Source organism: Macrotis lagotis, chromosome 4, assembly GCF_037893015.1.
Source record: "Macrotis lagotis isolate mMagLag1 chromosome 4, bilby.v1.9.chrom.fasta, whole genome shotgun sequence".
NCBI lineage: Eukaryota > Metazoa > Chordata > Mammalia > Peramelemorphia > Peramelidae > Macrotis > Macrotis lagotis.
Genome location: NC_133661.1, coordinates 274,086,499 through 274,230,677, shown reverse-complemented (window position 1 = coordinate 274,230,677; position 144,179 = coordinate 274,086,499). Strand labels below are relative to the sequence as shown.

The following is a 144,179-nucleotide window of genomic DNA, read 5'->3' as shown; positions in this document are numbered from 1 at the left end:
CAGATAAGTTCTCAAGTATTTTAAACTGTTTGTAGTTACTTTAAATAGAATATTTTTTCAATCTCTTCCTGCTAGATTTTATTGGTAATATATAAATGTTGATGATTAGTGTGGGTTTATTTTATATACTGCAACTTTACTGAACTTGTTAATTGTTTTAAGTTTTTAGTTGAATATCTAGACTAAGTAAACTATCTTTTCATCTGCAAAAAGTAATAGCTTTCTTTCCTCATTGCCTATGCTTATTCCTTCAATTTCTTTTTCTTGTCTTAGAAAGTCTAGTACAATATTAAATAGTAATGTGATAATGAATATTATTGCATCACCTCTTATCTTATTAGAAAGGCTTCCAGTTTACCCCCATTACAGATAAAATCAGCTCTTAGTTTTAGATAAATACTACTTATCATTTTAAGGACAGCTCCATTTATTCATATGTTTTCTCTGTATGTGTGTGTGTGTGTGTGTGTATAAACAGAAATGGGTGTTATAGTTTGTCAAAAGCTTTTTTCTGGATCTAATGAAATAATTTTTATATGGTCAATTATGCTTATCATTTTCCTAATATTGAATCCATTCTGTATTCTTTATATATACATATATATATTTAAGTCATAAATATGATCTTTGTCACATATTGCTGTAATCTCCTTTCAAATATTTTATTTAAAATTTTTAATCGATAATCATTAGGAAAGTTGTCTTATAGTTTTCTTTCTCTGTTTTGACTCTTTCTGATTTCTGTAAATCCATCTGGTCTTAGTGTTCTTTTCTTTTTAAAAAAAATTAACTGTTTTTTTAATTACATGTAAAGATAGTTTTCAACATTAATTTTCTGTAAGATTTTGAATTCCACATTTTCCTCCCTCCCTTCCCTCCCCCTTCCCTATGATATAAAGTAATTTGATATTATAGGTTATACATTTATAACTATGTTAAACATATTTCATTAGTCATTTGTAATAGAAGAATCTGAAGAAAAGGGAAAAAACTATGAGAAAGAAAAACATAAATTCAATTTTCAAACATGAAAATGGTATACTTTGGCCTGCATTCAAACTCCATAGTTTTTTCTGAATGTGAATGACATTTTCTATCATGAATCTTTGAGAACTGTCCTTGATCATTATACTTCTGAGAAGAACTCAGTCTTATCATAGTAGATCAATAACGTTGCTGTTAATTGTTCAATGTCTCTTGGTTCTACTCACTTCATTCAGCATCAGTTCATGTAAGTCTTTCTAGGTTTTTCTGAAATACACCTGCTCATGATTTCTTTCTTTTTTAAAAAAAAAATTTTATTTGTTTATCCACCTACATGCAGTTTTGCAGTTTTGAGTTTACAATTTTTCTCCCTCCCTCACTGCCTTACCCTCTCTCCCTGAAAGATAGATTCTACATTTCTAACCATACTAAACATAGATCGATATTGAACATGTTGTGAGAGAAGAATCAGATCCAAATGAAAGAAAGAAACCATTAGTGGGGCAGCTAAGTGGTGTGGTAGATACAGCACCAGCCCTGGAGTCAGGAGGATCTGAGTTCAAATGCAGCCTCAGACAACAATTGCCTGTGGGCAAGTCACTTAATCCCATTGCCTTAAATAAATTTAAAAAAATTTTTAAAATGAAAACATTAGAGAGAGAAAAAATGACATAATACATAAGACAACACTTTAAAATTGACAATAATACTGTTCATGATTTCTTATAGGAAAAATAGTATTTCATCACATTCATAAGCCACAACTTGTTTTGTCATTCCCCAATTGATTGACATCCCCTCAATTTTCAGTTGTCACTCCCAAAAGAGCTGCTACAAATAATTTTGTATATGTGGGTCTTTCCCATTTTTAGTAATGGGTATTACTGGATCAAAGGGTATATACTGTTTTACAGTCCTTTGGGCATCATTCCAAATTACTCTTCAGAGTGGTTGGATCAATTCACAACTCCAACCAACAATGCATTAATATCTTAGGGATACTTGGGAAGTTCATTTATGAGTTGTTCAATTTCTTTTTCTGAGTTAGAGTTAAGTAAGTATTTTATCTGCTGTTCTTTTAATCTGGGCAATTTCTATTTGTAAAAAAATTTCCATCCATTTTGTTTAGATTATTAATTTTAGTGGCATGTAGTTAGGCAAAATAGCTTATCTTTTTCATTTTTAATACTGGTAATTTTTTATTTAAATATTTTTTTTTAAAAAATCAAATTAGCCAATAGTTAAAAATGCTTTATTATTTGCTTTAAAAAAACAGTTCTTAGCTTTATTTTTTTTTTAGGTTTTGATTTTTTTTTTTTTTGCAAGGCAAACAGGGTTAAGTGGCTTGCGGAAGGCCACACAGCTAGGTAATTATTAAGTGTCTGAAGTCGGATTTGAAATCAGGTCCTCCTGACTCCAGGGTGGGTGCTCTATCCACTTTGTCACCTAGCTGCCCCTTTGGTTTTATTTACTAGTTCAATGGCTTGTTCTTTTTTTTCTTTTTTGCTCTCAATTTTGTTTAATATTTCTTTTAATTTAAGCTTTTTTCTGGTGTTTATTTAGGTTTTTTTTTTTTTGTAAGGCAAATGGGGTTAAGTGGCTTGTCCAAGGCCACACAGCTAGGTAATTATTAAGTGTCTGATACAGGATTTGAACCCAGGGTACTTCTGACTCCAGGGCCGGTGCTTTATCCACTGCACCACATAGCTGCCCTCTGGTGTTTATTTAAAGGTTTTAAGTTTGTTGTTTTTCTGTTTTAATTTGTTGTGAATTTTTTTTAGCTGCATGTAAATTCATTGATTTTTTTCTTTATTTCTTTTATTGATGAAAATGTTTAGAGATAGAAAATTTCCCCCAAGCACTCCTTTGGTATATTGTCTCACTGATGTCATTAGCTTTAATAAAAGTGTTATTTCTACAATTTATTCTTTGATTTACCCAGTCTTTAGAATTAGATTATTTAGTCTCCAATTAATTTTTAATGTATGCTTCAGAATCTCTATTGAATGTAATGGCTATAATAGTCCTGGGAGTTTTGATTTTGGGGGTTCTTTTAGGAAGTAACTGCTAAATTCTTTTGATTTCTTCTTTGCCCTTTGGTTCTGAAATAACTGGATGGTTTTTCTTTATAATTTCTTGATATACAATGTCTAGACTCGTTTTTGTTCATGTCTTTCAGGTATTCCAATCTTTTTTTTTTGGCAAAGCAATGGGGCTAAGTGACTTGTCCAAAGTCACAGAGCTAGGTAATTATTAAGGTCACATTTGAACTCGGGTCCTCTTGACTCCAAGGCTAGTACCATTATGCCACCTAGTTGACTCTCTAATAATTTTTAAATGTTCTCTCCTAGATCTATTTTCCAAGTCAGTTGCTTTTTCCTATGAGATAGTTCACATTTTCTTCTATTCTTTTCCATTCTTTTGACTTTGTAGTCTTATTTCTTTTTTTTTTTTTTAGGTTTTTGCAAGGCAAATGGGGTTAAGTGGCTTGCCCAAGGCCACACAGCTAGGTAATTATTAAGTGTCTGAGACCGGATTTGAACCCAGGTACTCCTGACTCCAGGGCCGGTGATTTATCCACCATGCCACCTAGCCGCCCCTGTAGTCTTATTTCTTAATATTTCATGGGGTCATTAGCTTTCATTTGACCAATTCTAATTTTTAATTCTCTTTTATAACTTTCTTGCCTAGCTTTCATTTCTCTTTTTTAAAATCTATATCTTTTATTGGCACTTAAAATCTCTTTTTGTTCCTTTTTCTTATATCTTTTTCAAAAACTCTTCTAAGAATTCTTGTTGGACTTGTGTGACCTGAACTTTTGTTTTATTGTATACTTCTGCTGTTTTCACACCTCAATCTGAGGGCCTCCAAGTTTTGGATGCTTCTGAAGTGGCATAATACAGAGAGAAATCTGTTCACTGCCTTCCTCCTGGCCACAGCAAGTTCCTGACCCAGATCTGGGTTTGCTGGATTGTCTGTGGTTGAGATATAGTAGACTGTTGCTAGGCTCAGTCACTGATCCATTGGAAAGTTGTGCAGGTTCAAAATGACTTAACTGCTTGCTTATCTTTGATCTTGATCTGCTTCTTAGTTCTTTTAATTCAGCTTATATGAAAGGCTAAAGGTTAGAACTGAGTCCCCTAACCCCACCTCCCTCTACTCTTAGCCTCAGAGTCACACGGCTAAGTTCTAGAAACTCATTCCTTGTTCCACACACAGCTAAGAACCTCTCTTATTGGCAACTACTAATCTCCACCCTGAAACTGTGACCTGCAACTAAATAATGGGTGAGCTGTGGGATACCACCATTTCTGCTCCAACCTGGGTTCAGGGGTCCCATGGGATCTCTTTATGCTCTGATATTTTTTGCCCTGGAGTTTAGTCTCAGCTCTTTATTGTCAATGCTCCTCATTGCTTCCTCTTCTGCTGTTGCTGCAGCTGTTTCTATGCTAAGCTCCTTGGCCAGACCCCAACCCCAAGGTCTGCAGCCCTCTCTATGTATATTCCAAAAAATGACTCATTATGACTTTTTTTTGGCTTTCCTGATCAGAATTCAGTCTGTTATTTTCTAAGTTGGGTTCCTTTTTAAAAATGTAATGCAAATATTTTTCATGAATACCTAGGACATGGAAAGCCCCATGCACAGAGTTTTATAAATATTATCTCCTTTGATCCTTTGTGAAATAGGGGCTACTGTGATCCTCATTTTATAATTGAGGAAACTGAAGCACATAGAGGTAACTGATTCACTCAGGGTCACATAGTTAGTAAGTGTCTGAGGCTGAATTTGAACTTAGGTTTTTCTGATTCTAGGCCCAGGCCACTGTGTCATCTAATATGTTTTAAAAGGTCCTTTTTTCCCATTAAAAGTCAAATCACATGAGTTATGATGAAGACAAAAAAATTTTCCAGCAGATTGAGCATGTCATTTTAAACCTTTTCCTTTCCTGGCACTCCCTCTCTGCAGCCTTCCTAATGTCAGAATCAGTTTATTAATTATTTATTCAGCACCTACTATGAGCCAGATACTGTTTAAGTACTGGGAATACAAAGAAAGATTAGTTGCTGCTCTCAAGGATCTCACAATGGAGGATATAGGGGGAAAGTACCCCTTTTGGGGCATGATGAAATCCTGTAGCCTTATGTTTAATTATCTGAGGAGGTCCCAGAACTGATTTCCTCTTGCAGAATGTTGAGTTTCTGGAGAACATGAAATCCAGGAGATCTTTTGGGTAGGAAAGGATGAAGTAAATTCCTTGAATTCCATCCTCAGAGGCTTGTACTTCCATCAGAACTAGTGAAATAAAACTAGTGAAAAGATCTAGAAATATTTCTGATTCAAAATAATGTGTGTGGGTTTGTTTTATTAACTGGACTTTATTTCCTACAATGAGGTTTGTTTCAGTGGTGACTTTGACTTATGGGTCACTTGACTTCATATAATCTCCTTTCTTCAGCTGACACATTTCTGTTGACAGGATCAGGCTATGTAGCATGCTTTCAGTGGGAGAGTATGTACTTCTCAGAAGATGAACCTTCACTTGAAAATTTCAAAATGGGGAGAATTCATTACACCTTGAGTCAAATTATTTCCATTTTTGAACAGTTTAATTTGCTACAAAGTTTATTTTTTGTCTTTTATATTTCCACATAGGTGGAACCAAGAAGAAAACACTGCATTTAAAGTCAGAAAGACCTGATTTCAAACCCTGCTTTATATACTTTTTGACTATGTAACCCTGAAATCACTTAACAACTGTTTGCTTCAGTTCCTCCTCTATAAAAATGGGAATGATAACAGCACCCATCAGGGTGGTTGTGAGTATCAAATGATGCTCACAGTAAAAAAAATCAAATATTTTTAAAAGTACTTAACATGCTATAGAAATATTATTATTACTACTACTGTTGTTATTATTTTCATTATTTTCATTTTAAAATTCTTACCTCCCAGCTTTCATCCATTTCTCTAATTCTGACTTCTGATGCCAAGTATAAAAATTTAATCCCTGAATTGGGTAATAGCCTTCAAATACTTGAAGAGAGCTAGAGTATCTCCCCTGAATTTTCTTCTCCAGGCTAACCATGTCCACTTCCTCCAATCAATTCTCATATGACAAGATCCCAGACCTTTACCATTCTGACTGTCACCAATGGGAACCCATTCACCCATTCAACCAGTCATTCAACAAGCATTTACTAAGGGCCTTTTATGTGACAGGCACACTGGGGATACAAAAACCCCTACAAAAAATATAAAATAGACTCTGCCCTTAGGGAGTTTTCATTCTAGGGAAGGCCTTGAATAATGAATTTATACTTTGTTAGCCACAAAAACACATTAGAAAGACATTAGTGGCACAAGTTGCTAAACTTGAGTAGAGAAGTAACATATCAGAATAGTACTTTTGGAAGATTACAAAAGGGTACAGTAATGTACTTCTAACCATCGTGGAAAGTAATTTTGAATTGTACCTCCCCAAATCATTAAACTATTTAAATCTTTTAATCCAGAAATTCTGCTACGAGGCTTAAAGTCCAGAAAAGATCAAAAATAGTGGGAAAGGATCCATATATCAAAAAAATATGTATAGGACACTTTTTGTTATGCTAAAGAACTGGAAATAAAGTAGATACCTGTAAAATGAGGAGAAGATGAATTATTATGTTATATGAAAACAATGAAATATTGTTGTGCCATAAGAAATGACAAAGGGGACAGATTTGGAGAAAGCTGGGAAGATTTATATAAACTGATACAGAATGACATAGACAGACCTAGAAGAAAAATTTAGTAATGATTATAATAATACAAAGAAAAACAACTTGGAAAGGTTTAAGCACTCTGATGAATGCAAAGACCAATCACAAATCCAGAAGACTAATGATGAAACTTACTTCTCATTACCTCTTGGCAAAGAGATGAAGTACACACATTTTCTGACACAATTAGCACAAAAATGAATGCTTGCTTGACTGTATGTTTCATTGAAATTGGTATAGACTTAAAGCTATATGTGGTACATTCACTCTTTTTCTGTCCTGTACATAAAGAACTATTCATGTTTGTTAATGACTGCTAAGTTCATAATAAATATATTTTAAAATCTTAAATAATATTTTGAAATTAGATGGGAAGAAATGAGAAGCAAAAGCATTATGTGTAGTAGACTTATCACAGAATTTGTAAGATTTAAAGAGCTATATGGACATAATTCATTGTTATTAACATTCACATTATTGTTACTGTTGTCACTTGGAATCAGAGGAGATAGGTTTGAATTCTAGTTCTGTTACTTACTCTAGCTATATAATTTTGAAAAAGATATTTCTCTCTGGTCCTCAGTTTCTTATCTGTAAAATGGCAGTCAGACTGCATTAGAGATAAGCTAGAGCTACATTGCCTAGGTTCTTTGGTCATTTAAAATGAGTATTTACATCTTAGAAATCAACAAACACTACAAATCAGAGTGTGAGTTATTGTTTCCTATGCTAAACTTAAGGAAGCAATAGAGAAAATGAATAATGCACATTAAATTTATGTGTCCTATGTACATTTCACATGTGCATAGATATACTTCACATAATCAAAAATTCTTCAGGGTTTCAATAATTTTTAAAGTGTAAAGGGGACCTAAAGTGAAAAAGTTTGGGAACTGCTAATCTTAAAAAATATTTTTATTTTTCATATGAGGAAACTAAGATATTGAATCCTAAATCCCCCCCAAAAAAACCTTTATCTTATATCTGTTAACACATAAAACATCACAACTCTTAAAAATAAAGCTCAAAATGATTAGACAACATTCCCAGATAAGAAAGCCAAGCACAGACAAGGAACTTAGTGAGTTAAGGACAGAGCTGAAAGAAAGAATCCTGAGCTCCTCATCCCAGACTTCCACTGGCCACTTGGTTGAGTTGTGAAATCATAGTACAAGTTATGTTGGCCACTAGATGGTGCCAAGAGACAATCTCTGCCCATTCAGAGGCTGCTTCAGTGCCTGACTATAACAGGATAGCCAGGTAGAATCAAACTATCTGCTTCTGAGTCTTGTCCACAATGGAGGAAAAAACAACATACATATAGACATACATACAGACGCAGACACTTCTCAAAACCCCCGAAACCTAAGCACAACTGTAGAGGAGTTATCTCCTTTCATAAGTCTGTTTCTATCTGTCTGTGTCTCTCTTCCTCTGGCTCTGTCTGCCTTTCTGACCCTGTCTCTAACTCTTTCTGTTCTGTCTGTCTGACTGTCTTCTCTCTCTCTCTCTCTCTCTCTCTCTCTCTCTCTCTCTCTCTCTCTCTCTCTCTCTCTCTCTGTCTCTCTCTCTCTCTCTCTCTCTCTCTCTCTGTCTCTCTCTCTCTGTCTCTCTGTCTCTCTCTCTCTGTCTCTCTCTGTCTCTGTCTCTCTGTCTCTCTGTCTGTCTCTCTGTCTCTCTGTCTCTCTCTGTCTCTCTGTCTCTCTGTCTCTCTCTGTCTCTCTCTCTCTCTCTCTGTCTCTCTGTCTCTCTCTCTCTCTCTCTCCCTCTTTCTGGTTCTGTCTCTGTCTCTCTCTGTGTCTCCCTGAACCTCTCTCTCTCCTGTCTTTAGCATTCCTACAAATAAGTCAAGGTAGGTCAGACTGATGAATGCAGATACTTGACACTCACAATAAACCAGTGGAATCACAGCATGTTTGAGTTGGACAGGAGTCTAGAAAGTTTGGCTAGTCATAGGATTATGGGATCATAGAAGTAGTCCTAGAAAGGACCTCAGATGCTATTTGGTTCAACTCTCTTTTTTATAGCTGAGAACACTAAGGCTCAGAGAAATGAAGTGATTTGACCAAAGTCATATATATGTATATATATATATATATACATATATATATATACATATATATAATATAAAATATATATAATATATAATACATACTATATATTATACATTATGTATTATATATTATATAATATATATAATATATAAAACTTTCTCTTTTTTAAGTGAAATTATTTCTCAGAAAGTCTATAATCCAAAACACAAACAGCTATAAAATCTAAGGATAGCTAGAAGCATCTTATCCATTCCCTTACTTCTAGGAGAAAAAAAATGACTTTATGCCTAGCCACTAGTGTCTCTTCTACAAACTAAGCTTATATTTATTTTGTATGCACTGATTTATATACATAGGGGTGTGATGGCCAGAATGCCAGGCCTGGAATCAGGAAGACTCCTTTTCCTTAGTTCAAATCTGGCCTCAGACACTTACCAGTTATATGACCCTGTTCAAGTCACTTAACTCCATTTGTCTCAGTTTCCTTATCTATAAAAATGATTGTAGAAATGGACATTTCTGCAATAGCTGGGGAAAGAAATTCCACAACTTCCCTTTCATATTGTTCAAGCCTGTTCTAGTCAAGAATTTCTTCCAACAGAAATCTAATATGGGTTTGTGTTTTCAGAGATTACTGGTTTCTACTTCTTCCCTAAACTTCTTTCCCATTTCTTATCCATCTGCCTAGGCACAAAAATGATATTCCTATCTCCCATTCTCAGTGAACTCCAATGACTCCTCATTACCTCTGTGATTACAAGTAAAACCTTCTATTGGTCACTTAAAATCCTTCACAGTCTGGCTCCAACTTACCTCTCCTGGCTTATTACATATTATTTCCCTTTATGCATTCTACAATCCATTCAAATTGACTGTCCTTTACATATTAGATCTTCCATCATCATGTCTTTGCACAGTCTGGTACTCATACCTGGGATACATTTCCTCTTTTTAACCTTTGACTCTTGAAATTCTAATTTACTTCAAGGATCAGTTCAAAGTACCACCTTCTTCATGAGACCTTTCTTGATTTCTACTCCCACCCCTGATTCCAGCTACTGGTGCTCCTTCTACAAAATAGCCTTATATTTATTTTGTATGTATTTATATAAATACAGGTGGTGTAGTGGATAGAATACTTCCTGAATTCAAATCTGACCTCAGATTAGCTGTATGACTCTGGGCAAGTCACATAACCATATCTGCCCCAGTTTCCTCAGCTGTAAAACAATCTAGAGAAAGAAATAGCAAACCACTCTAGTATCTTTGCCAAGAAACCCCAAAGTGGGTTATGACAAGTTACAGTATGTATACATGTTGTAGCCCATGACAGAATATAGATTCCCTTGGGGCGGCTAGGTGGTGCAGTGAATAGATTACCGGCCTTGGAGTCAGGAATACCTGGGTTCAAATCTGCCCTCAGACACTTAATAATTACCTAGCTGTGTGGCCTAGGGCAAGCCACTTAACCCCATTGCCTTGAAAAATCTAAAAAAAATATAGATTCCCAAAGAGAAAGGTATATTTCATCTGTTTCTTTTTTATCCCTGGTACCTCCCACTAGTACACAGTAGGCACCTAATAAATGCTTGTTGGCTTTGATTTTTCATGTTTCCTGCCCTCAGTTCTCTCCCTTTCTCTTTCTTCCTTTCTCTCTCCCCCCTCTCCCTTTCTCCCTTTCTCTTTCTTATCTCTGTCTCTCTACTTCTTCATCTTTTATAATGTAAACTTTTCTTTCCCTATATATGAAGAGATCATTTTTATTCTTCATTATTGACTAGGGTCAGAATCATACTGTCCTGGATTGCACTAGATTGATTGTCTGGTTTTTGTACGTATATGTTAATAAAAGCTCAATGGTTCTAACACCAGCAATGCTATGATGTGGGTAACCTGTATAAATATGAAGCATCTTCATCCCAGTTCCCAATCAAACTGACCAATTGCCAGAACTAGACTGGCTACTACTTTCTTTCAGGGCCCTAGAGATACTCCTCTGGGGTCAGGGTTGACTTCTTTTAATACCATTGGCTCAAGTCCTCGTCAGTGATGACCCCAAGATTATCAATTGAGAAAGTCAGCCTTTAAAAAGTATTTAGAAGAGGTACAATAATACAAAACATCCCATCTCTTAAAATCTGTGTGTAGTTGGGCATACTAAGTCCAAGGAAGAGTGTATCTAAAATGAGAAAGCACATATAGTTGAGGGGCTGATAGTCTTTAGTTACTAGAAGTTCTTTTCTCACATTTTTAGAATACTCATGTACCCTAAACTCATGAAGTTTCCTTTGGGCATGATGTAATCTCTTTGCTGGGCTCCATGAATTCTTTGGTTTCCAATGATCTGGACATTTCTGCCAGCTAGATGCTCTTAAGACATAAATGAAAGATTTTGTTTCCTGGGGACACAGTCTTAGTATACCAATAAGAAGAAGGGGGAGGGGAGGTCTGACATTCTCCAGACCCTTCAAAGTTATCAAGGTCTTTCTGTGGTCAAAAAGAGTAGGGAAGGGACTTCCAGCCAAGATGGCGGAGAGAAGACAGGCACAGTTCTAAGTCTCCTGATCTTTCCCCATCTATCATATGAAACAAACCTCTTAACAGAAATCCAACACACAAAACCCAGAAAGAAAAGCCAGGAGAAAAACATCTACCTCAGGATTTATCTCCCTCAGCAGCATTGGATGAATTTGGGCGGGTGAGTCTGGTTGCAGAGGGCTGATTAGCCCTGAATCAGCCAGATTAGTGGCTGAATTGAAGCCAGGGAATCTGAGGGCCTGAGAACTGGACCTGCTGGATCAGTGGTGGGGCTAAATGGCAGGGGCTTGAGTCAACATAGGGAGCAGAGGCACGCTGACCCTCTGGAGTTTGCCAGCAGGGCTGGTGGGAGAGTTCCAGTGCAGGAGAGCTGCAGACACCATCCCTGGGCTCCTCTGGTCTGAGGAACTCTGAGCCCATGCCTCCATTTTGGCTGAGGCCTCTTCCTAGAACAAACAATAGCAGACTACTTCTGCCTCAAGCACAGGTGCATGAGCAGAAGAACCAGCCCAGCTGACAATAGGGAGAGTAATGACCTCACCCCAGGGTAAAGGCCATCATTGATTGAAGGCAAAAGGATTCATTAGCTCCAACCCCTCCCTTCAAGCTAAGGGAGAAGGCCTCAATCAGTCACAGACATTCCAGAGAAAGCAACCAGCACCTCCTACTGGCCAGCCAGAGAAATTGCACTCAGTGAGGAAAGCCTCTAGTGATCCCAAGCCTCTGTGAACCAGCCCCACCCTGACTCAAGGTCTTAGCAAAGTGAAGAAGGGTCAGCAGAAAGGTGGATCCATAGAAAAATTCTTGGAAGGGAAAGACCCTAACTCAGAGAGACCTAGAACCTCTGAGAATATGATCTGGTCTTCAGCACAGAAAGACTTCTTTGAAGAAATAAGGAAGGAGTTTAAAAATCAACTAGAAAATTTGGGAGAGACAATTAATACCTTGCAACAAGAAAACAAATCCTTAGAAAATACAATTGGGCAAATGCAAAATGAGACTAAATCTCTCAGATCATCAATTGGACCAATACAAATGAGAATAATTCTCTCAGATCCTCAATTGGGCAAATGCAAAAAGAAAATAATTCTCTCAAAACCTCAATTGGTCAAATGGAAAGCTCTTTCAAAAGTAGAATTGACTACTTGGGAAAGGAGTTGCAAAAGGTTAATGAAGAAAACTCGTCTCTAAAAAAAAAGAATGGAGTCTGCAGAACCTAATGACTCCATGAGACAGTAAGAGCCAGTTAAACAAAATCAAAAAAGAGAAAAAAATAGAAGAAAATGTAAAATACCTCATCAGCAAAACCACTGACCTTGAGAATAGGTCAAGGAGGGGCAACTTGAAAATTATTGAAATTCATGAAAACATTGAAGAGTAAAAAAGCCTGGACTTAATATTACAGGATCTAGTGATGGAATGCCCTGATATCATGGAACCAGAGGGCAAAGTAGTTATTGAAAGAATACGTCGATCCCCTCCAGAAAAAGATCCTAAAATGAAAACATCAAGGAATGCTGTGGCCAAATTCCAGAACTATCAGATAAAAGAGAAAATCCTGCAAGTAGCCAGAAAGAAACAATTTAAATATCAAGGAGCCACAGTAAGGATTATGCAGGACCTGGCTGCACCAACATTAAGGGATTGAAGGGCCTGGAACAAGATATTTTGAAGAGCAAGGGAGCTTGGAGTGCAGCCAAGAATCTACTTTCCTGTAAAGCTGAGCCTTCTCTTCCAGGGAAAAAGATGGACATTTAACGAAATGGAAGAATTCCAAAAATTCCTGATGAAAATACCAGAGCTAAATAGAAAATTTGGACATCAAACAGGAGAGACACATGAAAGGGTTAAAAAAAGGTAAAAAACTATTTAAAAGGGGGGGGGCAGTAAAAGAAAAAAAACTGCTACCCAATAAGTTGAAACTGGCTATATTCCAGCATGGGGGAAAAGATTCTCATAAATCTTGAGAATTGTAACTCTAACAGAGAGAATATACCTAGCCAGAAGTGATGGACATTCATGACCTATCCATGAGACTGTTATCCAATGAGATGTAACTGGCTTTAGCCCCACTTGGGGAAAAGACTCTAATAACTCTCAAGAATTTTAACTCTATTAGATAGAACATACTTAGCTAGAAGTGACAGATACTCAGAATTTTGTATGACTCAGAATGATCTAAAAAACACTACCTCCTTAAAAAGGGGGACAGGAAGGAGACAGGAGGAGGGAGGGGATTGAATGGGGTAAATCTCATTACACTAAGAGGTACAAAATACCTATGATAATAGCGGGGAAGAAGGGAGGAGATGATAAACACCTGAATCTTCTTCTCATCAGACTTGGTTTAAAGTCAACTTACACATACTTAGTTAACTTAAAAAAATCTAACCTTTCAAGTATTAAAAGGGGAAAAGGGGGGAGGAGATGGAGAAAGGGGGGTGAGTGAGGAAAAATGGGAAACTAACAAAAGGAAGGGAAGGGGAAAGGGGAAAAGAGAAAGGAGAAAGAAAGGGGAGGGATGATATAGGAGGGTAAACACAATGAAGGAGTGGTATTCAGAAACAAAATATTGGGGAATATGGATAAGGGGGGAAAGGGGGAAATACAAATAGAGGGAAGAAAGCATGGAGGGCAATAAAGAATTAGTAATCATAACTCTGAATGTAAATGGGATGAACTCTCCCTTAAAACGTAAGTAAATAGCAGAGCAGATTAAAAACCAGAATCCTATAATATGCTGCTTACAAGAAACTTATTTGAAGCAGAGAGATACATATAAAGGAAAGGTAAAAGGAGCAAAATATATTTTGCTTCAGCTGAAGTAAAAAAAGAAGGGGTAGCAATCCTTATCTCAGACAAAGCAGCAGCAAAAATAGATAGCATTAAAAGAGATAAGGAAGGAAATTTTATCCTCCTAAAAGGTACCATAGAAAATAAAGTTATTTCAATTCTGAATATATATGCACCCAATGGGACAGCATCCAAATTCTCAGAGGAGAAGCTGAAAGAACTACAGGAAGACATAGACAGCAAAACTCTACTAGTGTGAGACCTCAACCTCCTGCTCTCAGATCTAGATAAATTGAATCATAAAATAAACAAGAAAGAAGTTAAGGAGGTAAATAGATTATTAGAAAATCTATATATGGCAGACTTATGGAGGAAATTGAATGGGGATAGAAAGGAATATACCTTTTTCTCTGCAGTACATGGAACTTATACAAAAATTGACCATGTACTAGGACATAAAAACCTAATGATCAACTGCAGAGAGGCAGAAATAGTGAATACATCTTTCTCAGATCACAATGCAATAAAAGTCAAATGCAATATTGGTCCAAGGAGATATAGACCCAGAACCAAGAACAAACTGGAAACTGAATAACCTCATTTTAAAGAATGAGTGGACCAAAAAACAAATTATAGAAAGAATTAACCATTTTATCCTAGATAATGATAATAATGAAACATGCCAAAACCTATGGGATTTACTCAAAGCGGCTCTCAGGAGATATATTATAGTTTTAAATGCTTACATGAATAAATTAGAGAAAGAGCAGATCAACGAACTAAACATGCAACTAAAAAAATTAGAGAAAGAACAAATTAAAAATCCCCAATTAAATACCAAATTAGAAATTCTAAAAATTAAAGGAGAAATTAATAAAATCGAAAGCAAAAAAAAAACTATTGAATTGATAAATAAAACCAAAAGTTGGTATTATGAAAAAAACAATAAAATTGATAAACCTCTGGTCAATTTGTTTTAAAAAAGAAAGAAGAGAATCAAATTGCTAATAACATAAATGAAAAAGGTGAACTCACCACCAATGAGGAGGAAATTAAAGTAATAATTTGAAATTAGTTTGCCCAACTCTATGCCAATAAATTTGATAATCTAAGTGAAATGGATGAATATTTACAAAAATATAAGTTGCCCAGGTTAAATGAAGAGGAGATTAAATACCTAAACAACCCTATCTCAGAAAAAAGAAATTCAACAAGTCATCATTGAACTCCCTAAGAAAAAAATCTCCAAGGGCCTGATGGATTCACAAGTGCATTCTACCAAACATTTAAGGAATAAGTGGTTCCAATTCTATATAAATTCTTTGGAAAAATAGGGAAAGATGGAACTCTGCCTAACTCTTTCAATGAAACCAATATGGTGCTGTTACCTAAACCAGGAAGAGTTAAATCATAAAAAAGAAAATTATAGACCTATTTCCCTGATGAATATAGATGAAAAATCTTAAATAAAATCTTAGCAAAATGATTACAACAAGTTATCACTAGGATAATACATTATGATCAAGTAGGATTTAACCCAGGAATGCAGGGTTGGTTCAATATTAGGAAAACTGTTAGTATACTCAATTATATCAACAACAAACCTATCAGAAATCATATGATCATATCAATAGATGCTGAAAAAGCTTTTGACAAAATACAGCATCCATTCCTACTAAAAACACTAGAGAGTATAGGAATAAATGGACTGTTCCTTAGAATAATTAGCAGTATCTATCTGAAACCATCAACAAGCATTATATTCAATGGGGAGAGGGTAGAGGCATTCCCAATAAGATCGGGGTGAAACAAGGGTGCCCATTATCACCACTGCTATTCGATATTGTATTAGAAATGTTACCTTCAGCAATTAGAGAAGAAAAAGAAATTGAAAGAGTTAGAATTGGGAAGGAAGAGACACAACTCTCACTCTTTGCAGATGACATGATGGTCTATCTAGAAAATCCCAAGAAATCACCCAAAAAACTACTGCAAACAACTAGCAATTTTAGCAAAGTTGCAGGATATAAAATAAACCCTCATAAATCCTCAACTTTTCTATATATATGTCTAGCAAGATACAGCAGGAAGAGCTAGGAAGAGAAATCCCATTCAAAGTAACCTCAGACAAGATAAAATACCTGGGAGTCTATTTGCCAAGACAGAGTCAGAATCTTTTTGAAAACAATTATAAAACACTTCTCACACAAATTAAATTAGATTTAAATAACTGAGCAAATATCAACTGCTCATGGATAGGTAGAGCTAATATAATAAAAATGACAATTCTACCAAAACTAAACTACCTGTTTAGTGCCCTACCAATCAAAATTCCAAAAAATTAATGAGTTAGAAAAAATTGTAAGTAAAGTCATATGGAGAAATAAAAAGTCAAGAATTGCCAGGAGCTTAATGAAAAAAAAGTGCAAAAGAAGGTGGCTTAGCCCTACCTGATCTAAAATTATATTATAAAGCATCAGTCATCAAAACTGTTTGGTATTGGCTAAGAAATAGAGTAGTGGACCAGTGGAAGAGACTAGGTGCAAAAGCAGGAGACGATTATAGTAATCTGCTGTTTGATAAACCCAAAGAGTCCAGCCATTGGGATAAAAACTCCCTCTTTGATAAAAACTGCTGGGAAAATTGGAAGTTAGTATGGAAGAAACTTAAATTAGACCAACACCTCACACCCTTTGCCAAGATAAGATCCAAATGGTTACAGGACTTAGACATAAAAAAAAATACTATAAGCAAATTAGAAGATCAAAGACTAATTTACCTGTCAGATCTATGAAAAGGGGAGCACTTTATGACTAAGGAAGAGTTGGAGAACATCACCAAAAACAATCTAGATGATTTTGATTACATTAAATTAAAAAGCTTTTGCACAGATAAAACCACTGTAACCAAGATCAAAAGAAATGTAGTAAATTGGGAAACAATCTTTACAACTAATGATTCTGATACAGGACTCATTTCTAAAATATACAGAGAACTGAGTCATATTTTTATTTGTTTTGTTTTGTTTTTTTTAGTTTTTTGCAAGGCGAATGGGGTTAAGTGGCTTGCCCAAGGCCACACAGCTAGGTAATTATTAAGTGTCTGAGACCGGATTTGAACCCAGGTACTCCTGACTCCAAGGCTGGTGCTTTATCCACTACGCCACCTAGCCGCCCTGAGTCATATTTTTAAAACAAAAAGCCATTCCCCAATTGACAAATGGTCAGAGGATATGCAAAGGCAGTTTACAGATGAGGAGATCAAAGCAATCCATAGCCATATGAAAAATTGCTCTGAATCATTAATTATTAGAGAAATGCAAATTAAAGCTTCTTTGAGTTACCCCTTCACTCCTCTAAGATTGGCCAGTATGACCAGAAAGGATAATGATCATTGTTGGAAGGGGTTGTGTGAAATCTGGGACACTATTACACTGTTGGTGGAGCTGTGAAATCATCCAACCTTTCTGGAGAGAAATTTGGAACTACACACAAAGGGCAACAAAAATGAGCATACCCTTTGACCCAACAATACCACTACTGGGTCTATACTCTGAAGAGATGATGAAAAAGGGTAAAAACTTCACTTGTACAAAAATATTCATAGCAGCCCTGCTTGTGGTGGCAAAGAATTAGAAATCAAGTAAATGTCCTTCAACTGGGGAATGGCAAACTGTGGTATATGTATGTCATGGAACACTATTGTTCTATTAGAAACCAAGAGGGATGGGATTTCAGGGAAGCCTGGAGGGATTTGTATGAACTGATGCTGAGTGAGATGAGCAGAACCAGAAAAACATTGTATACCCTAACAGCAACATGGGGATGATGTTCAACCTTGAAGGACTCACTTGTTCCATCAGTGAATCAGGAATTTGGAATTTGGAATCCGAATTGAGTGTGATGAGAGAGAAATCATATCCTTAAGGAAAAGACAAGAAGTCTAAGAGGTAAAAATATATGGAATGCTTCACAAATTTGCATGTTATCCTTGTGCAAGGGCCATGCTATTCTTCTCTGTATCATTCCAATTTTAGTATATGTGCTGCCGAAGTGAGCACTCAAATAATATCTTTAATAAATAAAAAAGAATAGGGAAGGAGACACAACCAACATCTGTCCTTCTCCTCTCAGGTGGTTCCTTCTCAGAGACTTTCTGGAAAGCCACAAGTTCTAATTTCTGGAAAATTTCCTTTCCAGCTAACAACACTATTATAGAGGATCCAGAGACTGGATAAAAATCCCACAGTCAACACAGTCAAACAGACCACTTGTATGACATCATCTCATTTATTAAATGACTCTCAAAGACTTTTTACATTTAGTCTAATTTCTTTTTGGGGGGGGGAGGTTTTGCAAGGCAATGGGGTTAAGTGGCTTGCCCAAGGCCACACAGCTAGGTAATTATTAAGTGTCTGAGGTCAGATTTGAACTCAGGTACTCCTGACTCCAGGGCCGGTGCTCTATTCACTGTGCCACCTAGCCACCCCTAATTTCTTTTAATTTATTATGTTCTTCTCACCCTAATTTATTGTGCTCTCATCAGGTTAAAATGGGAGTAGTTTTAAATCCCAATCTTTTATAGAATTATATTAACCTGATTTACAAATCTAAAATTCCTTTTTTTCCAATTGCAACTATGAAGATTCTACTTACATTTCAGAGATGTACAAAGTCATAAGATTAAGAGTAAAAGTTTCTTGAGTCACATAAAAACTAAGTGTCATCTTGGACTCATATTCAGTCCTGTAACTCAAGAACCTTACTTAGACCCATCTGACTTCAAGACTTATCTTCCTGAGTTCAAATCTAGTCTCAGATAATTACTAGTTGTGTAACCCTGGGCAAGTCATTTAATCCTATTTGCCTCAGTTTCCTCAACTCTAAAATTAGTTAGAGAAGGAAATGACAAACCACTCTCAATATCTTTGCCCAAAAAACCCATAATTGGGGTCATGAAGAGTTAGACACAACTGAACGACAACAACATAGATGAGTCTTCCTGGCTCCAGGCTTGACATTCTATCCTAGGTCAGTTTGTAGATCATTTTGCTTCATTGTGCTTATTTTTTGGGGGGGGGGTTAAATATTCTGATTTGTGAAAGAAGACATTGATAATGTAAAACAAAAAGAGGAAAGGAAAGTGTAATAGGGGGCTGGGAATTACTTGACATCTTGTATTCTATTTCAGTTCTGAAAGCAAGTTGAGCCTGTAATATTTTTCAACTGGAGGTCGAACTTGAATCATGCCCAGATGTGGTAATGATAGCAGTGGAGAGCTGGGGCAGCTAGCTGTCATCCTAGTGGGTCTGGCATCTGAAGCTGATGTGCAAAAGACTATGGCAATGACCCTAATATTAAGATGATTTGGGTAGTGAAGGCTATGTAACCTGTTAAGTTTTATTACAATTCAGTTTTCTTAGTTTATGCCAAATTCCCAAGACTCACTGAAGTGTAAGAAGACCAGCTTTATTTAGCATTCCAAGCAGACTCTGGAAAGCTTAATTTAGACACTTTGAACCCAAAGGAGTTCAAATCAGAACCAGCTAAAGAATAGTGGAGGCCATTCTCATAATATTCAAGTAGTATAAAAGATTTCAACTATAGTACACTATTAAGGGCAGACTATACAGAAAAGACTATCTTTTCTAGTTTTTTGCCACTAAAATACCTCGAAATTGGTAAGAAAAAGAGCTATTTGCAACAGTGTCCAGTAAATTGCAATTAATAGAAAAAGACAGCAACTCTTCAAGTAAAAATCATAGAAATTACTGTCCTTTAGGTCACCTGGCTTAATAGCCAAGGGGGTTTTTTTTTGTTTTTTTTTGCAAGGGAAATGGGGTTAAGTGGCTTGCCCAAGCCACACAGCTAAGTAATTATTAAGTGTCTGAGACCAGATTTGAACCCAGGTACTCCTGACTTCAGGGTTGGTACTTTATCCACTGCACCACCTAGCCACCCCCCTAATAGCCAAGGGTTTTTACAGAACTTTTGTGCATTAAATAAGCATCACTCAGGGTCTGGTCTGTGTAGTTCCCTTATTGGACCACTGGGGAGTATCACAAAACTCTTCTCAGGGTGATGTTTGTGCTTCATTCTCGAAGAGGACTATAACATCAGGGAGGTGATACATGACAAGCACATGAATTGGATTTGAGTGAGGGGGAGTTGTGCTAAGTCACCAGAATCATCTAGGTCCAGTGACCAGATATGAATCAGGATAACTGGAGATGGGCCTGGGATGCAAGGCCCATAAGAATTAAGTGACTTGTTCAAGGTCACACAGCTAGTAAGTGGCAAGTGTCTGGGACTGGATTCAAACTCCCATCCTCCTAACTCTAAAGCCAGTGTTCTCTCCACTGCTTTATTTTCTCAGGATTATAGCTGACAAAAAGGCAAGAATTCAGAGGAACACTTCATTCTTTATCAAGGAGTAATCAGCAAATTTAAAAATTTGCTCTGAATCTATGATCAGTATGAGTAAAACATACCTTAAATATAATATACAATATAATATTTTTCAAATAAAATATTAATATAGATATAATATGTAATTGATTATATAGAAATGTTTCATATTTTCTTATAGAGAAACTGACATACAAAAAAGAGAGAAAGAAAAAGAGAGAGAAAATCTTATGGGCATCAAGGTAGTGCAATAGAGCACTCAGCCTGGAGTCAAGAAGACCTAAGTCTTCAGATACTTACTCCCTGTGTGACTCTGGATAAGTAACTTAATCTCTGTTTGCCTCAGTTAAGAACACCTACCTTGCAGAGTTGTGAGGATCAAATGAAAAACTAATTACAAAATGCCTGGCATATTCTCTTCCCTTCTACATAAGAGAAACTAAAGGAAAAGAGCGAAGACTTCTAGAGCCAAGCAGCAGTAATGGGCAAATGGTGTATTCAGCTCCAGTCAGAACTTAATTAGCTGAACTAAAAAGAATTAATGGAATTCTTTCTAAGCTATTATAAGATGTGAAAGCATAAATTCAAAAGATTAATTTACAGAACAGAAAGGAAGGATAGAGGTAAGCTATCAGATCTCCATGGGAATATAAGAACAGAAGACTTAGGCTGAAGCTACTGATTGTATCCACCTCTTCAAGACTGAGAGATGGTCTTTTAAAAAAAAAATCTCTTTTTCCAACTTCAGTTCCAACAAATGTCATTTTTTCTTTTACGGTATCTGACAATCTGATAGATAGGAAATAGAATTTCCTTTTAATTTGCTGTTCTCTTATTATTAGCATTTTGAAATGCTGTCTTATATAATTTTCAATAGACTAATTTTCTTCTTTTCAGAAGAGACTCATATCAATTCGCTATACAGCTTGGACATCAGATCATTATCAGTGAAATTTACTGCAAAGATATTTTTCCCCTAGTTGACTGTTTCTATTGTATTATTAATAGCAATGACTTTTTTTCTGTAAAAACTTTTCCATTTTATGTAATCAGAAATGCCCATTTTATCAACTTTGATAATCTTCTTCACTTCTTTAACTAACACATAGTTCTAAAAAGTATTTTTTTACCTATTCTTCTGATTTGTCTATGTGATGCTTTACATCTACATCCTCTGTCCATTGGGAACTTACCTTGATATACAGTGTGAGATGTTGATCTAAAACTAATTTCTGCCAAACTGACTTCCCTATTCCCCAGCATTTTGAATTTTCTTTGGAAGTATAATTGATATTGTACAATATAGAGAAATTAAATTACATGAAATTGTAATTTTTACTATATTGACAGGACTCAATTACAAGCAATCAATATCTAATTATTTGACTCATTTGTCATCTGCAAAAAGTAATAATTCTTTTCCTCTTTACCTATCTATTTCCATACTGTCTTTTTCTTGTCTAATAACTATATCTAGCATTTCTAGAAATATGTCAAAAATAGTGATGACAGTGAGCATTCTTGATTTATACCTGATCTTTTGGGGGAAATACTAGTTGTTCTCCATTACAGATGTTAGGTTTTGGCTTAAAATAGATCTTACCTACTATATAAAAAATAGTTCATTTATTCCTATATGTTTTAATGTTTTTACTATAAAGGGGTGTTGTATTTTATCCAAAAATTATTCTTCACTTATTGATATAATCATGTTTTTGTTGTTTTCATTATTCAGTATGGGTCTATTAAGTTTATAATTTTCTTAATATTAAACCAAAATTGTACTCCTCAGTATTAATTCAATTTGTTCATATCACATAACTTTTAAATATGTGTTGTAGCCTCTTTCACAATATTTTCTTTAATATTTGACTATTGATTGATTTAATGTCTGATTACTTGAGTTTTACTCTGTACCATCTTCCTGACAAAAGCATGAAGTTGCATCTCACCAAAATCCTCTGGTCAAGATTTTCTACTGCATTGATCAGAATTTTGATGTCTTTTAATATTTTCCTTCACATTATTCATTGTGTTCATTGTGCAAGTTGTTTTCTTGGTTCCATTTGCTTTGCATCAATTCCTATAAGATCTATTCAGTTCTTTATTGCCAAATCACATCCATATACCATAATTTGTTCAGCCTTCTGTAAACTGATGGACACCAATTTGTTTCCAGTTTTTGCTACTGACAAAAAGAAAGTAGCTATAAATAATTTGATTTACATGAGACCTTGTCATTGACATTTGACTTAGTAGTAATGAGGCTGGCTCATTGTATACACAGTTCATTGTTTTTCTATTTTTTTGTTTTTTCTATTTGCTTTTTCTGTTGTTCCAAGTTTTTTTTGAGAACAGTTGGAACAATTTATAACTTCACCAACAGTGTATTAGTATATCTCCCCACAGTTCCTTCAACATTTACATTTTGATCCTCAGACTTTAGACACAATGGCCACATGGGCAGTTGCAGAGCCTTTGTAAATGTACCCAAAGCCAGCCAAGCACTAAGAGTAGGATGGAGTCACAGGCAGATATGAGCTACAGCTTCTTGTCAGATCAGGCAGGATATGGAGCCTTTGGTCACTACACAGGAGATAGGAGACAGTAACACATACTTTGGAGCATTGGGAGCTACAGTGGGGGCCAACAGCAGGATGACTGGGCACCAAGTCCAAGAGGGCTGAATCCAGTGTGAGCTCCAGTACCCCACTAGGACCAAGTCCAGATTCATGTCTTTCTAGCCCTGCCTTGGAATTTTCTCCTAAAAGTATTACTCCATGATAATCTACCCATTAATTGTGGTCCTTTATTTCATTTTATTCTCTGATGTAAATCTCCTTATGCCTTGAAATGGACTGGGAATGCCAAGTCAATGACTTATTGGACCAAACCCTAGTCCTTTTTCAACCATTCCCTCCCACCTATCACCCATAAAGGCACTCTTCTCCTTATCATACTAAGCTCCTATTCTGCCTACCTTTTCTTTTCCCTGACTCAGCACCAGCTGTGTTAGACAGATGAGTTTGTTGTGATATATGTTGCAATTACATCAATTCTATCCTGTGTTCTTCTTCAGAGCTGTTGTTATCTGAAAGAACACTGTGGTATGTGAGAAGATGATATATAGCATACCAGCTGAGATTCCCTCCTTTCCCTGGCCCTCCTCCTCCACCTTTCCCATTCTGGTTTTTCCTTCATCCAGAAAAGTTTTATTATTAATCTCCTAGTGGATCCTGTTTGACTCCCTTCTCCTGCTAGCTCTATTTCATACTCAGGTTTCAAGTCTTTCCTCCCTGTACCAATCCCATACAATGAACCTCTCTGTACCGTATCAGAACTTGCATTTCCTTTCACTCTGCCCACTTCAGCTCCATGCTAAGATTCTCTTTGGAAATCTGGTGCTGACCACTTAATGAGTATGTGTGACCTCTCAGAGCTTCATTTCCTTCACCTGAAAATGGGAGTCTAGTTCTCTCACAGGGTCATTAGCAATAATCACAAGAGCAATCATTGTTAATAACAATTACAAAATTATCACAATAGCTATCATAATAGTTATCATTGGTAAGTGCTTTAAGGTCTACAAAGCACTTTACACTTGTAAACTCATTTGATCTTCATATCAACCATATGGGAAAAATACTTTCCACCCCCATTTTACAGTCATGAAAACCTAGGCGCATGAGGTTAAATGATTTTCACAGAGTAGCTTAGCTAGTAAAATGTATCTGAGGCAGGATTCAAATTCAAGTCTTCCTAACTCCAAGTCCCACATTCTATCCACCATTTCACCTAGCTACCATAATAAAAATAATCTGAAAATTTTTTTAATAGTATCAATAGCTGTTAAAATCCTGTGTCCCTCAGTTTCTTCATCTGTAAAATGAGCTGAACAAGAAAATGGCCAACCATTCCAATATTTTTGCCAAAAAATGGGGTCACAGAGAGTCAGATGCAACTGAAAAAAAAATGACTCAATAAATGGAACACTTTAAGATTTATGCAACACTTTCCATATGTTATTTGCTTCTACTTGCTAACCTTTGCTCTCACTTTATAACCCTTAAATAGAAGGTGGAAGTGGTTATTCCTTAGTTTTTTTCCTAACACACTAGGATATCAATCTTCTTGTGTATCCTCCAGCTCTTTAGCCCTTAACATTTATTCAGTAAATATTAGTCATGTGACTAATGAATGCATGTTTGCACAAATGAATAAGCCAAACATGATGAGATTTGGGATCTCAATAGATCCAGTCTCTGCTCAGTCAAATCACAGGGTAGGATATCCACTCGGGTACAGTGCCACAAGCTACCCCTGGAAATAGCAACAACAACAACAACAACAACAACAAATCTCTTTTAGATTTGCAGAATGCTTCCTTTTTGTTATCTCATTTGATCCTCACAACAAGAGGCAACTGAGGGGCAGCTAGGTGGCACAGTTGGGGAGGCTAGGTGGTGCAGTGGATAAAGCACCGGCCCTGGAGTCAGGAGTACCTGGGTTCAAATCCCGTCTCAGATCCTTAATAATTACCTAGCTGTGTGGCCTTGGGCAAAACACTTAACCCCATTTGCCTACCAAAAAAACCTTAAAAAAAAGGCAACTGAGATGAGAAAGACTAGACAAGTGACTTGTCTAGGGTCACACAGCTAGTAAGTGTCTGAAGTAAGATTTGAACTTCATTCTTCCCAACTCCAGGTCCCATTGTTTAAGAAAAAAAAATCTTTTTATAGGTGAGGTCTATGTTTAACAGTAGTCTAAAAAAGATGTTGAATTACTTGAAGTATAAACTTCAAGATCATATGGTATATCATTCACTTTCCTGCACCTTTTCCTCTTTCAACCATCATGAAGCAGTTCATAAGGAATATATTTAATTCAATTAAGTTCAATTCAAGAAGCATCTGCTTTGCAATTTATAGTCTCTGGGGGGACAGAGAAATTATGTCTAGGATTATACAGCTTGTAGATGAACTGAAGGTACTCTAAAGAGAGAAAGAGGTTTAGGAAAATAGTGTGTCATGAAAATATCTCAGCATCAGCAGGGTTAAATCATTGGTGACTAGAGTAATCTGGGAACTGGAAAGAGTAGCTGGGTGGAACAGTGATTAGAGAACCAAGCATAGCATTAGAAAAACCTGAGTTCAAGTTTGATCTCATACTAGCTGTATGACCCTGGGCAAGTCATTTAACTTTATTTGCCTCCGTTTTCTCAGCTATAAAATAAGCTGGAGAAAGAAATGGCAAACCACTCTAGTATCTATGCCTAGAAAACTCCAAATGGGATCAACAAATGTCAGATACAACTCACAACAACAAATAGCTCCTTTGAGCCTAGAAAGAAGATAAGGATTTGGAGACGTGGACATGAAGAAAATGTGCATTCTAGGTATAAAGGATGGCTTGTGTGAATGTAGGGAGGCAGTATTATCATATTATTATTATTATTATTATTATTATTATTATTATTATTATTACTCAGGCTGGTTACATAGCAAAGGTAAGGAATAAGAGATGGATGCTGGATAACAGCACCTCTCCTCAAGAAAGGCTGGTGGACCCAGAAGGAGGATCAGCTAGATAACTTAGAACTCATCTAATAGATCCCCCATGAAGGATTTATAGGTAGATATAGATAGAAATCCCACATGATGAGAAGGCAGAGATAAGCCACAGTTTGCACCAATGGAAGATGCATATTTATTGATGAGATCATAACCCTATTAAAATACAAAATGTATTACTACAGTGTGGTACTATGGAGGCTTATGGAAATAGAGAACCAACCTCAGAGTCAAAAAGACCTGGATTCAGGACTTGCTTCTGTCACTTGCTGGCTATGACCTACTATCTCAGAGTTCCCCCAAAGACTTTAGGTTGCAGAGCTAAGGCTGATCTGCATAGACACTTTCCAGAAATTTTTTTTACTCCAAAAAGCTCACAGGTCCAGAAAAAAAGATTAATCACTAGCTTTTGGAATTGTGAGGAGTACAGTTTCAGTAATGCAAAGCTTTTCTCTAGTTATCTTGAATGAATGAATGACAAATGAAAGATTGAAAAAGAATTTATTAACTGATTCCAATGCTAAGTATTTGTGATGCAAATACAAAAGCAAAATTAGTACCTTTCTTCAAGGCATTTATATGGCACCTAAAGGGAGTAGTGAACAGAGAGGCACTTTGTTTCAGAAAGTTGTAGGGAACTTGAATGGAGTTTTAGGGAATTAGGAGAATACACCACATCTGGTATCAATGGCAGACTTGATTTGATCATTGTTCCAGGACTGGGACAATATGGTTCCTTCCAGAACATGTTTCCAGGGCTTTGGTAGGTGAAGAAAAGGATATAAAGGCAAGGTTTGGCATAACATGGCCCTGGAGGAAATGATGAGAGATTTGGAAGTGAAATGAAACATGTCTGGGGCTTTTTTTGAAGTAGCAATCTTGAGTAGTCTAACCCCGGTTCTAATCCAACATTTAAGTCCTAAAGTTTCTCTTTGTTCTCCCATAATAGTCTCACCACCTCACCCACAGGGAACATGCAGATTGTCAATATGACCCCAGAGCTAAAATCAGTATTGACAGAAGGACAAATTGAGGCAAAAAGCAGGGAATTAGCTTATCCAAGGGGTCATTCTGAGGATCAAGAGTTGGGTCATTTTAAGGGTTCCCTCACAGGTTGGATTTCACTTTCCCTATCACCTTTCATGTTGACCCTAAGTCACAGCTTGTAATGACTCCCCATAATTCCAAAACCTGATAGTTAACATTTTTTTCTCTAGATATGCAGTTTCACGAGAATAAGAAACTTCTTTTTTTTAAAAAATTTTTTTAAGCTTTTGCAAGGCAATGGAGTTAAGTGGCTTGCCCAAGGTCACACAGCTAAGTAATTATTAAGTGTCTGAGGTCGGATTTGAACTCAGGTATTCCTGACTCCAGGGCTGGTGCTCTATTCACTGCGCCACCTAGCTGCCCCCAGTAAACTTCTGATGTGAAATTTCCTTTGCCCACCTAGAGAAGCATCTGCTTTGTAACTTATAGTCTCTGGGGGAACTGAGAAATTATGCCTAGGATTATGCAGCTTGTAGATGAACTGGAGGTACTCTAAAGAGAGAAAGAGGTTTAGGAAAATAGTGTGTCATAAAAATATCCCAGCATCAGCAGGGTTAAATCATTGGGTGACTAGAGCCCAGGAGTATACAGGACTTCTGAGGCTTTATGGAAAGTTCAGTGACTGAGGAATGTCACTGGAGTCATGCTTCATGGGAGCAGAGCAATTCTGTAAGAATGGGGGAGGGAAGGTAAGATCAGAAAGGTAGAAATAGAGAACCAGATAAGGGATAGGGACCTTTGTAAAGCTAACATGGTTGAGTAGCTGGGGTAGGTTGAGTAGCCTAGAAGATTTGCTGGAACATCCCCTAGTAACTACAAAAATGGAATAGTTCTCCTTTTTATATTCCCCTTCATGACCCATTCTGCAAGTTTCCTACAGCTAGGTTATTAATTACCCCAGCCACTAAAAAGAATGATTAACATTAACCTTTGGGTAAATTGTCAGGGTTCCAGGCTCTTAAAGTCACTCTGGGGAGGGGGGAGGGGAAAAACCTATTCTCTTAGTTTCTCTTTTCAAGACTGTCTGTAGAGTGCACTCCTTTAAAAGATGCCCTAGGGAGGGAAGGGCATGTGTGGGAGTATGGGGGCAGAATGGATTTTTTTTTCATAAGGGTGAACAATGCTTCTGGGAGCTGCCCAAGAAATCTGTATTCTGATAAAAAAAAAATATGAGTTTTTACAGTGAGGGATGTGAAGCAACTGGCAAAAGTGGTGCTCATCTACCCCTGCTTTTTTTTTTGCAATATCTTGGGTTCCTTCTTTTCTCAGTTACATCTGGGCTCTCTCTCTCTCTCCATATACATATATATATATATATATTAATATATATATATATATATATATATCTTCAACCTGAAAAAAGCCATATCATCTAAACATCTACTTGAAGACCACTGAAGAAAAGGAACTCATCACCTTTCAAAATATTTCACAAGAAGACAACATATTATAGCGGAAAGAGCATCACTTTCTTGGAGTCAAAAAACCTGGTTCAAATCCTAGATCTGATCTTTCCTACCTATATTTTCCTACCTTCTCCCTGTTCACTGCTGCTCAAATTACTTTATGTGGTTCTTCAAACTGTAAAATGAGATCAATGCTTATATGAGAAGAAGCCTGCTACAGGGTAGGAATACTGTACTTAGAATAAGAACTCCATAGGAATTTGTTCTGCCACCATCACAGCTTCTCTGGACCTCCTTTTCCTCATCTGAAAAAAAAAGAGGATTGAACTAAATCTCTTAAGCCATAATTATTAGGTTTTTCCTTCTACTGAGCTAAAATCTGTCTCCCTATAACTTACCACTATGAATATTTTGATGCATCCTAGAACTTTGTTTCTCTCTTTGGCCTCCTTAGGATATATATACTCAGTAGTGGAATCATTGGGACCTTGTGTTCTTGAAGAATAGGCTAATGGAATATAGGCTTTGGAAGATTCTATCAAAGTATGGGACTGACAACGGATTTGGTTGACTTTGGACTAGCAGCTCAGAGCTTGCTCTTTACCAGGTTGGTCTCAGTGAATAAGGGAAGCTAGGTGGTTCAGTGGATAGAGTACTGAGAGTTCAAATCTGGCCTCAGACACTAACTGTGTGAACCTGGGCAAGTCACTTAACCCTATTTACCTCGGTCTCCTCATCTTTAAAATGAACTGGAGAAGGAAATGGCAAACTACTCTAGTAGCTTTGCCAAGAAAACCCCAAATGAGGTCATTAAGAGTCAGACAGACAGGGTGGCTAGGTGGCGCAGTGGATAGAGCACTGGCCTTGGAGTCAGGAGTACCTGGGTTCAAATCTGACCTCAGATACTTAATAATTACCTAGCCATGTGGCCTTGGGCAAGCCACTTAACCCCATTGCCCTGAAAAAAAATCTAAAAAAAAAGAGTCAGACAGGACTGAAATAACTTGAACAAGAATAAATATTGGATGATAAGTACAGAACTAGAAGAGATCATCAAGATAATTAAGTCCAAATTAATCATTTTATATATAAGAAACTGAGGCTCAGGGAAATGGAATACCTTACCCAGTATCACATGGATTTGAACCCTGGTCTTTCTAACTCCCATGTGTAGAACGTTATCTACTATATTCTGTTGCCTATGAGGATATCAATTTGTTAAAACTGAATTTGGTGAATAAAAGGACCTACAAAATACCTGAATCAATATGTTCTCTAATGTCTCTCAGATTTTAGGCACTTAATAAAGTCAATTAAATCAAACAAGTGTTTATTAAGTACCTATTAGTCAGAAGATATATATAAGGTCTTGCCCTCAAAGAGCTAACATTCTTCTCAGGGATAAAAAGAAGTAAACCTAGAATCTGAGGAGCAGATGAGCCTGACAATTAGAGAGACTGGAAAACCTTCCCCTGTTGTATGAATGAATGACTCTTAGTTCCTGCTTTGTGTTCTCATGTGAGGTTGTACTGAATAATGTTAAAGAATTAAACACTAGATCTTGAGTCAGAGGACCAAGAGGGTGGGCAAGATACTTAAACTTTCTTCATCTGTAAAATGAGGAATGAGTTCTCTTCTAGCCCCAATCTTTCCCATCTAATTACTTCTACAATGCTAATTAGGAAGCCAAAGCACAGTGGAGATACAGAGTCAGATAATGTGTGTGGTTGTGTGATCTTAGGGAAATTATTTCACTTCTCTGAATCCCTTCTCTGAATTTGTATGTTAAAAATAATAATAAAAAAAAGGCAACTTGCTGTTGGCCCCAGGAAAGGGGTGGGGTGGAGAAGGGGGAGAGAGGGTGTTTATACTATCTTCCTCTTTTACTAGTGAGATAGCTAGGTAATATAGTGGATAAAGTTCTGGGTCTGGAGTTAGGAAGACCTAAGTTCAAATCTAATGCCATCTACTTACTAGCTGTGTGACCCTGAACAAGTCACTTAACCTCTGTTTGCTTAAGGTAGTAACCTGTAAAATGGAGATAATAATAATAGCACCTACCTCTTAGAGTTATTGTGAGGATCAGATAAGATAATATTTGTAAAGCACTCCACTATGTAAAACCTGGCATAGTGCTTTATAAATACTAGCTATTATTATTAATGGGCCTTTCTTATCTCTGAATCTATGCATTGATTTTAGAGTTGACCTAGCCTCTAATGAGAGGCTTTTGATTACTTTTCCCACACTCTGGTAATATCCTGGAATCCCATAGAAAATACTTAAAACTGGCTTGATTCATCTATAAAATATAAAATAATATAAATATAACAATACAATAATAATTATAGTAATATAAAATGTTATAATAAAATATAAAGTTGCAAGTGTTATAGAATGAGAATCAGGTATGGGGCAACTATTTGTATCTTCTACACAAAAGAAATTCTAAATAAAAAAATTCACAAGGGTGAATCAGAAAGATTGATAACAGGAAACTTATAACCTACATTACTTTACAGTTACTATCATAAGCTCTTTGAAGGTTGAAAAAACATCAGACTATGCAGCAGTTTGCAGAGGTACTGAATAAGGCATTTTACATTTGCCTCAGCTCTTTCTAAACAATTCCCTCCACTGAGCTCCTCCCCTTTTTGGAAGTCATTCTCTATAGGACAGAAACTTCACCTTGCCACCCATCAGTCCCAACCAAGTGACCCAAGTTTCCGTTAATTCCAGATTCTTGTCTCATCCTTCATAATCTTCAAAATCGGATCCAGCATCTTCAACTTCTCAAACTCATAAGATTGCTTCCAAGACTAAAAATGTTCAACCAAGGATTGACGTTTGGTCACTACACTCAGAAAAGAAATTTTTTAAAAGAGGCAGCTGGAGATCTAAGGTCCAAGTTCCCCTAATCTCATGCTTGTGCTTTATCTATGATATGCTCAAAACTCACAATTTCTCTTATGGGGGAAACCTTCTTCCCTCTTGCCCTCACAATGCTCACTCAATGTCCCAGGGATGGGTTTGAAGTGTCTTAATATGATCTGCACATAAAAAAAAAAAGGTGAGTCACTCCCTTTTAAAGGTCTACTGACTCAGCAGCATTTCCTACTCAATGGTCAATAAGGGAGTTTCTTCAACATGTCAAAGTACATACTCTTCACCTATTTTCTTGGAGTCCCCCGAAGTTTCCGGGGAACTCATGATTTAGCTCCATGTTGAGATCCCTATAGATTTAATTTGCACATATGCTCCTCTAACCACCCTATATGTGATTCTTTTTTTTTTAAAGTGAACCTATGCTTTCTTTGGTATTCACTTGACAACTGTTCAACAAATAAAAAATTGTCTCTGGCACTAAGAAATCGAGTGATTTGTCCACTATAGAAAAGCCAAAATAATACAAGTCTGAACTTGAAACTTCCTGACTCAGTAGCAGGATCTCTTTCCACTGGTTCCTTAAATTATTGTCATAAATAATAAAAATATTATTATTAAAATTATTGATTTTATTAAATGATGAGTTCCATATTAGTGCATGATTATTATAAAAATATAATGAATGGATTAGATTATCTCTAAGATCCCTTCTAGAGTTAAATTCTATATTCCGCAAGAAGCCAGTCTGGAATGCTGGGTTTCCAGGTGCATACTACTCCCTTACCCAAAGTGCAAAAGATGAAAGTGACCACATAGATAAAACATCAGATCAGTGTTAAGTTGCTTCCCAAAGTGACCTAGCCCTGCCTTTCATCCTCTTGCTTCCCAAGGTGGGCTAGCCTTGCCTCTCCTCCTCTTAGGGAGGTGAGTCACTGAGAGCCAAAGCAGTTCCTGGGGCTCCTCAGGATGCTGTGTAGCGTGAGGCAGTGCTTCCCTTCATGACCATGAGCACGGCTTGCATCCAGGGAGTCATCCACCCGCTCTCCCGTTACCCTTTGTCATGCTCCCTACCTAGCCTCGTTCCCCCCACCCTCGCATGCCAAGCAGCACAAAGAGTTAAAAGGCTTGCTGAGATCACTTCCTGTGCTTCTTTCGGAGGGCTGGCCAGGAGCTCTCCCTTTAAGAAATGGGAGGGGAGAGAAGCAAAGAGAAGAGAGGGAGCAAGAGAAGCTGAGGCAGAGGAGACAGAGAATGGGAGAGTGTTGAATGGAGTAAAGACACTTTTGGCCATTGTGAACTTGGTCCTGGAGGAACGCTCTACCTGCCGCATCATTTCCACCTGGAGGGTCATTACCCCACCACTGGCTGGAGAAGAGCAGAAGGTGGGAAGGGTGCCACAAGCACAAGGTCAGCGGCAGCTGGCTCTGCCTCTCAAGCCGGTAAGCTTCCCGAAGGGAGAGAGCCGCTAAGCTCGCCCACCCACCCTCTCCTTAACCTCAGTGGGGCAGGGGAGAGACTCGAGAGTGTGCGTAGTGCCCTACCGAGCGATCAGCGGACGGGATAGATAACCCTTTAGCCACGCAGGTGATAGGATAGCTGAGCAGGTGTCTTCTACCTGGAATCTGGCTCCTCCCCTCTTTGGAAGTATCTGTAAGAGTTTAATTAGGGCTTCCGAAGGTGAACAGATTTTTTTTAATGGATTGGAATAGGGGGAAAATGCATGGAGAAGTCTTTCAAGGAAGAAATGACTTTGAGATTCCCTCTCTCCAACTTCTTGGAGGAAAGAGAGCCCTGGGGATGCAGACTTCTATACCATAACCCTTGTTCCTTTCCTTTCCAGTTCTTGGACCCTTCCCTCCCTCCCCATGCCTTCTTCCTCAGTTATCATCCCTCTACCCCCCACCACGCAAAATCCTAGGTTGTAAACCTGTTACTTTTCTGGGTTTCTCCCAAGAAAACAGGAACCAAACAACCATAAGGAAGATCAGGTTGGATAACAGAGTGATTCGGATACCTGTTAGGTGGGGAGATTCAGCTTGTAGGCTACAATTCTTGTAGGCCCAGGAAAGAATCCTAAGGGACCAATTAGGGGATCAGCACTTCAGCGAAACAGACCCTTTCTTAGCCTCACCTCTCCAGCTACTTCACATTTTAGGTAATCACAAAACTCTCACATACCCTGCAGATGGATTTCATAAAACAATGAAAGGCAACTTCTGACACAGTTTTCCTCTGATCAGACACTCTCTGTACTGCATAATTCAAGAGTAAAACCATATCAGCAGAGATTCGTTTTCAGCCTTGTTTTGGAGACTTTTTGGCAAATACTCTCCAATGAAAATTAGAAGAATGTCTGCTTTGGTGGAGAATTTGACTCTATTTTTTCAGAATTCTGATCCAGTTAATTATTTTCAACTCCCTCCCTAACTCTGCAAAACAAACTTCCCCAGTAATATTGATAAAGCACCTACTATGTGCCAGTCAAACACTGGGGATACAAAAAAGAGAAAAAGACAATCCCTGCCCTCGAAGAGCTTACAGTCTAATGAGAGAGACAACATTCAAACAAATATATACAATATACAATATATACAAATATCTGGAGAGAGAGAGAGAGAGAGAGAGAGAGAGAGAGAGAGAGAGAGAATAGAAAATAACAGGGAAAGCACTACAATTAAGAGAGGCAATTTTCTTCTGGATGAGGAAGACTGGTCCCAAGGGAGCAGGTTGCTGGGTTTGGAATGAAAGGCCTTGTATTCAAATTCAGTCTCTGCCCTTTATTCTCTTTGTGATTTGGAACAAGTCATTTAAGCTTTTTAAACCTCAGTTTCCTCATCTGTAAAGAGACAGAGAGAGAGAGAGAGAGAGAGAGAGAGAGAGAGAAAGAAGGAGAGAGTGTATTTGACTAGATGGATTCTTCCAAGGTCCTTTTCCATTAACAATTAGGTGGTACAATAAATTCAGCAGGGGCCTGGGAAATCAGGAAGGACCCAAGTAACCCTTAGCAAATTCCCTTAACCTTTTTCTACCTCTGTTTCCTCTTCTGCTAAATGAAAATATTAGCACCTACTTCACCTGTTTTTTTTGTGAGACTCAAATGAGTTAAGATCTACAAAGTGCTTTGCAAATCTTAAAGTTCTATGTAATGCTAGTTATTATTATCATTCCAGCTCTAAATCTTTTATCCTATGACTGGTAAAGATTTTCACTTGTCCTTCTTCCCCTCCAAGAATCATCAGTCTCTGAGGAACAACCTTAACTCCTTTGTGGAATCAGGACACTTACCCACACAAAGACTCCATTGTATTTCCCCAGGAATAGATTTCCCTTACCTCTGTGTATTTATCTTCTAGACTCTATTATTGTCTGTTTTCCTGCTAGACTGTCAGCTTCTTGAGATGTGGATGGATTAATAATAATAAATGACTAATATTTATATAACATTCACTATGGGTCAGGCACTCTGCCAAGCTATTTACAATTATTATCTCATTTGAGTCTCACCACTACTCTGGGGAGAGAGTACTGTAATTTTCCCCATTTTACAGATGAGGAAACTGAGGCACAAAGGTGAAGTGACTTGCTCAAGGTCACATAGCTAGAAAATGGCTGAGGTTCAGAATCAAAAAACTGTTCATAAATTTGCTGGTCCTTTTTCTTGGTTGCTGCCCAGCTGAGAGGGCAGTTAGAGATTGCAAAGTAGACCATTATCGGGCCCACTAATCATAGAAACAGATTTAGAGCTGGAAGGAAATTTTTAGGTCTTCTTGGATGAGGAAACAGAGGAGAGAGTTTAAGTCCTTGGACAGGATCACACAGCTGTTAAGTATCTGAGACAGGATGTGAACCTATATCTTTCTGACCCCCAAAGTCCTATGCTTTACCAACTGCCACTGGAGTCAGTTACCTATAGAAAGGACCTGATAAGTCATCTAGTACAATGCCCTCCTTTTTTCACAGATGGAGACACTGAGGCTTTAAATCCAGCATTCTATCCATTGTTGGGACTATGGTTCCCATGTCCCTTTCAACATATTTCAAAACCTACTACCTCCAAAAGTCCTTCCCAATTTATCTGGTTATGACTCTTTTATTTACTCTATATCCCATCAGCATTTAAGTAGGTTGAGAATACTACATTAATTTGCTCTGTTTAAATCATCTATTTCTTTTCCACCTGTGTTTATTCCATATGCCTGGCTTGAAGGCCAAGATGCCTGGGTTCAAAACTTAGCCCAGCCTCTTACTATTCAATTCATACAAGTGAATGATTTAATTGCTAGGATCATAGATAATGGAGCTTGAAGTGACCTCAGAGGTCATCTAATCCAATTCCCTTACGTACATCATAGGGATGATTTATACCAGAAAGAGAGAGGCTAAAAGGTGCCTCGATAGAAAAGCCTCTTTATAAATAGCAGTTATTCAAAATTTGAAAAGAGGAATGTTGAAATCATTTTACATATAATTGGGGGAAATAAAATATTAAATAAAAAAATAGGGAAATCATGCTAGCAAATAGTCTTCAAATATTATAGGATAGCTCCCCACTGTTGGGACAGAAAAATGCTTTAATGGAAAGTAAAAAATATGGGATCATCTAAAGCCTTCACTCAAAGTTCTAGTTCTCCCACTACCTAGCAGTGTGACTTAATTTTTTTTATTAAATATTTTATTTGAGTTTTACAATTTTTCCCCCAATCTTACTTCTCTCCCCCCACCCCACCCCCATGGAAAGCAATCTGTCAGTCTTTACTTTGTTTCCATGTTGTACATTGATCCAAATTGAGTGTGATGAGAGAGAAATCATATCCTTAAGGAAGAAACAAAAAGTATAAGAGATAACAAGATCAGACAATAAGATATCTTTTTTTCCCCTAAATTGAAGGGAATAGTCCTTGAACTTTGTTCAAACTCCACTGCTCTTTATCTGGATAGAGATGGTGTTCTCCATTGCAGACAACCCAAAATAGTCCTTGATTGTTGCACTGATGGAACGAATGAACAAGTCCATCAAGGTTGATCATCACCCACATGTTAGCAGTGTGACTTTAGACAAACTATATAATCTCCTTGTTTTGGTCATCTCATAACAATGCCTGCTTTGCCTACATCATAGAGGTGGCATGTGGATTAAACAAGATGAATGGATTTGGAGAAGGAAAGGACTTTAAGCATTTCTTAGTATAACCTCTACATTTTATTAATGTAAAAATATCAGTAGGGTTCAAAACATCATAGAAATGAAAAACATTATTTATAAACTGGTTCCTGCAAATTAGCCTCTGTTGTAATGTCAGTGGAAAGAGTGCAAGGTGATTCTACTGGTGATGCTTTATTTTACAGTGACTTTCTAGACCCCTGCTTCATATCTGCCATTCATCTATCCCACCTGCTTCTGTTTAAAGAGCCTCAGGGATTCAGTGGCAGGCATCTCGACTCCTAATCTGTTTCAAAAACCTTTAATTCATACCACAGGTCTAGGCAAGTCTTGGCCTCCTTTAGGAATGGTCTCTAGTCTTCCTCTAAGTCTAAACGGAAGGATTAACTGGGCTACCGGATCTGGAGCAGAACAAAGATGTCATGAAGACAGTTGGTAGAGAAAAACACCCTTCGATGATTGGGTGTTTGTCCAAACATCTTGCCTAGACAGAAAGAGAACATGCTTGGGAATCTATTGCAAGAGTTACCAAGAGGGGGGCGGCTAGGTGGCACAGTTGGATAGAGCACCAGCCCTGGAGTCAGGAGGACCTGGGTTCAAATCCGGTCTCAAACATTTAATAATTACCTAGCTGTGTGGCTTTGGGCAAGCCACTTAACCCCATTGCCTTGCAAAAAAAAAACCCTAAAAAATAAAAATATATAAGAGTTACCAAGGATTTTGATGGTTTTGTGTCTACTGTATCTTTCTCTTGAAATTTAGAAAATGAAAAAGAAATTCAGGCTACCTAAGCTCTGTCTCTGTCTTTATCTCTCTCAATGTAGATGACTCAAAAAAAAATGAGCCTTCTTGTTTGGGGGCTACTTTTAGAGATCATTCTTTTTTTTGTACTTAAAGATTTTATTTATTTTGAGTTTTACAATTTTTAGAGGTCATTCTTTAGCGCAGTATGCTTTGGTTGAGAAAACAACACCAGGAGACTCAGGAATTCAAGTTCTAGGTCCTGTTTCTGAAAATCACTAGGTGTGTAACTTCAACTAAGTTACTACAACCCCTGGGGTTCAATAAAATTTTCGGAGTTTTGAAATAAGTGATCTCTAAGATTCTAGCACTTTGTAGGCAAGGAAAATTAAGCAAACAAAAATGGAAGAAAAAAAATCAAGTTTTGTAGCCAAGCTGCATTTCCAGAGAGGTTCTGTTTTGTCTCCCCAGCTCTGATTCCAGTTCAGAGAAAGTAATGTTTTGTTCGTATCTTTTGTCATCCTGCCCATTCCAGTTGGTCCTAGTCAGTCCCAGTCCTTCAAGGTAGAGATTGCTATGAAGTCACAATGTTGAGATTGTTTGGGGGTGATGCAAGTGGTTTTGCCAGGCTGTGATTGTTCCTTTAGCATTCTCTGGGAGTCCACAGCCTAAAGATCAGGCACCAGATGCCAGCAATTAAAATGACAGTTGTGAGAGGCTGCCTGGCATGGCTGTCTGACATGGCTGATGGAGAACTACCCCCTCCTATCTCCATCCCCTGGTTGGAAAGACTGGATTCAAACTTCTTCTGACACATAGGAACCTAAGAGATGCTGAACCTTGGTGCCTCAATCAACTCTTGAGGAAGGAAAATCACAAAGAAGATTTGGGGAGCTACTGAACCAGTAGATTAACCTTTTATCATCCTAAGAAGAAAAGTCACAAAGCAGATACCAATCTGCATTAGTAAAAGGATTGTCAACACCAGGAGTTCTGCAGTTTAATGCAGTGGGAGGATCACTAAATTTTGAGTCATAGGATCTATCTGTCTCCAGGTTGGACTAGGTTACCCTTCTGCTACTAAATCTATGATCCTGTATATAAAGAGTACTAAGAGTTTTACTATAATGCCATTCAAAAGCACCCCATAGAAGATCTCACTTGCCTTTGATCGAAAAATCAGGATTATTCCCAAAATGAGTAAAGCAGAAACCAAAGCAGGAAAAAGGCATTTCTGAAGTCTATTGTAAAATTGGTTATAGACCCATGAATAAAATCATTGACATGGCACAACCTGAGCAACACCAGAGCTAGTTTTCCCAAAGTCAAATGGCTACTGGGGAAAAGAAGAGATCTTTAAATCAGGGTGATGGATAGAATTTCTAGTCCTCATCCAATCTCCCAAACCCCTTGCATCCCTCTTTATTTGATAAAGCTCTTCATTTAACTTAATACTTTTCCCCATTCTCTCACCTTAACCCAGGCTTTTCTGAGTGGATGATGATGATGTTTATTCTTTATTCTTGAAGATGACCATGACATCAGGTAAGTGATGTCATGACAAGCACATGAACTGGATTTGAGTGAGGGGGTGCTGTGCTAAGACACCAGCCTCACTTTCTCCTCCAGTCATCTAGGTCCAGTGGTGAGAAATGATCAGGATGACTGGAAATGACCTATATTGAGGCAATTCAGGTTTAAGTGACTTGCTCAAGATCACACAACTAATAAACGTCAAATGTCCGAAGTTAGATTTGAACTCAGATTCTCTTGATTCCACAGTTTGTGTTCTATCTACTGCGCCATGTCTGAGGTGGATAGATCTCTAGCTTTGGAATCAGGAAGACCTAAATTCAAATCCTGTCTCAGATAAATGTCATCATTACTGCTGTTGTTGTTGTTATACCTTGCCTCTGCATTCCTATGATCAGAGAAATTTAGATAAATTACAGAAAGAAGGAAAAATGCTTTATAAACCTTAAAACATAGAAAATATGCACTCTTAACAGATGTAGAGCTGCTAATGGATTTGTTGGCAATGCTACTCTCTCCAGACTCAGCATCAGAATATCTAGCAACTTTTCATTTCCTTGCCCAGTGGAGAAGAAAAGAATCTGGTGGAAATAGGATGATGACAACTGACAGCCCAAGGGAATAAGTAAGAAATAATTTTTCTTGGAGGAAAGAGACCACATCTTCCTTTCATCTGACTGTTCATCTGAAATCTATCATTGTACTAAAATTCTGTCACATTTAGCTTTTGATTTTTTAAATAATTTTATTGATTTTTTTTTACACTAGATCCCTTCCCAGTGACTTTCTACCCCACTTCTCACAATTGAACCCTTCCTTGTAACAAATACAATTAAAATAAAACAAATCAATTACCATAGCCACATCTGGAAATGTATACCTCACTCAATACCTCTAGCCTACCACCTCTCTGCCAACAAGGCATCCTTCACTCAGTCCTCTGAAGTCACCATTAATCACTATATAGATCGGAGTTCTGGAGTCATTCAAGTCTTTGGCTTTTAATTTTTCTGAAGGAGGCCTTCCCTTATTCCCCATCTCTCCCTCCCCCTTTTAACTCCAGTGCCTTCCCTCTAAGATTACTTTCCCTAAGTACTGCTGTAGGGTTATTTCATGTTGTCTCCCCTATTAGAACATTCCTTCCTTGAAGGTAGGGAACACTTTGTTGTCTTTCTTTGTATCCCCAGCACTTAGCACATAGTAGGTGCTTAATATATGTTTATTGACTGGATTTTGATTTCTTGGGTCAAAGTTAGCTATAATGGGAACTAGGGATGAAAATGATTTTTATAAGCCTAATAGACTTTTCTCCTATCAGGTCTTCTCTTCTCTCCCCACTCCTTCTTTGTCTAGTTCTCTTCTAGGTTTCCCAATGTTTGTCCTTCATTTTCAAAGAAGACCACAACATCAGGGAGATGATGTCATGACAAGCATATGAATTGGCTCCTCCAGAACCATCTGACCAAGTGACCAGATATGTATCAGGATGATTGGAGATGGGCCTGGATACAGGATAATCTGGGCAGCTGGATGATGCAGTGGATAGAGCTCTGGCCTTGGATTCAGGAGGACAGGAGTTCAAATTTGGCCTCAGACACTTGACTCTTATTAGCTGTGTGACTTTGACAAATCACTTAACCCTGATTGCCTTGCATCCAGGGCCATCTTCAGTTGACCTGAATTATATTTGGCCACTGGAGCCAGATGGCTCTGGAGGAGAAAGTGAGGCTGGTGACTTAGTACATTCCCCCACCCCCAAAAAAAATCCAATTTTCATGCTTGTCATGGCATCACCTCCCTGATGTTGTGATCTTCCTTGAAAATGAAAGGCAGGGGGGCGGCTAAGTGGTGCAGTGGATAGAGCACCGGCCCTGGAGTCAGGAGTACTTGAGTTCAGATCTGACCTAGCTGTGTGGCCTTGGGTAAGCCACTTAACCCCATTGCCTTGCAAAAAACCTAAAAAAAAGAAGAAAGAAAATGAAAGACAACCATTAGGTTTCCCAAGCTAGCTATATCCTCATTCTCTTTATATTCTGGTTTCCAGGGTTCTTTGACACTTCTTTCCACTGGAGAAGATAGGAGTGTATCACCATGTCTGAGTCTGAGGTGGAGAATGGGACGTATGTGAACTGGCAGAAACGGTGCCTTGCCCTGGAGACCCAGCTCTTGCAGTTCCGTCTTCAGGCCAGCAAGATTCGGAAGCTACTGGCTGATAAGGTGAGCCATGGAGGGTCACAGGTTGTTTGCTAAGGAGTTTCTGTCCCAATAGGTGAGAGAAAGAAATGAACCAATTCCCAACAAAGGAAGGGGGCAGGCTGGGAGGGGACTAAAGAGGGAGGGCTAAGGAAGAGAGAAATTTAATAAGAGGTATTTTCTTACTATGCAGAACCAAAACAAACAAGATTTATGAATAAAAAGTGCAAAACACCAAAGCAATTTCCTGTTATCCATTCTGCCTACTCATCTGGCATGCATTTATCTGGACATTTCATCCCCAATCCCCCTTCTCTTCCTTGATCTCTCCCTGTTCCAAGCAGTGTGGGCACAGACTTTTCCAAATATCAGAATTTAGAGTCAGAAAGGATCTATGTCAGCAGCTATCTATCCCAACTCATATTTGGAAAGGAATTCCCACTACCACATGAATCTGCTTAAAGGTCCCTGATGAAGGGGAACCCACCACCTCAGTATGGAGAGGGCTGGCTTTCTATCCAGTGTGAATTGGAAACGAGTATGGAGGCAACCCCTAGCATATTTTCTGTCATTCTAGGCCCCTGCCTCCCATCGTCTGCTCTGTACATGATAGAGGCAGCTGGTAGTACAATGAATAGAGAGTACTGGGCCTGGAGTTAGCTGAGTTCAAATTTGCTCTCGGATGCTTACAAGCTATGGGACTCAAGTTGTCACTTAACCACTAATCTCCTCAGTTTCCTCAACTGTCAAATAGAGATAATAATAATAGTGGCTACCTCAAAGAGCTGTTGTAAGGATCAAATGAGGTAATATTTGTTTGGGGAAAAAAATCACTTAACACCATGTCTGGCACAATGGTTGTTATTTCTTCCCTTTCCTTGTGTAAAAGTGATTTTCAAACTTAAAGCACTTTATCAATGCTAACTAAAAAGTGATAATTGATAATTTTCCAGGTCTCTTCATGTATTTCACGACATAAAAGTTGAAACAGTTCCATCCAGAAAGTAGACTTCTCCATCTTCTTTCTCACTACCTCCTTCCAGTCTCAACAAGAAGTTTCTTCACTTCTCTTAAACCACTTCTCTGATCAGTTTTCTCTCCATTTTCATTTGTTATAAAATTATCTTTATATTTATTCATAAAATAAGTTGAAATAATTCTCTTAAGAATGGAAGTATAGCCCCCTCTCTCCCACCTTGATAGGTGTTCCGTTTTGTTAAGATATCGTAATAAAAAACATTTTAATCACTCTGGGAAAAAGAATTTTTTATACTGTCTTCTCTATAGTTTCCCTTCTAAAACTTCTAATAATTCTTTTCTGAGTTTCTTAAAAACTGCCAGGTAACCCAACTGAGAAGTCCTAAACATTCCAACTGGCTATTAAAGCTACAATAATAGTAACTGTAGCTTCTATAAAAAAAAAGTTTTTGAAATTGGGGGTTACAGCCAGAATAGAGTATATGAAAGAAATTAATATTGTTAAGGCAGGAAAGGGAGGTAGGAAAGAAATTGTGGAAAGTCTTGAATGCCAATCAGAAGTTTATAGGCAATAAGGAGCCAATTAGAATACAAGAACATAAGGGGTGGCTAGGTGGCACAGTGGATAAAGCACCGGTCCTGGAGTCAGGAGTACCTGGGTTCAAATCCGGTCTCAGACACTTAATAATTACCTAGCTGTGTGGCCTTGGGCAAGCCACTTAAACCCGTTTGCCTTGCAAAAACCTGAAAAGAATACAAGAACATAAAGAACAGGGGACATATCTGCTGCATGTATCCTCCAGGCTGCTTATTACAATGTTAGGCATACATAAGTACCAAATAAATACCAATTCTTGATTTGATCTCTTGAGGATACAGACTTGCTTCCACTCTCTTCTCTTGACTTTTATTGGTGAAGATGCTGCTACTTAGTAGCCTTCTTTTTAAAAAAAAGTTATTTAAGACAATGGGGTTAAATGACTTGCCCAAGGTCACACAGCTAGGCAATTATTAAGTGTCTGAGGTCTGATTTGAACTCAGGTCCTCTTGACTCCAGGGATGGTGCTCTATCCACTGTGCCACCTAGCTGCCCCTACTTGGTAGTCTTCTAACCAGGCTATGCAGCAAACCATAACCACTGAAGTTCCTTCCAGTTCTAAATATTTGATCCTAAATATAATCCTTTTTGCCATTTGTTGCTGAAGTTCAAAGACTGCATCTAAAATAGAAGGATTCTAATAATAAATAACATTTTAAAAATAATAGAGTAGAAAATCAACTAATAGAAGGGAGAGGCCCCTGAAAAAAATAAAGGCAGATAGAATAAATACCTTCTAATCCAATAGACCCTTTAGTAATCTAGTAGAGTCTATGAATTCCTTCTCCAAGATTTAAAATATATAAAATCAAATATATAGGATTACAAAGGAATACTTTGCTCAAACTTGCCAAATGAGGCATATAAGACTTCAGAATTAAAATTATTTCTCACAAATCACAGTAGTAATATTAAAAGAGCAAAATATCTGTGACAAAGAGGAAAGTAAATTAACCTTTAATTTTTCCTATGAAACTGTAAGTATCTTTATATTTACTTCATTAGACATTAGCTATTATCTCTAAATCAGAGATTATTAACCTGGGGTTGAAAGACCTAGTCTTATAGATAAATTTCAAGTTGTCTGTGAATGCAAATGAAAAAAAAGCAACAACCCCACATCTTTATTTTCATTATAATTGGTTTCATTTGTAATGACCCCAAAATGAGCCCCTGCTCTAAATAATACCAAGAAAGAGAGTTAGAGCTATTTTCAAACTTAAAAATCCTAGCCCAACATTTTATAGGTGAGCTACTCCACAATTTGTTTTGAAAGAAAAAAAAAGGATAAGGGAGGAAGACAGTACATGACAAGGAAATAGTGTCCAAACTTAGGCTAGGACCTAAGTTAGTCACCCAGAGTTCATAGGTTCTTCTGGATCCCTTAGGAAAAACTCGAGAGAGAGTGTAGAACATCTGGTCAGAGTATACTCTCCTGGAATCCAGAAGTGACCTTTATTGAAGAGGACTAAGGGGACAGATTTTGGTGGAATCTCCCCCCATCTCCCTCTAGCCAGCAACAGAGTAGAGTTCAGTCCCAAGTAGGAGACAGCAAGTCAGTGTGGTAGAATAGAGGGAAAAAGTGTTGGATTCAGAGTCACTTAGTATAGGTTTGAATTCAACTTCCTGTGTGACCGTAGGCAAGTCTCCTAACCTTTAGTTTCTTCACCTGTAAGATGAAAGGAATTAGACTAGATGGTCTTTAAGGTCTTTATCACATCTAAATTGACAATCCCATTTGATAGCTGAGGAGCTACCAGGGAGGTCCCTTTCTGGTATTGTGGACATTTTTTCAAGTTAAGCTGAAAGTAAAAGTAAATCTTTTGCAGTTGGGAGTAAGAAGTGATGGAAAATCAAGGGCATCAGGGTGACTGATCTAGGAATTCCTGAGCTTGTATAAGAATTCCCTCCTTAGAAGTCCTGTTTCCTACTGTGCCATTAGACCAGCTCCTCGGTTTTATTATTTCAGACTCATCCCACCCCAAACCATCCTCAAACCTAACAAATGAGAAATTGTTCCAGGAGTTAGTATAAGGTTTCCTAAAGATCTTTGGAAACAGACTCAGACCTCCCTCTGAGCCTTAGGAATTAGTCTCTGCTTTTCCTCATTATCAATATAAATCTCGGTTTTGAAATTTTTACTCTCCCTTTCAACAAATCCTTCTTTTAGACCATATATAGATGAAGCCCCGGCTACCTTCAAACTCTGTGCCACTCCCCCCACTCACTCCCTCTCTTTGTTTCTGTGTGTGTGTCTTTCTCTTTCATGTGTGCATGGACATACATAGACACAGACAGACAGACAGACAGACAGACACACACACACACACACACACACACACACACACACACACACACACAGAGCCAGCTTACTCTAACTGCTAAGGGAGAAGGGGGAAACAAAAGGAAGGATTGTGTTACTATGGTACCAGAAAGCCCTATCATTTGGCCGGTGATTTATCTGGCTGATTAACTTGCTGGAGGTTTAAAAAAAAAAGAAAAGAAAAAATCTTATTAGTTCCCATGAAACCATCTAAAGCTGTGATCTCAAACCTCCCAGGTTCCTCTGAAAACTAAAATTAAAAACAGATAACTTGGGGGGCGGCTAGGTGGTATAGTGGATAAAGCACTGACCTTGGAGTCAGGAGTACCTGGGTTCAAATCCAGTCTCAGACACTTAATAATTACCTAGCTGTGTGGCCTTGGGCAAGCCACTTAACCAACCATTTGCCTTGCAAAAACCTAAAACAAAACAAAACAAAACAAAACAGATAACTTTGTCTTGATCCCTGATTCCCAGAGCTCTCTTTATAGAAACACAAAGGTATAAGTAGAAATGGTAGTGGATTTGGAAGCAGGGTCCTGGGTTCCAAACCTGATTTCACCTCTCTGTCCTGCCAATTACTCAATTGTAAAATATAGTGGTTGGACTACATGACCTTTCAAGTGCTTTCAAAATCTTTATCTATAATCACATGATTTCGGAACTGCAGTAAAGGCAGGTAGATAAAATGATGTTATTATCATTTCTTATAATTATCAAAAAGAATATGGCTACCATAATATATCCTCCTCCAGTTCAACTTGTGTGTTCTAATAATGTCAGGATAGTGAAGGATTAATCTCATTAATGTGAGGGATAGTGAAGGGGATCCTGCAGTGAAAGATCTGTTTTTTTTAATTTGCATTTTTTGCAATTTGGTCTATATGAGCACTATTCAATTTTCCAAGATTTCCCATCTCTGAAGCTGTAGGTACCCCTGCTGCTGCCACCCAGGTCAGATGATCAAAGATTCATAGAGTCAGAAGGGATCTTAGAAACCATTTAGTCCATCACTATCCCACTTTACAGATTAGGAAACTGAGACCTCAGAGTCATAATGAATCTTATTCATGGTCATACAGGTAGCAAAGCCAGATTTAAACCCAAGTCTTCTCACTCCAAGTCCAGCATTCTCTCAATTACATCCTGCTAGTCCTTTCCTTTTGTGTCCCTAGTCCTTTCTTTGTATGAACCAAGTTATAATGATAACTAAGATTGCTCCTCCACCCTGCACTCCAAGGAATATATCCATAGTTGTTGTTCTCTAGAGTCTGACTCTTACTGACCCTATTTTCCTTGGAAAAGATCCTATTTGTCATTTCCTCAGCATATTTTACAGATAAGGAAACTGAGGCAAAATGGTAATCAGTGTCATTATAAGGATTTATGGCTTGTTTAGCAAGAACTACAATTTCTCTGCCTCTTTCTGAAAGGCCTAGTGTAAGTTTTATTACACTAGTATGTATTCTTGGCTGAGGGGCAGGGCCTATTGAAAATCCTGAATTTTGTGTTTATTTCAATTTTCACTCGCTATTAGCAATTTAGGCCATTTAGATACCCTCCCTTTGGGGGTGGCTAGGTGGCACAGTGGATAGAGTACCGGACCTGCAGTCAGGAGTACCTGAGTTCAAATCCGGCCTCAGACACTTAATAATTACCTAGCTGTGTGGCCTTGGGCAAGCCACTTAACCCCATTGGCTTGCAAAAAAAAAAAACTAAAAAAAAATTCTTCAATCACTAGATATCCTCTCTTTGCCTCAAATTTTCTAAATGGAAAGCAGAGCTTATATTATTTATCTTCCACATCCTATAAATGATCATATATATGTATATCCCATATTCATATCCATATCCATATACACATACACATATATGTATATGGGATATCATTTACATATAGTGTAAATAAAGCTTACGATTATTTGGCAGTTTGCTGTTTACAAAGTGCCTTACCTGTATCATCTTGAGTATCGCAGCAACTTATTGAGGGTGGTCATCCAAGTATTATTACTTCCATTTCACAAATGAGATACTTGAAGTTTAACAAATAATACATAACTTTTCCCAAAGTCTCATAGATGGCCAAGAGGCAGAGCTAAATTTTAAACCAAGACTTCCATACTCCAAATGTAGTGATAATCTCCCTTAGTAAGTATTGAGTTCTTCCCTCATTGGAAACTGAATGACTTGTTGATTAACATATTGTAAATGGAATTCTTTTGGGGGAATTGATAGACTGAATAGATACTGAGAATTTCCATCTCTGAAATTCTGTGATTCTATGAAATACTTTGCTATAATTCTGAGGCCTAGTAGCATATTACTAGAAGAGAAAACAGTGGTATATAATAAAGAGAATGTTGAAAATATAGTCAGGACCTGGGTTTGAATTCCAGTTTCTGCCTCTTACATCCATGTGGCCATGTCTTATTTCTTTCAACTCCCTCATTAGGAGGAAATTGTACTAGATAATTACCAAGGCCCTTTCTAGCTCTAAAATTCATCATCCAACTAGAATTTATATAAATAATTGTTTTTAAAACAAATCTAGGGGTAATTAAAAAATCAATTGAATTGAACACACATCTTCCAAATTACAACATTACAAATCTGAGCTATTTTAACTAAGTCCTGCTTTAATGACCATGTAACAACAGCTTTAACAGTATTGATTCTTTGAAATTTATTGAAGACATTTTAGCTTTAAAAAAAAATCAGGATTAATCATTTGTAGTCAATACCAGAAATGGCTCAGTTGGTGAGAATACAGAGACCAAGACTGAAGAATCAACCCAGTTCATTTTGCTTTGTTACATGATGCCAGTTTGTATCCCTATCTAGTCAGTTATCCTGCAAATGTATTCCCTGGACCACAAGGGTGATGAAGCAAAAGAATATGGTCAAATTGGCAAATACCTATCACCACTGCTGAAACAACTAGGGATTTTTGGCCATTACTTGGTAGATTGTTGCTGCCATCTTCGTATAGCTCTGTACCTATAAAATTCCATATGTTGTATCTCATCAATCTTGTGGGAAAGGGAATAGCAAAAATTATGAATCTCACCAAAAAATGGGAAAGTTGAAGTGTGGAAAGAAACTTGGAATTTACTGCCTTGTAAAGCAGGTGGAAGATGAAATGACTGAAGAAACAATGGTTCAAGCTTCTGAGCATAATAGTTTATTAAGCAATTCATGCCTATTGCATAACAAATCAAGACCAGGTCTCTCTCTTCAGCTTGGCACTGAATCCCAGAGGGGGAGAGAGGTTTTTAAGTAAAAACAATTAATCAAATAAGACCAATTAGTTAAAAGAGAACAATTTACCAGGATACAAAATTTCTACTTGGAGGAAAGATTAAAGACTTTCCAAGTTTGGAGGGGAAGAGCAAATAAGTACAATTCCCTAAAACCAGAAAAAGAGTGTCCCACTACCCCCAAATGAGAATATGAAAACCATAACTTATTAGCCCGTTTAGGACCAGTTGTTGATAAGACATTTTGGTTGTTTGAGAGGTATAATTCTGATTAAAAAAAACAAACTCCTTGCAGCAATCTTTGGATCTGTCTAAGTTTCTGCTCAGCATAACCTGGGTCCTTAGTTAAAGGTCTCTAACCAATAGATAGAGGTGATTCAGCTTCCCAGCCATATGGGGTTAACTTCAAACAATGCAACAAAATCATCTCAACAATGAACAATTGAATAAAGTTTTCTCATAGGACAGAAAATGGCCTAGTCCTATAATTAGATAGAAAGGGAACTAAGCTACATTCAGAAGTAAGCCACAAGATGGAATCAGTAGGGTTCACTCAATCCCCACTACCACTTGATGTTCTAGTCTCCTAAATTCCCTCCCTTGGCTCCATCTGCCAGTCTAACCTTGGAAGGGTTTCACTGTCCTCCTAGGACTGGCTATTATTTTCAGTGTCACCTGTTACAGTGCTGAGACTTTCTTTATGGAACTAGGCATCACGAGTTAAGTCAAGACACTGTTGGACTCAAAGTTACTTACTGATTCATAAGAGAGGTTTCCAATCCCTCTTTGTTGCTATTAGATAATAGCACTTTGGCTAGTATCCCTCTAACCATAATGGTCTGGACTAAAGGTACAGTTAAAGACACTTTCCCTAGGAACCATTATGTGGGGTAAGACAGGTTAGGTCAAAGATGGCCAGCACCTATCCATGAAGGGCTCCCTATGTACTCCTTGAAGTAAGAATGAAGAGAATTGTGTTAATCCTTTGAGTAAAAAGTAATAAAATTTCTTTTGAAAGCCTTAAGATGTCAAGGAGAGAAATGATTTGAATTGGAAATCAAAAAATTTGTCCTGGTCTACTACTAAACTTGCTGAGAGATCTTGGTCAAGTCCTTTAGTCTTTCTAGGTCTGTTTTCATATTTGTAAAAATGAGGAGGTAAAACTCATTTTTATTTCTAAGGTCCTGACAAACCTAAAATCCTATAAAGCTAAATATGGGCTAACATTAAATCTCAATTGACCACATTCAATAGACAGAACAAAATGGTCATTCTATCACCAATAACACATTCTACCAGTTGACTCCTTCATGCTGTCTAGTTGTCCACTAGATCTAAATGGAAAGAAAAGACTAAGCTGCGCCCACAGATTTTCTGTCTTCCTCTGTGTCTTGGCTTCTCAACCTGTACAATAGAAAGAATCATTCATCTGACCAGATTAAGCTGATTTGGGACAAAATTACAAAGTTACTCGTAGGTAACTCATGCTATCTATTGTTCTTGGAGTTACAGTAGAGTTTAGGGATTCATAGATTCCCCTCAAGGTGAAAACCCCAAAGCTTCTTCAACTTCAGAGCTTGTAGGAGATTTGCCAGAAGTCTCAAGGCCTCTCCTGATTATTTTATTTCATGTTATTAATTTTTTTGATGCTCATAGTCAAAATATAAGCTTGTAATGTTATCTCCTGATAGCTGCATAGCAACTTCCTGAAGGTCAAGGTTTCTATAGAACAGTATATTTTAGCAAATGCCAAAGAGAAAAAGGAGCAGTAGGTAGGAGGTGGTGGGAGTCAGTACTGTATGTTTATCCTCAGCCAACACAAGCAACTTAATTCTCAAGAAAACTGTTGTCTAAAGCCTCAAAACTGAGCAAATATTTACTGGTTGAACTGTGAAGAGAGATGGTAGAAATACATATTTTATCAAGCCTGTTTATAAAGAGCTTGGCTTAGAAACTCACTCATGTCTGTTGTTGTTCAGTTGTTTTTCGATCAAGTCTAACTCTGTGACTTGGGGTTTTCTTGGCAAAGATACCAGAATGGATTGCTATTTCCTTCTTCACTTAATTTTACAGATGAGGAAACTGAGGTAATAGGGTTAGTGACATGTCCAGGGTCACACAGGCAATGATTGTCTGAAGTTGCATTTGAACTCAGGAAGATGATTCATCCAGACTCTAGGACAGGCACTCTATCTGCACCACCTATCCATTGTACCACCTAGCTGCCTCATCTCTAACTTGTGCTTGTCCACTGCTACAAATGGGATACCATTTGGTTTTAGTAAATGACCATCTTTCTAGTGTTAGTGCAAAATAGCACATAATTGGGAGCTTTTTTAATGTTATCTTTTGTTTTTGCAAGGCAAATGAGGTTAAGTGGCTTGCCCAAGGCCACACAGCTAGGTAATTATTAAGTGTCTGAGGTCAGATTTGAACTCAGGTACTCCTGACTTCTGGGCCGGTGCTCTATCCCTGCAGCACCTAGCTGCCCCAGGGAGCTTTTTAAAAAAGAAACACCATATTAGCATTATTCTCTCCCCTCCCCTCCACTGATACCCATAAGCCTAATAATATAAAAGAACAGTGTCTTTTTCCATAGTATAAATCAGATGGCCAACTCTCATTCTACATATAACTCTTTTTTTTTTTTTAGCAAGGCAAATGGGGTTAAGTGGCTTGCCCAAGGCCACACAGCTAGGTAATTATTAAGTGTCTGTCTGAGACTGGATTTGAACCCAGGTATTCCTGACTCCAAGGCCGGTGCCCCATCTACTACGCCACCTAGCCACCCTCTACATATAACTCTTAAGAGCATTCATGTGAAGAAAGTGAAGCAAACATGAAGAGTATTTTTCTTGTTGCTGTGCTTAAATAATCCTACAGTCTTTAAAACATAGGAAGTCATGTGATATGATGAAAAGAACACTGAATCAGGAATTGGAAATCAGAAAAGATCTTCCTGGATCCCTCCAAAGACCAATCCAAAATCTGGCCCAGTACTTTTAGTGTAGACCTGAACAGGAATGGATTGAAGAATATAATGTAGCTCAGTCTTGGGTCATTCTTGATCCTGATGTTATTTTGTGGCCAAAGCAGTTTTAGGGTCCATTCCATGATAGATTTAGGGATATATTCAGGCTAGAAAGGCACTTTAAGCCTATCCTGATTCTGAATTAGTCCCAGAACAAGTTCGGCCTAAAATAAAGAGAAACATACAAAAGGACATAGTAGAAATAATGACGGATTTGGAATCAAGACTTCAGTTCTGTCCTGGCTGTGGTTGTGTATATTGGACAAATCATTATATCTCTCATTTTCTCAAAATAAGGACTTTGGACTAAATGACCTCAAAAATTCCTTCCAACTCTACAATCCTGTGATTCTTTTGTAACCTCCGTGGAGTGACTATGCTGTGCATTTATTGACAACCATATCAACTCTCATCTCTCCCTAATTGCTATTGGCTTATTTCCTTATTAATTTTCAAACCAGGTTCTAAGACAGTTATAGGATTTTAAAAAATATTTCTTCTTAAATTAATGAAAATGTGTAATCTTTCTTATTAATTATCTCTGAATGCTAATTCATTAACTATTTAAGAAAAACAAGAGAAACTTCTTTTCTGTTAAACTTTTGTTCTTTTGAATTCTGGTTTAGTAGGATTTAACAAACATCATTGTTACTATTAACAATGTAAAAAATGCAGACTTAAATATTTCAGCAACATATCAGCTGTGATTAAAATCACAGCTAATGTCACCCTTTTTTATAATTGTAGGCTACACAAACACTGAAACCATAGTTCTAGTATTTGATTTTCAAAGAACTATATTTTTTTTCAAATGTCTTCTCTGCAGAATGAGTTAAACTAAGTTCTCTCAGAATGTTTCTTCACATCCTTTTTAGGTAACAAGTTAATTCAGTCTCTTAGTTAAGAAAAAAGTTCTCTTAATCCTTTAATTCTCTGTCCAGTCATGGCATTTAATTCTTTCCAGATGATACTTAGATCAACATTCTCCAAGGGTCAAGATTCTAGATCCACTTAAGAATAGAGTAACCTCAATTTGAAGAGCTATTGAAGCCGGGGCAACACTGTGCAAAGAACCAAAGCTAGAAGGAAGGAAGAAAGAGATGGGACTATTTCAAATGACAGGCATAACACCTCCCCTTCCACTCTCATCTTCCCTTTTGGGGAAGTAAGTAAAGGAGAGAACAATACAAATATTTAAGAAATATAGTTGTTCAAAGTGAATATGTAAATACATTGGGTTTTTTTTTTAATTGACTTCTCAATGGGAAGGGGAGTGGCTGGCAGGAGGAAGAGAATTTGGAACTTAATTTTTAAAAAATTTTTACTTTTATTTATTTTGAGTTTTACAATTTTTCCTCTAATCTTCCCTGTCCCTACCACCCACAGAAGGCAATTTGCCAGACTTTACATTGTTTCCATGGTATACATTGATCCAAATTGAATGTGATGAGAGAGAAATCATACCCTTAAGGAAGAAACATAAAGTATAAGAGATAGCAAGGTCAGACAATAAGATATCAGTTTTTCCCCTAAATTAAAGGTAATGGTCCTTGGTCTTTGTTCAAACTCCACAGTTCTTTCTCTGGATACAGATGGTATTCTCCATTGCAGACATCCCTAAATTGTCTCTGATTATTGCACTGAGGAACTTAAATTTTTTAAAAAATAAATGTTAAAAAATTTTACATGTAATTGGGGAAATAGCTAATGAAACAAACATTTTTTTTAAGGTTTTTACAAGGCAATGGAGTTAAGTGGCTTGCCCAAGGCCACACAGCTAGGTAATTATTAAATGTCTGAGACCAGATTTGAACCCAGGTACTCCTGACTGCAGGGCCGGTGCTTTGTCCACTGTGCCACCTAGCCACCCCTAAACATATTTTTTTTAATAGTTGTTTTAGGCAATATTTCCAGGCAGAAGCTCACGGGTATTTCCTTCTCACTGGTTATTTAGGGTTCTTAGTTTATCTCTAACTTTCCTCTCAAAGGGAAGTATTTAGTCTCTCAAAAGGACACAGCAAAAGAGGGACTGTCTCAGGTGAAAAGGGAACTTCATTTTCCCTCCAATTCCAGTCTATAGACACAGACGAGACTCTTTTATCACTGTTCTCCCTGAGAAAATGAGATTTATACTGAGAGGTGTCAGGAGTGGAGGAACCAGGAATTGCAGAATGCCTGAACTGTTCACTAATTCTTAGGAGATTTCAAAGCCAGGGGGCCCAGCCTAGGGGGAAGAAACACATTTGACTGAGTCACAATGGAAAAGGCAAGATCTCAAAAGATGATGGGGCTAAAGTTTAGGAAATGAGACATATGCACTGAACCAGACCAGGACAGCACTATCCAATGACCAAATGCTCCAGTCTTCAAAATTTATTTACAACTCCAGTACTCTCACCTAAGGCTCCAAGAAGCTGTAACACACACAACAAGCAACCACAACCTATAAAATTTGTACTGGCAGATGGCTAAACTGGGTTGAAGCTTTCAATTTCACTGGGGAGTTAGGGGATGTTTACCCCAAGTATGTGAAGACTTATCCTATGAAATAGGTAGATGAGAACAATGTTACAATGGCCACGAAGAAAGCTGACAGTGTGGAGCAAGATGTCAAAGTCATCCTCTGCATCTCGGACATTGCTAGTCAGCTCACCTTTTGTCCTGCCACTGGTCATTGGAGGAAAAAATAAGGCTGACAATTTTGCACAAGTCTGCCTTGCTTAAATCTACTTCATGCAGAAGTCAAGACATCATCTGTGATATTATTGGTCCCCTTTGAAAACAAAGAATAAACAACAGCTCAAAGGATCTTTGCTTTCATCAGAATGGGAACCTCCTCTACTGATGCAGAATCCAATCCTTACTTCCACACCCCAATAGGCTATGTCCTTGTTGTGACCAAAAATATTGGTCATTTGGTGGCCAACCCTTTGGTGATGAGGCTTTCTGTATTTAGCTCAGATAAAGGCTGAATTGTCTATTTCTAAGTTTGCATCTGAAGCCTTTTCAGCTTAGTAGATCTTGTTAGAGTTTGCACTTGGCTTTTAAGAACTCAAGATCATCAAATAGATAGCACAGTGGAGAGAGTGTCAAAACTGAAATCAGGAATAACTGAGTTCAAATATTGCCTCAGACATTTACTAGCTGTGTGATCCTGAGCAAGTTATTTAATCTCTGTTTGCCTTAATCCACTGGAGAAGGAAATGGCAAACTATGGTATCTTTGCCAAGAAAACCCCATGCATAGTGTGGTCCACAAGAACATGAAGAATCAGATATGATAGAATTATTATTATTATTATTAGTAGTAGTAGTAGTATTCATTGGAGGAAGAATTTAGTGGAAGAATAAAAGTAGTTCAGTTACAAAAATATCTGTTGTTGTTAGTCAGATCATCAGTGGACCCCATGGAGCTCACCAGGCTTTTCTCCTTTATCTCCCAAAGTTTGTCCAAGTTCATGTTTATTCTTTTCATAATGCTATTTATCCATATTATCTTCTGCTTTTCTATTTTTCTTTTTGCCTTCAATCTTTTCCAGAATCAGGACTGGGAATAAAATAAAATAAAGATTCAGGGCTTATTAAATACCTTCCTTGAGACAGACCTTCAAAAGGCAGAGAATTTATAAATAATGGAACCAGGTTCAAATTTAGGTTGGTTATTTTAAATTCCAAATTATACCATGCCTCTTCATCCCATCGGCCATTTCCTGCATTTGAGAGGTTCTGTGCCACCCCCCACCCCCCCTCCTTTTTCCTTTTGTCTATACAGATGCAGGAGCTGGAGCAAAGGCTCTTGGAAGCAGAAGACAGAGCAGAAAATGCAGAGACACAGGTATGGCCTGCTGGACATATGAGGGGAGGAAGAAGGTGGGCAGGGTGGCAACAGAGGGCTTTGATCACTGTACTTTGCTAGCACTGCTTGAGGGGTTCACTTAGGGATATGTCAGATACTAAGAAGTCTCCTTAGAGTCACAAGACAACAAAGTAGTCTCCTGAGAGTACACTCATGGCTAAGGGTTACTGACCCTCAAGAAAAGAAGTATATGTCTGGAGCATACCTTCTGTGGGCAGAGTTTGGGAGAGTCAGTATAAGAGAGAGGGAGAGCAAAGATGCCTCCCCACAATCCCACCATGGCCACAGGCACATTATTCCTCATACTACCCCCCTCAATCACATGGTTAATTAAAATAATTAATGTCAATTCTTCCACCATAACCCCTTTCAAAATCATATCTGTTTAACCATATTTCTTCATTGCCTAGGTAGACACTAAATAAAGACTGATTAATCAAGTGATTGTCTTTTAAGAGTTACTGGTAGGGCTCTGTGCTTGAGACATAAGTTGAGATCCTATCCCACTTTGTGTATCCCTCTTTCATCTGCCTCCTACAACCAATCTTTATCCCATGAGAGGGATACCCTTTTTTAGGTGGGTTTGATGGAGGAGAAGATCAAACTGGTCAATGTTAAGAGCATTGAGCCAGAAAGCAACCTTCACCAAAAGTACCAGGAGCTGCTGGAGACCATTCAAGACAAAGAGGAACTGATCCGCCAGCTGCAGGCACAGGTGGAGAAGCAGGTAAAAGGATGACTTGCAAAGAACTCTATCCTAGGGCTAAGCACAGAATGTTGGCATGAGATGAAGAAACACAGCCGTCTTCCCAGGCAAGTGGATTTGACACAGATTGTCAGGAAGTCCAGGTGAATGAAAAACAAGATCTGAATCACCATGGGGTTTCTAACCTAGATTTCATAAACAAGCACACACACACATATATATATGTGTGTGTGTGTGTGTGTGTTTTAAAACTTAGTTTTTAAAAAACTGATAAATATCTTTCAATATAATTGATTTTTCTTCGCATTTATTTCATGAGAAGGGGTTTATCACTTTTACTAGACTGCCTATGTAGTCCATCATACAAAAAAAGGTTAAGAACCCCTGTCTTTGAGGGGGAACTTCTTCCAGGGTCAAGCCTCTTAGTAATGGAGTGGGACTCAAGAAAGAAGACCAGAACTTTCAGTCAAGCCTATTTATACTGGCATAATAGCACCCTATTCCTCATGATGTCAGCTCTGTGCAGAGTAGATAGAGTAATGGATTTGGACTCCTAACATGAGTTTGAATCCCATCTCAGACTCATATTAAACTGTGTGACTCTGGACAAGTCACCTTACCCCTTTTAAAGGGCAGTACTTCTCCTTGCCAAAGCAAACCCCTCTACATAAACAAATGATCACATTCCAAATTTTCTTCTCTGAAAGATTGCTTGTTTGTCACCTTTACTCTGACCAATCTTCTATTTCTCCCCATTAACTAACTGCTTTCTTGCTGGCTGTAAACACTCCCATGTCTCCTCTATCTGCAAAAATCCTGATTTGATCAGCCTATGTCCATGCTATTGAGGATATTCCTTCTCCAGTCAAATGTCCTGTTTTTCCTCCCTTTCATGGCTAAGCTTCTTGAGAAGATTATTACACTCAGTGCCTCCACTTTCTTTCCTGTCATTTTCTTTGTTTTGTTTTGGGTTTTTTTGTGTTTTAGGTTTTTGAAAGGCAAATGGGGTTAAATGGCTTGCCCAAGGCCACACAGCTAGGTAATTATTAAGTGTCTGAGACCGGATTTGAACCCAGGTACTCCTGACTCCAGGGCCGGTGCTTTATCCACACTGCGCCACCTAGGCACCTAGCCACCCCTCCTGTCATTTTCTTAATTCTGTTTTCTGACTTCATCATTCAACTGAAATTGCTCTCTCCAAAATTAGCAGTAATACCTTAATTTCCAAATCTAATAGCCCTTTCTTAATCCTTTTCTTTCTTGACTCTGTAGCCTTTGACACTTTTAATCATTCTCTTCTCCTTAATACTTTCTTCTCTCTTGGTTTTAATGACACTGTTCTTTTCTGTTTCTCCTACCTAACAATTCCTTTTATAGTTTCTTTTGCTGCATCTTCATCTAGGTAGAACCTGTTAATTGTGAGTGTGCCTCAAGGCTCTATCCTGGACTCTCTTCTCCTCTCTATACTATTTCCCTTCTGATCTCATCAACCCCCATAGATTCAACTATCATAGCTATGAAATTGGTTCTCAGATTTGTTTGTCTAGCCCTAATCTCTCTCCTGTCTTTTCTTGTATTTCTGACAGCCTATTGGACATTTCTAATTAGATGTCCTATAAACATCCTAAACTCAACAGATTCAAAACTGAACTCATCTTTCTCCTCATATCTTCCTCTCCTCCTAACTTCCCTATTTTTGTTAAGGGTTCCACCATCCTCCCAGTGCTCGAGGTTCACAGCTAGGTGTTGCCTTCCACTCCTCACTCTATCCCACCTCTCAAAATCAGTCAGTTGCAAATTACAGCTGGTTTTCCCTCCATGGCATTTTTCATATATGACCCAACACTGCACTGGCTTTCATCACCTTATACATACCTCCTCACTCTGTTTCATCTTCCACTCAGCTACCAAAGCCATCTTTCTAAAGAGGAGGGTCGAGGGGCAACTAAGAGGCACAATGGATAGAGCACTGGTCCTGGAGCCAGGAGGATGTCAAGTCCTCTGGCCTCAGACATTTTCCAACTGTATGACATTGAGCAAGTCACTTAATTTCGATTGTCCCCCTTCAAAAAAAGAGCAGGTCTGACCTCATCACCCCCTCACCAATTCAATCAACTCCAGTGGCTTCCTGCTACTTACAGGATCAAATATAAAATTCTTTGTTTGGTTTTTAAAAATCCTTTATTACCTTTAAAGTCTCCTACCTTTGCAATCTTCTTACACATTAACCTCATTAAGGTACCAGAATACCTAGTGACCCTGGCCTTCTTGCTGTGTTCCTTGCAAAAGACATTCTATCTCTACATTCCAGGCATTTTCACTGATTCTAATTTCTAGAATAATTTTTCACCCTCATCTTCACCTCCTGACTTCTCTGACTGCCTTCAAGTCTCAGATCAAACACTATCCACTTCAGATTTTACTGACTGCCTTTCCCAAATCCCACTAAATACTAATGTCTTCCCTGAAATTATATCCAATTTATTCTGTATGTATCATTTATACATAATTGCTTGAATGTTTCCTTGTAAATTGCAAGCCACCCGGCAGAGACTGTTTTTGCCTTTCTTTGTATCTCCCAGAACTAAGCATCTGATACCAAATAGGCATTTAATAAATGCTTGTGGACTTGATTTGATCTGAGGAATTTCTGGGTATGTGACTTCTAATAAAGTCTTTAAAGGTAAAGCAATTTTCTTTATACTTCACTGAAAAAAATTAATATCATTCTTTCTGAGCTCCCTTTTCTACATTTCAGAACCCCTTGACATCACCCTTCATTCTAACCTCCCTTACTCCAATCTCTGAAGAGATGATCCTTCTCCCCAACAGGTCTAACCTCTTTAAATAGAATCACGAGCCCAATCTTCTGTCCTCTTCAGCAGATCATCTGCTCGTGCACTCTCTCTCTCTCTCTCTCTCTTGCTCTCTCTCTCTCTCTCTCTCTCTCTCTCTCTCTCTCACACACACACACACACACACACACACACACACACACACACACACACACATATACCCCTTCAATCTCTTCCTCATGCTCAAGTCATCTCTAAGTGACTTAGAGTTACCATTCTGTCTATCCACAAAGCTGAGTAAATATCTTTTGAAATACATCCTGGTGATACTTCCCTTTATAACAAAGAAATTTGTAATTCAATTGTTTTCAGTTCTTTGTAACTCCTTGGACCATATGACACCAATGCTGTCTTGGCAAAGATACTAGAATGGTTTGCCATTCCCTTCTCCCTATCAGTACCTCAAGTTTTTGCCCTTTCTCTATCCCTTTCTAAGCCAAACTCCTAGAAAGAGTTCTATACTCAACTCCATTTCTTTTCATTTTTCAACTCTTTAGCAAGCTAGTTTCCAATTTCATCACTTAACACTGCTCTTTCAAAAGTTATTAACCAATCTCTTAATTGCCAAATCTGTCATCTCAATCTCATCTTTTTGGTTTTCCCTGTATAATTTTATATTATTAATTCCTCCTAGATACTATCTCCTCTATGTTTTTTTTTTGCAAGGCAATGGGGTTAAGTGACTTGCCCAAAATCACACAGCTAAGTGATTATTAAGTGTCTGAGGTTGGATTTGAATTCAGGTCCTTCTGACTCCAGGGCCCATACTCTATCCACTGCATCACCTATGAGTTTTTGTAACATCATCTTCCTTTGGTTCTTTTCCTATTTGTCCTCAGTCTCCTTTTCTGGTTCACTCCCCCCCCAATAGAGTGATTCCAAATTGTGAATATACTCTAAGACTATCCTAAATTCTCATCTCTATGCTCATTCTACACTGTCTTAATAACCTTGATAACCTCATCAATTTTCTTAGACCTGTGTACTAAAACAGACCACCACAGATCTGATCACTAAATCAGATCAATATCTCCAGAGAAGTACTCTATCATCCTTATGAAGATTACTCCCAGATTTATATATCTTTCTCTAGTCTTTCTCCTAAGCTCCAGTCTTGAATTACCAATTGCCTGCTTAGCTTCTTAAAATAGATGTCCTGTAGGCACCTCAAACTCCATTATAGCTTTCTCCAAATTTTGTCTCTTCTGAATAACCCTATTTCTCCTCTGAAACCTCTCTCCTTCTTTGATTTTAATTATGTTACTCTGGGTCTTCTCATCTCTTTGATGCATATTTTTCTTTTCTTCTTCCTTCCACTTTTTAAATGAAAGCATTCCATAGAGAACTACCTTTGTCCTTTTCTTTCTATATAGAGCAATTTCATTTACTCCCATTGCTTCAGTGGTCACTTTTAATATTAAAAGCTGCCAAAATTAAATCCCTAGCTCTCCCCAGATCTTCATTTCCAATTTCTAGCTGACCACCTCTACCTGGATATCCTATCCCATCTCATACCCAATGTGCCCAAGGTACATTCCTCATTTCTATTCCCCGCCCAAGTCAAAAATTCCTCCTGAATTCCTCCTGAATTCTCTACTATATTTGATACCACTAATCTTCTAATTATCCAAGCTGAAAATCTTATAGTCATCTGAAATAAATTATTTTCACTTGGAATTCTAACTTCGTTAGAAGCACCTAAATAGTGAAATGAATAGAGCAGAGGGACTGGAATCAGGAAGATCTAAATTCAAATGTAACCTCAGATACTAGTTATGTGTCCCTGAACAAGTGTCCGTGAACAAGGCATTTAACCTCTGTCTGCCTCAGTTTCCTCATCACAAAATGGGGATAATAATAACACCTACTTCCCAGAGTGTTGTATCAAATAAGATATTTGTATAGTATTTAGCACAATGCCTAGTAGGTGTAGGCATTTTAATCAATGCTGCTAGTTCCCCCCCCCTACCCTTTAACCACAAAGGGTCCTTTATATCCAAATAAGTTCCCAAATTCAATTGGTTATAGCTCTTCATTGCCACTAGAATTCATATTCTCCTTCCCATTCCCTGTGCCTTTACTCCATTTCACTCCCCAGAGTGTTGTATCAAATAAGATATTTGTATAGTATTTAGCACAATGCCTAGTAGGTGTAGGCATTTTAATCAATGCTGCTAGTTCCCCCCCACACCCTTTAACCACAAAGGGTCCTTTATATCCAAATAAGTTCCCAAATTCAATTGGTTATAGCTCTTCATTGCCACTAGAATTCATATTCTCCTTCCCATTCCCTGTGCCTTTACTCCATTTCAGACCATTGTCACCTGTTTTTTTACCTCTCATACTAGTTGCCTACAATGATCTCCCCCACAACCACATGCCAGAATTCTACGAATTCATATTCTCCTTCCCATTCCCTGTGCCTTTACTCCATTTCAGACCATTGTCACCTGTTTCTTTACCTACCACAATAGTCTCATGACCAATTTCCACTTTTTTAATTATAATACATTTTGTACTCCAGTAATCAAGTGCTTCTCTTTCCCTTGGCTCATACTAGTTGCCTACAATGATCTCCCCCACAACCACATGCCAGAATTCTACTTGAAATATTATTTCTTCCATGAAGCATTCCCTGTTGTCCCCAGTTGGAAGTGATATATCCACATTCTCTGAAATTCTATAGCACTTTAATTATGAGTTTCTTAGAAAACACTGTATAACAGTCATTCATGTATATATCCTCTCTCTTAAATAATTCTTGCTCATACTTCCATAGCATGATAGTGCTTCCTTCACAGAAACCCTTTGAAGTGATCATGGAAGTTTCATCACCTTCATTTTAGAGAGGAGGAAACAGAGGTCCCAGAGAAATTAAATAACTTGACAAACTTAAGTGTCAAAGCCAGAGCTCAAATCCAGGTTCTCCCAACATACCATTCTCTCATCCCATGTTTCTTGAAGGTAAGGAATGGTGTCTATTTTGTATGTCCTACAATATTAAATGATTGAATTGAAAAGATACATGATCTTGAAAAAGAAATGTGAGTATACTTTTTCATCTGGAATCCCAGTTTCCTTTTATTTCAGAGATATTTATTTAGTTAGTTAGTTAGTTAGGTTTTTGCAAGGCAAATGGGGTTAAGTGGCTTGCCCAAGGCCACACAGCTAGGTAATTATTAAGTGTCTGAGATCGAATTTGAACCCAGGTACTCCTGACTCCAAGGCCGGTGCTTTATCCACTATGCCACCTAGCTGCCCCCAATTTCAGAGATATTTAAACTTAATTTCTGATTGAGCATCCATAGTCAATGATCCCTAAAAGGCTAATTTTAAATTCTCCCCCTTTTGATTCAAGCAACTTAATGAATTGTAAAATAATAATTAAAAGCAAAAAGAATTTCAATCTAAATGGAATACTGCTATGAATTTTAGTATTCTTCAATGCAGATCATCATGATTCAAGACGAAGAATCCTGAATTGGATGCAGAAAATCTAAGGTCTAACTGAATTCTGTCTGGAACTGATTGTATGACATTTGTACCATTTCACAGGGCCTCTGCCTCTTCACTTTTAAAATGAAAGGATTTGGGGGGAAGCTAGGTGGCGCAGTGGATAAAGAACCGGCCCTGGAGTCAGGAGTACCCAAGTCAAATCCAGTCTCAGACACTTTATAAATTACCTAGCTGTGTGGCCTTGGGCAAGCCACTTAACCCCATTTGCCTTGCAAAAACCTAAAAAAAAAACAAAAAAAAAAAAAAACCATTTTACAGTTGGAGAAATTGAAGCAAGTTCACACAGCTGGTATCACATTAGCTTTTAAGTATCTGAGACCAAATTGGAGCCCAGATCTTCCTGGCTCTAGATCCAGCCTTCTATCCACTGTCCCACCCAGCTACCTAGCATTTATGTTAGACAGCCAAGGACTTAGATTGTTACAATCTCTTAGTAGGTCTGATGTTTCCAGAGGATTCATTTCTTCCAATAGGTTGCCAACATCTTTCTTGGTTTCTGCTTTCAGAAGTGTCCAACATGTCTCATTCCTAATGCTAATCTAGTGATTTTCTGTTTCAGAAGCAGCTGAGAATTCAGGATGCAAAGACAGTTCAAGAGAAAGCTGCAAAGATCAAGGAGTGGGTGACCATGAAATTGAGAGAGGTATAGTTATCACCGGGAATTTGGGGAGAAAGTAGGAATAGTTTCTGAGTGATTAACCATTCACTCAGTTCAAACTGTGGAATGCTTCAATATACTTTCTTTTCATTTTCTAATTAAAAGTAATTTTTCCCAAATCCCCAGACCATAGCCCCATGTTTTCTTTAAATCATGTTGTTAGTTAGAAAGAGAGGGAGGCAAAAAAGGAGACAAGTTTCCCACTATTGGTAACGCTTAACCAGTTTTTTATGGAAAGTACACTGAAGTCAGGAAACTGGCATTTGAGACCTGACTTCAGGTTCCTGCTCCAGTACTTTCTAACTAGGTAGCCTTGGATGAAGTCACTAAATTCTCTAAGCCATAGTCTCTTCATATGAAAAATGGGAATAATAATACCTGGGTAATAACACATAACATATCTCAAATTGTTAATAATAGATATTATCTTCTTCATAGGGTTGTCTTGAGAAGAATGTTTTTTAAACTTTAAAAGTGCTCTATAAATACTCTAATAAATCTGTGATCTCATTAATGCACACCATTGCTACAATAATGCAGGTTTGCAACCCCACCAAACTCAACCATTTTGCACTTACTACTTTCAACCATGTTCTGCTTAAGCTCCATAGAAATAATAGTTAGATCTGAGCTGTGAACTCCTTGAGAGCAAAGACTTTTGGCTTTCTTTGAGTCCCTTATGCTCAGCACAGAGTCTAGCAATCAGGAGGTGCTTAATCTATGTTTACTGACTGCTTGATTAGTATCTGTGATTTCACTGGCTTAAAGTATTCTCCCATAGGGAGTATTGGTGAGCAACTATTCCAAAGTTTAGTTTTAAAGAATTTAAGGAGTGGAGAATGAGAGATAAAGTGATTTACCCAAAATCACAGACCCAGTTTGTGTCAGAGGCTAGATTTGAACTGGAGGATTCTGAGAATACTATCTCTCAATTTTATTATTAATTTCTTCACATCCTTTAAAAATTAGATCCAAATGGAAATTTTGGGGGCAAATTGCTATCCTCAAATAAAACTACATATTTGATGTTCTATGAAAGTAAAGTATGAAATAAGCATTTATTGAGGGCTTACTCCTAAGGGTCAGGCATTAAACTAACTGATTTACAAATATGATCTCATTTGATCTTCACAACAACCCAGTGAGGTAGATTCTATTGTTATCCCCATTTTATAAATGAGGAGATTGAGGCAATGACTCATGCAAAGTAACCTAGCTAGTAAGTAGCTGAGACTGGATTTCAACACAGTAGGCCACCTAGCTGCCTAGATAAACTACTGAAAAGGTGGATAAATAAACTGGTTTTTGTAATTGAGGGATGTAAAGCTCATTCTTTGTAGGCTCGCTGAAAGTATCATTAGAATTCCAGTGGTAGATAGGACAACAAGCATATTATACACCTCATCCTGTTCCTTAAGGATTTTGATTTCTATTTTTTCATTCCATAATGCTTAGAAATTTTATATATATATATATATATATATACATATATATATATATATAGTAGGATGGCATCTATTTAGTCTGCATATGTTTTGATGAATCAGTGTTTTATATTTAGCTGATTGTGGCCATCAGTTTAGTCTGTGACAATGATATGATTTCAGTATGGTTTATTTAGTTTGAGTTCTCCAGGATATTTTGAGATTTCTATCAAATTTTTGATGTGATAGTCAAGTCATCAGGTCATATCTTCCTAGATCTTACTTTAACTGAAGCATAAAATATTCTACTCCAGTCCTTACCTTTACACACTGTGTCTCATTGCTTCAGATGTGTTTCTTGTAGATAATATCTTATAGGAATCTGGTCTTAATCTACTCTATTTGCTTCCATTTTATGGTTGAATTCATCCCATTTACATTCCCAGTTATGATGACTGTTTTCCCCTCCATCCTATTTCCCCTCCCCTTTCCTTCTCTCTCTTTCTCCTTCTACCCTATCCTTCCTCACAAGGGTTTTGTTTCTGACTCACCCTCCCCCCAATCTGTCCTCCCTTCTATCAGTCTCCTCTCATTTTTCTTATCTCCTTTCCTCTTCTAGTTCCCTGTAAGATAAAAGTTCTATATCCAATAGTGTATGTATGGTATTCCCTCTTTGAGTTTCAAACATTGTCCCCTCCATTATAGATAGCACAATGGTGGCACAATGAATTGAATACTGGATCTGGAATCAGGAAGATGAGTTCAAAGTCAGCCTCAGACACTTAACTATGTGACCCTGGAAAAGTCAATGAATTTTTGTTTACTTCAGTTTCCTCACCTGTAAAGTAAGGCTAATAGCACCTACTTTCCAAGGTTGCAAGGATAACATAACACTTATAAAGTATTTTAAAACTTTTAAAAGTGTTCTATAAATGCCATTATCATTATCAATATTCTCAGTATTTCAATCAAAGTATTCATTAGGCTTAAGAACTAGAAAAGGGTTCAGCACGGTTCAGTCAGTTCCCTAGCAGTTAATATAGCCTTATCCAAACCTTTCCATTGTGATATGATGGGAAGAACACTTGACTCAGGAAACCTGAGTTCTATTCCCAAAGGGGCCACTAACTAGCTGTGGGGTTTTGTGGGGCTTTCAGCAAGTCACTTCACCTGTGTAGATTTCAGATTTCTTATCAAATAACAATAATAATAATAATAATAATAATAATAATAATAATAATAATAATGTAGCTGACATAGTGTTTTAAGTTCCACAAAGGACTATGTACAGAAATATATCAGCTCATTTAATCATCACAACAACCCTGTGAGGATCCACAGCTCTTTTCTTCCCATCAGGATAAATACTGATTCTGAAATCACAGAATTCTTTGTCTTTCCCTTGAGGGTCCAAGAAGCTCCCCTGGAGGCACTAGAGATAGGGAGGAAACATGGCATAAAAGGCAATGGCATCTTGGAATTTCTCAGGAAACTGCCCCAAAGAAAAGCTTCTACAAACAAATACTATTTGTTTCAGATAAGGCATCTGAGACTAAGAGATTGATTTGCAAAATGAAAGGGTCATTTGAATTGGTCCCTCAGGTCCTTTCCTGTGCTTATAGTCATAGTCAATTTATAAAATTTCACTAAAGTAGAAGACTTGAATTCTAAAACTTTGCAGGCCAGAATTGCAAAGGAGCCTAATGAATTGAGATGGTTCTAAACAAGATTAGAAAAGAGAAGAAGAAAATAGGGGGAAAAGATAGACCTGGGGAGAGGGAACAAGATTTTCTGTTTTCTTTTATTGCACTTAAGAAGGTTTCATGGGGTTTTAGTTTTTATTTTTAGTTGGAGCCTGCAGCTGAAGCCAAGGCTTATAAAGTACTGGGTTGTTTTTGTTTTTGTTTTTTTAGGTTTTTGCAAGGCAAATGGGGTTAAGTGGCTTGCCCAAGGCCACACAGCTAGGTAATTATTAAATGTCTGAGACTGGATTTGAACCCAGGTACTCCTGACTCCAAGGCCGGTGCTTTATCCACTATGCCACCTAGGCGCCCCTAAAGTACTGTTTTTTTATCTTGCACAGCTTGAGATGGAGAATCAGAATCTGAAAAGCTACAATCAGCACCTAATAGGACAAGTAAAGGCACTTCAGGCAGCTCTGGGAGGTAGGTGGCAGTGTCTCCTCTGGGGGCAGTTTTCTGGGAAATTCCAAGATGCTATTGTCTGTTCCCCCCCATCTACAGATCTCTCCAAGGTGAGCCCGGGGGAATTACTGTGGTCCTTCCAGGGGAAGTCAAAGAAGAATGCTGTAGTTTCGGAGATAGGTTCCCATCTTGAAGACCAGAGAAGAGCTGTGGAAGGCAAACCATCTGGAGACAATGGTTCCCAAGCTCAAAGAACCTTGGGAGCAATCATCTCAGCTTCTCCAGGAACCCAGCAGACCAAAGACCTCAATCCTGAAGTAGACAATACTTTGAAAGGTTCTGGGAGAGTCATTTGCAAAGAAATTCTTGAGGCCAAGTCTCCTCACCTTTCACCTGGAGGTACAGCTTACTTGAATGAAATCCCAGGTTGTTTCCAGAGAGGGGTGCCCATTAAGCTGAGGCTCCCAGTTAAAGAAGGCATTCTTGGCAGCAGCATGACTCTGCCAAAGGTTCGGGCTTTCCGTAACCCCCGGGACAGCATCCAGCTTGCCAAGCGGCGCTATAGCCAGCCCCAGCCGAGAACTCACCACATGGTGAGCATTGAAATTAGGACTCTACAGACCCATACCCTTCCCATGAAATCAACAATCATCAATCAGAAGAAAAGGAAAGAATCTGAGAGGATGGACACAGAAGGGTTCCCCTCAGAGAAGAAAGAAGTCAAAGGCAGTAAGCCAACTTCTAAATTAGACACAGAACTGGAGAACCCTAGTACCAGGGAAATGGAGATGGTAAATAAGCCTCCTACACCCCCTCTACACCAATTCCCATTCTGGGTAAGAATTTTCAGTTCATTTTTCTGTGGACATTGAATAACTCTAATAATAGCTAGCATTTTTATAATGTTTGAAGGTTTGCAAAGTGCCTTACATGTTTTATCTATTAACAACTCTTTGAGGTAGGTGTTATTCTTACCCCATCTTACATATGAAGAAATTGAGCATGATGTCAATTAAGTGACCTGCCCAGCGTCTTATAGATTTGAATTTGAAGGGGCTTCTTCCTTTCTAGACCAGCCACCAGGATGCCTATATTGAACATTTAGGAGCTAAGCAATCAGATGTAGGATGGGTACAACTTCAGTAAGGAATTAGCAACCATAGAGGCTCATAACATTTAAAACCAGAAAAATTATTAGAGATCATCGAGCTGAAACATTTCATCTTATAAGTCAGAAAATTGATTTAGCATTAAGGTACATAGTAGTAGTTTTAAATTCAGACCCTCTGGACTCCAAATCTTGCCACCATGATGTAAAAATAGTATGGTCCCTCTCTTTTCCCCCATTGTCTCCTTTTCTCACCCTCTGTGTGAATGAATCTTCATCAGATCTTTCCCTCCTGGTTGAGTAAATGAACTAATGGAAATAGGAGGAAATGTAAGGGGTCAGGCTCTCCTATTCTCTTTACAAACCCAGCTCAATGACCCTCAGAGTCTATTTTCCAGTGAGGAGGCAATGGATAGCCTCTTGACAAAATATCAGCCTTGCAACATTTTTCCCTAATTATCTTAAGTTCCAGCCATTCAACATGTGATCTCTGAGCCTGGTGTAGTCCATCTGCACATAGCAGGGGTTTGGCCTGCCTGAAATTGTTAGCATTCCTCCCCAAAAAAACTTTCCCTAATTATTAGTACTTATTAGGTCATTATAATTTTTAAATTTTTTTCTAGATTAAAGATTTTATTTTGAGTTTTACAATTTTCCCCCAATCTTACTTTTATTAGGTCATTATAACCAAATAATCTGACCACTGCTATTTTTTTTTTACAATTGACTACAGCTAGGTGACCACTAGGAACCTGGGATCAATTGTAAAAATTTCATGAGGTCCAGACACAGATGGATTTTTGCTTGTGTAATCCAATATTGGAGAAGGAGGAGGAGTTGGATGCCCTTTTCTTTTTTTTATTGTTTTTTGAATTTTACAATTTTTCCCCTAATCTGGCTTCCCTCCCCCCACCCTACCTCCACAGAAGACAGTCTGATAGTCTTTACATTGATCAAAATTGAATGTGTTGAGAGAGAAATCATATCCTTAAGGGAAAAAATAAAATATAAGAGATAGCAAAATTGCATTAGTAAGGTACCTTTTTTTTAAAATTAAAGGTCTTTTGTCTTTGTTTAAACTCCATAACTCTTTCTTTGGATACAGATGATATTCTCCATCACAAATATCCTAAAATTGTCCCTGATTGTTGCATTGATGAAATGAGCAAGTCCATTAAGATTGATCATCAGGGCAGCTAGGTGGCATAGTGGATAAAGCACCGGCCTTGGAGTTAGTAGTAGCTGGGTTCAAATGCGGTCTCAGACACTTAATAATTACCTAGCTGTGTGGCTTGGGCAAGCCACTTAACCCTGTTTGCCTTGCAAAAAACCTAAAAAAAAAAAAAAAGATTGATCATCACCCCCATGTTGCTATTAGGATATACAATGTTCTTCTGGTTCTGCTCATCTCGCTCAGCATCAGTTCACACAAATCCTTCTAGGCTTCTCTGAATTCCCATCCCTTCTGGTTTCTGGATACCCCTTTCTTAAAGAATACTCTAATTTGGCACTGGAGAGACTTAGGGCTTAGGGTTCTCATCTATGTGCTATATATACCCTTCTGGCAGTCTGATAAAATCCAAAGACCCCTTCTCAGAATAATGTTTTTAAATGTATAAAATAAGGGCAACTAGGTGGCACAGTGGATAGAGCCCTGGGGTCAGGAGGACCCGAATTCAAATCCTGCCTCAGACATTAATAATTATCTAGATATGTGACCTTGGGCAAGTCACTTAACCCCATTTCCCTTGCAAAAACCAAAAAAAAAATACATTAAATATATAAAATAAAATGCACAGAACTATAAAGGAAACTAAATGTGAAATAAAATTTTAGGGAGCTTATGGACACCCTGCAATCTGTCCATGGACTCCAGCCTTAAGGTATTATTAATAATTACCTTTACAGAGATTGACTACTAGCTAAGAACAAGAATGGAATATAAATGGGATATAAATATCTGGGAAAGAGAAACAAAGCCTCTAAATTGAGATAATGGCATAGATAAAAAAATAAAATAAATCAAGAAATCTGGGTTTAAATCCTATTTCTGACATTTACTACCTGATGATCTTGGTTAGTTACTTAACTTCCTCAAGCTTCAGTTTCCTCATCTATAAAATTACATCTATAAAATCTTCCTCTGAAATCCCTTCCTGTTCTAAAAACTATGATCCTATGAAACAAAGAGGTGGAATTGTACTAAAAGTGTGCTGGTGAATATTTAACAACCAACTCTCTGGGTCAAGGGGTGTACAACACACTCTAAAATCTAATCTGCATTTTTAATGCTTTTTCCATTGCTTTCTTGAATCTAGACAACTAACAAAAATAAATCAAAGCCTGATCTATGGCTGATTTTGGAGGTTTAAATGCTCCCACTGCAAATTTAACAATCAGCTCTCACTAGCCTTTTAGAGCTAACTCTGGGTACCCCCTTCATGGTGACAAAAATAGACTTCATCTTCTTCCAGTTTTGCCCAAGATTGGTCCTGGTCATAGCAGGCAAAATCATCTGATCCTTTGAGTTGACAGAAAAAAAGAAATACAGACAAGGACAGCATTTGTAACTCCTAACTCTCTTCTCATCTCCTCAAAGATAGAGAAGGAAAAGAACTTGCAGAGACCCAGGGCCAGCTAAAGTTCTTGATTCTGTCTATACAGTAGTTTTTTCCCTCATGTTAAAAAATGCTGTTGTCCCCACTCTAGGTGGAGCCTAAAGCAGAGATTTGAAAATAGGAATGGAAGAGTCAGGGACAGTTGAAGATGTGAATTCTTCCCTATTTAGGGTTTTGCTTCATGGTAGCTAGCCCCTGCCTTAACTGATACAGAATGTGGCAGCTCTGTGGTGCTGTCCTAGGGAGGGAAGTGGGGCACAGAAGAAGGCAAAAGGACCTCATCAGAATATAATGGAAGGGAATGTATTAAACTGGGATGGTAATACATTAAGACATGTCTATAATAAATCAAAATGGGAACATTAAGATTAGGTAATGGGTTTTTAAATAGGAATTTCCAAAAACATAGATTTGGAAAGGAAGGAAGTTCTAGGGCAGGTGAAGTAACCAGAAACATAGACAGAGCTGGTCAATAAAGACAAGTATGATCTCAGCGTTATCCAAATTCAGCCCTGCATGATGTATGGGAATAGATGGCAGCTGCTTTCATGTTCTATCTTCCTTACTTTAATTGACATGGTTGTATGTGAATGAATATAGGGCATGCTCTTGTTGGGCAAAAAAATGAATGCGGGAAAAATGTGTTAAGACATAATGGTTTCTATCATACCCTCCATATTTTCACCTGAGACTTTGAGTCCCATAGAATCAACTAGACCTGGCTTAAGTTTTATTTTGTGTCCACAGCTCCTAATTACCCTTATATATTTAGGCCTGCTTCCAGAAATATATGTTCCCCAGAAAACCAGTGTAAAGCCTAAGAATTGCGGAGAATAATAGTATCCCTGTCAGCTGTTAATTATTAGAGAATCAGATTCTCAGAGCTTGAGAAGGGACAGTCAGAGACAAGCAGAACCTATTCCCCACACCCACTATCTCCAAGGCTGGCTGTTCCTCCTCCCCACCAGGCAACAGAGAAGCAGGCCTACTCCTTGCAGACTGTCCTACCTCCTACTGCCACTTGCAGACTGTCCTTCTGTCACCATCACTCAGCAAACTTCTTTCCCAGCTTTAAAGCTTACTCCATCCTGTCCAGATCTTGGTTGTTGTCATCTGAAGTCTCTCTCCCTCCCCACCCTTGCTCCTTCTGGTATCCTAGCTTCCATTCTCCTACACCCTTCCACTGCTCAACCTAATTTAACCTTTAGTTGCCAGAAGTCCTAATTATGACTGCAAATATCTAGCATTTAGAAATTCATAAAATGCTTCCAAAAATGCTTCAAACTCATCTTATACTTGACCAAAAAAAAAGCATAAACAATACAATGAACAAAAAAACCTTTCCAGCAAAGAGCTGCACAAGGCTTGACCCAAAGGATTCAGAGAATATGGGATTTCAAAACTGGAAGAGAGCATGTTGAACACGTAGTCTTACTCATATTAAAACAAAGAATTCTTACTATAACATACAAGTGGTCATTCAGTTTTAGCCTAAAATCCTTCAGAAAGGCAAAACTCAGTACCTCTAGGAAAAATTCATTCCACTTTAAGGTAGATCTAATTGTTAGGAAGTTGTGTTTTTTTCCTTCTTAGGGGCCCTAAGGGCCAATACTAATTAGGGGTTGTCTTTCCAGGAGAGTCGGATTTATGCAGTGGCTTCATCTGGCATGGAGCTTTCTGAGGTGTCTCCTGGAAATGATCCATCTTCCTGTGGTAAGTCCCAAATCAGGTTGGAAATTAGAGAACAAAGGGGAGATTGGAGTGGGAGTGAGGGAGACATTGCTATCTCTATCTAGGAGAAAGAGGAAAGGGGATTTTGGGGAAAAGTACCCTTTCTAGGTGGTTGAGGATCAGGAAATATTAAAACAAAGCAGTAACCTACCCCCCCCAGTAGTTATATGAAGATGCAAATAAGCTGAAGGCAACTTTGAAAGAGTCACAAAAAGGTGGCCTGAGGATGTGAAAAAGGGAGGGGAAGAAGTGGTGATCAATTCAGGCCCTTTACTTTTAATAACATGTGTGCAGAGGTAGGAGTATTGTCAATAATTTATAAAGGCTAGGGAATGGCTAGGGACTGAAACTGTGGTTTTACCTGTATAAGAAACAACCTGCACTTGAAATTAAGACCTAAGTACAAATAGTAGCTGTGTGACCATCAGCAAATCACTAAATCTCTGCTTGTCTCAGTTTCCTCATCTGTAAAATAGGGAAAACAGCATCTATTGCTCAGAGTTATTATGAAGATCAAACAAGATAAACTTTTTAAAGCACATAGAAAATCTTAAAGCCATATAAATATGTACGTGTGTGTGTGTATATATATATATATATATATATATATATATATATATATATTAGCTATTGTTTCTGAGTATTATTCTCTACAGTTTTTATAGTTTTAAACTAAAGCACTGATCCCTTGCCCAGGTTTAAATAGCCAGTCTATATTGGAGGCTGCACTTCAATTCCTAGCTCCAGGACTGATTATCATGCTTCCTATCATTTAATACCTATCTACATTTACATGACACGTTCACCTGCATTTGATCCTCTGAGGCAATGTTCTCCTCATTTTACAGATGAGGAAGTTCAGCAATTCGCCTGAAGTCAAGGCAAGATTAGTCTAGATCTTATAGCTTCTAATACAGTGCTCTTTCCAGAACAACACAACATAGGATGATATATGTGTTAAATATCTTCCTTAGGAATGTTTGGTTTGGTTTTTTTCAACACAACTGGTGGCAGCCCTTCTAACTCCAAATCTGATTCCTGAAGAAAGTTAGAAAACCCCCAAGGGCCATCATCCTGATTTCCTATACCCTGATTCTGGTAAAGGTCGAAGGAATGTTTAAGAGTTTAATTTTCTACAGAGTTATAGAATAGAGAAATCGGAATGGGGATACCTCAGGAGGCAGTGAGTTTTCTGTTGCCAAAGAATCATAAATAGAAGCTGGGTAACCACTTATTAAGGATGTTGCAGAAAGATTCAAGCTCATGGATGGATTGGGCTAGGTGATATTTGAAGTTCTTTCCAACTCTGACATTCTGTATTTGAAAAGAGTTGGGACAAGGAGTAGTAGGACACCATAAAAGCTTCTCAGACGATAGATAATCTACTACTTAGAACTGGTATTATGCACCTTCCCTGCATATAAAAAGATAGGTAAGACCATTGATTCTATGGCAATGTAAAAATCTCCCATGTTCTTCCCAAACTTCAGTGCAGTTCATGGCCCAGGAAAAAAAAAAGCAAGGGCATTGTTTCCCCCAAGTCCTCCTCAGTCTGGGGTCTAAAGGTAAGTCAAGTGTCTCCCTAGACAAGGTCATATCCCATCTTTCCCTTAAGTTTTTTGCAAGGCAATGGGTTAAGTGGCTTGCCCAAGGCCACACAGCTAGGTAATTATTAAGTGTCTGAGGTCAGATTTGAACTCAGTTCCTCCTGACAAGCAGTGCTCTAGCCACTGTGCCACCTAGCCATCCCTCCCTTTGTGTTTTTGTTTAATCCTTTCAGTCATGTCCAATTCTTCAAAACCCCATTTGGAGTTTTCTTGGCAAAGATACTGAAGTGGTTTGTCATTTCTTTCTCCAGATCATTATAAGGAAACTGAGGCAAACAGAGTTAAGTGACTGTCTCAGGGTCACACAGTAAAGGCCTGAAGTCAGATTTGAACTCTTTAAAATGAGTTTTCCTGATTTCAAGCCCTTTTGCTCTGCACCACCAAGCTGCTCCTTGTCATTTCTCTCCTCTACTAGTCCCCTTACTGAGTATGGTACCCTAGTTTTTAGCTTTTCTTCTCTCTTCTCACCTTCAGCTTCAAGTTCTACATTCCTCAACTCCCCTGAGTCCTTCTCCAAGCTTGTCTACAAAAACTTCCATGTGCCTGTCTACACCATGGTAAAGGGGGTAAGAAACCAAGAACTAGGGATGATTATACCCTTTTAGAAAAGATCCCTGGAGTTTTGATTGGTTAAGACTGGCATGCCTGTGTATTTCTGAGTAGAACTGTATCATGCCTCTGAGTATCCCAGGAAGGACTCTCTCCACCAGTCTCCATACAGAATTAATCTTTCCTTGGTAGAGACAATACTTATCATGACCTTAATATTTTCCCTAGTCTTGAAGCCAAGCTAGTTGTGTTCCTGTCAGGATTAAGTATGGAAAATTTCTTTGAGAAGATAACCAGATGACAAGAATATAAGAAACAGGAGGTGACAATAGTGAAGCAATTAGTAGTCCCCCTTGGTCTCTGTCTTTATCTATTGACTCCCTTCCTATTCATTAAATCCCAACTCAATTACCCCCTCTTCCACTAACTGTTCCCTGATATACATCCCCAAACACATAAAATCATCAATAGTCACACTTAATATTCACATGACTTCAAGCATTTGCATATATTAGTTATCTCATTTTTGCTTTCACTTTGGCAAAATACACATTTGCAGCTATATATAGTGGAGAAAAAATTGAGAGGCACAATGCATGTAAATTTGTATAACAGCTAATAGGCATTTCATTGGTCTCATCGACCTACTGTTGTAAAGAACTCCCTATATATTCAGAGTGTCAGAAATGATTGCCAGTTTGGGCATTTTCCAATAGCAATGACTAAAGTACCAACAACTTGGTTTTCAGAGAGTGACCAATGTAGAGAGGGTAACAGCAGTATAGTAATGTCTGAAATCAATGTTTTTTAAAACTGATATTACACAAAAGCTTATAGAATTCTAGAGAATTACTAGCAAGAAAAAATATTTTGCATGTTACCAAAATTTATTTTGTGTACTATATTTTATGGGTTATTTCATAGTTGCTACATTAGGAAAAGTACATATTATTAGAATTGATGTTTTGTTATAAAAAAAATTTAAGTGCAGAAAAAAGTGTATTTTCAGCAATCTCTAAAGAAAGATTATGGATTTGGGTGGTTGTTGGAATCTTATCCCCTATTTCCCATATGTTCAATGTATCAACATTTGCATTTTTTTTACTTTCATGCCAATTTTCAGGAATATTACTCCCATGAAATATGAAGAATAACTGAATATATACAACCATGAAACAAATGTAAAAACTATCAGACTGCCTTCTACTGGGGGGAGGGAAGGGAGGGATGGGGGAAAAATTGTAAAATTTAAAACCTTGCAAAAAAAGATTGATAGAAACTACTATTGTATATAATTGGAAAACAAATAAAATATTTATATTACAAAAAAGAAATGTTTCCTCAAAAATGTAGCAGCCAGGTTCTTGAGCTGGCTTTGTCTAGCATTTGATTGTCCTGAATCCTAAAACAAAGTGGGCCTCTAGTCAGATTTATTCTGTACTCATATACAATGGAAAAGCTTGCTAGACAGAATAAAATGTCTAGGGAAATCCCTATTTGCAATTGTTAAAAAAAAAAACCCCAACATTATACAACCATGTATATCATCAGTGATGGCCCTCCCTTCAAACATTACATAGCATTTTTTTGTAACTCTTAGTTCTCTGTCACTTATACTTCTATTAAACTGGAAGTTCCATAAGAGAAGGTACCCTCTCTCCAAAATCTAATACATAGTAGGTTCCTAATGTTTGCTGTTATAAAAAGTACAAACCTCCTCAAGAATTTGCCCAACTCTCATCATTCCTTAGGAATTATTGATCAGACTTTACTCCAGAATGGTGGGAGGTAAGATGAACTAAAGATGATGCCCTTATACTTCATGTCTTTGCTGGGGGTGGGGGGAAATTGGCTTTGCAGAGAGCAACTCAGATCAGCACCATGCCCTTCCTGGATGAGTCCTCTGGTTCAGATGATGACTGCAGCTCCCAGGGCAGTTTTCAAACTTCTATCACCTGCATCGAGTCCAGAAAGGCCAGTGTACCAGGCAGCCCACGGGCTATCAAGAGAGGTACAGGGAACTTGGAACATGAATAAGGCCCCAATAATCTTATCCAGCAAGCAGTACCCCATTTCTCTCCAAAGGGCAATGGACTCTGGGGGTGAACCCTCAGGGCTTTGGGACACTACCAGAGTGTCCCACTATCCAAGGGGTCAATAGAAGAGTCATAATGAAGAGTCAGTTATAAAAAGAGTCAGTCTCTAAAGCAGACATTAAGCTTTTTGTAGTCATGGACCACTTGAAGTAATGCTTTAAATGCATAAAAAAAAATTACACAGGATTACAAAGGAAAATAATTGTATTGAAATGCAGTTATATATTTTGAAGCAAGTTCAAAATCACATATTAAAAACCTCTGCTCTAAAGCGTTCACATTGAACCTTTTGAATGTAAACCATTAAATTCCTGGGGGGAAAAAAGAAAGGATGTTAGGATAGTAGGCCCATTTTAGAAATGGAAGAACTGAGGTACAGAATTAAAAAGACACACCCAGGGTCTATTTGGTAAAGTGAGAACCAGTATTCTTGGCTTCAAAAAATTCCTTGCAAAACACTACTTGGCTTCTTAACTCTTTTTTTGTAAGGGCTGATAGGAATACTAAGTGGGAACAACCTGGACTAATTCATGAAGAGAAAAAGTGCTTACCACTAAGGCTCTTCCTCTTCACTGTTTAAGATAACTAAGGAGTGTCATAACCCCATCACTTAAGCAGCTTTCACCTCATCATATCTCTTTGACCTGCTCTAGGAAGAAGATATGATTGTGCTTATAGTGAGCTTAGAAGCTCACTACTTACTCAGCAGTTTGGAGAGCTTTACCTAACATGGGCAGAGTAGGTACTTGATAAAGGCAGGTGTCTTGAGTATCTACTCTCACCAAATCCATTTTTCCATGGCCAGGTGTCTCTATATCCTCTCTGAGTTCAGAGAGTGACTACGCTATTCCCCCTGATGCCTGTTCCCTGCACAGTGACTACTCAGAACCTGAATATAAGGTTCAACGGACCTCAATCTATTCCATTGATGGACTTGGATCCTGTGGGGTAAGTGAGACCTTGGAATAGTTGAAAAGAGAAAGACTTAGCTGGGGATTTACCACTCTCCTTTAATTAGAAACTACAAAGAAAGGTTGACACATCTTGTGTCAAGTGTCAAGGATTAGCCTTGTCTTTTTTTTTCCTTTTTTAGCAATATTTGTATTTGGATGATATTTTGGTTCGATTGATACTTTCCAACAAACAATCAAATAAACCCCTCTAAAAATTAATTTCCTGAAGATAATTATCCAAGTCAGCCTAACTAGCATGGTTGCAATTGATAATTTATGTCACTTTCCATTTTTAAAGTTTACATATCATTTGATAAGAATACCAACATTGTTTGTTGGTATTGATAATGTAGTAGTCATATAAGGTTTCCCATATTTCTCTGACTTTTTATTATGTCTTTTCTTAAAGAACAGTAATATTCCATGAAACTTATACATCAGTTTGTTCAGTCATAGCTCAATTGCTGAGTATATTTGTTTTCAGTTTCAGAAAGAAGTAATTTTTATTGCCTTTGTGTCTATGCTTAGTTCGTTGATTTCTCTTCTTTATCTTTATTGCCATAGCAAGCATTTCTAGCATTAACAGTGGAAACAACTAAATAAACTTGATTCAATCTTATTTGGGAAAAGTTTCCTTCAGGATTTTTTGTATCTCCTTCAAGCTGCTGACTTGGTTTTCATGATTTTCCCATATTGCTCTCATTTCTCTTTCCAGTTTTTTTCTCATCTCTCTTACTAGATTTTTGAAATCTTTTTTGAGCTCTTATTATTTTTCTTGGAGGCTTTGGATACAGAAGCTTTGACTTTATCATCTTTTGAGTGTGTGCTTTGATTTTCTATTTGATTTTCCATAATTATCTATGGTCAGATTCTTTTTTCCCCCCAGCCTAATGACTTGGTTTTAACATACTTCCCAAGCTTTGAGAGTTTGGGGTACACACTCCCAAGGACCTCAAGTTCTTCAAGGTTTTTTTTAGGTTTTTGCAAGGCAAATGGGGTTAAGTGGCTTGTCCAAGGCCACACAGCTAGGTAATTATTAAGTGTCTGAGACAGGATTTGAACCCAGGTACTCCTGACTCCAGGGCCAGTGCTTTATCCACTGCACCACCTAGCTACCCCTCTTCAAGGTCTTTTGAGAGGTTATGACTGCTCTCCTGCCTGAGCTCTGGTCTGTGGATGACCACAAGCACTGCCCTAGAGCTGTGAGAAGGGTTCCTACTCCACTATGGCAATAGGGGGCCCCAGGTGGCAACCAGGATCTGAGTATGGACAAAGCAACAGAGTCCTGACCCAGGAATAGCTAAGATAATCTCCCCCCACCCCCTTACCATCCATGGACTGAACGTTGTGGAAGCAGCTGCCAGGTGGGTGGCTTGGCAGGTCTGCTTCCATTTCCCGAGGTTGGGTCTGCACTGAGGTATGAACTGCGCTGGGCTCCATGCTCACTGTGGCAGAATTTTCCCACTGACCTTCCAAGTTGTCCTTGGCAATTCCTGGGTGGGGAGGTCTGGAAAAACCACTCTGGCTGCCATGAACCCCTGGCACCCCCAGGGACCCAGGCACCACACTGGCTGTTCCTGGAAAGCTAGAGCTTGTTTACTTGGCACAGCGTGGCCCCTGGCTGCACTTTAGCCCCTTCCAACCCCAGTGAATCAAAGCCTTCTCATGGATCTTCCAAGTTATCTTGGGTCGGAAAATTGTTTCACTTGGCCTTTCTGTGGAGTTTGCCACTCTAGAATTTGGTTAGAGTCATAATTTTAAGGTATCTAGAACCTTCTGGAAGAGAGCTTCCAAGAATTCCTGCCTCCACACCATCTTGGCTCTGCCCCCTGGTATAAGTTTCCAGTGTTTCTCCATTACAAACTCTGTTAGCTCTTGCTTTTTAATTAACAATTAGATCATATCAAAAATTATTTTCAATCCTGTGTTGTTTTTAATAGTATTTTTTAACATAAATAAGCCCTCTATTTTGTCAAAGCCTTTTTCTGTATTTGTCTAATGGTGATTTTAGTATAAATGTGATTAATGATTTAAAAAAAAAAGCATGGTGTGGTGAGTATTTCATGGATAAGAAGACATCCTTGGAGTCAGGAAGACCTTAGTTCAAGTGCTGATTCTAACACCTGTCACTGACCTGGACCAGTCATTCAAGCTCTTGGTGTCCTAGGTAATTCTCTAAAGACTATACATTGTAGAGAAGCTACTGATATGTATCAGTCACCAAGAGCTTCTTACATCTATAAAATCATAGGTCTGGTTTACAAAAATACTAGTAGTTTTCTTCATAATGAACCTTAAATGAATGAATAAATAATGAATCCTTAAATGCCTGATATAAATCCAATCTGGTTGTAGTGAGTAATTTTTGGAAGTACTCTAGTAGCTTCTTTGCTGCTATTTACTTGCATCAATGTTGATTAGGAGTATTCCTCTTTAATTTTCTTTTTCAATTTCTTACCTTCTTTGAATTTAGAATTTTATTGATACATTTTTGTTTTGGCACTGTCATTTTCCTATATATTACACCCTACCACTGAATCTTCCTTAGTAACAATAATGACAAAAAATATTAAGTTAAAACAGACCAAAAAGAGGGGAAAAAAATCTATGTTTGAAATATTCTATGCCCATAGAGTATTTTATTATCTCTTCTCTATAATTAAGTTTGGTCATTGCAGTTGAACTTAAATGCCTTTTGGTGCTGGATTTCTTTACATTGTTATATTCATGGTGCTTATACCTTCCACTCACTAGGTCTATGTTTTCTGGCAAACCAGGACAGAAGTTGTTTGTTCCTTTGTTTGGTAGTATCCTCTTGTATGCAGAAACTCCCAAGTTTCAGTTCCAACCAAGAAACCCAAATTTTTCAAACTCATAAGACTGCTTCCAAGACTAAATATGTCCATCTCAGATCTCTGTTCTATAACATGGGAGCAGGAAAATAAACAAAAAGCAGAATAGGCAATGAACTAGGATTCTTAGATTCAGCCTCAGATTCACCCAAGCAGGAGAATATGTGCTTTGGTTGCCTCAGTGGGAGTGGGGGGAAGGAGACTTAGTAAGGAGTCCCCTGAACTTATCTTTTTTTTTTTTTAGTTTTTGCAAGGCAATGGGGTTAAGTGGCTTGCCCAAGGCCACATGGCTAGGTAATTATTAAGTGTCTGAGGTTGGATTTGAACTCAGGTACTCCTGACTCCAGGGCCAGTGCTCTGTTCACTGCACCACCTAGCCGCCCCCCAGAACTTATCTTTTTTGAATTGCCATAATTTACAAACACTAGATTAGGAATATACAGAAGACCCTGAATGTCATCACAGAAGGCCAGAGTTGACATAACTTGCTGTTTGCAGCCCAAGTTGGACTTCCTTTGTGTCCCTGGGAATCAAAACAGGTGTTTTGTCCTGAAATGATCAGCAACTAGAAAACTAGAGAAAGAAGAAAGTAACTAAGGACAGGTCACTTCTTTTTAAGGGTCCATTGAGTTACTGATTTTTCTTGCTAAGTGGTCAGTAACTAACCTACTTTTATCATCTCAAAGCACCTTCAGGACTGAGTCACATATGGCTAGCCTGAAGCAGTTTGGGTAACTCTGCACATGCTGTCTGGGTGGGTGCCCCAATTCAACCTCTTCTATGAGGTAATGAAGAAGAGGTGGACTCAAGAGCTGGATTGGTCCCTTAGTCATTTTGTCAGAATTTTCTAACTTTATATTTTTTGTGTGAGAAATGAGTCCTGATTGCATTACAAGTAGGTAGTGGAGACAATATGTATGATAGGAGCTCAGTATTTATTAAATTGAATTGGAGAGTAGCTTATCTTAAAGAGTGTAGTTAACAGCAACATTGTGGGATGATCAATTATGATTAACACAATAATCCTGAGAAACCTATTAAGGAAAATGTCATCCACATCCAGAGGGGGGAAAAGTATGGATTCTGAATTCAGAGCAAAACATACTATATTGACTTTTTTAAACTTCTTTTATGTTTTTTCTTTCTTTCTCATGTCCCCCCCCCTTAGTTCTAGTTCTTTCACAACTTGACTGATATAGAAAAATATTAAACTCTATTTTACATGTACAACTATATTAGATTGTTTGCTGCCATGTAGATGGAGGTAGGAAGAGAGGGTGGTGGAAAAATGTGGAACTTTGCAAACTTGCAAAGGATGAATGTTTAAAACTATCTTTGCATGTAATTGTAAAATCAAATAAACAACTAAGGAAAAAGGAAAAAAAGGAGTTTAGTTATAGAGACAGGGCCCAGATAATAAGGAAGGAAAGAATGCTTATGACTTGACTATAACCTGACTTTTAGGCTTATCTTCCTGTTCTTCCTTATATAAACTGCTTTTTATATAAAGAATTAGACAAAGAGGTCTACTCCTTGTTTCCCAAATATATCATGTTCATTTCTTGCTTATGAGACCTTGCTCCTGCCTGGAATGCCTGCCCTTCTTTCTAGTTTTTAGACAATTTAAGTCCTTTTCAGTGACTAACTTAAACTCCATCTTCTTTTTTTTAGTAATATTTTTTCATTTTATTAAAGATTTTTATTTATTTTGTTTTACAATTTTTCCCCCAATCTTATTTCCCTCCCCTCCCGCACAGAAAGCAATTTGTCAGTCTTTAGTTTGTTTTCATGTTGTACATTGATCCAAATTGAGTGTGATGAGAGAGAAATCATATCCTTAAGGAAGAAATAAAAAGTATAAGAGATAACAAGATCAGACAGTAAGACATCTGGTTTTTTCCCCTAAATTAAAGGGAATAGTCCTTGAACTTTGTTCAAACTCCCCAGTTCTTTATCTGAATACAGATGGTATTCTCCATTGCAGAGAGCCCCAAATTGTCCCTGATTGTTGCACTGATGGAATGAGCAAGTCCATCAAGGTTGATCATCACCCCCATGTTGCTGTTAGGGTGTACAGTTACACTCCATCTTCTTCATGAAAACTTCTTGGACCATCTCAAGACCAAACCCAGTGATCTTTGCTCTGAACACTTCATTTGGCAGTCGTCATATTTTATCTTACATTGCTATTGATTTTTATATCTATTTTCTCATCTAGAATATAAGCTTCTTAAAACTAGAAATCATGTCTTCTACTTCTTTGTATCCTATACACCAGGAGGGGTATGCTGTCTTACATGAGGTATCAATGAGAATCTATAGATTCTTTAATAAATGTATGTTAATGATGATACAATTACTGAGGCAGCTAGGTAGTGCAGTGGGTAGAGAATTGGATGCGGAATCAGGAAGAGTAAATGAGTAAAATCTTATCTATCTGTGTGATCCTGGGCAAGCCATTTAACCTCTATTTGCCTCAATTTCCTCATCTGGAAAATGAGGATAAGAGTATCACCCACTTCCCAGAGTTATTGTGAGGAATAAATGAGATATTTATAAAGTACTCTGTAAACTTTAAAGTAATAAATACATATTCTAGCTATTATCAATAATAATAATAATAATAATTGGCAAAAAATATGAATAACTGTGATCTACAGAATATCTAAGAGCCCTGACCAGATTCTCTTTTTTTCTATCTCAACTTCATTTTCTCCCATGTCTGTAGGAATCGCTAGAGAAGTCAGGCTACCTACTGAAAATGGATAGTCGGGTGAAAACATGGAAAAGACGTTGGTTTGTTCTAAGACACAGAAAAATTATGTACTACAAGTCCCCGGTAAGGTCCTTCCCACAGGCCTATCACCAAAGCCCAAACATAGAACAATGCAAGAGGTGTTCAAGGAGGAGGCAGCATGGGCCAGGCCAATACAAGAGACATGGGGCAAGTGGAGAAGGAGGAGCAAAAGGCCAACCCTCTCTCTGGCAGTCAGCAAGTTGAAACAGAAACATGGAGAACAATACCAAGAGAAAATATAACCCTGGAGGAAATTGTATTCCTGTTACCATCATGAGGCTCAGAATGGATGCCTAAAAGTCATAAAGCTTGGCAGTTCCCTGGGTAGCTTCTGACCCTATTTTGGTAGCTCAATCTGTCCTTGTGTGATATTGGTCAGTGAGATCTGACTGAGTTTTTACTCCTTACTCTATAAAGCATAGCTTAAGTAGCATTTCCCCAAGCATTGCACCTGTTCTCTGATAAGTCTTCCTAAACTGAGACCCTAACAGTAGCAAAGTTTGTGTGTCCTATTCCTCAAGATATGTCAGAAGATTACTGAGGGTGAAAAATGATGACTGGAGTGATTTAGGCATAATGCTCCTACATGTCAACCCTTCTTCCTGCCATGTTTTTCTACAGAGTGATGTGATCTGGAAACCACAAGGTCAAGTGGAACTGAACTCCCACTGCCACATTGTCCGGGGGGAAGGTGCACAGACATTTCAGGTGAGTCTTACTTGTGTATTCATACACTCATCATCTTGTGACATGGGGCCCAGATACTGAGGACAAGAAAAAGTGAGCCTAGAAGTAAATGAGTCCATGTTAGATAAAGTATGCAAAGAAGACATTAAGTTCAAATATAGCCAGAACTCCCATAACTCCTGGATGTGAGAAAGGAGGAAAGAGAAAAAGAAACATGGAAAGGGAGAGTGATGGTGAAGGATGGAAAAGGAAAGTGGGAGAATGTAGAGAAAAGAAAATGAGTCAATAAACCCTGGATCTGTGAAGACCTAAATAAATGCCTTTTCTAATTTCCCCTCATTCCCTCTATCCCCTATAGCTCATCTCTGAGAAGAAAACCTATTATCTGACTGCAGATTCCCCCAACTTGCTGGAGGAGTGGATCAGGGTTCTCCAAAGCTTGCTGAAGGTGAAGGCCATTGGATCCCCAGCCCTGTCACAGAGTGGGGCTAAGCCCACTGTGAGAGGCTGGTTGACCAAGGTATGGGAAGACCCCATATTGTGAACCTCCTGAAAGGACAGTGCAGACGAGATGGAAAGAGGCCAGAAGGGGTTATGAAATCCTGCCTCATATCATAGATACAGGTGGACTTGAAGTCACAAGGGTCTGAGTTCAAAGCCAGTCTCAGTTCTACTAATTAAAACAGGAATAATAATAACACCTATCTACCTGGGCTGTTGTGAGGATAAAATGAGGTATTTGTAAAATGTTTTATAATTCTCAAAGAGCTTTAGAACTACTAACTATAGGGCAGCTAGGTGGCTCAGTGGATAAAGCACCGGCCCTGGAGTCAGGAGTACATGGGTTCAAATCTGGTCTCAGACACTTAATAATTACCTAGCTGTGTAGCCTTAGGCAAGCCACTTAACCCCATTTGCCTTGCAAAAACCTAAAAAAAAAAGTACTAACTATAATCATTTCATATAGCATCTTTTACACAGAAATCTCCATGCACATTCTAGGCCAATAATCTTGAAAGTATAGGGCCCCAAGGGGCATGACCCCAAATGTGCATAATCAACCAAGTGAGGGATAAAAGATGATTGCATCTCAGCTTCCCTACTCAAAGAGTTTGTCTCTAGTGGAACTATACCCCCACTTTCATTATTTCCAGCATTAATCCTCCCACCAAAGGCCTCCTGCTGTTGTGTAAGCTCCTAACCTCTCCACTTTCCACATGGCAATGGCCCCTCGAGGGGTTTACAACCTGAGACCTAGATATCTGCAAGAGCATGTGTCAGCAAAATTTTTGCCCCCAGCATCACTACACTGTGCTCCCTAGATCACCACATAGTTGTCTGTGATAACCACCCCTGAGGGAAGGAAGAGAGGGGATAAAAGTGTTCCAGTTCATTTTTGGTGGGACAGAGTAATTCACAGAAGGCAAACAAGTAAGAATGGATTTTGATCTTCACTACAGATTTCACTTCATTATCTTTCTACTTCAATTCTACACCTTTTCTGAACTCCCCTATTTATAATGAAGATGCCACCATCCTTCCAGTCACCCAAGTTTGAAATTTTGGTGTCATCCTCCACTCTTCCCTCTCATCTCTCCAGTGTATCCATTCACCCTATGTTTCCAATCAGATTACAAATCTTGCTGTTTTTATCTTCAATACATCTCTCAAATTCAGTCCCTTCTCTTCAAATACAGATCCTCATCACCTCTTGCCTAGGCTACTGAAATAGCCTCCTAATGAATCTCCCCAACTCAGGGTTCATTCTACTCCAAACCATCCTCTACATAGCTGTTAAAGCAACTTTTCCTAAAGTACAAGTCCAGTCATGTACTTTCCTCTACTCAAATCTCCAATGGTTCCCTATTAGTTCTAGAATCAAATATCTCCTCTTTATCTCTCATACTTATAAAATTTCAACTTTTTTTTTTGTTTTTGCAAAGCAATGAGGTTTACCCAAGATCACACAAAGCAATTATTATGTCTGAGGTCAAATTTGAACTCAGGTCCTCTTGACTATCCACTGCACCACCTAGCTGCCCCTGCCCCTGCCCCTCAACTTTTTGTATAAGTTTTCTAATGCACATCATTGTTAGAAAGGCAATGCAATGGCTGATGTATCAATATTTTACATATCTATACATATTATCTTTTCTTTTTCTTGCTTTCTCAATGGGTAGAGGAAGGAGAAAAAATTTGAAGATAAAATAAAAATGAATTTTTTTTAAAAACAAGCAAAAATGTTTTTCCATAACTCTTTAAAACAGATGAGAGGGACATCTATCTAGATGGCTCAGGAGGCCAAAAAAAAAAAAATAAAAAACCCAGATAAGAACAAGAGTTAATTCTATTTTAAAGTTGCGAGTTGAGTTAGTTTGTCCTTTGTTTTCAAAAAAGACATGACATCAGGGAGGTGATACCATAACAAGCACATGAATTGGATTTGATAAGTCACCAGGCTCACTTTCTCCTCCAGAGTTATCTAGGTCCAGTGGTCAGATAGGAATCAGGACAACTAGAGATAGCCCTGGATGTGAGGTAATCAGAGTTAAGTGACTTGCCCAAGGTCAGCTAGTAAGACAGCCAGTAAGTGTCTGAGGCTGGATTTGAACTTAGGTCCTCCTGACTGCAGTGCTGGAGTTCTACCTACTGTGCCATCTAGCTTTCCCAAGATTGTGAATACTAAAGAACAGAAAGGTGAAGTTACTTGCAAACATTCAAATAGTACAAAAAAAAATGTTGGGAATAGAACATCTTTTTCATATCTGTAGGATTTCTAAACCTTTGCTTCAATTTCTTATCAACCTAGGGTGATCATCTTCATTTTAAAAATAAATCTTTTTAAATGGTTCTAATATACAGGTATTCAAAACTGGTCCAACCATTTGAGAAAGCTATTTGGAATTATCTTAATAAAACAACTAAAAAGTCAATTAAAAAGGGGGGGGGGAGCAGCAGTATTACAAAATGGATAGAAGGCTAGTCTCAAAGTCAGGAAGTCCTGGGTTCAAGTCCCATCTTTAATACAGACTATATTACCCTAGTAAAGTCATTTTAATCTCTCAATGATTTAGGCAACTCTCTTAAGACTATAAATTGTGTGGCGTAGTGGATAAAGCACTGGCCTTGGAGTCACGAGTACCTGGGTTCAAATCCAGTCTCAGACACTTAATAATTACCTAGTTGTGTGGCCTTGGGCAAGCCACTTAACCCCGTTTGCCTTGCAAAAAAAAAACCTAAAAAAAAAAAGACTATAAATTGTGGAAAAGGTGCTACCTCCATTGGTATAATTTCTTCACATGGGATTACTGAATAGCAATCAAATCACAGGTCTAGTTCCTATCTTCTGTTACTATTAGCATAATAGTACATGTATATAATTTATATATTAATAATATTCATATATAACATATATTATATATATATATAATATACATAAACCTTTACTAATAGTGACATAAGCAAAAAAGTCTGGAGATCATAGCTCTAGAAATTTGCTATTTCATCTTCACATCATGTTCTAGAAGTATGGGAGTGATTAGTTTCATTCCTTTATAAATCAGAAGACAGTAGCCTGAAATGGATCCTAAGCTTATGGCAAACAAGGATACCCAGCTCCACTTCTATTCCCTTTAGCATCTAATTCACAGCTATTCTTGGCTCACATCTGACAAAGCAAAGAAGCTTTTCTAGCAATACAATAGTCCTAGGCCAGGAGTTTATGAGGGAAAAAAAGGGACAAAGTCATCTTAACTATCAGCTAGAATTCTTTAAGTGGCAAGCTATGATAAATTCTAAGGAAGAGATCAGTCAAACGACTATATACAAACAAAAACATACATGTTAAATTGAAAGTAGTCTTGATTAAGTCTAAGATTCAGGAAAGAACACAAGGAAAGGCTTGCAGAAAATGACACTTTAGCCAGGGCAGCTAGGAGATGGAGCTGAGGAAGAAAAGAATTCCATACATGGGTGAAAGATAATGAAAATGCAGAGTTGGGAGGTAGAATGTTTTGTGAGAGGAACAACAGTCACTGTAACACAGGTTACAGGAGGAGTAAAATGTTAAAAGACTGGAAATTTAGGAGGTTAGGAAGGATTTTAAAAAGCAAAGGATTTTATATTTGATCCTGGAAGTGATATTGAAGATACAAAGATCTGTAATTTAGAAAGATCAATCTGACAGATAGCATCTTGGACTGAGGAAAGAGATCTAGTAGCCAAAAAACTTTAGATAAGAATTAGGATTCTTGGAACTCCTTTCCTAAAGCAACAGCCATTTTCCAAGCAGAGAGGAAAAAAAAATAGAATTATTTATACTTTTTCCCCTGTGTTACTAAGGATTGAGCTCTCACCATGCAACTTTCTAGATAATGACAATAGAAAGCAAGATCCCCCGGGCCACATGTAGACAACAGCTATAGTAGTCATTTTATTTCCTATGAACTTACCAGGTAAAACATGGTCATTCCAAGCTGGTCTGGTGTTCTCTGATTGGAAAAACCTTCTACTACTATCGAAGCCATGAGGACAAGGTATTTTACTCAGTTATATGGTTTGCTATAGGTTTTTCTCCCCCCCCCCACCTTGGGGACCATCAATATCAATTCTTCTGTTTTTTCATATACCAAAAAAACAGTCACCCAGACCCCTGGATTTTCTTGGACCCATAGCTTTCTGAAATTTACCCGTCCTTTCAGTATCTAAATTTTTTAACTACCTGGCTCCATCCATGATGTCTATTCAGTGAATTCTGCCTATGTAGAATTGCTTGTTTTCTACTTGGTTGTATTTTCCCAACTGAATTTCATTCTGCCTTCTGTATTGTTGAGCTAATTGAAGACATTCCTATCCTCATTTTTCTTATTCTCATCTTCCTACCTCTGTTAATCCCCCAGGACATGGGGCAGAGAATGACTCCAGCTTCCTTTTCCATTAATGGTATCTGTCTCTAGTATCCTCTGGGCTGCTTGCCTGTTCGGGGGGCATTTATAGAGGAAGTGGATCGTTCCTGTGATTCAGATGAAGACTATGAAGCCACTGGAGGAATGAGAAGGCTTCTCTCTTCCCACTGCACTCTGGTGATCCAGCCACCAGAACACAGTCCCACTTATCTTCTCATTGGCTCCAAACATGAGAAGGTAAGGCAGAGAGTAAGACACAAAGTGGGGCCACCAAAAAAGAACTGGAACTGGTACCTTGAATTTACAGAAGTTTGTAGAATTTCTCCAATGTTTTGATCCAAAACATTTAGCAGTGACTGACATTCTATAATATAGGTGTCAAATGAATGCTTTTTGAAGCAACAGCTAACTCTCCTTCACCTCTAGGACACATGGCTCTACCACCTCACAGTGGTTGCAGGCAGCAACAGTGCCAAGGTAGGCACTGCCTATGAGCAGCTCATTGAAAAACTGATGGATGAAGAGGGAGACTCAAGTAAGCATCATCCAACAGGCTTAATGTTTAGGTGGAGTAGCTTAGTGAAATTGGTTAGGGAGCAATAAATGTGAGTCTTTGCTCTAAGAATTGCCTAGCTGGGGTGGCTAGGTGGTGCTGTGGATAGAGCACTGGAATCAGGAGTACCTGATTTCAAATCCGGCCACAGACACTTAATAATTACCTAGTTGTGTGACCTTGGGCAAGTCATTTAACCCCATTTGCCTTGTAAAAAGACTTAAAAAAAAAGAATTGCCTAGCTATTAAAGAAAATATTTCCTTAACTCCAGCACCTCCACAAGCTTAGCTTAGTCAGGGCTGGGATGACCTACTCTTTGTCTCCCTGGGAATTTCTCAGAGTAAGAAATTTTCCCTTTACCTGGTGGAAGTTTCATTCTGTATAGTCTTCAGTGTTGCAGGCAGAACAAAGGGTTGGTGAATAAAGGGGACTTGGTAATCTGTAGCAAGAGCATGTTAATAAATAAAACCCAAGATGGAATCAGGGCTGACTTGAGTGCAGGATGGTTGAGGTCCATTTATTTGACTACTGATGTGTTCATTCTCTCCCCCCCACCTCCCTACAGGTTCATGTTCTCTCTTTCCTATTCTTTTTCTTTCTCTTTCTTCTCTTCTCTTTCTCTCTGCTTCTCTCCTTTCCTCCCTGTCTCCTTTTCTCCCTCCCTCTCCCCTTTCCTCTCTCTCATCCACTCTTCTTTTCTTTCTCTCCCTCTCTCTACCATATGATTCATACATGTATGCAGTTAATTTCAAATTGAAATTGTTTTATTCTTTGGATTTGTATCTCCAGTGCCTGGTTCAATGGAGACACCTAATATTTGTTGACTGATACAATGCCCACAGAAGTCTTCATACGTGTATAAATACTTGTAACCATAATTATATGTTATATATACATTCTTCATAAGCCATAATGATATAATCAATGCCAGCTGCAGTGTCCTGGAACAGTCCCTGCCTTTGTCTTCCCTACAAAGTAAAACTCTGGGGATAAAGTCTTCAGGATGTCAGAGTGGGCACCCCCACCCCTGGTGATAACTGACACTATCTTCTGATGCTCCTCTCAGGTTCCCCTTTGTGGAGACACCCCATGTTATGCTACAGTAAAGATGGGCTTGGTGCTTCCCTCACCACCCTACCCTCAGAAGCCCTGCAGACAGAGGCCCTCAAGCTCTTTAAGGTAATTGATAACCATTCCCCCTTCTCTAACTTCCACAAGGTGTCCTAAGCAGTCTAAAATATAGCCCTCTCGAGCAATGGCCACATACAGCAAAGGTATACTTATCTATGTGAAACTTGAAGATAGGTTGGAAGAGCAGGGAAAAGTGAATGCTCCCTGTTGCAACACCATGAGCTGGGGTTTTATGGTCTCACTCTCCTTTTTACAATGGAAGTAACTGAATTCTAGGTCATTGTTGTTCAGTTGTTGTTTTCAGTCACATCTAACTTTTCCTGACCCCATTTTTTTCCTTGGCAAAAATACTGGAGTAGTTTCCCATTTCTTTGGCTCATTTTATAGGCGAGGAATTGAGGCACACAGGAATAAGTAAATTGCCCAGGGTCACACATCTATTAAATGTCTGAGGCTGTATTTCAACTTGGATCTTCCTGACTCCTAGCCTGGCACTCTTATCTACTGTACCAACTCAGAGCTGTAATGGGTCATACATAGTACTTAATAAAAACCTTTATCTTTCTCTTTAAAAACCCAATCATCTCTCTAAAATTTCCTATTTCCATCAAAGGCACCACCATTCTTCCATTCTTACATAAAGTTACTCACTCCCCTTCACCCCCATATCTAAACCAATTGCCAAATCTTAATGATTCTCCCCCAAAACATCACTGGCAACCAATAACTTCTCTCAGCTCACAAAACTACCGCTTTAGTTCAGGTCCTCATGACTTCTTTGCTAACTTACACAAAATTCTCAAAACTCTCCTCCCCCTTTTCTATTCTCCAGTCGGCTGCCAAAGTGATCTTCCTGAAGGGCAAGATCCAACCTTGTTGTTCTACTCAGTAAACTCCAGTCTCTTGAGATGTAGTATATTCATTTTCATGATTTTCTCATATCACTCTCACTTCTCTTCCCAATTTTTCCTCTACTTCCCTTACTTGATTTTCAAAATTCTTTTTTGAGCTATTCCATGGCCTGAGACCAATTTATATTTTTCTTGGAGGTTTTGGATGTAGTTTCACCTTTGTTGTCTTCTTCAGAGTGTATACTTTGATCTTCCTTATCACCATAGTAACTTTCTATGGTTAGATTTTTTTCTTCTGTTGTTTGCTCATTTCCCCAGACTATGGCTTGATTTTAACTCTTTGTTAAGGTGGCACTCTGCTTCCAGGGTGGAGGGGTTTTTTGCAGCTGTTTTCAGAGATACTTTTTTGGAGATACAAAGACAGGAACCTAGGTTTTCAGTTCTTCCAAGGTGGTATGATCTAAGAAGAGATTTTTATACTCTCCTGGACTGTGCTTTGATCTGTGGGTGACCACAAGTACTCCTTTCTGCCCTGGAATTGAGAAGAGGGTCCTCCCCTACCCCAATAAGAGTAACCTCTTTTGTGCTTCTGCTCCTCCTACAACCCAGGATTGTGACCCAGATCTGAGTATGGGCGAAGCAACAGAGTTCTGCCTCAATGAAAGTAAAGAGACTCCTGTAATCTCCTTCTGAACCAGACACAACTGCCACCACCCACTGATTCAATGGCTCCCAAGGAATGCTCCTGGTCTGCTGGGGCCCCTAGTGAGACATATTTTTCCTGTGAACCTTTCAAAGCTGTACTTGGCAATCTCTGAGCTAAGAGGTCTGGAAAACACCCCAATATCTATTCCTGGATTGCTGAGGCTGGACTGCATTGCACTCCTCTCACACTCCAGTGCAACAGACCTTTCCCTAGAAATCTTCCAAGTTGGAAAATTGTTTCACTCTGTCTTTTTGTGGGGAATGCTCCTGGTCTGCTGGGGCCCCTAGTGAGACATATTTTTCCTGTGAACCTTTCAAAGCTGTACTTGGCAATCTCTGAGCTGAGAGGTCTGGAAAACACCCCAATATCTATTCCTGGATTGCTGAGGCTGGACTGCATTGCACTCCTCTCACACTCCAGTGCAACAGACCTTCCCCTAGAAATCTTCCAAGTTGGAAAATTGTTTCACTCTGTCTTTTTGTGGGTTCTACCACTCTCATTTAAAGGTATTTGGAAAGGGTTTGGAGGAAAGTTCAGTGAATTCTTGCCTTTACTCCATCATCTTGGTTCCACAGCCTTGTCCCAATCCATCCATCCAGCCTTACTATAGATTGTTCCATTTCCTCCTATACTCTGCTGTCCAGACAAACAAGCCTTTTCTCTTTACACTGGCACATGACATCTAAATTCTGTCTTCTAACTAGGCACCAGAAGGGACATTCTCCTTTACCTCTCTACCTATAGGCAGGTGAGGGCTGAAACCTGGAGTCAAGAAGACCTGGGTTCAAGTTCTCAGATACTTACTAGCTTTGTCACCATCTCTGCTTCCCTTTCCCCATTTGGAAAAAAATAAAATAAATAATAATAGCACCCCCTCCTAGGATTGTTAAGTGGATCAAATAGCACAATGACTACCACAGAGCAGCACTTTAAAAGTTTATTTCCTGTCTTTCTTCCTTCCTCCCTCCCTTTCAGTCCTTCTTCCCTTCCTTCTCTCCTCATAAGGTCTCTTTTCCTTCTTTCTCAGTCCTTCCTCACCCCCTCAAGGGCTTGTGCCAGTATGTAACTTTTTATAGTTATTCTTTATCTACATACACATGACCTTATTGCCTCCCCCAGTATAACAGAAGCTGCTTTCAAGTAGGGATTGTTCAATTGATTGTATTTGTATCCCCAGCCCTCAGAAAGTGCCTGATCCTTCCCTTAAGGGCATCACCCAGCTGCCTTAGTAAAAGTGAGCCTCTCCTAGACCATTTCAGCTAAAGAACTCTGAACACTATCTCTTGTTGGCCCCAGTTTGTTTCAATGGCAGAAAGTGTTATTTTTTTCCATTTGAAAGGCAGAGGACCTGATGAGGCACATAAAGAATACTATTTATTCAACAGACAGAGTTAAAAGGGAGCCTAGGAGTCCTAACCTCCCATTTGTTCTCAACAGTGGGAAGGCTGCAGAAAGATTCTATCCCTCAACCCCATCCCTGCTCCCCCTTCTCCCCCTGCTTCAGCCCTTAACAATGAACACCCATGGGGCGGCTAGGTGGCACAGTGAATAGAGCACCAGCCTTGGAGTCAGGAGTACCTGGGTTCAAATCCAACCTCAGACACTTAATAATTACCTAGCCATGTGGCCTTGGGCAAGCCACTTAAAGCCATTCATTGCCATGAAAAATCTAAAAAACAAACAAACAAACAAAAAACAATGAACACCCATTCCTCATCTGGAAAATAAACACAAATGGACTTAATCCTGATTCTCCTCTTCAGTCTCAAGACTTCTGGGAAGGTGCAGCTCACCTTCCTCACCCCTCCCTCTGGAGTTTGGAAAGACAATCTCTGTTGTCTGAATTTCAGAGTCTGAACCTAGCCCCCGGGACTAAAGCCCTCTTGTCCATGAAGGCTGTGGATACCAAGAAGGATCAGAAGGCATTTGCTTCTACTTCTCAGTCAGTCAACAGGCATTATTAAGTACATACCAGAAGTACTTAGCAGTACTAGAGACACAAAGAAAGAACAAAAAAAACCACAAAAATAAACCAAGAAATCTCATCCTCCTGCCCTCAAGAAGCATTCTTTCTAGTGGGAAGAAAACACAATTAAGTACATGTAATATGGAGAGAGGGAGAGAAAGAGGGAGGGGGGAGAGAGAGAGAGAGAGAGAGAGAGAGAGAGAGAGAGAGAGAGAGAGAGAGAGAGATGCTTATGTGCTTCCAACTTTTCTTTCCTAGTCCTGCCAACTGTTCATTAACGTGCCTGTAGAGGCTGCGTCTGTGGACTACCATGTGTCACTGGCTCAAACGGCTCTGCAGGTGTGCCTGGTTCACCCAGAACTGCAAAGTGAGCTCTACTGCCAGCTCATCAAGCAGACCAACTTCCATCCAGCCCAGAGACATTCCCTTTTGCAGGTGAGTGTATGTGGCATGGGGGAAGCACAGCTTCATCAAATAAGACAGGCTCCCTTCCTCAAACCAGTGATGAGAAAGGATCCATGGGGAGGTAGAAAATATGCAGAAGAGAGGATAAAAGATAGAGATCCCTTCAGCTATACCAACAGATTGGGGTTACCCCAGATTGATGATCTTCTCCATGTCATATTTCTCCAGGGTGTGGGAATGTGGGGGTAGGTGTTGCATCTTTGCCCCTTGCTTAATTCTCTTCACACTGACCAATCATTTGGTTGCCTATTCTTGTGGCTGCTGGTGGCCACAGATTTGATAGTGTTAGACCTCTGGGTTGAGAAAAGAGAACACTGAAGCTCATGGTAAGGCAGAGGACAACTAGACCATGCACTCACTTGTTGGTGGCTGATTTCCCTTGGCAGTGTTGGCAACTCCTGGCCCTGTGTGCTCCCCTTTTTCTGCCTCAGCATCACTTCCTCTGGTACATCAAACAGCAGCTCCAGCGCCATGCAGATCCCAGGTGAATAAATGGCATTTTCTTTAACCTTGATCTTTCTCCCTCTCTCCCTCTGACTCTAACACTGAACATAGTAGATTTAAGAGGGTAGGAAGAAATATTATGGAACACATGCCAAAATGAAGTCCCTGCCCTCTGATTTATTGAGGAATTTGTAAATGTAGATCAGTGGTACCAAATTCAAAAAGGAACACATCTCTGTTGGACAGCATATTAACTTAGAAAATCAAAAATTAACAAATTATCTATTTTGTACTATATCTTTGTTTATTTTGTTAAACATTTCCCAAGTACATTTTAATCAAGTCACAGCATACTCAGAAGTTCTGTAGGTTATAAAACTGGCACCTGTGATGTAAAGCCTACATAAAGATCCAAGCACACCTATGTTTCTTTATACACATATTGTAAGCACATCTAAATCCACATTCATTTGAATATTAACCATAATTACCAAGTTCTTCTAATGACACCAAAGGCTTTATTTCTTTTTTTTAATATTGGCTTCATTCTGGGAAGACTTGACCATAAATCAGACCTAACTCCTTCTTTAATCTATAACACTAAATAAAACCCAATCAATTTTTCTGAGCTTCCTGAATTTAAATCAGGTTGCTCCTACTTTTTCTCTTTCTTCTACTTAACCTTCTGCTGACTGAGTGGCTGCCAGTATGTATCAGGAGATATCTGTGGTATGAACTTATAGCCTGTTTGTCCTGAGTGTCAGCCAAAAGTCAAAAAATTCCTCTGGGGATTCCAGCTCCTGAGCCAGTACTGAAAGTTGATGGGCCTAAGTGTAGTGAGTCCCTCATGGTAGTCCCATCCTAGAGTGAGTTAAACCTTGAGGTTCCCATGAGTATCCAGATATTGAAGAATGCATAGCAGCTTTCCAAAATTAAGTTTCTTTAAATTAGTTAAAAAAATATTTATTAGGTTCCAGGTAATATCATAAGCACTTAGGATACAAAGAAAGGGAAAACGTCTTTTTTCTTAAGAAGCACACAGTCTAAAGAAGGAAACATGCAAACAACTATGTACCAACAATATACATATACAGGAAATATACAGGAAAAACTTGCATTAAGAGTATTAAGAAAGGCTTCCTATCAAGTAGGTGGAATTTTATCTGGGACTTGAAGGAAGGCAGGAAATGGAGCTGAGGAGATAAGAGTGTTATAGACATGGGGGGATGGACAGCCTATAAAATTGTTCAGAATTGGGGAAAGGGTCATATGTTTGAGAATCAGCAAGGAGGCCATTATCACCAGATTTCATAGCATGTGGAGTAGGAAGGGAGGCATAAGAAGACTAGAAACATGGGGTGAGGTTATGAAGGACTTTAAACACCAACCAGAGGATATTATATTTGATCCTAGAGATGATAGGAAACTACTCAATTTTACTGAGTAGGGGAGTGACATGGTCAGACCTGAGCTTTAAGAAGATCACTTTGACAGCTAAGTGGAAGATAGACTGGAGTAAGAAGACACTTGCAACAGGGAGACCAACAAGCTGGTCACTAAATAACCCAGGTGTGAGGTGATAAGGATCCTAGGGAAGTAGTGGTACTGTTAAGAGGAGAGGAGTTGTAGGCAAGAGATGTTATGAAGGTAAATAGACAGACTTTGGCAAGAGACTGAATACAGGGGAAGGGGATGGTAAAAGACCATGAGGAGTTGCACATCTCAAGGTTAGTACAGCTTTTCAGGCCTGCAGGCAATATACCCATGATGGGATTTAATATGGCAAAAATGAGTGTGATCTCCAGTGGTCCCTTTATTCTTTCTGTTTAGAAGTGAAACTGGCCAATATGCTACCTATTGCCAGCGAGCTGTGGAACGGACTCTGGAGGCTGGGGAAAGGGAAGCCAAGCCTTCTCGAATGGAAATAGTGTCTATACTACTGCGCAACCCCTACCACCACTCCCTGCCCTTCAGCATCCCTGTGCATTTTGTCAATGGGACCTACCAGGTAAGACTGGAGGTCCTTTCCTTCTGGTCCTATTTTATTGCTGTTCAGGTGTGTCCAACTCTTCATAACCCCATGAACCAGTGGTTTGCCATATCTTTCTCCAATGGATTAACAGAATTAAGAGTTTTGGCCAGGATCATACAGTATATGTCTGAGGCTAAATTTGAACTCAGGTCTTCCTGACTCCAAACCCAGTGCTCTTACTTCTACTTGCTATTTTGGTCCTCCTGCCCCAACCGAGCTACTCCACAGAAAACTGTTTTTGGCCTGAGTGGGTATTTATTTAGCTTCCTGGGAAATCACATCATTGACTGGCTTGGGAAAGGCAAATTAACAATTAAAATTAGCCTAGTATGAGGGTGGAGGTGGGAAGAGAAAAAGAAGGAACAAAAAACATTTCCTTCTAAGCCCTGTATGTATGTGAAGGTGATAGGATTGGAATGGTCTTCCTAACACTTTTATATAAAGGACGAATCCAAGGAATAGATCCAAGAAATTATATTGTTCAAAGTCATTCATCAAAGAAGCAGTATGGGATAGTGTATAGAAAGCTAGTCTCAGAGTTAGGAAGAAGTGGAATGAAGTTCAGTTGAGGAGTTCCTCACTGGGAGATCCTTATATTGATGACATCACAGGTCTACTCTCCTCCCCGCTCTAGTCCTAAGGAAAAAAAGTCACAAAAGCCACTGAAAGACTTTAGGAGTTCAAGTCAACATGAATGAATTTACATTTATATATGCATTTCCATTGGGTTTTTGCCCTTAAGGAAAATAAGCAAAAAAAGCTAAGAGAAAAAGTGAAGATTTTTAAGGAGTAATATAGTGTGTGTTGTTTATTCTGAGAGGGGTTTGAGAGTAGTGAGGGCAGTCCCTATTATCTCGGTGGGTCTGTGTGCCTCAGCTTCCCCCCCCTAGATAGAGGTCAGCCTCTGAGGCCACCAGCAAGATACACCGGGTGAGGCAACTAGGTGGCACAGTGGATAGAGCACTGGCCCTGGAGTCAAGAGGACCTGAGTTCAAATTTGACCTCAGCTACTTAATAATTACCTAGCTGTGTGACCTTGGGCAAGTCACTTAACCCCACTGCCTTGGAAAAATAAAAATTAAATTAAATTTTAAAAAAATACACTGGACAGGAGCCCCTATCTCCCTTTTTGGTAAGACAGCTTTGAACAGTAGGATGGGAGTATGGGCAGGTCCCAGGTTGTTACTGTGAAATAACTTTGAACAATGGGATGGAAGTCAGAATTAGTGTAAAGTCGATTCAGAAAGGAAGAACTTAACTATTTAGCATGGTCAGCACAGAACATTTTTATCTGCTTCATATTTCCTCTGCTATAGGCTGACACAGATAGGCATAATTCTCTTCGTAAAAGAGGTAAATTCTGTCAAACCACGTTCCTTATAACAAATCTTCTCATCTCTTACTTTGGACTTCTTTTCATCACTTTTCATTTCAATGAGATTTGTCTGCCCTCTCAGGTAGTAGGTTTTGATGGCTCTTCCACTGTGGATGAGTTCCTCCATCGGCTGAACCAGGAAATAGGAATGAGAAAGACATTCTACTCTGGCTTTTCACTCTTCACAGATGATCCTTCTGGCAAGGACATGGAGCACTACCTACAAGGAAGTGTTAAGGTGATTTCATGTCTCCATATTAAGTTCTGGCTGTACTCTCTCCAAAACTGTGGGGAAATACAGTCACCTCATTAGGGATATTGATTGTACTAGGAGAATTATTTCATGGGCTGTGATATCAAGTCAAGTCAATAAGTATTTATTAAGCATTTTCTTATATGCATTGGGAATTACAAATACAAAGTCCTTGACCTCAGTAAGACAACACATAGAAGGAACCTAAAAGGGAGGGATGAAGAAATAAAGGTATTGGAGAGGGAGGAGAATGAAGAGAACAACCTAAAGAATGAAGACATGGATGGTCTGGTGTTTCAAATGTGTCTGACTTTTTTTTGTTTGTTTTTGCAAGGAAATGGGGTTAAGTGACTTATCCAAGGTCACACAGTTAAATAAGTATTAAGTATCTGAGCTCACATTTGAACTCAGGTCTTCCTGACTCCAGGGCTGGTGCTCTATCTACTGAGACACCTATCTGCCCTGTGTCTGACTTTTTGTGACCCTAATCCAGGGTTCTCTTGGCAAAGATACCAGAGTGGTTTGCTATTTCCTTCTCCAATTCCTTTTACAGAACACAAAACTGAGGCAAACAGCCCAGAGTCACACAGCTAAGAAATTTTCGAGGTCAAATGTGAACTCAGGAAGATGAGTCTTCCTGATTCCAGGACCAGCTCTATCCACTGTGCTACCTAACTGCCTGCATTTATAATAATACTTTATAATGTACAGTGCACCCTATAGAACAGTGTGACAACTGATCCTCACAGTAGTCCTGTGAGATGCCTGGCACAAATCCTGTCATCTCCATTTTACACCTAAGGTTTGGGACATTTTTACATGCCCAAGGCATTGGTGCTCAGATCCATATCTCTCAGATCCATGTCTGATTCTCCTCTTTTCCACACCACCACCACATTGCCTTATTTTATAGACAGTATACTGATCCCTAAAATCACCTTATTAAATCTTGACTCTTTGAAACTGAATGCCTGTGGACAGGGTCCAAAAAGCACCTGTTTTGGATTATATGACAATAATATGATGAGGCAATTCTCATGAAATTTTTTCTGGGATTGTCTCCTACTTAGACTGTGAAAATAATGTCCTGCCCCCTTTGTAATTTCTTCCTGCCCTACAATTGATATAGTCCTAGAAATAAAATCAACTAATTTCTCAACAATGCTTTTTGAAGCATCTACTTGTGTGTGCCAGACAAAAAAAAATGAAAAAGTCCCTTCTCTCTATTGTCTGTGTATTATACATATGTGGAAATTCAATTCAGGGTAATTAGGAAGAACAATCATTAACAGCTGAGGAATCAAGCACGACTTTGTACAGGATTGGTGCTTGAGCTAAGTTCTGAAGGAGTAAAACCTTCTATAAGACAAACATGAGGACTGAGTCCATTTCAGATGTAGAGATCTCCAGAACAAAGGCATAGAGACAGGAGATGCATTGTTGTGTATGAGGGACAAAGAGAAGACCAATTCATTTAGATAGCAATGTATACAAAGGAAAGTAAAATGTAAGAAAAGTGGAATGAGATTGGGGCTAAGTTATGAAGGACTTTACAAACCAAACAAAGGAGTTTATATTTCATCCCAGAGACAATTAGGTGTCACTGGAGTTTGCTGAGTAGAGTAGGAAAGTTGTACAGTCAGATCTGTGCTTTAGGAAAATCACTTGGGCAACAGAGTAGAATAGTGAGAAACTTAAGGCAAAGAAACCAAATTGACTGTTGAGGTAGTCTAGGCAAGAAGTGATGGGTGGTAGATGCATTAGTAAAAAGAGTTGATTATGAAAGGCATGAAAGCAGAAATCTTAAGATTTGGATCCATGTGGTGAGGGAAAATGGGGAATAAGAACTGGTAATGAGATTGCAAACGTAGGACACTTGATGATGGTGCCTTTGACAGAAATAAGGAAATTTGGTGGAGGGAAAAGGCAGCTCTTAAGTATTTATTAATGAGGAAAGGTGGTAACCAAGTATGACTTTGGAATCTGAAAACTCGATGTTATGGTTCTAGGTCAGCCATTATGAGGGCATTTTCTTGTACCAACAGATGTTCCTATCATCTTTGTTTTCCATCTCAATTATGAAAACACCCGTGGCCACCTTCTAGGGATAACCAGATAAATCAACCAGATAAAACTCAATCAAACCCTTCAGTGCTTAGTGAGGAATAGCAGCTGACCCTCCAGATTTAGCACACAATATTTATTTTACAGCTTTGCTCATCTTTCTGTGCTCCAATTCCTGGTTCAGACAGTATATCTTTGGAAATGGGAAGGATGGTACTTAATTGAAGGGGAATGGTCGATTAGAATGGATGGAGGATGTATGACTGCTTTCCTTCTCTTCTATGATTCATCCTAAAGATCTGTGATGCCATTTCCAAGTGGGAACAATCTCTGAGAGAGCTTCATCCTAGGAAGTCTGAAAGCAGCAACCGGATTGTGAAGCTGATTTACAAAAACAGGTCTAGAATACTGAAAATGGGATAGGATATAAGGAACATGTCCCCTCTCCTAACTGAACAAAATTTCCTCTAATTTATAAAGTGGGGAAAGGGCCCAGAGTTCCAAGTCCTGCTTAAAGAGGTCATTCTAACCTTCACTTTTGTCCCAAACTCTTGATGTGATGCTGGTTAAATAACCTTCCCTCTGGTTTCGTTTTTTTTCTTCCTCCTTCATGAAAACAGCAAAAACCAATCTCGTAGAGGAACTTTGTAAACTGCCTTGTAAAGGGGAAGCTTTCCATTAGTACTACTAGTTTAAGACTGTGAATTGGATAAATAGCTCCACCACCCAGGAGGAAACTAAAATTGTACAGTCTGTCTAGATAAACAGTTCCTTTCCAGGGATCATCTCCTAAATAAAATAATAAATTCTCATTGACCTAATGTCTCCTTTGTGCTTAACTCATCTAATTCAGAATATATCATGATACCTAGTATCATGGTACCTTGTTACTTCAGTAGTCCAATGGGAAAACCCAGCTTATTCAGAGTTAAATCCAAGGAAGTTTTGAGGACCCCCAAAAGACCTTCTTTGTATGTGTTGCTGTTGGTATGAACTTACGTCATGGCTCCTTCTTCCATTCCATGGCCTCTTCACACTTCATGACACTTTTCCTATGGGAAGGGTGATGGGGACAGAAGGAAAGCACACCTTCCTCTTTCAAGAGTAAAAGCAACCCTAAGAAAACTAGTCCTTTATTAGTCCCTGGGAGGTATCCATGTTGATTTCTTTGAGTCAAACCTTCCATGCATTCCTTCTTTTTTTGCAGGCTCTATTTCCGGCATCAGGTTAAAGGAGAAACTGAGCAAGAGCGGCTTCTGCTTGCCTTCCAGGTCAGCAATGAGATCAATGCAGGGAGATTCCCAGTCAACAAAGAATTAGCCCTTGAGATGGCTGCTTTGATGGCCCAGGTAAGTGATCTGCCATCAGCTAAGTGAAACACCACTGATAACAAGGCCCAAATAGACTGGATGACATCTTACTATTGCTGCGATGAGGATGCAACTCATAACACACAAAATGAAACAGGACTTACAAGACCTAAGAAAGGGCGGTGACAAAAAAAATTAAGGAATTGAAAGAAACAGTTTCTAAGAGGCCTGTGCAGAGAACATATCTCTTTTGCATGGCTTTTTGTATGCTAAATGTCCCAGAGAATGGGAAAAAACAGGCTGCTTCACATATTTTATCTTCTAGAAGTACAAAGGAAAAAGAAATATTCCTTTAGCCTAGTCTATGGCACTTTTTTCATCACCTTGATGACAGAAAGCTGATCTGCTAGGAAGTAATTGTCTCTGTAAGAAATAGGGGTCCAGGGTCTGGTAGAGCTAGATTTGAAAAACCAAAGAAGTGGTTAAAGTAAATGCTCAGACTCCAAAGTACCTTCTAGCACTAACATTCTTGTCTGAATGAAAAAACCATAAAACATTTATTAAATAATTATTGTGAGAAGATCTGCTTTTGGAACCTAGTTCTCCCACTTACTACCTTTGTGATCTTGCATGAGACAACCTCTCTGGGCTTTAGTTTTTTCATCTGTAAGATGAGCATAATAATATTTGCACTGCCTGAAAGATTTTTTTAAATTTATTTTTATTAAAGATGTTATTTGAGTTTTACAAGTTTCCCCCCAATCTTACTTCCCTCCCCCCACCCCCCCCACGGAAAGCAATCTGTCAGTCTTTACTTTGTTTCCATGTTGTACCTTGATCCAAATTGGATGTGATGAGAGAGAAATCATATCCTTAAAGAAGAGACAAGAAGTCTAAGAGGTAACAAGATCAGACAATAAGCTATCTGATTTTTTTCTAAATTAAAGGGAATAGTCCTTGAACTTTGTTCAAACTCCACAGCTCCTTATCTGGATACAGATGGCACTCTCCTTTGCAGACAGCCCAAAATTGCTCCTGATTGTTGCACTGATGGAATGAGCAAGTCCTTCAAGGTTGAACATCACCCCCATGTTGCTGTTAGGGTGTACAGTGTTTTTCTGGTTCTGCTCATCTCATTCAGCATCAGTTCATGCAAATCCCTCCAGGCTTCCCTGAATTCCCATCCCTCCTGGTTTCTAATAGAACAATAGTGTTCCATGACATACATATACCAGTTTGCTAAGCCATCCCCCAATTGAAGGACATTCACTTGATTTCCAATTCTTTGCCATCACAAATAGGGTTGCTATAAATATTTTTGTACAAGTAATGTTTTTTCCCCTTTTCATCATCTCTTCAGGATATAGACCCAGCAATGGTATTTCTGGATCAAAGGGTATACACATTTTTGTTGCCCTTTGGGCATAGTTCCAAATAGCTCTCCAGAAGGGTTAGATGAGTTCACAGTTCTACCAGCAGTGTAATAGTGTCCCAGATTTCCCACAACCCTTCCAACAATGATCATTATCCTTTCTGGTCATATTGGCCAATCTGAGAGGTGTGAGGTGGTACCTCAGAGAAGCTTTAATTTGCATTTCTCTAATAATGATTTAGAGCACTTTTTTTCATATGGCTATGGATTGCTTTGATCTCCTCATCTGTAAATTGCCTTTGCATATCCTTTGACCATTTGTCAACTGGGGAATGGCTTTTTGTTTTAAAAATATGACTCAATTCTCTGTATAGTTTAGAAATGAGTCCTTTGTCAGAATCATTAGTTGTAAAGATTGTTTCCCAATTTACTACATTTCTTTTGATCTTGGTTACAGTGATTTTATCTGTGCAAAAGCTTTTTAATTTAATGTAATCGAAATCATCTAATTGGTTTTTGGTGATGTTCTCCAACTCTTCCTTAGTCATAAACTGCTCCCCTTTCCATAGATTTGACAGGTAAACTAGTCCTTGATTTTCTAATTTGTTTATAGTATTGTTTCTTATTTCTAAGTCCTGTAACTATTTGGATCTTATCTTGGTAAAGGGTGTGAGGTGTTGGTCTAATCTAAGTTACTTCCATACTAACTTCTAATTATCCCAGCAGTTTTTATCAAAGAGGAAGTTTTTATCCCAATGGCTGGACTCTTTGGGTTTATCAAACAGCAGATTACTATAATCATCTCCTGCTTTTACACCTAGTCTATTCCACTGGTCCACTACTCTATTTCTTAGCCAATACCAAACAGTTTTGATGACTGATGCTTTATAATATAATTTTAGATCAGGTAGGGCTAAGCCACCTTCTTTTGCACTTTTTTTCATTAAGCTCCTGGCAATTCTTGACTTTTTATTTCTCCATATGACTTTACTTACAATTTTTTCTAACTCATTAATTTTTTGGAATTTTGATTGGTAGGGCACTAAACAGGTAGTTTAGTTTTGGTAGAATTGTCATTTTTATTATATTAGCTCTACCTATCCATGAGCAGTTGATAATTGTCCAGTTATTTAAATCTGATTTAATTTGTGTTAGAAGTGTTTTATAATTGTTTTCAAAAAGTTTCCGAGTTTGTATTGGCAAATAGATTGCCAGGTATTTTATATTGTCTGAGGTTACTTTGAATGGGATTTCTCTTCCTAGCTCTTCCTGCTGTATCTTGCTAGACATATATAAAGTTGAGGATTTATGAGGGTTTATTTTATAACCTACAACTTTGCTAAAATTGCTAATTGTTTCCAGTAGTTTTTTGGATGATTTCTTGGGATTTTCTAGGTAGACCATCATGTCATCTGCAAAGAGTGAGAGTTTTGTCTCTTCCTTTCCAATTCTAATTCCTTCATTTCCTTTTTCTTCTCTAATTGCTGAAGTTAACATTTCTAATACAATATTGAATAGTAGTGGTGATAATGGGCATCCTTGTTTCATCCCTGATCTTACTGGGAATGCCTCTAGCCTCTCCCCCTTGAATATAATGCTTGTTGATGGTTTCAGATAGATACTGCTAATTATTTTAAGGAACAGTCCATTTATTCCTACATTATCTAGTGTTTTTAATAGGAATGGATGCTGTATTTTGTCAAAAGCTTTTTCAGCATCTATTGATATGATCATATGATTTCTGATGGGTTTGTTGTTGATATAATTGAGTATACTAACAGTTTTCCTAATATTAAACCAACCCTGCATTCCTGGAATAAATCCTACTTGATCATACATAATGTATTATCCTAGTGATAACTTGTTGTGATCATTTTGCTAACATTTTATTTAAGATTTTTGCATCTATATTCATCAGGGAGATAGGTCTATAATTTTCTTTCTCTGTTTTCACTCTTCCTAGTTTAAGTAACAGCACCATATTGGTTTCATAAAAAGAGTTAGGCAGAGTTCCATCTTTCCCTATTTTTCTAAAGAGTTTATATAGAATTGGAACCAATTGTTCCTTAAATGTTTGGTAGAATTCACTTGTGAATCCAGCAAACCCTGGAGATTTTTTCTTAGGGAGTTCAATGATGGCTTGTTGAATTTCTTTTTCTGAGATAGGGTTGTTTAGGTATTTAATCTCTTCTTCATTTAACCTGGGCAACTTATATTTTTGTAAATATTCGTCCATTTCACTTAGATTATCAAATTTATTGGCATAGAGTTGGGCAAACTAATTTCAAATTATTACTTTAATTTCCTTCTCATTGGTGGTGAGTTCACCTTTTTCATTTATGATACCAGCAATTTGGTTTTCTTCTTTCTTTTTTTTAATCAAATTGACCAGAGGTTTATCAATTTTATTGTTTTTTCATAATACCAACTTTTGGTTTTATTTATTAATTCAAGTTTTTTTGCTTTCGATTTTATTAATTTCTCCTTTAATTTTTAGAATTTCTAATTTGGTATTTAATTGGAGAATTGCTTGCAAGATTAAATATGATGATGAAACATATTTTATATCATGGGGAGGTTGCAAGGTAGTGGAGTTAAGTGATTTGCCCAAGGTCACACAGCTAAATGTGTCTGAAGCCACATTTGAACTCAGATCCTGCTCCTGACTCCAGGGCCAGTGCTCTATCCATTGCACCACCTAGCTGCCCCTGAAACATATTTGATAATAGTAAAGTACTATATAATTATAAGCAAGTACCATTTTTTATTAGGACTTTATGTTTTTATAGCTTGAAGAGGTGGTCCATTTCAACAATACACTCTTGTAGACTAATGTCACTTCTCCATTCTCAAAAGAATTGTAAATTCCACTTCTCAAAGAACCTTTCTTCTCCTTCCTATGAACATGCTTATAGCTGTAATTAAGATCTAATGCGTCTATACTCCCTACACAGGTAGAATATGGGGATTTGAAGAAGCCTAACCTTCCTGGTCCTGTGGGAACAGCTCCCTCCAAGGCTCAGCATCTCCTCCAATTGGTCCTAGATAGATTCTACCCCAGGAGATATAGATATGGTGCCCCCTCTGAACAGCTGAGGTAGGATGGGCAGTAACTCAGCATGATATAGGAGGTGGTATGGGGAGATGATCTGGTAGTAGCAAGACTTGCCACATAAATATTACATCTGAGCCCTTCAATGATGAGTTTTTCTTCCCCCTCCCTTCTTATAGACACCTGGCACACACACTAGCCTCAAAATGGACAACACTGCAAGGCTGTTCATCAACCGAGTGCATTCGTATCTACTTGACCGTGGCTCGAAAGTGGTCCTTATTTGGTGCTAAACTCTTTCCTGCTCAGGTGTGTCAGTGGCCCCTGGAAAAAATATACCACAATACATCAGAAACCTACTAGAACCTATTAGAGCTTCCTTCTCTTTCAGCTGCCTAGGTTTTTTTTTAATTTGATTTTAATGTTTTTTTATTAAAATAGTTTAACAAAATGGCACATCTCTCTCATGGTGGGAGAGAGGAGTGGGGGAAATCCCAAAACACAAGCTCTTTTATAGTTTGAAAGGTTTTGTTCCTGCCCTTTCATGCCAATCATAGGCTGGGGTCAAAATTTAATTGATAAATTGGTTCCTATACATTTCCCTGCCCTACTCATTTTACTAATGAGCCAGAATTCAGCTGCCTAGGTTTGATCTGGTTTGGCTTCATCCCTGAACCCATACAACATAGTGGGTGATTCTACTGGAGCTGGTGTCAAAGGGGCTTGAATTGGAATTCTGGACTCAATACTTACTCTCGGGGTGCCCTGTACAAATCATATTTCCTTTCTAGGTTTCAGTTATCCTCATTGATAAAAGTAGTATGTTGGGCTCAATTGAAGAGCACTTAAGATCAGGCCAGTAATTTGCTATTTGGGTATTACCCACAATGGTTCTTCACCACTAGAGGGCACTAGTGTACCAACTCACCTCTGATGTTCACATCTCAGGGTGGCCTGTTCTTTCCCCTTCCTCAATTTTCTAATCATTCCTGACAAAGGTTAAAGCTAAATCATGTAAACTCATTTACAATAAAGTACTAATGACCTACTATATCCCCCAGGAATATTTTTTAAGGTAAAATCTAGAAAAACTAAGAATCTCTAATAATTGTTTATTTCTTTCTTGGTATTCCATAAGGATCTACTTCAGTTTCATACAATAAAGACCAGATCTCAATTATCTGACATGAGTTTAATCTCAAGTCACAGATTCAATAGCATCTTGCCCCAATGAATCAAATAATCAAAACTTGAATACTGGAAATCCTCTCCATCTCTCCTCCCCAGCAAATTTGTTTCTTCTCTTCTTTCCTTGCCCCTCCTCCATTTCCTTTAAAACCCCAAGAAGTTGCCTGAAGCCAACTATATACATCTTCTTAATGGGACACTCTGGACTAACCAGAATCCCATAACCAAAAGAGAACTTGCTCAAATAATTGCTCCATAGGTACATCCATATAGATCTTCACAAAGATCCAATATATTAAGCAGGACCCAGGCTGTTGACCAAATTGCTCTTTATTTCCCTAGACCACCCAACTTTCTACTAAGGGGAATATTCTAGTATGGATTGCTGTGAATGAAGATGGTGTCAGTATCCTGGACCACAACACAATGGTACTGAGAAAAGTAGTTTCCCAATTCCCTCTTCTCTCAGGTATTACCATTTCTCTTCACTTTAGGCCTGAATTTGGTTACCACAAACTCTATACCTCCCTATGTAAAGTCTTCCTTTATGTGTGAAGCATATTATGGTTTTCAAAGTGTAAATTTCCAAACTGTGATGAAACAATCCATAGTTAGCTGAGACCACCAGTGCCTAGACACCTAGCAAGATGATAGCCTGCCACTGATTCCTAGGTTCTCTTAGGAGCTCTTATACTCACCTACAAACTGCCTTCTTTCTCCAGCAAGTTCAAGCCACTCACCCCTACTCCTTGGTGATGACCTTTGGTGGCTACCAGGAGGATTTTATGATTGTGATCAGACCTGTTCCAGATAAGAGTTCTGGTAAAGGCAACATTGAGAAGCTGATCTTCCAGATGGCACTTCCTAAGGTGGGTCTGAATAGCTGCCAGGACAATTTACCCTGACCTTTTATAAGCTCCATGAAGGAACAAAGACAAGAGTTTCATATTTTTTGGCAGATATAATAGCTGTCATTATGACATGGTAGGGTTTATAAAGCACACATCATATCTGATTTTTATGACAATTCAGTGAGGTCATGAAAATATATTTATTTTCATTTTGCAGTACAGATGAGGTCACACACAAAGCTAATAAGTGGCAAAGCTGGGACTTAAACCCAGATCCCAATAGATTGTATTATGTTCCCTCCAAGTTCTAAGACATATAAGAGACCAAGTTGCAATAGGCCAGAAGATGTCACTACTTATGTGTAAATGTAAGGCAGTAATCCAAAGTGTCCAGGTAGACTTGAACATCTCTAGATTTTACAATTATTTCATTTTTTCCCCTCTTCCTAGATTGCAGAGTTAACATTCATGATGGCCAGCTACATGAACCATTGCTCCAAAATCTCAGTCTCATCTCCTAATATACCACCTGCTCAACAATTCCCAGAAATGGATAAAAAACAGTTCTTTGCTTCTGCCTCAAATAGTACCAAGGGACCAACACTCCTATGAGCATCGTTCCTCCACCTCTCTCCCCCTCACTTTGTGCTGTGGGTCTTGGTGAAGTTTTGCTGTGTCTCTGCTTCTACTTTGAGCTAACTTCCACACATGCCTTGTGCCTATTTCAGATTCTTACCAATGGGCAGCTTGGTGGCACAGTGGACAGAGCACTAGCCCTGGAGTCAGAAGGACCTGAGCTCACGTCAGACCTCAGATACTTAATAATTACCTAGCTGTGTGATCTTGGGCAAATCATTTAACCCCATTGCCTTGCAAAAAAAAAAATTCTTACCAATTCTGCAGGCAGATGATAATGCCCATACAATCTCCTGTCTTTGGTGTGTTGAGTTTCAGCTCCTGGCTTTCCTAAATCTAAAGTCAAATACTCAAATAGCCAAATTCTGAATGCAATTTTACCAGATCTCCCAAGAGAATTGGGGTTAGGTGAAGACATCATTCAGAATCCAGGACACTGCCCTTGACAAGAAAAATACTTCTAAATCCTACACATTCTGAATTTTAAAATGCAGATGATTTTCTAACAGTCACTTCAGAGTTGATGATACAAACCAACCTCTTCAGACCTTGTGGTAAAGGCCTAGAAATTGTCAACAAGTTCTATTTTCCATGCTGATAAGGTAGGAGATGGAGGAGAAAGAATGGACTTCTTCCCTGTTTTTGAGAGGGAAAACTAACCCTTATCTCCGAATCTCAAATCATCTTAAGGAATCACAGAGAACAATGGAATTCCTCAGACTCCAATAAGTCTGAGTAAAGAAACTCAATTCCTTGCATAGGAGTAAGTGACTTACTTATATGGCAGCTGTAGTTTTGCCTGATGTCCTAATCTTGGTAGGAACTGAGGCACTCTAGACTGTGGGCAAACTTCACTGCCCTATGTTGTCCTGGGACCCTTATCAAACTATCTCTTCTGATCTGGGTTTAATCACTGAACCAAATGCTTTGAAAATAAGCATCATCACTGTGAACAGAGTACTATGCACTGATTTCTGCTGGTCTTTGAAGGTCCAATACACTGCTTTTTTGCAGCTTTGTTGGACCTCTAAAGCTTGTGACCTTGACCTAGCCTTTAAGAACAGTATTGCTTTCTGTAGGCAGTTAGTTTAATGGAAATAGTAGAAATGTAGCATTAGCCAAGCTCACTGGAATTTGTAATTTCTCTTTCATCTAAAAAAAAAAAAGGACTGAAATAAATTCAAAGTTTCCTTCATTTTTGTTTCCTACCACCAAATTTTTACCTCCCCACTGGGACCAAGGCAGTATGGTCTCCATACTCCCTCCAAGGTCAAAGAAAAGAAAACCATATGATTCCCCCAACATTTAATAAGACTACAATTTCATTTTCCACTCTATAATAGACAACATTTATGAGGAAGAGAGTAGAGGTAGCTGCATGAAAAAAGCAATTCCACCCAAAGGCTAAGTTTAGACCTGTCATTGTTATCAATAATCCCTTTACTGGATGGAGTTATTGGACCTAGTTTCTCTGAGAGGCCATGGCTCTATAAAATCCCTGCTATGCACTCTGAGCTGGAAAGGACAAGATAATAAACACTTCTAATAACATATTTAAGCACTATAAACCTTTACTGTACTTTGTCCCACCACTTTCTTTCCCTTAAGAAATGAAGATTCATCTAAGATACCTTTAAAATAATCCTCCTTCCAGGACTGAGGTGGAAGGCAGGGTATATTTCAGTCTTAGTTCATAAAGTCCTGACCCCCTACCTACAGGGCAAATGGGAATAATCTCATCTGCAATAATAAAATATTGGTATTCCCAATAATCAAAAAATGAATTATTTTCACTAGGTTTGTTTTCTTCTTCCCTAACCTGAAGTTTGTCAGTGTTGCTTTGTTATTGTTGTTTAATTGTTTTTCAGTTTTATCTGACTCTTCATGAATCCTTTTGGAGTTTTCTTGGCAAAGATACTAGAGTGGTTACCATTTCCTTCTCCACAATGCTATGTAGAATGAATTAATTACTGAGCATTTATTATTAATCACACTATATAAAATACTGGGGACACAACTGAAAAACTAAGATTGTCCCTAATTCTCAGGGTGCTCATATTCTAAAGGGGGAAATGACACATATGGAAGGTTTTTGCTGCAAGTCAAATACTGTATCTTTAAAAATGTCATTTTCACCAATAAAACCTTGTTTCTAATGTTGAAACATTTGAGGATACCAAAGACTTTAGAGGCAATTATTTCCTTTTCTAGGCCAGCATTCACTATCTGTGACTGCTAAAAAAGCAGGTGCTACATATCTATAAGCATTGCTTCTATGGACAATAATTATGGGAGTTGTGTAGGAAGAAGGGTCAGTAGTCAAAAGTGGCCAGAAATCCAGGGAAGGGGGTGCTCCTTACTCCTAGGATTCTTAAATTTACTTTTCCACCAGAGGCAGCTGGCATTTTGTGTTGGTAATAGGGGATAACAAGTCATCTCCACAATTGTTGTTTCCTTTGACAGAAGGTTACAGGCCAGGCTAGAAAGTTAATACTTTAAAATGCTTTAGACTGGAACAGCTTATTCAATTTAAATAATTACTTCCTATTCTTAAAACTGCATTACTTCCCCCAGTCCATAGGGAATCAAAAGGGGAAAAGCTCCCTTAAAAATCATTTTTTTTGATATTTTTACTATCTGTATCAGAATACCAAGCTTCACCTAGCAACAAGTCATTTCTATCTGAGACTACCTGCATTCCGTTTGGCAGTAGTGACAAAAGAAAATCACAGAAGAGTATATCAATCTGACTGAAATATCACAAAGGTAGCTGTCTAAGGAAGACAAGCGACTTGTTATCCTGACAGGCACCAACATAAACAAATCCCACAGAGATCATAGAAATTAAATTGTCAGAAATTATGAGGGCCCATGTCAATTCCTTCTCTACCTAAAACCTAAATGATTATCCATTTTTTACCCTCAAATTCTTTCCAAGATATGTGGCTGGCAATCAGTTTTCTTAAGAGTTTTTATAAATCATTAATCACAAGGGAAAGCAATATATGTACTAAAATATTTCTAAATATTCCTTGCTAATATTAATATTCAAAATCACCCCCCCAAGAGGTATGACTGACCCTCAACTTTTAGATGGGTAAACAAGATTGTGAGGTGACTTGGTAGAACATGACTGTTGACTTCAAATAGTATTTGGAAATATGGAACAAAGTTGCAGAAACAGATTTTCAGCTCAAAATAGGGAAAACTTTATTAAAATTTAACACTATATAACATGGGTTCCCATGTATCCTGAATCTGCTCATTAGGATTGATCTGTATCCTCTAGGCTAGAATCTATTAAACTCCAAATGGTAGCCCTGGATAGCTACACCCCTATAGGGACTTGTATGCATCCCTTCAATTCCCCATATGTTCCAATTTAAATCATATCCCTTCCCAGGAAGGGACCTAGTAAGGAAGGGACATCACTAAGACAGTCAATCTGAAAGTTACAGATAAGACCTTTATCCCTGTTTCCCAAATGAATATTCCTTGAGAAGAAAAGTGACAGAGAGCAAAGAACTTCAGTGAAGTACCCTGCCCAGGGACTCAGTACATCCTTGTCCCCAGGCACAAGACAAAACCCTATCAATAAAACCAAGGATCCCAGACCAAGCCCTAGCTATATCACTTCAACTACAAATCCTTAATTACCTCAGTTTTGCAATCTGAACTACACCCTTCATTTACATATCCCTATATACCTCACCTCTAGCAATTCTGATTACCTCAACTCTACTCTTTAAAAACTCACCTCCTCCTTTGAGCTGTCTTCCTGGGTGAAGACAGCTGGTTCCTGTGTGAGGCCTCAAATAAATACCTTCACTGAACTTATCCTAAGGGAGCTTTCTTATGGGATTCTGAGGTCCCTTCCAACTCTATGATTTCTATGAGTTGTCAACTCTCTCAAACACTATAGGAGAGAAGTTATAGTTTTTATGAAGAACCTCAGGGTTCCTACTCAGAAAAAGAAATTCAACAAGCCATCATTGAACTCCCTAAGAAAAAATCTCCAGGGCCTGATGGATTCACAAGTAAATACTAGCAAACATTTAAGGAACAATTGGTTCCAATTCTATATAAACTCTTTGGAAAAATAGGGAAAGATGGAACTCTGCCTAACTCTTTCTATAAAATCAATATGGTGCTGTTACCTAAACCAGGAAGAGTTAACACAGAGAAATAAAATTATAGATCTATCTCCTGATGAATATAAATGAAAAAATCTTAAATAAAATGTTAGCAAAATGATTACAACAAGTTATCACTAGGATAATACATTATGTTCAAGTAGGATTTATCCCAGGAATGCAGGGTTGGCTCAATATTAGGAAAACTGTTAGTATACTCAATTAAATCAACAACAAACTTATCAGAAATTATATGATATCAATAGATGCTGAAAAAGCTTTTGACAAAATACAGCATCCATTCCTACTAAAAACACAAGAAAATGTAGGAATAAATGAAATGTTCCTTAGAATAATTAGCAGTATCTATCTGAAACCATCAACAAGCATTATATTCAATGGGGAGAGGCTAGAGGTATTGCCAGTAAGATCAGGGGTGAAACAAGGGTGCCCATTATCTCCACTACTATTCAATATTGTATTAGAAATCTTAGCTTCAGCAACTGGAGAAGAAAAAGAAATTGAGGGAATTAGAATTGGGAAGAGAGAAAACTCTCACTCTTTGCAGACGACATGATGGTCTACCTAGAAAATCCCAAGAAATCACCCAAAAAACTACTGGAAACAACTAGCAATTTAAGAAAAATTGCAGGTTATAAAATAAACCTTCAACTTTTCTATACATGTCTAGCAAGATACAGCAGGAAGAGCTAGAAAGAGAAATCCCATTCAAAGTAACCTCAGACAATATAAAATACTTGGGAGTCTATTTGCCAAGACAGACTCTGAAACTTTTTGAAAACAATTATAAAACACTTCTCACACAAATTAAATCAGATTTAAATAACTGGGCAAATATCAACTGCTCATGGAGAGGTAGAGCTAATATAATAAAAATGACAATTCTACCAAAACTAAACTATCTGTTTAGTGCCCTACCAATCAAAATTCCAAAAAATTACTTTAATGAATTAGAAAAAAATTGTAAGTAAATTCATATAGAGAAATAAAAAGTCAAGAATTTCCAGGAACTTGATGAAAAAAAGTACAAAAATAGGGGGCTTAGCCCTACCTGATCTAAAATTATATTATAAAGCATCAGTCATCAAAACTTTGGTATTGGCTAAGAAATAGAGTGGTGGTCTCAGATTGGCCAGTATGACCAGGAAGGATAATGACCATTGTTGGAAGGGATGTGGGAAATCTGGGACACTATTACACTGTTGGTAGAGCTGTGAACTCATCCAACCCTTCTGGAGAGCTATTTGGAACTATGCCCAAAGGGCAACAAAAAAGGGTATCTTTGACCCAGCAATACCACTATTGGGTCTATACCCTGAAGAGATGAGGAAAAAGGGTAAAAACATTACTTGTACAAAAATATTTATAGCAGCCTTATTTGTGGTGGCAAAGAATTGGAAATCCAGTAAATGTCCTTCAATTGGGGAAAGGCTTAGCAAACTGTGGTATATGTATGTCATGGAACATTATTGTTCTATTAGAAACCAGGAGGGATGGGAATTCAGGGAAGCCTGGAGGGATTTGCATGAACTGATGCTGAGTGAGATGAGCAGAACCACAAAAACACCGTACACCCTAACAGCAACATGGGAGTGATGTTCAACCTTGAAGGACTTGATCATTCCATCAGTGCAACAATTGGGAACAATTTTGGGCTCTCTGCAAAGGAGGGTACCATCTGTATCTAGGTAAGGAGCTGTGGAGTTTGAACAAAGTTCAAGGACTATTCCCTTTAATTTAGGAAAAAAACCAGAGAGCTTATTGTCTGATCTTGTTACCTCTTAGACTACTCTTCTCTTTAAGGATATGATTTCTCTCTCATCACACCCAATTTGGAACAAGGTACAACATGGAAACAAAGTAAAGACTGACAGAGTGCTTTCTGTTGGGGAGGGGAAGCAAGATTGGGGGAAAAATGTAAAACTCAATATCTTTAATAAAAATAAATTAAAAAAAAAGAAATAGAGTGGTGGACCAGTGGAATAGACTAGGTGCAAAAGCAAGAAATGATTATAGTAATCTGCTGTTTGATTAAACCCAAAGAGTCCAGCTATTGGAATAAAAACTCTCTTTGATAAAAACTGCTGGGAAAATTGGAAGTTAGTATGGAAGAAACTTAGATTAGACCAACACCTCACACCCTTTACCAAGATAAGATTAAAATGGTTACAGGACTTAGACATAAAAAACAATACTATAAGCTAATTAGAAGATCAAAGACTAGTTTACCTGTCAGATCTATGGAAAGGGGAGCAGTTTATGACTAAGGAAGAGTTGGAGAACATCACCAAAAACCAACCAGATGATTTGAATTACATTAAATTAAAAAGCTTTTGCAGATAAAACCACTGTAACAGATCAAAAGAAATGTAGTAAATTGGGAAACAATCTTTACAACTAATGATTCTGACAAAGGACTCATTTCTTTTTTTTTAATTTTTATTAAAGATATTATTTAAGTTTTACAATTTTCCCTCAATCTTGCTTCCCTCCCCCCACCCCCACCCCACAGATAGCACTCCCTCAGTCTTTACTTTGTTTCCATGTTGTACCTTGATCCAGATTGGGTGTGATGAGAGAGAAATCATATCCTTAAAGAGAACAGAATTCTCAGAGGTAACCAGATCAGACAATAAGACATCTGGGTTTTTTTTTCTGAATTAAAGGGAATAGTCCTTGTACTTTGTTCAAACTCCACAGCTCCTTATCTGGATACAGATGATACTCTCCTTTGCAGACAGCCTAAAATTGTTCCCAATTGTTGCGCTGATGGAATGAGCAAGTCCTTCAAGGTTGATCATCACTCCCATGTTGCTGTTAGGGTGTACAGTGTTTTTCTGGTTCTGCTCATCTCACCCAGCATCAGTTCATGCATATGCCTCCAGGTTTCCCTGAAATCCCGTCCCTCCTGGTTTCTAATAGAACAATAGTGTTCCATGACATACATACACCACAGTTTGCCAAACCATTCCCCAGCTGAAGGACGTTTACTGGATTTCCAATTCTTTGCCACCACAAACAAGGCTGCTATAAATATTTTTGTACAAGTAATGTTTCCACCCCTCTTCCTCATCTCTTCAGGGTATAGATGCAGCAGTGGTACTGCTGGGTCAAAGGGCATGTACATTTCTGTTGCCCCTTGGGGATAGTTCCAAATAGCTCTCCAGAAGGGTTGGATGAGTTCACAGCTCCACCAACAGTGTAATAGTGTCCCAGATTTCCCACATCCCTTCCAACAATGATCATTATCCTTCCTGGTCATACTGGCCAATCTGAGAGGTGTGAGGTGGTACCTCAGAGAAGCTTTAATTTGCATTTCTCTAATAATTAATGATGTAGAGCATTTTTTCATATGGCTATGGATTGCTTTGATCTCCTCATCTGTAAATTGCCTTTGCATATCCTTTGACCATTTGTCAATTGGGGAATGGCTTTTTGTTTTAAAAATATGACTCAGTTCTCTGTATATTTTAGAAATGAGTCCTTTGTCAGAATCATTAGTTGTAAATATTTTTTTCCCAAATTACTACTTTTCTTTTGATCTTGATTACATTGGTTTTATCTGTGCAAAAGCCTTTTAATTTAATGTAATCGAAATCATCTAATTGGTTTTTAGTGATGTTCTCCAACTCTTCCTTAGACATAAACTGTTCCCCTTTCCATAGATCTGACAGGTAGACTAGTCCTTGATCTTCTAATTTGCTTATAGTATTGTTTTTTATGTCTAAATCCTGTAACCATTTGGATCTTATCTTGGTAAAGGGTGTGAGATGTTGGTCTAGTCTAAGTTTCTTCCATACTAACTTCCAATTATCCCAGCAGTTTTTATCAAAGAGGGAGTTTTTATCCCAGTGGCCGGACTCTTTGGGTTTATCAAACAGCAGATTACTATAATCATCTCCTACTTTTACACCTAGTCTATTCCACTGGTCCACCACTCTATTTCTTAGCCAATACCAAACAGTTTTGATGACTGATGCTTTATAATTTTAGATCGGGTAGTGCTAAGCCACCTTCGTTTGCATTTTTTTCCATTAAGCTCCTGGCAATTCTTGACTTTTTATTTCTCCATATGAATTTACTTACAATTTTTTCTAACTCATTAATTTTTTTTGGAATTTTGATTGGTAGGGCACTAAACAGATAGTTTAGTTTTGGTAGAATTGTCATTTTTATTATATTAGCTCTCCTTATCCATGAGCTGTTGATATTTCCCCAGTTATTTAAGTCTGATTTAATTTGTGTGAGAAGTGTTTTATAATTGTTTTCAAAAAGATTCTGAGTCTCTCTTGGCAAATAGACTCCCAAGTATTTTACACTGTCTGAGGTTACTTCGAATGGGATTTCTCTTTCTAGCTCTTCCTTGCTAGACATATATAGGAAAGTTGAAGATTTATGGGGGTTTATTTTATAACCTGCAACTTTGCTAAAATTGCTAATTGTTTCCAGTAGTTTTTTAGATGATTTCTTGGGATTCTCTAGGTAGACCATCATGTCATCTGCGAAGTGAGAGTTTTGTCTCTTCCTTCCCAATTCTAATTCCTTTAATTTTTTTCTTCTCTAATTGCTGATGCTAACATTTCTAATAAAATATTGAATAGTAGTGGTGATAATGGGCACCCTTGTTTCACCCCTGATCTTATTGGGAATGCCTCTAGCCTCTCCCCATTGAGTATAATGCTTGTTGATGGTTTCAGACAGATACTGCTCATTATTTTAAGTAACAGTCCATTTATTCCTACACTCTCTAGTGTTTTTAATAGGAATGGATGCTGTATTTTGTCAAAAGCTTTTTCAGCATCTATTGATATGATCATATGATTTCTGATGGGTTTGTCAGTGGTTTTGTTGATGAGGTATTTCACATTTGCTTCTATTTTTTGATTTTGTTTAACTGACTCTTGCTGTCTCATGGAGTCATTAGTTTCTGTAGACTCCATTATTTTTTGGGGGGAGGAGTTTTCTTCATTAACTTTTTCCAATTGGTCAATTCTACTTTTGAAAGAGCTTTCCATTTGACCAATTGAGGTTTTGAGAGAATTAATTTCTTTTTGCATTTGCTCATTTGAGGATCTGAGAGAATTATTCTTATTTTGTAATTGTCCAATTCTACTTTCTAAGGTTTTGTTTTCTTGTTGCAAGGTATTGTCTCTCCCAGATTTTCCAGTTGATTTTTAAACTCCTTCCTTATTTCTTCAAGGAAGTCTTTCTGTGCTGGAGACCAGATTGTATTCTCCTCAGAGGTTCCAGGTCTCTCTGGGTTGGGGTCTTTCCCTTCCAGGAATTTTTCTATGGATCCACCTTTCCGCTGACCCTTCTTCATTATGCTAAGACCTTGAGTTGGGTGGGGCTGGTTCACCTGGGCTTGGGATCTCTAAAGGCTTTACTGAGTGCAGTTTCTCTGGCTGGCCAGTAGGAGGTGCTGGTTGCTTTCTCTGGAGTGTCTGTGACCTTGGTTGCGAGGCCTTCTCCCTTTGCTTGAGGGCGGGAATTGGAGCTATTGAATTCTTTTGCCTTCACTCAATGGTGGGCTTTACCCTGGCCTGAGGTGATTCCTCAGCTGGGCTGGTTCTTCTGCTCACACACCTGGGCCTGAGGCAGAAGTAATTTGCATTTGTTTGAGAAGAGGCCTCAGTGCAATGGAGGCCTGGGCTCAGAGTTTCTCAGACCTGAGGTGCCCAGGGATGGTTCCACAGCTCTCCTGCACCAGACCTCTCCCCACAGCCCCTTCCCCTAGCTCCAGGGGGACAGCACCAACACCAGCGGCTCTGCTGCCCCGAGGACCCAAGCCCCCTTCGTCCAGCCCCACCGCTGATCCAGCAGGTCCGGCTCTCGGGCCCTCAGACTCCCGGTTCCAATTCAGCTGTTGGTCTGGCTGATCCTGGGAGCCCTGACTCACCTGTACTCAGCCAAGGCTACTTCTGGAGACAAATCCTGAGCTAGATTTTCCTCTCCTGGCTTTTCTTTCTGGGTTTCCTGGTTTGGATTTCTTTTAAGAGGTTTGTTTCATGTGATAGATGGGGAGGAGATCAGGAGACTTTACAACTGTGCCTGTCTTCTCTCTGCCACCTTGGCCGGAAGTCATATTTTTAAAACAAAAAGCTATTCCCCAATTGACAAATGGTCAAAGGATATGCAAAGGCAGTTTACAGATGAGATCAAAGCAATCCATAGCCATATGAAAAAAAGTGCTCTAAATCATTAATTATTAGAGAAATGCAAATTAAAGCTTCTCTGAGGTAATACCTCACACCTCTCAGATTGGCCAATATGACCAGGAAGGATAATCATCATTGTTGGAAGGGTTGTGGGAAATCTGGGACACTATTACACTGTTGGTGGAGCTGTGAACTCATCCAAGCTTTCTGGAGAGAAATTTGGAACTACACCCAAAGGGCAACAAAAATGCATACCCTTTGACCCAGCAATACCACTACTGGGTCTATACCCTGAAGAGATCATGAAAAAGAGTAAAAATATCACTTGTACAAAAATATTTATAGCAGCCCTGTTTGTGGTGGCAAAGAATTGGAAATCCAGTAAATGTCCTTCAATTGGGGAATGGTTTAGCAAACTGTGGTATATGTATGTCATGGAACATTACTGTTCTATTAGAAACCAGGAGGGATGGGAATTCAGGGAAGCCTGGAGGGATTTGCATGAGCTGATGCTGAGTGAGATGAGCAGAACCAGAGAAACACTGTACACCCTAACAGCAACATGGGAGTGATGACCAACCTTGAAGGACTCGCTCATTCCATCAGTGCAACAATCGGGAGCAATTTTGGGCTGTCTGCAAAGGAGAGTGCCATCTGTATCCAGATAAAGAGCCATAGAGATTGAACAAAGTTTAATGACTATTCCCTTTAATTTAGAAAAAAAAATATATCTTACTGTCTGATCTTGTTACCTCTTAGACTTCTTGTCTCTTCTTTAAGTATATGATTTTTCTCTCATCACATTCAATTTGGATCAATGTACAGCATGGAAACAAAGTAGACTGACAGATTGCTTTCAGTGGGGGGTGGGGGGAGGGAAGTAAGATTGGGGGGGAAAATTTTAAAACCCAAATAATATCTTTAATAAAAATAAATTTAAAAAAAAGAACCTCAGGGTTCCACCTTGAATTTGATTCTGGGATCACCTTGCTTAGGGAAGAATAAACCTCTAAAGTTCTAAAGCGATGTGTTTTGCACCAATTTATCTGATCTGTAAAATTCTCCTGCTTAGGATCATCTAAAATGGGGATCACATCCTAGAGTTGAGTCAAGTGTGATCATGGAAGAATCTGAAGACCAGACATGCAGTTTGTGCAGCTAGGTGGTGGTGCAGGGATAGAGTGCTAGCCTTGGAGTCGGAAGATAAGAGTTTGAATCCAGCCTCAGATGCTTGACTCTCACTAGCTGTAAGAGTCCTTGGGCTCTTGGGCAAGTCACAATTAACCCTGATTGCCTCGTATCCAGGGTCACCTCTAGTCATCCTGATTCAGATTTTGTTATTGGACCCAGGTGGCTCTGAAGGAGAAAGTGAGACTAGTGACTTAGCACAACCTCCACCCACTCAAATCTAATTCATGTGCTTGTCATGGCATCACCTCCTTGATGTCGGGATCTTCTTTGAAGATGAAGGACAAGGGGGCAGCTTGGTGGCGCAGTGGACAGAGCACTGGAGTCAGGAGGACCTGAGTTCAAATACAGTCTCAGATACATAATTACCTAGCTGTGTGACCTTGGGCAAATTACTTAACCCCACTGCCTTGTAAAAACTAAAAGAAAAGAAAATGAAGGACAAACATTATTTTGCAAATAGGCCACCAATTCTTGGCTTATCACTCATTCCCTGAAATCATGAGCTACAAAGGAGTCTTTTTTCCTAGTTTGCACTAGTAGAATAAAGCATTCTGCTCTCAGAATTCCTCCAGAAGGTATTCCTGAACTACTATAAAGAGAAAGCTACACACACAAGATTTTCCCAGTTTCATTTTATTAACAATTACTTTCATAACAGTACCTAGTTTTGACAGGCTTCTTCCTCTGGAAGGACATCCCATCTTCATCTCATTCATATTTTATCTCTTATCCCCATTTCACATTCATTGCTTTCAATAGTTATTAAAGTGCTAAAAGTAGCACAAAAATAAGATACTGTTCCTGCTATATAGGAAGGAAAATTAATATTCAAAGAAATAACTTGCATAACCTCACACAGTAGATCAGAAGACAGGATACAATCCAGACATTCTGTTATTCTGGAACTCTGTACTCCCCAACTTCCATGTGAGTCACCATGGCTGTGGTCTTGCTGATGGTCTGACACTTGTCATCTTAGACTGCCTGTGATTCTGCTGGTAGAGGGAACTTCCTTTCTCAAGACAGGGACCTGCCCTGCCTGAGGCCCTCAGAGGTCAGGCACTTCCCTGAACTCACAGGGTCAGTAAGAGCAAGAAAAAGAACTCAAACATAAGTGTTCTGGACTACAAGGCCAGCACTTTCTCCACTGTACCATGGTGCCAGGTTGTTTAGAACTGACCAAAACAAATGAATGGCTGAGGCTCCAGGATCTGGAATTTTCTTGACAGGAAGCACCATGGGGGTCTGCTAGATGGGACTCACAGGCTTGGACTCACTGCCTGGTGTGCTAAGATTTCTTGGCAGCTCCTGTACACTTCAATCAAGCAGTCCAATCGGGGCTTGGCACTCTAAAAGCCCAAAAAGAAGAGATAAAGAGTCAAAACTAATAGTTTTTAGAGGTTATTGGTACTTGAAAGACAAAACAGCTTGGCCTATCAGTTTCACAAAAAGCTCTACATTCATGCATAAACTCTCTATTACGAGCCAAGCACTGTGGAGTTTCAAAGGTATAGAAATTACCATCTAATCCCTCAAAGAGTTTATTCTCCTGAGCTGAATTCAGATAGATAAAGCATATCTGAACTCACCTGAAAAACAGGCACTACTTGTGACACTCCCTGTGGTTCAACAGGATCCTTCAGTAAAATGCACAGGTAGTAGATCACCTTTTGCTGCAAGGAAGAAAACCAAATAATACCAAATAAATGGTAGAAGCACAAATACAACACATTGCTTTTTAGTGAGAGTCATCACAGGACTACATTCCCAAAAGACAAAATATATGTTTCAAATGTACATGACAGCAACAAGATGGGGGAGAAGGGTTTTCTAGACTGGCCCCAGAGCAAGGCTGCATTGTAGATATTTGAGGTGTTAATTCCCTATTACTCATCTACAATAAAAGTAATAAGAGACAAAGTTGTCATAAAAATACAACTTTTTAAACCATAGTGTAATATATAAGTATGATTCTATAATGATAAGAGCTTACATTTTAAATTGCATACTACAAAAACTAGTATCTTACATACTTCTTAAAGATAGTAGGTCAGTCACTCCACCTCTCTTGGCTTCATTTGTAAAATGAAAGGGTTGAATCTGATGATTCTTCTAGGGTCCTTTCCAGCATGATATTCTATATTCTATTAAAATATTCTAAATTCTGATGTGGAATTTCTATGAGAATTCTACATTAAAATATTCTAATAGAATAGTCTACATTCTATAAATTTGATACTTATCTTTGGAGTTGGTCCTCTCAGTAAGCAGAGAATAAAGTCTTTACTTTGAAAAGGTTCACTAATATTTTCTGGCCATTAAATGAAAGCTGAATCTATCTGGCACAGAAGTATCTACAAATCTAACTCAACATGGTCAATAATCCTCTGGATATTAAGGAACACCCAGGGTCTTTGAATATTCCAAAAGGTACCTGGAGTACTTACCATGTAAATGGCCTCATTTATGACAACATCCTTCACTTTGCCCATCTCAATGAAGATTGTACTCTCTTTTCCTGAGGCATAGGATGAAGTCATCTGGATGCCAAGAGAGCCTATGATAAGTAGGGTTTCCTGATCAATCTTCACAAAGTGGAGATAACCAAGTAAGCCTAGGAGAGTGATGAAGATAGCAGCTGATAGAACCATACTATTCTGAGGAAAAAAGTCAAAAAGAGCCAATGAAAAAACAATACTAGATTTTATGTATCCTTATTCTAAACAGGCACACCACCACAAGATGGTGCCTAGGTCCAGGAATGGAAAGGATAAATCAATTATTCCTAAGGAGATAAGGGATAGCATATAGAGAAAGAAAGAAAATAATTTTAATTAAACACTGAGATGTCATGAAGATTGTATGATGTGTTCTTTGCATAATCATTAGTTTCAGAAGTTTCTCCTCCAATGATTTCAATATTGAAACTTCAGCCTTTCCCCTTTTACTTCTCTCCAGTGGTTCCATAATGTTGCTTGAGCACAACTGGCTCATTCAGTCAGTCAGAATTTAAGACTGTATCTTAGAATACAGAAAGGAAAATTAGGGATCCACAATCATATTACTTAAACTAATCAACTATAGATTTACTCATTTAAATGAATAATTAAGCTGTTTTCTGCTAGAAAACTTCTCACTCCTGCAGTCCTAACTTAATCAGTCTTTTAGGTTTGTACCCAGATATATTCCTCAGTTCCCCTATATTTCAATTCATCAAACATTTATTAAGTCATCAAGTTAACAAGCAATTACTTAATGTCTACTGTGTGCCAGGCACTGTGCTCCCAGTCTAATTAGGGAGACAACATGCAAACAACTCTGCACAAAGGAGATACAGACAATACAAATTGTAGATAATCAACAGAAGGAATGTACTCACATTAAGAGGGATGAGAAAAGACTTCTTGTAGAAAGTGAGACTTAAACTGAAACTTTAACTGAAAGAAAGTCAGGGAAACCAGGAAGCAGAGATGGGGAGAAAGAGAATTCCAAGCATGAGGAAGTTAGTGAAAATGTCCAGATTTGGCAGGTGAAAATGTCTAGTACAAAGAGCAAAGAGGCCAGTATCACTGAATTATATAATTCTATGGAAGGGGATAAACTTTAAGAAAACTGGAAAGGTATAAAGATTTTAGAAGTCTGAGGATGCTATATTTGATCCTGGGGGTAATAGGAAGTCACTAGAATTTGAAAAAGGAAGGTGACACAATCTCGGCACTTTATCACTTTGACAGCTGAGTGAAGGATGGACTGCAGTTAGGTGAGACTTCTGGCAGGGAAACAAACTAACAGGCTACTGCAATAATCCAGGTATGAGGCAATGAAGGCCTTCACCAGAATGGTGACACTGTCAGAAGAAAAAAAGGGATATACATGAGAGATATTATAAAAAAAAGGCATTATATTATATTATATTATATATATTATATTATATTATATTATATTATATTATATTATATTATATTATATTATATTATATGGAAATGGCAAATGATAGGATATGACAGCTTCAGGGGGGAGAGAGAGAAGATGATGACACCTAGTTTGAGAGCCTGGAAGAATGGTGATGAACTTGATATTAACAGGAAAGTTAGGAAAAGAAGAGGATTTGGGAGGGAAAGATAATAAGCTGGTTTGGACATGCTTAGTTTAAGATATCCAATGAGTAGTTAGAAATGAGAATGAAAAGTAGAGGGGGGGGCCTACATAGCAGATTTGAGAATCATCCACACAGATGATAACTGAATCCTTAAGGAGTGATGCAATCAAGTAAAATAGTAGAGAGGGAGAAGAGGATCTGACAGAACCTTGAGAAACACCCAGTTAGTTGCTGCCACCTGAATGAAGATTCAGCAAAGAAGATAAAGAACACTTGGACAGGTGTGGGAGAAGAAGCAGTGTCACAAAGAGTTTAACGAAAAAGAGTATCAAGAAGGGTGACTGATATTGTGTCAAAGGTTGTAGAAAGACAAAGAAAGATGATGATTGAGAAAAGGTTATTAGATTTGTCACTTAAAAACTAACTAGTGAAGCAGCTAGGTGGCACAAGTGGATGGAGCACCAGCCCTGGAGTCAGGAGTACCTGAGTTCAAATCCATCCTCAGACATTTAATAATTACCTAGCTGTGTGGCCTTGAGCAAGCCACTTAACCCCATTTGCCTTGCAAAAAAAAAACCCCAAAAAACCTTAAAAAAAAAAAAAAAAGGAGAGCTATAGGATGATAGCTAGGAAGGGATAGATGATCAAGTCAAAGAGTTTTTTAAGGAGGGAGACATAGGCAGAAGTAGGGGAGCAGTCAGTATACATGGATAGTTGAAGTGAAAGAGTAGGGAGGATAAAGGGGACAATCTGCTGAAGATGGGATAGATTGGGATCTAGATGCCTAATTTAGAATGTTGTGGCCCTTGATAAGAAAGGTCACCTTGTTATGCTGAGACAAGAAAGAGGAGATAAGCGGGAGTTCTAGGTAAATGGTTTCAATTTTTTCAGGGAAATATGAGGAAAGTTTTTCAATTTCTCAAGAGGAAGGACAGCTAGATGAAAAGCTGCTATGGGAAAAATGACAGTGAATCAATTAGGTTGTATAAAAGGATTGCCTAGCTGTAGGGAAAGCCCAGTTGAAACTAGAAGATCAAGGAGTAGTTTACCTGTCAGATCTATAGAAAGGAAAACGTTCAAAACAAACTAGATAATTTTGACTACATTAAATTAAAAAGCTTTTGCACAGACAAAACCACTGCAACCAAGATCAAAAGAAATGTAGTAAATTGGGAGAAAATTTTTGCAATTAGTATTTCTGACAAAGGACTCATTTCTAAAATATACAGAGAACTGAGTCAAATTTTCAAAAAAACAAACCATTCCCCAATTGACAAATGGTCAAAGGATATGAAAAAGCAATTTACAGCTGAGGAAATCAAAGCAATCCAGCCATGTGAAAAATTGCTCCAAATCATTACTTATTAGAGAAATGGAAATTAAAGCATCTCTGAGATACCACCTCACACCTCTCAGACTGGCCAATATGATCAGAAAGGACAATGATCAATGTTGAAAGGGATGCAGGAAATCTGAGACACTAATACATTGTTGGTGGAGCTGTGAGCTCATCCAACATTTCTGGAGAGCAATTTGGGATTATGCCCAAAGGGCAACAAAAATGTGCATACCCTTTGACCCAGCAACACCACTGCTGGGTCTATACCTTGAAGAGATGATGAAAAGGGGTAAAAACATCACTTGTACAAAAATATTCATAGCAGCCCTGTTTGTGGTGGCAAAAAATTAGAAATTAAATGAATGCCCTTCAATTGGGGAATGGCTCAGCAAACTGTGGTATATGTTCTATTAGAAACCAGGAGGGATGGAAATTCAGGAAAGACTGGAAAGATTTGCATGAACTGATGCTGAGGGAGATGAGCAGAACCAGAAAAACATTGTACACCCTAACAGTAACATGGGGGTGATGATCAACCTTGATGGATTTGCTCATCCCTTCAGTGCAACAACCTGGGACAATTTTGGGCTATCTGCAATGGAGAATACCATCTGTATCCAGAGAAAGAATTATGGACTTTGAACAAAGACCAAAGACTATTAACATCAAATTAGAAAAAAAAACACACTATATTATTAGGTAATTTTACTACCTCATACTTTATTTTTCTTCCTTAAGGATATGATTTCTCTGTCATCACATTCAACTGAGATCAATGTATAACATGAAACCAATGTAAAGACTAACAGAATGCCTTCTGTGGGGGGTGGGGGGAGGGAAGCAAGAATAAGGGGGATTGTAAAACTCAAAGTAAATAAAATCTTTCTAAAAAAAGTCAATGGGTTTCAAACATACTTTTTTACTGAGCTTCTGGAACAGTCTAAATTAAAAAAATGCCTAATTCTACATCTATGGTGCTTAAGTCTTTGAAACAAGACATGATTAGAAAAGGTATTGCAATCTTAACTTATATTAATTTAAATATAATATTCATATTACATTAAGGAAAAGCCATAGGATTTAAAATTGCAAGGAGCCTCAGAGATTATCTAAACATCTCATTTTACAGATTAAGAAACTGAAACCTCAAGAAGCTAAATTACCCAATATTATACAGGTAGCAGGAGTTTTAATCAGGTCACATCTAGAAGATTATGTTTAATTTTCAGGAACAAAACTGGAGTTATTAAGTGGAATATCAAGGAAGATAAGTAGCAGAGAAAACAGAATGCTGCACTTGGAATTATCAAAACCCACGTTCCAATCTTGCTTGTGGATGATTACTAGGTCTGTGACATTGGGCAAGAAGTCACTTAATTTCTTTCAGCCTCAGTTACCCCATCTATAAAATGGAAAATAATAGTACCTACCTCCCAGAGTTGTTGAGAGGTACAAACAAGATAATATATGTAAAATACCTGGCAAACTTAAAGTATTATATAAATGTTAGATATTATCAGAGGAAGTCAAAGGACTGGGCTTGAAATTAAGAATACTTAGCTTTTTAGCTATGTGACACAGAATAAGTCATTTAACCTCTCTATGAAACTCAGCAAACAAACCAGTCCTAGGGAATTGCCTAAATTAGAGGCATACCATATCTTATGAGACATGGTGAGATGACCAATATGGAGACAGGCCAGAAAACTGTATCACAGGGGTGGCTAGGTGGCACAGTGGACAGAGCACTGGCCCTGGAGTCAAGAGTGGCTGGGTTCAAGTCCTGCCTCAGACACTTAATTATCTAGCTGTGTGGCCTTGAAATTCTAAGAGAAGTCCTTGAGAAGGAAATGTGTTTTGGCATTAAGGCCAGTTTGAGTACAGGAACTGAGACAAGAGACAGGGTATCCTGTGTGAAGAACAGCAAGTAGACTAAGTGCAAAACTATGTAAATCTGGAAAGACTGGCTGGAAAATCAGACCAAGAAGGGCTCTGAATGTCAAATGATAGTTTGTATTTAGTTTTAAAGGTACGAGAGGTTTGGGAAAATTCATCAGGGCTATTTTACTGCCTGGAGTACAATTCTTGTTACTAGTGCTTTGGATAGGTCTTCACTGAAACTAAAACAATTACGTCAACCGAAAACTTTGATAGGATCAGAAATACTGAAATTGGTAACAAAGATTTTAAGCTTGATGTCCTAGAAGAAGCATATTCCGTTCTATCCCTCAAGTAGCAACAGTGACTGGTCAAAAAAAAATAATATAAAGTACCTGGACAATGGAGGCTTGCCCAGAACATAACCTTTACCTCCAACATGCAGTGATCTAAATTCTTCATCTAGAATGTTGCAGTTTTTCTATGCAGTCTGTCAAAACAGGACAGAATGAGACATGAATGACCTGCTAATTTTGCTCTGAAGCAGGTGAAATTCTTTTTATAAGAACAGTTTTATTACACGGTCAATTAAAGAGAGAAGAAAATAAGTTTTTAAAGGCAATGGAAAGTTTTCAGAGGGGATGCTAGACAGAGCTATGTTTTAGGCATATACTTGGGGCCTTCAGGAAAAATGGCCTCAAAGGTCCGATTCATCATTTACAGACACACCTCGAGCTACTGCAAGACGTCCTTGTCTCCTGCCCCACATACTCCTCCCTAGACTTTCCCTGATGAGCTCCCATTTATGCCAGCTGTATTTGTCGCACGCACTTTGGCACGTCTCCCGGCCTTGGCGACCCGTCGGGCACTCCACCAGTTTAGCCCCATCCGGGGCCGCATGAGGCGCTCACTAGGCAGGCAGCCCCCCCCCCACGCCCCGGGAGACAAGCAACTCCCACACCTACGTGGGCGCGCGCCGGGGGGGGCCGCGCGCCGGGGGGGCCGCGCGCCGGGGGGGCCGCGCGCCGGGGGGGCCGCGCGCCGGGGGGGCCGCGCGCCGGGGGGGCCGCGCGCCGGGGGGGGCCGCGCGCCGGGGGGGCCGCGCGCCGGGGGGGGCCGCGCGCCGGGGGGGCCGCGCGCCGGGGGGGCCGCGCGCCGGGGGGGGCCGCGCGCCGGGGGGGGCCGCGCGCCGGGGGGGCCGCGCGCCGGGTGTAACCACCAGCACCGCACCTGCCGCGCACGGGGGGGGGGGGGCGCCACTCTTCCGACGCCCCCCCACGGACCCAAGGGAAAGCAGCGCCTCGCCCGGGGCCGGTGCCCTATGGAGCCGCCTCCGGGCCCCGCGGGGCGGGCGGGGGCATCCAGCCGGGGCGGAGCGGAGGGCGGCGGGGGCAGGCCCGTACCTGGCAGAGGGTGAAGAGCCCGTAGGCCAGCAGCCACACGGTGCAGGTGGCGGCGGTGAGCGAGCGCAGGGAGAGCCTCGGGCAGCCGAGGCAGAACTCCCTGCAGGAGGGGGAGTAGTAGCGGCGCTGCAGCGCCAGGCGGCCGCCGTGGATGTCCGAGAAGCTGCGCGGCGCTTCCATGGCGCCCGGCTCGCCGAGACCTCCAGGCGCACTTCCGGAAGGGGCCCGCCCGGGCCGCCCCGCCCCGCCCCGCCCCGCCCCGCCCCCAGGGCTCGCCCCGCCCCGCCCGGGCCGCCCCGCCCCGCCCCCAGGGCTCGCCCCGCCCCGCCCCCGCCCGGGCCCGCGGGTCTTGGCGGGAACTTGTCGGTGGGGGCGGGGCGCCCGCCCCCTCCCTCCCCGCCCGGGTCACGCCGCCGCGGCGCCGGGCTTCAAAAGCACGAAAGCGCCTCCCGGAAGCTGCGGGGGGCTCGGGCCGCCCCCTCCCCCTCCCAGGAGGGCACCGGCGCCCGGACTCGGGCAGGAGCCTCCCCGGGCTGCTGCCGGCGGCTGGGCTCCCGCCCCGGGGCTCAGGAGCTGCGGGCCGCCCCTCGGGGGGGGGGGTACCGCGTGGCCGAGCCGCCCCCCGGGGCAAGGAATCCGGCGGATCGACCCCGCCTTGCCCCCGGTCCTGATCCCGATTGAACGTAAATCATCGTACAACTGAAGACTTGATCGTACGAACAAACGAACAAGGCGGATGAAGCCCGGCCCTGTGCAGCCTGCGGTGGCCTGTTCCAGTTGGATAACTGAGGCTGTTTTCCACAATCCGTCAGATTTTGGAAGTCGTAGAGTGGAAACTTCGACGAATTCTATGCCTGTAGCTGTGTGACCTTGAGCAAGTTACTTTTTTAGAGGGCCGCAGATTTCTCATCTATAAAATGAGAGGATCGGATCAAATGATGTTTCAAGGTTGTTTCTAGCTCTAACAATGGCATGGATTTATTTGATTTCTAATTGATGTCCCTTCAGAATCTTATTTCCTGGTCGTTTGTGTTTTAGAAGAACCATCTCTTTTGAGATGTTATATTTATTTCTGTACCTCGAGTAAGAACAAAAAGAAAAAACATCCCTTTGAGAAAACTAATTACATTTTTAGTTCACAAGTTTTGTGAATTTAAAAGTCTTAATGAAAGTATTTTTTAGAAGAGCAAATATTCAATTCTCAAGCATAAATGATGCTAAAAATCTTTAATACTCAAATTTCAGCATCTCTAGTTCTTACAGACTGGTTCCTCATTAAAATTCATCTGCTTGGCATTTTCTTGGGCCCCAATGAGAATGTAAGAGGTTCAAGATCAAAACATAACTATCTCTTAAAACCTAAACTAGACAACAAAGTTTTCTGGAAGGTACTTACATACAACAGCAAAAGATTTGCATTTTGTCAGAATATCTTTGTGGTAAACAGATTTATCCAAGGAGTCCAAAAGTCTCTATATAAAGAATATCAGAGTAATCAGCAAACATTTATTGGGACCTACTATATGCAATGCCTCAGGACAGATGTTAAAGGAGATATAAAAATCTAGTAGAAAGGTTGCATGAAAAATACCCTATTATCCCTTGGACTTTCTTTTCTCTTCAGACCTTTAAGCAATTTGCAAGCCAAGATCATGGTGTTTCTTCTGCTTACCCAGGTCTGATCAGATCCTTTTCATTAAGTTCTCCTTATGCCAGAAGGTCCCTTCACAAACTTCCACTGGTTGGAGAAAAAAAATGACTTAGATATACTAGAGAATTAGATCATTTATGGTAAAGCATAACACTTCTGGAGGTAGCAAATGTTTTCGTGAACTTTCTCCAAGAAAATTCTTATCTCTCCATAGAAGAGAAATGTGATTAAGTTATATCAAATAAGATTAGTAATGACCAGGCCAAGATCTTTTTGAAAATCCTTCCCCTCCCCTTCCACCAGTGCCCAGATGTTCACCAGCCACATCATCTCTGAAAGGAGCCTTTGAAAGCTTTTGTAGCCATATCTTGATGGAATGAATATATATGAACATTTGCCTTGAGTATATCAGAGAATTATACCATTTATGACAAAACCAAATGCTAATGGTGCTGCTAAAATCAGCAAGCATTTTTATGACCAGATATACTTGAAAATCCTCACTCTTTGATGTTTTTAAGACAGGATTGTGGGGGGGCCAGCTAGGTGGTGCAGTGGATAGAGCATCGGCCCTGGAGTCAGGAGGACCTGAGTTCAAATCCATCTTCAGACACTTAATCACCTAGCTGTGTGACCTTGGATGAGTCATTTAACCCCCATTGCCTTAAAAAAAAGAGGATTGTGAAGGACTGTAGAGCGAATCCCCACATATATCCTAGGCAACATCTAAAGATTCCAGAAATAACTGGTTTTGACAGATAACATAGATACCATAGAAAGATACAATAGAACAAGAAACAGAATTTCTTCACCCAGGCCAGAATGTCACAAAATATAGCCAGGACTTCAGACATTGTAAAGACCTATATAGAGGTGGCCAGGAGGGAAAAGATTCAGAAGGTGAAAGAGGAGCCTTACCAGGAAAACCTTCACAAGCAACCAAAAAGAGACTTGAAGCCAGTCAGAATTCTGAACAGGCAATTTTGTAAACTAACTCAAGAGCTTCAAAAATTGTAAACCTAAATATAGATCCTTAATCTGGAAGGGTAGAATAGCAATAGAAGGATAGAACTCCAGAGGTCACTGCACAGGAAGATGGGACCTAGTTGTATAGTACTTAGAAAACTGGGACTGTAGTAGAAAATGGAGCCAAAATAGGCACATAATGCATGCAGTAAGGACTGCATGAAGCCCAAGACCACTGTGATCTTTAACAGCCAGCTCCCTCAAGTCTCCACAACAGGAATGAAAATGCAACTATTGATTGGGGTTCATGAAAGGACAAAGTCGAACCTAACCAAGACCAGAATCTGCAATTGACCAAGTTAGAAACTGAGGCAAAAGATGGCACTTTATATCAGACATGCCATCTTCAGCAGTGGCAGCATTCAAACTATAGAGACAACCTAACCTATAAGAGTATCAGAAAGGATTGTCACTAGTCCAAGCATTGAGGATTAAATTTATTACAAGAAATACTAGGGGTTAAGAGAAACCCAAGACATAAACCCAAAAGAGAGTAACCCAACAATAACTACAAGGAGAGCTTCACATCCATAAGATTTGCAAAGATGACAAGGAAGATAACAATTGTTGGAGGGACAGACAACAATAATGCACTGGTGGCAAAGTTGTGGAGTGTTAAAACAATTTAGAAGGTAGTTTGGAATTGGAGCTATACCCCAAAATTTACACTTTGAACCACTGATATTACTAATCCTAAAAACCCCAAATAGATCAAAGAGGAAGATGAACCACATGTACAAAAATAAGTTGTTGCTTGTTCTTGTTTTTGTTGTAAGATGCCAGTTTAGTTTTCCATTTTCTTCTGCTGCTCATTTTATTTTTATTTATTTTTATTTTTATTTTTTGCAAGGCAATGTGGTTAAGTAGCTTGCCCAAGGTCACATAGTTAAGTAGTTATTGTCTTGAGGCCAGACTTGAACTCAGGTACTCCTGACTCCAGGGCTAGTACTCTATCTACTGAGCCACCTAGCTGCCCTCCTCATTTTGCAGATGAGGAATTGAGGGAAACTGGATTAAGTGACTTGTCTAGAGTCACACAAGCTAGTAAGTCTTTTGGCCAGATTTGATGAGTCTTTCTGACTTCAGACTTGGCACTATTCTACCTAGCTCCAGGCCACTATCAAAAATAAGGGTTTTCTGTTTTTAGTTATTACAAATAATGGGAGGGTAAAGGAGTTAGAGTGGATAACCCCACCAATTGGGAAGTGGCTAAATAAATCATGGTGTATGAACATAAGATATTGCTCCTTAATAAATGACAAGAGACTTCCCTCCAAAAAAAGTATAAATATGCAGGGTGAATTGAACAGAACCAGATTAATTTTTATAATTACAACATTGTAAAGACTCTCTGATCATTACTTAGAATTCTGATCAACAATGTTGGAAGGAATGTGGGAAATCTGGGACACTAATACATTGTAGGTGGAGCTGTGAATTCATCCAACCTTTCTAGAGAGCAATTTGGGACTATTGCCCAAAGGGCAACAAAAATGTGCATACCCTTTGACCCGGGAATACCACTACTGGGTCTATACCCTGAAGAGATGATTTTAAAAAAAAAGGGTAAAAACATCACTTGTACAAAAATATTTATAGCAGCCCTGTTTGTGGTGGCAAAAAATTGGAAATTAAGTGAATGTCCTTCAATTGAGGAATGGCTTAACAAACTGTGGTATATGTTTTATTAGAAACCAGGAGGGATGGGAATTCAGGGAAGCCTGGAGAGATTTGTATGAACTCATGCTGAGTGAGATGAGCAGAACCAGAAAAACTTTGTACACCCTAACAGCAACATGGGGTTGATGATCAACCTTGATGGACTTGCTCATTCCTTCAGTGCAACGACCAGGGACAATTTTGAGCTGTCTGCAATGGAGAATACCATCTGTATCCAGAGAAAGAATTATGGACTTTGAACAAAGACCAAAGACTATTACTGTCAAATTAGGGGAAAAATTTTATATTATTATGTAATTTTACTATCTCATACTTTATTTTTCTTCCTTAAGGATATGATTTCTCTATCATCACATTCAACTGAGATCAATGTATAACATGGAACCAATGTAAAAGACTAACAGAATGCCTTCTGTGGGGGGGTGGGGGGAGGGAAGCAATAATAGGGGAAAAATTGTAAAACTCAAAATAAAATAAAAGAACTGATCAATTAGATCAATGATGAAGTATATTGCCCACTTCTTGGGAATGGGATGGACTAGAAACACTGAATGAGACTATGTAGAAGTCATATTTTTATTTTTTTATTAGATTTTATTGATTTTGAGTTTTACAATTTTTCCCCTGGACTTGCTTCCCTCCCCCCACCCCCAAAGAAGGCATTCTGTTAGTCTTTACATTGTTTCCATTAGTATACATTGATCTCAGTTGAATGTGATAAGAGAAATCATATCCTTAAGGAAGGAAAATAGACTATAAGAGATCGCAAATTTTCATAATAAAATATATTTTTTTCTAAATTGAAGGTAATAGTCTTTGGTCTTTGTTCAAATTCCATAATTCTTTCTCTGGATACAGATGGTATTCTCCATTGCAGAGAGCCCAAAATTGTCCCTGGTCGTTGCACTGAAGGAATGAGCAAGTCCATCAAGGTTGATCATAATCCCCATGTTGCTGTTAGGGTGTACAGTGTTTTTCTGGTTCTGCTCATCTCACTCAGTATCAGTTCGTGCAAATCCTTCCAAGCTTCTCTGAATTCCCATCCCTCCTGGTTAGAAGCCATATTTTAAATATGAAATATTCCAAAAATTAAGCTATACTTCATGGGGATTCATGTTTTAATGATGCAGTTTTCTTCTTCTATTCTACTTAAGAGGCAAAAACTCATGTTTATTGATATTTATAATGTTCTTTATGAAAAGGACAAATTTTTCTAAATGAAAAATCTCTACTTCTTTCTCCATCTCCATTTTCCAGAGGAGATCCCTGGCATCTACCATATAGGAGAAGTACTACTATATAGGAGACTCTTATGTAAGTACTGGTTGAACTAGACATTACCTTTTGTGCTATGAGATTGTGATTCTGTCATAATAAAACTTCCTAATAGTGGGAAAAACTCACTTGTAAAAGGAGATTTTAAAAAACTATTGTTTTTTTTTAAATAGTAACAATAGCTAGAACATGCTCTTAATACCCACATTTCTGATAATATGAACATTGAAGAAAACAAACTGGATAAACAAACTCCAAGAATTTCATTTAGGTCTTAATTTAAATTTAGGAAACTGTCTTCAAAAACATAAATTATAAAAAAAAAACTGTCCATTAAAAATGTAAAAGGGATTAAATGAAGAAGCTTTACTTAGCATAATTAACCCCTCTTTTTAAAATGGTGGCTGGTTCCCAAACTTCCCCTAGGTCTCCTGTCTCACCAGTTCCTCAGTTTCTCCAACTCTTGACCCAGCTCAATTACCAAATATCTTCCTACCATGTAGAATTGGGTTTTTTTCCTGCAACTTTCTTTTGCCCTGCTTTATTTCCTGCTATAGTATGCTATATATATATATATATATATATATATATATATATATATATATATTACAGATCTCTCCTGATAGCAAGTGTCAGATCTTTCTTTTTTTTATGAAATTAGCTTTTATTTTTACCTTAAAATAAATGTGCTTAACACATTTTTTCCAAAATCAAAACTGAGGAACATTTAGAAAGAGTTGGAAGCACTTTATTTTTCTTTGAAATCTAATAATGTAAACATCACATTGTAATTTCCCTCTCTCTAAAATCAGACCTTTCTTATTAGTCATTTTGGTCCTGTTCTGATGGCAACTTTAGCAGTTTTTCAGATACTATTGTGTAATATGGCATTATGAAATGAAGAAGCCCTAATTCTTAAAAATAAAGGTAATAGGGGTGCCTAGGTGGCGCAGTAGATAAAGCACCGGCCCTGGAGTCAGGAGTACCTGGGTTCAAATCCGGTCTCAGACACTTAATAATTACCTAGCTGTGTGGCCTTGGGCAAGCCACTTAACCCCATTTGCCTTGCAAAAAAACAAAAAAAAAAAGAATAAAGGTGATATTTATGTAGTTCCTCATAATAGCATTTCTCCTCTCAAAACAACTCTCAAATGCCTAAAAAAATATTCTTGTACTACTAAAGTCATACAAATATTCCCATTTTATAGATGAAGAAACTGAAATACAATAACATAAGAGAGTCCAGTGCTTTTCTCACTATATTAGTTGGGTTTTTTTTGGGGGGGGAGCTCATGGAATTTGCTATACATTTACCAGGAAAAATTTATATTCAGAGAACTTAGAAGCCTCTATAACAAATATACAAGGACAATACTCAATTTTCAATGGATAAGAGGTGAAAAGAGATGAATGCTTCACAAATGAAGTAACACAAGTTATAAACATTTAAGAAATGTTATCTATAAATGAAAAAAATCTGGAGTGAGAGAAAATTATTCACGAATCCTGTAGGATACAGTTACCTCATCTAGCATGAGGCACAAGGTGGGGTAATTTCATCAGGTATTATATAGTCTTTAGAAACTCTTTCCCACCTGGATTTTCATAGGCTCTCAGAATTTGAGTTATGGTCCTTAGACTGTACACTCATCTCATGACATGACCCTAATATGATATGCTGTGAGATAATATTCAATTACATAATTACACAAATTCATTTGCATTAGGTCAAGATCTCTAGGTCACTTTTTTTTTTAAGGTTTTGGGGTTGGGTTTTTTTTTGGCAAGGCAATGGGGTTAAGTGGTTTGCCCAAGGCCACGCAACTAGGTAATTATTAAGTGTATGAGGCCGGATTTGAACTCGGGTAACTCCTGACTCCAGGGCCAGTGCTCTATCCACTTCCACACCTAGCCACCCTCTAGGTCACTCTTGACAGGTTAAGGACTAGTTCTTCTAATCTTGGGTTTGTCATTTTTGGAATGGGATTAGGAAAACTCTCCCAGTTTTGTGATTGACTGGGGCCCTTCCCCCTTTGTATGGATTTCAAAGGGACCCCCCTCCACCCTGTGAAGACCAACAACATCCTACATTCCTCACAAGAAACAGTCATCCTCAATCAACAAAAATGTAAATTATGACACCATTAAGGTAATATCTCAGACCCATAAAATTGACAAAAATAGATAGGGTAGGGCTATGGAAAGAAAGTGGATTTAGACATTACTGAGTGGATTTCCAGACAGATTTCACTTTTTCAAAGTAATAATCTGACCCTACAGAAGGACCATAGAATCTATCATACCCATGTGATAATCCCACTACTGGCAATTTACATACCCCAAGAATATAACTTTTTTTTAAAGCACTATCTAGAGCAATATATCTAATAGTTGAACCATGTATAACTTTTTTTTTAGATGGAAAAGACCTAAATGTTGAGGAATGATAGAATACATCTTGGCACATTGATATATTAGGGGTATGATAGAATGGTGGACTTGAATTTAAAAAGATCTGGGTTCAAATATTGCCTCTGACACATGATAGCTTTGGGAGGATGCCTAAACCACTTAACCTCTTGATACCTCAGGTAACTCTCTAAGATCATAAAATGTCAATGAGTTGCTATTTGCATTGGTGGAGAAAATTTCCATTGTTAATTCCCTATACCATTATAATCACAGGTTTGGATCCTAAAATGACTTTCTACAGGAATCTCTCCTGCTAGTGCCCTCCTTCCCAAACTACATTTATTGTCTTTAAAAAAAATGAATGTTTGGGGCAGCTAGATGGCACAGTGGATGGAGCACTGGCCCTGAGTACCTGAGTTCAAATCCAACCTCAGACACTTAATAATTACCTAGCTGTGTGGCCTTGCTCAAGACACTTAACCCCATTGCCTTGCAAAAACCTAAATAAATAAATAAATGTTTTTTGTTACCTTTTTGAGTTCAGAGTTGTCTCCTTTCCTCCCTCCCAACCCCACATTAGAGAAAGTCAATACTTGATATAAACATGTGGAACTATATAATACATCCATATATCATTTCTTTGTAGGTAAATGTTCATATTTCTCAGACTAGTCATTCAGTTACTCTTTGAATAGTATTACTGTTAGAATAATCTCTGAGTTCTGCTCATTTCTTTCTTCATTATTTAATGCAAGTCTTTCCATGTTATTTTAAAATCAATCTCCTTTTCATTTCTTACATCACAGAAGCTTTCCATCACAATCCTATACCAAACCATTCAGTCATTCTAGCTTTGATTGACAAAAGTTCTTTCAATATTGTAGTAAATTGATATTTCTATTGTAGTTAGTTAATTTGAATCTCTAATGTATTTCTAAAACTTGTCGTTCCTTCACACATGTAAAGACTTCAGAATTCCATGAAAAACCAACATTTACTTCAAACTTAGAGTTTAAAAATGAAATCTCTCTTGGTGTATACCTTGAGAAGATTAAGATAGAAAAGAAGGCCCTGGATATATAAAAATAGTCATAACTATACTTTTTGTGTTAGAAAAACTTGGAAACAAAGCTGATTCTCTTCAATTGGAGAGTGACTGAATTGTGGTTTATAAATATAATGAAATATTGCATTGTTAAAATGGTAAAAATAGAAAAAGACAAGTAATTCAGAGAAATAGGAAAATTTCAATGAACTGACCTAGAGTGAATGAAGATTCAGGAGAACAATATACATGAGGGCTTCAAAAATGCAAATGAAAGTAAATGGGAACCAAATTCCAATTGGATAGTGGTTGGTGGTTGGCTAGTTAGTTGTCCTTTTTTTTATTATATAAATATTTTATTTGTTCTCCAATTACATCCAATGGCAGTTTCTACCAATCATTTTTTTTGGATGATTTTGAGTTTTTTCTCCCTCCCTCCCCCCCCCAACAAAAGGCAATCTGATATAGGTTTTACATTTGCATCCATGATAAACATAGATCAAAATTAAGTGTGAGAGAAGATCAGATCCAAAAGGAAGAAAATATTATAGACAGCAAAATTACATAACACGTAAGCAACTCTTCAAAATTGAAGAAAATAAGCTTTAGTCTGCATTTAAACTCCATAGTTCTCCAGATATAGATGGTATTCTCCACCACAAATCCCCTAACATTGTCCCTGATTATTGCACTGATGGAGTGAGCAAGTCCTCATGGTTGATCATCACCCTATATTATTGTTAGTGTGTATAATGTTCTGGTTCTGTTCATCTCAGAATCAGTTCATGCAAGTCCTGTTCTCATGATTTCTTATAGAACAATAGGGTTCCATCACATAGATATATACCACAATATGTTCAGTCATTCCCCAATTGATAGGCATCCCTTCAATTTCCAATTCTTTACCACTACAAATAGAGTTGTTATGAATATTTTTGTACATGTGGGGTTTGTATCCATTTTCATAATCCCTTCAGGATATAGATCTAGTAGTGGTAGTGGTTATTGCTGGTTCAAAGGGTATACACATTTTTATTGCCGTTTGGGCATAATTCCAAATTGCTCTCCAGAAAGGTTGGATGAGTTCACAGCTCCACCACCAATGCATTAGTGATCATCCTTTCTTAAGGAGAACCAATGTTGGGGTCAAGGTACTGTGTGTCCAACCATGGCTGATCATATCAAAAAAAGCTCAAAAGGACAATAGTCCCTATCAACTTTGAAGTGAAGACATCTCACATTTCTTTCGAGATACTGCAATTCTGTTTTGTTCACAGGGTATATATATATAGCACCCTCTTTCATGTGGGCATGCTATACAGGGAAGTCCTGTGCCAGTGTCTCCCATGTCTCATAATCTATTCTGAAGTTCTTCAGATACTAGAAAGTGTCCTTGTATTGCTTCCTCTGACCTCCATGTAAGCACTTGCCTTATGTGAGTTCTTCACAAAAATAGTATTTGAACAACATGGCCAGTTCGTTGGAGTTGTGTTTTCTGCAATAACTTGAGAAAAAGATCTCAGTCTGGTACCTTTTTGTGTTTTCTTCCTAAAACAATTCAAATGGAAGCCATTCAGTTTCCTAGCATGGCACAAGTATATTGTCCAGGCATACAACAATGAGGTCAGCATATCATATGTAGATGATGTGTTTCTTGCTGGTGGAGAACCTCTCTTTTCTTAGTGTTAATCCTTAGGTCAAAATTAGCACAAGCATGAGAGAAATGATCCATACTTGCTGCATTGAATGCACAACCTTTTATGAAAAGAAAGTCAAGTACCAATTCTCCCTCCACTTTAGTCTTGATCTGAAGCCTTTTCCAGTTAAATAATTTACTATTGGTGCAATAGTTGTCCTTGATGCTATTTTCATCTTCATCAAAGGTGTCCAATGACATCATAGAAAACATCATGATAAAAAACATGGGAGCAAGCACACAGCCATACTTCACTCCAATAGTGATTGAGAAAGTGTGAGGGCATCATCCATTATCTAGAACCCAGGCAAACCATACCATCATGAAACTGATGTAGAATACTGAAGAACTTCTCTGGGCAACCAATTTTATCATAATTTTCTACAAGTTCTCATGACTGACATTGTCAAAGGCCTTCATTAGGTCCACTAACATTGTGTATGAACTTCCACTCTGCTCTTGGCATTTCTCTGGCAAATGAGTAGCAAACACCATGTTGACCAATCTTATTTTTCTTTTTTTAAAAAATATTTTTATCATTTTTATTTTTTAATTGTTGCTATAATTGACATGATAAAACAAAGTTGTTAGTTCTTCATTCTCAAAGATGGCCATAACATTAGGAAAGTGATGCCATGACAAGCAAATGAATTAAATTTGAGTGAGGAAATGCTGTGTTAAGTCACCAGCCATACTTTTTCCTATGGAGCTATCTGGGTCCAATGATCAGATATGAATCAGAATGACTGGAGATGGTCCTGGATGCAGGCAATCAGGATTAAATTACCTGCCCAAAGACACACAGCTAGTGAGTGCCAAGTATCTGAGGCTGTATTTAAAGTCAGATTCTCCTGATTCCAGGGTTGGTGCTCTAGCCTCTCTACCACCTAGCTAATCTTTGTGAGAGTCCTATAGGCTTGCAGTGTAGAAAATTTGATGTTGAAATTAATGTTATCATTTATATATATCATTTTAATATATTTTTCCACAGACACAGGATATAGCATCATATTTTCAGAAGTATGAATTTTAAGACTTCATGAGAAATCTCACAGACAGAACAATCCTAATTATAAATAGGACACGTATTACCTAGCTGTGTGACCTTGGGTGTGAGAAATGTAGGGTGTTGGTCTTCACAGGGTGTGGAGGGGAGCCCTTAGGGAATCCATACAAAGGGGGAATGGCCCAGCCAATCACAACAAGAGTGACCTAGAGATCTTGACCTAATGCAACTGAGTTTGTGTAATTGAATATTAACCCACATACCCTCTGTGAGGATTGGGGTTCATTAGCATATCATGCATTGTATGATGTGGGGGGAGAATCATATTAGGGGCATATCATGGAATGGGTGGACCTTTTAGATTGTAACTCAAACTCAGCCTATGAACATCCAAGAGGGAGGGGAAAGAGTTTCTGAAGACCATAAATTACCTGACTTTGAAGACTAATTCTTGCCTCAGGCCTAGGAGTGAGGTACCCGTATCTTGTAAGATGTATCTTGCAAGGTTCGTGAATAAAATGTACAATTTTCTCTCACTCTAGCAGGTTTTTCTTTTCATTCATTTATAACATTGGGGAAGTCACTTAACCTCCCTGCCTAGCCAAAAAAAAAAAAAAAGAAGAAATCCAATCCCAGTTGTATGGTCATCCTTTGAGGGTGCTGAACTTGCTGGGACAATTTTAACTCAATCTTCTTTAATTTTCCCAAGTTCTTTCTTTCACGTCCAGCCTTATAAGGTTCAAACTTCTTCAAGAACAAATATGTTCTACTATATTTCAATACAACAGCCTGTTTCATAAACTGCACATTTGCCTTATCACATACAGACTTCTCTCCTTAGCTAGTACAATTTCAGTCTCATCTATTTTTTCCCATAAATCATTTAATATTTGTTGGGACTTGTCCAAGTCATTTTCAGTAGCCATCTCCAAGGGAAAGACTTAGTGTTCCCTGAGTTTCAAGACTGGCAGATAGTTGCCACAGACTGGACTATGGTAATATCCAAGAGAGAAGTGCAATGCAGTTAGTTCAGACAAGGAAATTGTGGGACTACCCTTTCTGAAGTCACACTGGCTCTCAGATAGTTGACCATCTTTCAAGTGAAGAATCAGCCTATTAAGGAGGACTCTGGCAAGAATCTTACCAGCTATGACTGAGAGTCCCACCTACCCACCCATGCCTGTCATAGACAACTTATTTCTATTTCCTTTTTTTAAAATGGACAATGAAGGCATCCTTGAACTCCTGGGGGATAACTTTATATTATCATATAATCTGGAAAATTTCTTTCAGCTTTTGGACCCCTTACCTTGTAAATCTCAGAATAGAATCAGCACTAGGTGTTTTCCAATACAAAAAAGGAGCCTAATGACATTCAAAATCTCTTCTTTGATTGGAAATTTGGTTAGAATGGGATTGACTTCAGTTTAAGGTCTGTGGCTTCAATGTTGATTGATGATGGTTTGTAGAGAAACCCTATGTAAATGTTCAGCCCATCCCTCCAGGATCATGTTCTAATCAAATTGGTTCTATTAGTACTGTGTAGTTGAGATGTATTGACCAATCTTCAGCCCTTTTTCTTTATTTTTCTTTTTTTTAAAAATATTTTTATCATTTTTACTTTTTAATTGTTGCTGTAATTGACATGATAAAACAAAGTTGTTAGTGCCTCATTCTCAAAGAAGACTATAACATCAGGAAAGTGATGCCATGACAAGCCTAAATAGCCTCAGGCACAATAAAAGAGCTTTCGATTGTTGTAAAACTGAATTTCATCTGCCTTTTTATTGGGCCAAGAATTCTGTATCTCTCTAAAGTTTCAATTGCACTTTACTTTTTTTTTCCGCTTTACTTTTGATGGAGTTATGTCATTACGTTATTATGTCCATTTGATGGAACCTGTCATTCACTCCTGCTAGTAAACTCTTGGGAGTTCTTTTCGTTTAAAAGCTCCTAAATTTCCCCATCATTTTCATCAAACCAATCTTGATGTTTGCAAATATTCTGGCCCAGATGAGTAAATGCAATGCCATACACCAAATCTTATAAAGCTACCCACAGGTCTTTTCCATTGTTGCCAATCCTGTGTTAACTCAACTTTCCCTTCATGCTAGTAGCAAACTATTCCATTTTAGAGAAGTGTTCTAATCTGTTGACATTAAGTCTGGTAGTCATTTTTTTTTTTTAGGGTTTTTGCAAGGCAAATGGGGTTAAGTGGCTTGCTCAAGGCCACACAGCTAGGTAATTATTAAGTGTCTGAGACCGGATTTGAACCCAGGTACTCCTGACTCCAGGGCCGGTGCTTTATCCACTGCACCACCTAGCCGCCCCTAGTAGTCATTTTGTCTTGAAATCTCTGCTTTTGTTGACCACAGATAATTAACTTGGAAAGAATAGTCTATGATCAATGCAGAATTCTGAACTACACAGCACCTTCTACCCTCTCATATCCTGTCTGTCAATTAAATGCCAATGTTTTTTGTATGAAGGTGCATCCATGAAGTTTTATTGCATTTAGGTAAACAGAAAAAAGTTCATGAGAGGCACAAATCTTCAGTAGTAAGTAACCTTTGCTACTGCTATTCCTGACTCCGATTCTCCCAAGGACTCCCTGCTATCTTTGATAGTTTGGGCCTAATCTGGCATTAATGTCACCCAGAATTATAAGTTTGTCATCTTTTGTGATGATGAAGGTCTCCAGGTCTTCATAAAACTTTTCTTTTACCTCATCATGGTGGGAACATATGCACTGATCATGATGGTATGGTGCTTTCATGGAAGTGACAATTGTGTTGTCATGACCCTATGCCAGCTTCACTGATTCCACATCATTGTGCCCACTCCTGAAAAATGTGTATCCAGCTCCAATGTTCATTTGCCAGCCTTTTTTCACTCTATTTAGATAAGAAACCTCACAATAAGAACTGTTTGTCTTTCAGGTCTACTGGATTTTGTTTTGTCCACGTGCACATTCCATGTATTAATGGAATCATCTTCACAAAAACTTTTTATTTTTCTTTGTTTCAATCACAAGTTAGGATCCCTGACTGCTGTAACAAACAAGGATTGAGTAAAGTGGACAATTTTTGGGACACCTCCTTTTCTTCCTTATGTCAAGATATGAACAATGTGGTTTGTTAAAATGACTACTCAGATACCTAAAAGCTGCCAAATTTCATCACTGGTTCAGATTGGTAAGAAGATGACCCTATGGCCTGGGCCACTTTTGGGCCCAGTATAATCTTCACCTGCTGCTTCATCATTTCCTGTTGCTACAGGGCTTTGAGGTAGGGTAAAAATTATAAAATATTATGGGTGATATTTTTTGACTTGAGCATAAATTGGATTTAATTGGAGGCAGAATTACTCTAAGTCATCAGTGTCACTCTTTTTTCCAGTCATTAAAGTCCAGTGGTAAAACAAAGTCAATACAAGTGATGATGGCTTAGGATACAGTTGATTACCTTGGCATCTCACCAGGCTCTAAGTGTTCCACAGCACCTATTTCAGCTGCCCTCATGGCTATTGGAACAAATTGTTCTCATCTGCCATAGGGGAAGTCTTCACATGCTTGGGGTAGACACTCCCTAACT

General features: G+C 38.5%; 2 protein-coding genes and 1 non-coding gene across 14 annotated transcripts; 1 reads left to right on the top strand and 2 right to left on the bottom strand.

Annotated features, from left to right (window-relative positions):
* Positions 1–18,085: 18,085 nt before the first annotated feature.
* On the bottom strand, positions 18,086–18,192 carry LOC141523246 (U6 spliceosomal RNA). The gene has a single exon (XR_012478431.1). It is a non-coding gene; the product is annotated as a U6 spliceosomal RNA (small nuclear RNA).
* A 14,427-nt stretch (positions 18,193–32,619) lies between these two features.
* Positions 32,620–113,544, top strand: PLEKHH1 (pleckstrin homology, MyTH4 and FERM domain containing H1). Of its 12 annotated transcripts, none has more exons than XR_012478237.1 (31): positions 32,620–32,887; positions 38,834–38,895; positions 39,405–39,508; positions 40,928–41,100; positions 55,035–55,097; positions 55,696–55,845; positions 62,755–62,838; positions 66,361–66,442; positions 66,521–67,257; positions 71,782–71,860; positions 73,960–74,051; positions 75,895–76,045; positions 76,936–77,078; positions 82,664–82,774; positions 83,354–83,440; positions 83,778–83,939; positions 87,874–87,954; positions 88,375–88,560; positions 88,750–88,858; positions 89,944–90,056; positions 93,790–93,966; positions 94,383–94,480; positions 96,271–96,448; positions 97,930–98,085; positions 100,462–100,562; positions 101,372–101,513; positions 105,801–105,943; positions 106,078–106,207; positions 107,429–107,555; positions 107,809–107,955; positions 108,388–108,476. XR_012478237.1 is itself a non-coding variant. In XM_074236071.1 (31 exons), the coding sequence occupies exons 4-31, from the start codon at positions 40,975–40,977 to the stop codon at positions 108,547–108,549; spliced, it is 4,077 nt and encodes a 1,358-aa protein (XP_074092172.1). In that variant the 5' UTR covers positions 32,620–32,887; positions 38,834–38,895; positions 39,449–39,508; positions 40,928–40,974; the 3' UTR covers positions 108,550–113,543. The 12 variants fall into 12 exon arrangements, 11 of the variants coding, with proteins under 11 accessions (XP_074092172.1, XP_074092174.1, XP_074092168.1 ...); XM_074236071.1 differs by having other exon boundaries at positions 39,449–39,508; positions 107,429–107,515; positions 108,388–113,543; XM_074236073.1 differs by having other exon boundaries at positions 73,960–74,042; positions 107,429–107,515; positions 108,388–113,543.
* A 7,117-nt stretch (positions 113,545–120,661) lies between these two features.
* On the bottom strand, positions 120,662–129,035 carry PIGH (phosphatidylinositol glycan anchor biosynthesis class H). The gene is made up of 4 exons (XM_074236066.1): positions 128,796–129,035; positions 122,524–122,733; positions 121,666–121,749; positions 120,662–121,425 (listed from the first exon to the last, which is right to left on the bottom strand). The coding sequence occupies exons 1-4, from the start codon at positions 128,973–128,975 to the stop codon at positions 121,336–121,338; spliced, it is 564 nt and encodes a 187-aa protein (XP_074092167.1). The 5' UTR covers positions 128,976–129,035; the 3' UTR covers positions 120,662–121,335.
* Positions 129,036–144,179: the final 15,144 nt, after the last annotated feature.

Coding starts and splice junctions, on each gene's coding strand:
- PLEKHH1 (XM_074236072.1), top strand. CDS start 40,975: ATGTCTGAGTCTGAGGTGGAGAATGGGACGTATGTGAACTGGCAGAAA. Junction 88,561..88,749: donor TTGGCTCCAAACATGAGAAG/GTAAGGCAGAGA, acceptor CTTCACCTCTAG/GACACATGGCTCTACCACCT. Junction 88,859..89,943: donor GGATGAAGAGGGAGACTCAA/GTAAGCATCATC, acceptor TGCTCCTCTCAG/GTTCCCCTTTGTGGAGACAC.
- PIGH (XM_074236066.1), bottom strand. CDS start 128,975: ATGGAAGCGCCGCGCAGCTTCTCGGACATCCACGGCGGCCGCCTGGCG. Junction 122,734..128,795: donor GGCTCTTCACCCTCTGCCAG/GTACGGGCCTGC, acceptor TTTTTTCCTCAG/AATAGTATGGTTCTATCAGC. Junction 121,426..121,665: donor AAGTAGTGCCTGTTTTTCAG/GTGAGTTCAGAT, acceptor TTGGGCTTTTAG/AGTGCCAAGCCCCGATTGGA.